Source organism: Dipodomys merriami, unplaced genomic scaffold (assembly GCF_024711535.1).
Source record: "Dipodomys merriami isolate MVZ:Mamm:240054 unplaced genomic scaffold, mDipMer1.0.p SCAF_1405, whole genome shotgun sequence".
Classification (NCBI taxonomy): Eukaryota; Metazoa; Chordata; class Mammalia; order Rodentia; family Heteromyidae; genus Dipodomys; species Dipodomys merriami.
In genome coordinates this window covers 23017-167195 of record NW_027202722.1, presented here as the reverse complement: position 1 = coordinate 167195, position 144179 = coordinate 23017, and the positions used below count along the sequence as shown (strand labels likewise).

General features: G+C 39.5%; 1 long non-coding RNA gene and 1 other non-coding gene across 2 annotated transcripts; both read right to left on the bottom strand.

The window, feature by feature from the left end:
- Positions 1 to 26348: 26348 nt before the first annotated feature.
- On the bottom strand, positions 26349 to 127215 carry LOC138826279 (uncharacterized). Its single transcript, XR_011371618.1, has 5 exons — positions 126855 to 127215; positions 124271 to 124370; positions 121985 to 122092; positions 117026 to 117192; positions 26349 to 27666 (listed from the first exon to the last, which is right to left on the bottom strand). It is a non-coding gene; the product is annotated as an uncharacterized lncRNA (long non-coding RNA).
- Positions 54371 to 54477, bottom strand: LOC138826280 (U6 spliceosomal RNA). Its single transcript, XR_011371619.1, has one exon. It is a non-coding gene; the product is annotated as a U6 spliceosomal RNA (small nuclear RNA).
- Positions 127216 to 144179: the final 16964 nt, after the last annotated feature.

Sequence of the window (144179 nt, the reverse complement as noted above, 5' to 3'; positions counted from 1 at the left end):
GAGGAACAACGCCCAGGCCCAGAGTTCAAGCTCCACACCAACTCCCCCAATGACAAAACAACAAGAACACCAACTAAAGAAGCAGATAAGGCCCCTACCACTCTCTGAGACTATTTCAGGGCTATGCAATGATCTGTTGCTTGTGGAAAGCTTGAAAGAACTGTTGGCATTACAGTGATCTCACAAAACACTCTGGGGATAACAATGCAGTCTCTTGTAGAGACCAGAAAAACACATCATTCACAGAGAATAAATGTGCTGGCCTGGTGCTGGAGTGGGCAAGGTTGGAAAGGGTAAGCAGTCCTTCCATCAGCATTAGTCATTACAGAGTAATAATCAGCACCTCTGTCACACACAATGCCATTTCACAAGGAAGCAAAAGATTTTACACTTTCACTTTCATTTTAAACATGACATTCCTGGATCTGAACCCAAAATAACATGCTGGGATTCTATAGACAAATACACACACACACACACACACACACACACACACACACACACACACACACACGTATTCAAAAATTACACATTAGGAACTCAAGTTCTTGACCACTTCTAAATTGATGAAGCCAACAAAAGTGACAACCGAAAAACAAAGCTCTCTGCCTCCAGCCCCAAACTGAGCAACCCAAACTGCAAAAGTCCTGGTGTCACCACCAAACATAGCATGTGTGCAGTCTGCATGCCTACCCTCTTACACAACTCCACAGCAAGAGGTGTCAGATTTACAAAGTCAAATTATTTTATTTTATTGTCAGTTGTGGGGGCTGAACTCTGGGCCTGGGTGGTGTCCCTCAGTTCTTCAGCTTGAGGCCAGTCCCCTACCACTTGAGTCACAGTGCCACTTTTGGCTTTTTTCTGCTTATGTGGTGCTGAGCAATCGAACTCAGAGGCTCATACATGAAAGGCAAGCACCCTACCACTGAGCCAACTTCCCAGCCCAAGTCAAGTTATTTTTAAGGTGATATGTCAGCTCTTTTCTTTCAAAAGCTTTCAGTAAATAAACATTCTGGGAATTTTATCAGTTAGCTATATTTTCTAGTAAGATGTGTGTATATAAACACATATGTATATATTTTCATATGTGTTTATGTTTACACATATGCATATATTTACACAAGAACAATTGCCTATAGTTATGTACATATATGAAAAAATAACTGCATATATACAAGCATGTAAACTTACATATAGGTGAGTTTATATATGCGTATATAAATAGACACACATATGAAGAGAGAATAATATACATACCAAGTGAATATTTTTCTATTTTCATCATTTATAATTGATTATTGCGGTATATATACACATCTATTAATTATTATTATTACTCTTTTTTTGGGGGGGATGGTCATGGTGCCTGAACTCTGGGCCTGGGTGGTGTTCCTCAGCTCTTCAGCTCAAGGCTAGTGCTCTACCATTTGAGCCACAGCGCCACTTCCAGCTTTTTTTTTGTTTTTGCTTATGTGGTGCTGGGGAATCGAACCCAGGGCCTCAGGCATGCAAGGCAAGCTCTCTATCACTGAGCCACCTTCCCAGCCCTTATTATTACTCTTTTAGGGAGGTGGTCATGGAGCCTGAACTCTGGGCCTGGGCACTGTCCCTCAGCTCACTGGAGCCACAGTGCCACTTCCAGCTTTTTCTGCTTATTTGGTGCTGAGGAATCCAACCCAGGGCCTCATGCATGCAAGGCAAGCAATCTACCACTGAGCTACCTTCCCAGCCCCTTATTACTCATTTTGCTCAACTTTCTTTTTCTTTTTCCTTTTCATTGCCAGTCCTGGGCAGTGTCTCTGAGACTCTGTTCCCAAGGCTAGGGCTCTACCACTTGTGCCACAGCACTACTTCCAGCTTTTTCTGAATAGTTTATTGCAGATGAGAGTCTTGTGGAATTTTTTGCCTGGATTGGCTTCAAACTGTAATCCTCAGATCTCAGACTCCTGAGTATTTAGGATTATAGGCATGAGACACTGGCACTTGTCTCTTTTGTTTTTGAATTTTGTGCCAGTATTGGGGCTTGAACTCAGAGCCTCATTCTCTCCCTTGGCTTTTTTGCTCAAAGCTGACTCTTACCATTTTACCACCTGGACCATGGCTTCTGAAGAGATTTTGCTTGTAAATTGGAGATAAGGCTCTCACAAACTTTCCTACACAGACTGGCTTTGAACTGCAATTCTCAGATCAATTGTAGCCTTCTGAGTAGTTGGATTACAGGTGTGAGCCACCAGCATCCAGTTTTAGAATTTTGTAAGTATCAATGTTTTCTAGTCATGGGTGCTAGAAAACACTTGCAATCCAAGCTACTCAGGAGGGTGAGATCTGTGGATGTGATTTAAAGCCAGCCTGGGTAGGGAAGTCTGTGAGACTCTTACCACCAATTAACCACCAGACAACCAAAAGTGGCACTGTGGCTCAAAGTGAGAGAGTGCTATCATTGAGCCAAAGAGTTCAGGGAAAGCACCCAAGCTGATTTCAAGCCTCATGACCAACAACAACAACAACACAACAAAAATGTCTAGCTGAAGATTTTGCTCCATGGTAGACACTGATAAATGATGAATCAAATAAATGATGAATCATATAATAGAGCTGGCAGGTGGGTGTATATAGATGGCAGTTTTTATGTTGCTTTATTGGCCTCTCTCTATGGGAAAAGGTTGATGAAGAGATGACCAGTGCAGTTTTCAGCACAGGGCTTCTTGTTGTGGGCAAGGAGGAGGAGGCCTGACTTCGGCCTTCCCAAACAATGACCCTTACTAAGCCTTTATTATGGCTTCCACTTCCTTCTCACTGTCTCCACCTACCTGCTCTGCCTTTAAAACCCATGCCTATGAAAAACTCCTTTTTTTGCTAAAGCAATTTAGACTTGAGTTTCTGTTGCTTGCCACCAATTCAGACCAAGTTACAGATAAACCTACTTTGAAAAGTGTCAGGAGAAGACTCCTATCCAACAGATTCCTAACTTAAAATCTAAGTGTCACTTTCACTGAATTAGTGACTCTAACTACAAAGAATAGAGACTTGGTGATGGAATAATTTCGAGGCAATTTAAAACAACAACAACAAAAACAACTATATCATCTATCTATCTATCTATCTATCTATCTATCTATCTATCTATCTATCTATCTATCTATCTATCTACACATATATATGCTCAGAAGTCATCAGTTGCAGCCAGGCACTGGTGACTCATGCTGTAATCGTAGCTGCTCAGAAGACTGAGATCTGAGGATCATGGTTCAAAGCCAGCCTGGAAAGGGAAGTCTATGAGACTTCTATCTCCAATTAACCACCAGCAAGCTGTTAAGTTGAGTTGTAGCTTAAATGGTAGACCTCCACGCTCAAGATAAAAGCTGAGAAGTGGTGTCCAGGCTCTGAGTTCAAGCCTTAGTTCTAGCATCAAAAAAAATAAAAAAAGGAAGTTAGGAGCTGGAGGTTAAAAAAAATGGAGCTTGGGCAAGAAGTAAATGTGTTCTGAGAAAGCTCTCTTAAGAGAGTAACACATCCTTAAATCTAAAACAATTTTTGGTCATGGGCTGCTTTTTTACACTGAGTGCCCAAGGTCTAATTATGGAGGATTAAGCTTCCAATTTAAAGCAGTGCATTCCACTTTGTGAAAGAAACTGCTGGTTTCTGAAAGACTCACAATGAATAACGCCACGGTGAAATTTTCTTTGTAAGGAAATGCCTGACTCCATAGGGTCCATGGAATAAAATTAATTTCCACAATTGCTACAAGCACTTAACAGACACACCTTTCAAGAGGAAAGTTTAGCAATTATGAAGGGAGTGCCACTTTTATATATTGAGTCTGCAGGTCTGCAAATTTCATGTTGGAAATGTTGACATAATTTTGCACAGATTATAGTTATGTGGCCTATTTTGTTTACAGGTTTCTGGCATAAGAAATTTTAAAAATAGTTTTACATATGACTTCCAAAATAAAATGTGGATTCAAGTATGGTTTTGAGATGGGTCCTCTGTGCAGATTTCTGAAAACAAGATGGTAAATAAACAACTGAACAATTACTTGGTAACTGAGTCAGAACTGAGAACAGGAATGCCTCATCTGAATTCAATGAGGAAGTGCATCATGGTTGATTATTAATATCTGTCATGTCATAGAAATTAGAATGCAACTTAGTTCTTGCTATCCTATGTCATCCACAACTAATAAAGGCTTGCAGGTTCCATTTCTGCACTTGCACAATCACTCTTACATATTCTCAAATAATTACATTGACATTTGGCCATTATTGTAGAAATAAAAAGCAATGACTTGGCATACTTTGAAAAATAATGCTTACTTTCTGATGGCTGTTTTGATTGATACCTAAGCTGCCAGTGACTTTTCCAAGGAAACTGCTATTTACCTCAATCTAATATAGGTCAATGTGGTGGGTGATGACTTATGACTTTTATTCTTAGGGAGATAGATTTTGTGTTCACGTGCCAGTACTAGGGCTTGAGCTAAGGGCCTGGGTGCTGTCCATTAGCTTTTGGTTTAAGGCCAGCACTTTACCATTTGAGCCACAGCTCACTTCCTGCTTTTTACTGGTTAAAGGGAATAAGAGTCTCATAGACTTTCCGGCTCTCGTTGCCTTCCAGCTACAGTTCTTTGATCTCAGCCTCTTGATTACTTAAGATCACAGGTGGAATTAGTCATTAGTGAAGCATTATTGAAGCACTTTTTTCTGAGAAAAACTGTTATATAGACTTTAAACTTCTTAGACATTCCACGTTCTCCCAACCCTTGGCTCTGCACTCAGGTACTAATGATTTGAGCTTCAGTGTCTTCATCTATATTCTGAAGAGACCTGGTAGCTCTGATAACACTCCATTGGAATAATGTATGTTAAAAAATGCGTTGGAAATTGAGAAGTACTATAAATATGAAAAACTTCTGAATGACTTGCTGAATAAAGTTAAGAGATCACTCAATTACAGAGTCCCAAAGCAACATCTATTTCACTTATAATTAAGTGAACTCAATTGTGCCATAGAAAGATGAAAATTCAGCCAGGCTCCGATGGCTCATGCCTGTAATCCTAGCTACTCAGGAGGCTGAGATCTGAAGATCATGGTTCAAAGCCAGCTCGGGGAGGAAAGTCCATAAGATTCTTATCTACAATAAAGCACTAGAAAACCGGAAGTGGTGCTGTGGCTCAAGTGGTACAGTGTTCGCCTTAAGCTGAAGAACACAGTGACAGTGCCCAACCCCAGAGTTCAAGCCCCATGACTGAACAAAAAAAAAAAAAAAAAGGAAACATGAGAACTCAGGTCAGCTTTACACCTTGGACATGCATAATGCCTTCAGCTTGACTATATGTATGGGCTTATCGAACCACTGTATGGGCCTCTGAGAGCACTATTCCTGAAACTTTTTATACTCTTTCTTTTATAAAAATGTTCTTAGCTGAGCATCAGTAGCCCATGGTTATCTCAATAGATGCAGAAAAGCAGTTGACAAGATCCAACACCCCTTTATGATGAGGGTTTTGGAAAAACTAAGAATCCAGGCAACATTCCTCATACAATAAAGGCTGTATATGACAAACCTACAGCCAGCATTATACTTAATTGTGAAAAACTAAAGCCATTTACTCTTAACGCAGGAATGATACAAGGATGTCTACTTTCTCCACTTCTCGTCAATTTAGTATTAAAATGCCTACCTACAGCAATAAGACAAGATGAAGACATAAGAGGGATCTAAATAGGAAAAGATGAAGTAAAACTCATCCACTTTGCAGATGACATGATCTTGTATTTAAAGAATGCCATGGACTCCACTATCAAATTACTCAAGCTGATTCAAAACTTTGGCAAAGTAGCAGGGTATAAAATTAACCCTCAAAAATCAATGGCTTTTCTGCATGCCAACAATGAGAAAAGCATGGGTGAAATCAGGAAAGCAACTCCATTTGTAATAACCCCACAAAAAATACCTAGGAATTAACTTAACCAAAGAAGTGAAGGACTTCTATGATGAAAACTTTAAAAACCTGAAAAAGGAAATCAAAAGAGAATTTAAAATGTGAAAAACCTCCCATGCTCCTGGATTGGAAGGATCAACATCATCATCGTGAAAATGGCAATACTTCCAAGGCTATTTTCAAATTCAATATGATACCTATCAATATTCCAACCTCATTCTTCAAAGAAATAGAAGAGGCAATCCAACAATTCATATGGAACAATGAAAGACCCCGAATAGTCAAAATGATCCTTAACAGAAAGAACAATGGTGGAGGAATATCAATACCAAATTTCATTCTCTACTACAAAGCCATAGTAATCAAAACAGCTTGGTACTGGCACAATAACAGACGGCAGGCCAAATGGAATAGAATTGAAAACCCAGAAATGCACCTACAGACCTATAGCCTTCTAATCTTCCATAAGGGAACTAAATAAATAGAATAAAGACAGCCTCTTCAGTAAATGGTGCTGGCAAAATTGGTTACTCACTTATGGAAAACTAAAACTAGCTCCTTATATATCACCCTGCTCTACAATCAACTCCAAATGGATCAAAGACCTCAAAGTCAAAGCAGACACTCCTAAAACATTACAGGTTGGAATAGGAGAAACCCTAGGTCTCCTTAGCACAGGCCAAAATTTTCTTAGTAGACACCCAGAAATACAACAAATTAAAGAAATGTTGGACAAATGGGATTGCATGAAATGCCAGAGCTTCTGCATGGCAAAGGACATAGCTAGTAAGATCAATAGAAAGCACACAGATTTGGAGAAGATCTTCACTAGCCATACAACAGACAAGGTTTCATATCTAAAATATACCTGGAACTCAAAAAATTAAATCTCCCAACAACAAATCCTTAAAGAACGACTGCACAATATATAAATGGGCTAAAGACTTACAGAGAAACTTCTCTGAAGAGGAAAGAAGGATGGCCAATAGACACATGAAGAAATGTTCAACCTCCCTAGCCATAAAAGAAATGCAAATCAAAACAACATTGAGATACAACCTCACTCCAGTTAGAATGGCTAAAATCAAGAACTCTAATAAAAACAGATGCTGGAGGGGATGTAGACAGAAGGGAACCTTACTGCATTGGTGGGAGTGTAAACTTGTTCAACCACTTTGGAAAGCAGTATGGAGGTTCCTCAAAAGGCACCACATAGAGCTTCCCTATGACCCAGCAATCCCACTTTTGGGCATTTACCCAAATGTTCACAAACAAGACCAAGCTAAAGCTACCAGCACGACTATGTTTATTGCAGCATTATTTACTATAGCTAAGATATGGAGCCAACCCAGATGCCCCTCAGTAGATGAATGGACAAGAAAATGTGGTATATATACACAATGGAATTCTATGCCTCTATCAGAAAGAATGACATTGCCCCATTTGTTAGGAAATGGAAAGGCTTGGAAAAAATTATATTAAGTGAAGTAAGCCGGGCCCAAGGAAGCATATGTCCCATAGTTTCCTTTATTTGCAATATCTAGTATATGTCTGAGTCAAGCAGAAAAGGTCAGATAAGTTGATGTTAGGGAAATGAATCTTAAGATATGTATTCACATGTTTTTTTTTCTTTCATTCGATTGTTTCTAACACATTTATAAGATTATTTCTTTGTAGCTTTGTATGTCCCTTCCCCACAGTATAACCCCTGCTTTCACTCTATTTGATGTCGGTATAATTTAAATAGGGATACAGGCGGACCCATTGCAACAATGAGATGTACAAGTCATTATGTCGAAAACAAACTTTACAACTTTGGTGGGGGGGGAGGGGAGGATTGGGGGGAGGATGGGAAGGGATGGGAAGGGGGAAAAAAAGAACTAACCAGCACTATGGTTTGGTTGTGTGCTCACTGTGTGGAGGGGGTGGCCTGGCCTTGTGCTCACACTCACTGCCTCTCCAGCGCGGGTGAAGCCTGGATTCTACTCCAACAAAGTGAGAAGGAACCTAGGAAGGAGACAGTACACATCCTGACAGCTTCCTAAGCCAACCCACCCCCTGATGGGCCAGGTCAGTGATGAGAAGGAACGACTGTCCACTGCCTAGCAAGGCAGTGGAAGTGGCTCTTCCCCGATCTCAGCGCCATGGCCAGCATATCATGGGTAGCTAAACCCAAAGGTGAAAAATTCCCCTCATTTGCAGGGAGTAGTTTTTGAGACAAGGAAAGATGGCCAGATGCAAAGTAATGAAGAAAAGATTTCTGCATTTCAATAACTCCCTTTCCTTCTTCTCCTGCCCCTCCCCGAAAGGACTGAAACCTTTCCAACTGGAATGGGGACCTGTCTCTACTCTGAGCCAAGGCAGAATTAAATAAGCCATTGTGCCATGTGCTCATGGGTAATTAGGCATGCAATTAGACATTTCCTGTCTGGGCTGGTGTTGAACCATAGTCTTCAGATCTCAGCCTCTCTGAGTGGTTAGGATAACAGGCAGGAGCCAACATACCCAGCAGAAATATGTTATTTAAAACACTGTGGACAGCCGTTCCTTCTCATCACTGACCTGGCCCATCAGGGGCTGGGCCTCTGATTGCAGCCAGTGATCCCTGATTCAAGCTGTAGCCTAAAGTCTAACCTGAACTGAAGACTTACAGACACTCCCTCACTTACCAAAGCTACTTACCACTGTCCTCTCAGGTGATTCTCATATATAGTAAAGTTAGAGACCTCCTGCCTTGAATAGCAAATGGATGGATGTGGTATTGATTGTGAAAACTGCTCTGAAAACCTTACAGCCCCTATGTTCTCAGTTTTAGCTACACAGTCAAGTTACCTACTGGGGAGATTTTAAAAGCTTCCCACTGCCAAGACCCTATCCCAGGCTGTGTCATCAGAAGCCCTTGGGCTAGGCCGAAGGTAGCTATGTTATTTGAGGGCTGTCTGGTGGATTCCAGCATTTGGCCAGGTTGGGGAGGTTTGGTTTTATACTTGGGTATAATGTGGTTGCAGAAATTGTGTGTGTGTGTGTGTGTGTGTGTGTGTGTGTGTGTGTGTGTGTGTGTGTGTGTGTGTGTGTTCTGTTTGTCTGTGTCTCTGTGTTGGTCCCGGGTGCTATCACTGAGCCTCTTTGAGCTCAAGGCCAATGCTCTACCACTTGAGCCATAGTGCCACTTCTGGTTTTTGAGTGGTTAATTGGAGATAAGAGTCTTACAGGGAATTTTCTGTCCAGGCTGACTTTCAGACTTCAGTCTCCTGAGTAGCTACAGGCAGGAGCCAGTGGTGCTGGCTGGCTGTAGAATTTTAGGAAGGAGGTAAGTAGCTTTGGTAAGAACTAATAGTTCTTTGTGTTCCTTGCAGGTCAGTCTACTGCAAATATTTTTTTCTCCTTGTTGAACTAAGGGCAATCTCTGTTCCTTTGCCTCTTGTTGTTGTGGTTGTTGTTGTTGTTGTGTGTGTTGATCCCAGTGCTTGAACTCAGGGCCTGGGAGCTGTCCCTTTTGCTCAAGGCTAACACTCTACTTCTTGAGCTCCACTTCAGGGGGGTTTTGTTTTGTTTTGTTGTGGGATGGGTTTTTATTTTGGCAGTGAACTATAGATAAATGTTTCATGGACTTTTCTAACTTTGAACTCGTATCTTCAGATCTCAGCCTCTTGATTAACAAGGATTATAGATGTGAATCATTGGTGCCTGGGTCTATAAAAACATAGACGATCCTCAATGGATAATGTGATTTTCTTGTCAGCCAGAGAATTCTCCTGTTCTATCAAGGTGGGCCTCTGATTGCAGCCAGTGATCCCTGATTCAAGCTGTAGCCTAAAGTCTAACCTGAACTGAAGACTTACAGACTCTCCCTCACTCCGACCCAGGCTCACTGAGGCCTCTGTCAACTGGAGGGAACTTTCTGGAACTTTCTAGAACATTCTGACATCATCGAGTCTGTGTGACCTGAAGCAAGCAATCTTGAAGCTCCCTTTTCTTTGAGATATGGAGAGCTCTAAACCAGACCAAGGCAGTTTGCTAAGAATGGACTTGCTTTTCAATACTGTAGTCTACAACCAGGCCCCAAATGAACATCCAGCAAATACTTGATGAAAGAACTAATTGAACAATGCAAATATGAATATCATGCCATCATTTCCCCTGGTTCATCTTTTCCCTAAATGATTTACACATTAAATCTTGTGTTCCAAGATTTGCTTGCAGTGAAAATTTTTGGATAATCTTATCCATTTCCAGCTTTAGTCAATGATGGAGATACTTGACATTTATTTTCCATAGCTGGGTTTTTTGTTTGTTTTCTGTTTTGTTTGTTTTTGTTTGTTTTTTGTTTGTTTGAACTCAGAGCATAGGCACTGTTCCTAAGCTTTTTTGCTCAAGACTAGTGCTCTACCACTTGAGCCACATCTCCACTTCTATCTTTTTGCTGATTAATTGGAGGTAAGATTCTCACAGACTTTCCCTCCCAGGCTGACTTTGATGAACCATGCTCCTCAGATTTAAGCCTCCTGAGTCACCAGCACCCAGCTTATACCTTCATTTTCTCTCACAAACATGTGCAGGACTATGATTAGCATAAGCAGGACAGTGGAGGAGCAATCCATTTTCAGTGGACCAAACGTGTCACCTCTGTGAACAGACAAACATGGGATTGTGCCTGGGATATCAAATAGGAGAGAGATGTTGTTCACACTGTCTAATTTCTCTCAAATTCACTTCTCTCAAAAGTCAGCTAGTAACAAAGGAGGCTTCTGAGGTGTGAATGGTTAGTGAGTAGAAAGTAGGGCTGGACTCATTATTTGCTATGAGCTTGATGCAAAGCATCTGGAAACTGTAAAGCAATAATAATAATAATTATAACGATAATAATAATAATGATAATAATTCAATATTTTTGTGTTTAATTCTAGGTTTTATCCCAAAGGAAACTCCTGCAAAGTCCCAGAAGGTACTAGAAGGGAGGCAGGGACTTTTCCTGCCAGCTGTGGTATGCACCCAGGGGCTCTGCTGGCATCTCCTTGTCCATATAGACACTAGCTTGCTGTTGGCTGGCAGTGTGGCAGAGAGCCAATCGCTGCACTTACATAGAATCTTCTTTAAAAATTGACAGAGCAATGAAATTACCACCTGGCTAGATTTCTCTTTCCAAATACAAGACTGACTTTTAAGTACATTATACTGGTGTAATTGAAAATCAGAAGCATGGGAAAAGAGGTGCTCTAATTTCTTCTTGACTGTTGGGTGGGGCCTAGATGATCTACTGACAGAGCAGGGAGGCATGGGAGAAAGAAGGATGCTGGGGAGAATGGAAGGCCAACAACAAATCGGTATACCACATCCTTAAATGGAGCAGAATTCCTAGAAGAATAGTAGTTTACCACTCTGGAAATCTAAAGTCTGTGGGTTTTCTCCAGTGATGTGCATAGTACAATGTGGGTTTCAATTAATTCTGCTATTCCTGTTTCTGTCCCTGTGATAAGAAATTTTCTTTCTCTCCTTCCTTCTTTCCTTCTTTCCTTGCTTCCTTCATTCCTTGCTTCCTTCCTTCTTTCTTTCCTTCCTTCCTTCTTTTCTTTTCTTTTCTTTTTTTCCCCCATCCCAGGGCTTGATCTTTGGGCCTGAGTGCTGTCCCTGAGTTTTTGTGCTCAAGGTTAGCACTCCACCATTTAAGCCAGAGCTCACTTCCAGCTTTCACTGTGATTAATTGGAGATAAGAGTCTCAGAGCTTAGATTATAAAAAAGAACACAGTAAAAGACAGATTGCCCATGCAAGCCAATCCAAGATGGTACCCAATATTAGCACTTGTTCTTTGTTCATTTAACAGTGTCCTGTGGCAAACCTGGCAGCAGGGGGTGCTGTGCCCCTATGATTGGTCTCTCCCTGTTTTAGGGCCTGATGTGAGGATGGACAGAAGAGATCAATCATAGTGATAGATGGTTGGTGATTCTAAGTGGTTCTGAAAGAATGTTAATTTTAGGTGCTGGATCTTGGTAAATGGAGTATTACAGAATATGATCAAGTGACAATTGAGGGCTTTTGTGATATCATGTTCGAGATTTCCTCTGCCTGGGGTTTGCAGTGTAGAATTTTCTCTTGAGAGATTTCTTTAGTCTGATATCATTCCTGCAGATACCAACCAATGCTGCTTCAGATGAGTTTGGACTTCCTTGTCATGTCTATCTTGAGTTGAAGAGTATCAACCTTGGTGCCCTGGTTTAATGAGTCAGATGACACTGGAATTCAAATGTGTGTGTTTTGATCAGGGAGCACATTATACCCATACAGTAACCATGACAGGATATAGCACTTCACTGCCAAATGCCTGTGCTTTAGAATAACCATCCAGGCACAGATGAAGAATCTCCTCCTTACTGTCGGGGATTGAGGCTGGCATTCCAACCCCTCTAAGAAACTCCGAACCTGTCTTCTTCACATTAGGAAAAAAGCACTGGGGACAAATGCTGGCTTTGGTCCTTGCTCTGAGAAGTTCTGACAGGAGTGACTATGTGTCTTAATTTATTCCTCTGTAAATAAGATTCAGAGCTAGGCACTAGTGGCTCATACCTGTCATCCTACTTACTCAAGAGGCTTAGATCTGAGGATGCATGTTCAAAGCCAACCCTGGGCAAGAAAGTCTGCAAGACTCATCTCCAATGAACCACCAGAAAACCAGAAGTGGTGCTGTGGTTCAAAATAGTAGACCACTAGCCTTGAGCAAAAGAGCTCAGGGACAGCACCCAGGCCCTGAGTTCAAGCCCCTGACAAAAATATATTAAATATATAATAATAATTATTATAAATAAATATATAAATAATAAATAAATAAGAACAAAATAAGTAAGGTTCCAGTACAGTAGCATAAGATTTAGGGTTGAAATCTACCTTTAACTTGGATTGGGTAAAACCTGCCTCTTCTTGGAACTCAGCTTCCTAATCAGAGGCAAATGTTGTATGTGTGCCTGTACTGGATCTTGAACTCAGGGCCTGCGCATTGCACTCCACCAATTGAGCCACAGTTCCACTTCCTGTTTCCTGGTGGCTCATTGGGGATAAGAGTCTCATGGACTTTCCTGAACAGGCTGGCTTCAAACTACAGTCCTCAGATCTCAGGGTCTTCATTAGGAATCTGCAGCTAGGATTATCAGTGTGAGCCATCCCGGTGCCTAGCTTTGCCAGGTTCTGAGGTATCTTTTAGACAAATCAGAAGGGCCGTTAGCCACCTCGGATCATCTGAGGTAACAGCAAAAAGCCAGGAGAGCGAGGTGGAGCTACCCAAGTTTGGCAAGGGGGAAACCCCCAAATGGCTTCTTTACTCTGGAAGTTCTCAATATTCCACCATAAATGTTTCATAATTTTCTCATGGATTATTCAGTTGCAACTTAATAACCTTAAATTTTATGAGATTGTAGGGTTTTTTTTTCCTATATGGGAGTAAAACGTTGCCAACCTGGGATCCAGCTGGGAGGAGAAAATGCTGACATTGTCCATTTATTTTCATGATGCAATGGAATCCACAATAAACAACAAATAAAAAAACAAAAAGAAGAGGAGTAAAAATAATCCTGATGTTGCTCTTTCTAAAATATTTCATTTCATAAAACTCTCCCTCTTTGCAGATGACATGATCTTGTATTTAAAGAATCCCATAGACTCCACTCCCAAATTACTCAAGCTGATTCAAAACTTTGGCAAAGTAGCAGGTTATAAAATTAACCCCCCAAAATCAATGGCTTTTCTGTATGCCAACAATGAGAAAAGTGTGGCTGAAATTAGGAAAGCAACTTCATTTGTAATAGCCCCACAAAAAATAAAATACCTAGGAATTAACTAAAGAAGTGAAGGACCTCTATGATGAAAACTTGAAAATCTTAAAAAAGGAAATCAGCACAGAACTTAAAAAATGGCAAAACCTCCCATGCTCCTGGATTGGAAAGATTAACATCGTGAAAATGGCAATACTTCCCAAGGTTATCTACAAATTCAATGCAATACCAATCAAAATTCCAACCTCATTCTTCAAGGAAATAGAAGAGGCAATCCAAAAATTCATATGGAACAATAAAAGACCCCGAATAGCAAAAACGCTCCTCAATGGAAAGAACACTGCTGGAGGAATATCAATACCAAACTTCAAACTCTACTATAAAGCCATAGTAATCAAAACAGCTTGGTATTGGCATAAGAACAGACCTCAGGACCAATGGAATAGAATTGAAAACCCAGAAATGAACCTACAGACCTATAGCCATCTAATCTTCGATAAGGGAGCTAAACCAATAGAATGGAAGAAAGACAACCTCTTCAGTAAATGGTGCTGGCAAAATTGGTTAACTACATGTAGAAAACTAAGGCTAGATCCTTATATATCACCCTGCACCAGAATCAACTCCAAATGGATCAAAGACCTTGAACTCAAAGCAGACACTCTGAAAACATTACAGGATGGAATAGGAGAAACACTAGGTCTTCTTGGCTCAGGCCGAAATTTTCTGAATAGAGACCCGGAAACACAACGAATCAAAGAAAGGTTGGACAAATGGGATTGCATGAAGTTGCAGAGCTTCTGCAGGGCAAATGACATAGCTAGCAAGATCAATAGAAAGCCCATGGATTGGGAGAAGATCTTTACTAGCCATACAACGGACAAGGGTCTCATATCTAAAATATACTTGGAACTCAAAAAATTAAACCACCCAACAACAAATACTCAAAGAAACAACTGCCCAATAAATAAGTGGGCGAAAGACTTAAAGAGAAACTTCTCTGAAGAAGAAAGAAGGATGGCCAAAAACACATGAAGAAAATGTTCAACATCCCTAGCCATAAAAGAAATGCAACTCAAAACAACATTCAGATATCACCTCACTCCAGTTAGAACAGCAAAAAATCAAGAACTCTAACAACAACAGATGCTGGAGGGGATGTGGACAGAAAGGAACCTTACTTCATTGTTGGTGGGAATGTAAACTTGTTCAACCACTTTGGAAAGCAGTATGGATGTTCCTCAAAAGACTTCACATAGAACTCCCCTATGACCCAGCAATCCCACTTTTGGACATTTACCCAAATGTTTACAAACAGGACCACACTAAAGCTACCAGCACAACTATGTTTATTGCAGCATTATTTACCATAGCTAAGATATGGAACCAACCCAGATGCCCCTCAGTAGATGAATGTATCAAGAAAATGTGGTATATATACACAATGGAATTCTATGCCTCCATCAGAAAGAATGACATTGCTCCATTTGTTAGGAAATGGAAAAACTTGGAAAAAATTATATTAAGTGAAGTAAGCCAGGCCCAAAGAAACATAGGTCCCATGGTTTCCCTTATTTGTAATATCTAGTATATGTATGAGTCAAGCGGAAAAGGTCAGATAATGTGATGTCAGGAAAATGAACCCTTAGATGTGTATTTTAAAGTTTTTTTCTTTCATGCATGTGTTTCTAACACATTTATAAGATTATCTCTTTGTTGCTCTGTATGTCCCTCCCCCACATTATAACCCCTGCTTTCACTATATTTGATGTCAGTATAACTTGTGGAGGAGATGGGGAAAAACCAGTTGTTTAAGGATACAGGTGGACCTGTTGCAACAATGAGAAGTACAAGTTGTCATGTCCAAAACGAGCTTTACAACGTCGCTTTGGGGGGGGAATGGGGGGGAAGGAGAAGGATTGGGATTGGGGGGGAGGGGGGAGTCTGGGAAGGGATGTGAACGGTAAACAAAGGAGGAGGCTGCAATGCTTGGTAAGAAATGTACACATTATCCTGCCCATGTAATTGTAACTCCTCTGTACAGTATGTTCACAAATAAAATAAAATAAAATTTAAAAAATTTCATTTCAAACCTGTGTTTGCAATATTTATTTTTCCCTATCACTAAGGAGCTGAGCTAGCTTTTTGGTAGGTAACAGGATTCATTTCTCTTTTTATTCTGTATCCATTAATGAGTTACACAGAGTATTCATTTTGGAATGAAGGCTTCTGTGGTACCTGAGGAGTATTTTAATGTCATGAAAGAGTGACACTTGAAAACTGGAGTCTGACTCGAGGCTGTCATTTAATTTATGCACATACTTCACAATCCCAATTAAGTGTTCTCAGCCTTGGATTCCTTATTATGAATGAAGCAACTTGGTAATACATTACACAAAACATGCAACCAGCACAGCAACCCAGGTAAAGAAAGATCACCTCTCATCCTAGCTACTCAGGAGGCTGAGATTTAAGGATTGAAGTTCAAAGCCAGCCCGGGGAAGGAAAGTCTGTGAGATTCTTATCTCCAATAAACCACTAAAATAAAGTCAGAAATGGAACTGTGTGGCTCAAGTAGCAGAATGCTAGCCTTGAGTAAAAAAACTCAGAGACGGTTGCCTAGGCCTTGAGTTCAAGCCCTAAGACTGGCACAGATAAAATAAAAAATAAAAAGCTGATCTCTGTGAAAGGATGAACAGAAAAATCCAAAGGAAAAGCTGGACATTTCAGACAGCTGCCAGTAATGTCTGCTCCTTTCCGTGAGTTTAAATGTTTTCTAGAAGCTAGAGAGAACAAAGCAAGACCACCCTTTCCTCTGGTGCTTGGTAATGTCATTTTATGAGCTGCTACTAAAGCCCTTTTATTGAACCATGAATCATGAGTGGAGGTGTGGTTCAAGTGGTAGAGTGTCAACCTTGATCAAAAAAAAAACAGCTAAGCAAGAGCACAAGGCCCTCAATTCAAGTCTTTGTACCATCACACAAACACACACACAAACACATAGTACATGATTTCTGTGTGGGTGGGGTGGGGTGGGCAGGAGCTTGAACTCAGGGCCTGAATGCTGCCCTGAGATTTATTTGGCTCAAGGCCAGCTCTCTAGCACTTGAGTCACAGCTCTTCTTCCGGTTTTCTGGTGGTTAATTGGAGATCAGAGTGTCACAGACTTTCCTGCCCGGGCTGGCTTTGAACTGTGATCTTCGAATCTCAGCCTCCTGAGTACTTAGGATGACAGGAATAAGGCACCAGAACCCAGAAATGGGCTCTCTCTTGTTTTTTTGTTTTCTGTTTTTTGTTTTTTGTTTTTTGTTTTTTTGTAGAATCAAAGAAGAGTAGGAAGATGATAATAGAGACTGTGGCAGATGTATTCCAATACACCCATTTTCCTGATGCAAAACTGAGACCTGGTGAAGATGGTAGATGTGACCAAGATTTCCTAGTAGGATATGACAGGACCTGGGACTCAAGGCGAAGTTCTTTGGTTCCTGATCAGAAAGTACCAGAAATGTGCAACCAGTTTGGTGCACATCTGGTCTGAAGGGAACGAGTCTGCACAGGTGCAGGGCAGGCAGGGCTGGATAAGGCAGAACTGAAACTCGTGGGCTTGCTATATATAGGCAAAGGACCATGACTGTGGCAAACCGGGGCGGGGGACGGAGTGGAGGAAGGATGATGGGGGTGCTGAGTTGGGTGCTCCTCAGATGGACGGACCTGAGTCATCCAATTAAAACTGAAGCTGATGCCCCACAGGCTGCACGCAACCCAACATTTGCATTGACTTGCAATAACATTTTATTAAAGAAAGAAAGACAGAAAGGAAGAGAGAAAGGAAGGGAGAAAGGAAGGAAAAGAAGGAAGGAAGGAAGGAAGAAAGAAAGCAAGCAAGCAAGCAAGCAAGCAAGCAAGCAAGCAAGCAAGCAAGCAAGCAAGCAAGCAAGCAAGCAAGCAAGCAAGAAAGAAAGAAAGAAAGAAAGAAAGAAAGAAAGAAAGAAAGAAAGAAAGAAAGAAAGAAAGTTTCAAATATAACAACCTTGTTACAGGCATCCTGACAGCTGTCTGTGGCTCTCCACTGCCCCCTAGTGGCCAGTGCTTTCAAGTGTCTAGAGCCTTGGTTTCTTCAGGGCTCTTTCACAAGCAGCCCAGCGGTTCCTTGTTAATGTCTTTAACAGTATTCAGGGGGACTAAAAAAAAAGTGATAGAGTCTACAACTTTGACCAGGGAGACACCACATATATTTCAAGGGCATGCTGCCACTAAGGACTATGAGATTGCTAATAAGTACTGCTGAGCTGTAAGCTTAGCTTTTGTCCATGGCCTTATGGAACCCAAAGTATTTCTGAATCCATCTCACCCACTATCAGAGAAACATGCTCTCCCCAAGATATGTGCCTATGAGGATATCTCTAAGAACTGTACACATGTGTTCCAAAATTCTTCCAAATAGACACTTCCTTTGATCCAGAAGTGATATTGCCTCTAATTATTTAACTCAGGAAATCCTTTGAGAAAGAGTATAGCTCAAGAACATCCATCGTGGTGTTTTTGTTTTTGTTTTTGTTTTAAATAGGATAACAGACATGGAGGAATTCTTTCCCTTTCCAATAAAAGGAAACTCTCATTGTGTTATGATATTTCAGTCTGAGTGATTCAAATCCACCAAATAATGAAGTACTTAATCACATGAGAAAATATCCCAGTTATGCAGTGATTAGAAAAAAAAGTGAGTTGCCTAACAACATTGTATATAATAGTACATGGGTTTCTGAACAAAGTTAGTGATTGGGGATTGGAAGGCTGTAGAAAGGGCAGGAGATGAGAGGCATGGAGGCTCATGTCTACTATGATCACTCAGGGTGGGTAGACGGATTCATCTGTCTTTGCCTGAGAGAGGATGGCCGCCATGTGTTTGAATGGTCTATGCTCTGCCTTGTCCCAGGTGAGCACATTCTCTGCACTCCTGAGCATGGTAGCTCCTTGGATCCATATGGAAGCTGAGAATTCCTCACTTACTGAGATCATTCAGCACAGGCTGGCTTCGCCAAGATCAAATTACACCATGTCTATGGGTGAATTGAACATGCAAATTAATTCTGTCTTGTGTTCAGGGGGAAATTAAAAAGAAGATCATCTGAGCTGAGAGGACACAAATGGAATCATCACTTTGGTTTACAGGGAAACAAGATGCCATCTCTGGAGAGCCCTAACTTCACCATTTGCTTTCAGTCTACTGATGCTTGATACTTCCCATCCCAGGATGAGGCTTTTGATCACAGGCCAAGCAGGTCATCTGATCACACCTCCTTTAAGAGTAAGTTCTCCCTAGAGGTTCCCAGGCCCTTCCCCACCAGTGTACAACCAGTGTGTGTATGTGTGTGTGTATGTGTGTGTGTCTGTTTGTGTCTGTGTGTATGTGAGAGAGAGAGAGAGAAAGACAGAGAGAGAGACAGAGACAGAGAGAGAGACAGAGAGAGAGACAGAGAAAGAAAGAAAGAATATGCAAGTGTCCCTCTCTATCCTCACCCCCTCAAGTCTGTAGTCAGTGCACTGGTCGGGGTATATGCCAGACCTGAGGCACAGAAGAGCCTTGTTCCTATCCTGGCTTATAGGTTGCTGAGGTCCATGCCCCAGCAGAAGCAGGTGGTCCGGGGGAGGAGCATGTGTCTGGGGGAGGCTTGCTGCTTCTGTTCAGTCTGTGCTTTTACCTGATTGGACGAGGCTTATCCTGCCTAGGGAGCAAAGTCTGCTTTGGAGAGTCTACAGAGTGTTAATCTCATCAAGAAACCTGGATGACAGAATGCTTGAACAAGTATTTGCATTCTCCAGGGCCTGGTCAAGTTAACCTAGCATTAGTCACCACACATGGATTATAGAATTTCCCCAGTGATATTGTGTAAGGTCCTTCTTTCCTTCCTTCCTTCCTTCCTTCCTTCCTTCCTTGCTTCCTTGCTTCCTTCCTTGCTTCCTTCCTTCCTCCCTCCCTCCCTCCCTTCCTTCCATTCCTCCTTCCATCATTCCTTCCTTCCTTGCCACTTCTGGGGTTTGAACTCAGAGTTTAGGTGTTATCCCTGTGCTTTTTTGCTTAGCACTTTACCACTTGAGCAACAGCACTGCTTCCAGCTTTTTGTTTGGTCTTGGGGCTTGAACTTTAGACCTGGGCACTGTCCCTGAGCTCTTTTGCTCATGGCTAGTGATCTACAACTTGAGCCACAACTCCACTTCCAGCTATTTTGGTGATTCATTAGACTTTCCTGTGCAGGCTGACTTTGAACACCAATACTCAGATCTCAGCCTCCTGAGTAGCTAGGGTTACAGACATGAGCCATCAGCCCCAGATTTCCACATTTCTTCCCTGAGAATATTTGTTTTGCTTTGGTTTTTGTTTTTCTTAAGGCTAATGTTCCATCACTTCAGCTACAGCTCAACACCCAGTTTTTTTTTTAATGATTCCATGGAAATAAGAGTCTCACAGCCTTTCTTGCCAAGGCTAGCTTCAAAGTCCAGCCTACTGGATGTAAAGAGTATCTCTCAGAACAAAATCAGTGAACCTGGTAGAGACGTTCTGAAAACGTGTCTTGGGTCATACAAGAGGCACCTGAGGAAAAAGAATCAGTTCAAAAAGTGTAGAGAGAAGAAAGATTCTCAGCCCCAAGATTCTGTGTGGTGGGATGAGGAGGCCAGCATAGCCAGAGCACGGGGAGATGAGGCTCTCAGGAGGAAGAGCACAGTGAAATCATGTCCTAAGGTTTGTCTTGAAGGTGTTGGAATGAGGTTCAAGTCATGTGATCAGACTTCATGGCCTGACCATCACTAGTGACTTGTCTTAGAAATAAGACTCACATGTATCAACACTGCTTTTCAATTGCCTTCAATTCTCCAGGAGATCCTGTATACCATATTTCCCCTCCCCTTTACTCAGTTTCTTTTCTGGGTAGATCTTTTTAAAATAAATTCCTATCTGTAGAGGAAGCCTGAGTGCTAGTCATATGAAAAGCAAATAGACGCTCACGATTGACCACTGAAATATTTTTTTTCAGTTATAAGTGAATTCCTTAGAAATTTTATTATAAATAAATTCCTCATTCAGGGCACATCTGGCTTTAGAAGAAATCCCAGGATAACAGCTCCATTAGGATGATGGTCTGCCTCTTAGCAGACCATCACTCAACTATTTAATAATCAGCCAAATAGATATTAGATAGTTGATTTAATTCTTTTTTCCAAAAGAGCCAATAAAGCTATTTCATTTTTTGCCATTTATTTTCCATTTAAATCTACAGGATGGAGGAGGTGGTAAAGATGAGAAAGTAAGTTTGCTGAAAGATTCTTATAATTTGGATTGACTCAGCTGAGTGGAATGTAGAGATTTTTATTATTGTTAATTTGCTTTATTATTCTTTTAGAGGTGATGTACAGAGGGGTTACAATTACCTGAATCAGGTAATGAGAACATTGCCTATCTTTTTTTCTTTCTTGTTTTTTTTGGGGGTCCGGTTGTGGGGCTTGAACTCTGGGCCTGGGCACTGTCCTTCAGCTCTTCAGCTCAAGGCTAGCGCTCTACCACTTGAGCCACAGCGCAACTTCTGGTTTCTTTCTTTTTGCTTATGTGTTGCTGAGGAATCAAACCCAGGTCTTCATGCATACAATGCAAGCACTCTACCACTGAGCCACCTTCCCAGCCCCAGAACATTGCCTTTCATACAGTGTCTTCTGTTCCCTTTTTCTCTCCCAGGCCCTCCCTCTCATCTCCATCTGTGAATTGTATAGTTCACTTTCATCCGTGTCCAGTGAGTTCTATGGCTGCACTTTTCACCCCTTTTCTCTTGAATTTTGTACCCTCCCCCAACACTTACGAAGTTGTACACTTGAATCCACCATACATAAGATAAAGAATATAGAATCATCCATAATTAAAAACAAAAAATCCTTTTTTTCCAAGTCTTAGAGTTTGTTTCATTATGTATATTATTTTATATAAATATGGAAAGGCACTTATGCATTGTGCCTTTGAGTTTCTCTCCTAAGAGTAGCGTCTTTTGTTCTCCCTGTATGTGCGTCTCTAGAATCCTGTATAATTTGTCATATTCCAGTACATTTTAGGTCTAACTTCAGCATATCAGAGAGAACATGCAACTGTGTGTTGACTTACCTTACTTAACATGATTTGCTCTAGATCCAAAAGACACCTGCACACCTATGTTCATTGCAGAGCTATTCACAGTGGCCAAAATATGGAAACAGCCCAGCTTCCCCACATTAAATGAGTAGATCAAAAAAAAAAACCCAATTGTACTTACACACAATGAAATTTTAAACAGGCCTTAGGAATTTCGAGATTTTTCTGTATGGCCCAGCCCTGGTAAAGAACCATCTGGATCTTGTGATAATAAACCTGTCCTCCATTTGTGGTAGCTTTTAGGCTAAAAAAGGACCAATGTTTACCATTTATAATCCATTGTAGGCAAATATTTTTGTTTGTTTTCTTGATCTCAAATTGAAAAGCCAAGTACTGATTATTTGGTGGTCCCATAAACAGATGGCCTTCCTTGTACTAGTGAATCTTTTGGTGTTTGTTTGCTGTGATTTACCATGGCTCACAGGCCAAGACATCTCTCTCTGGCTTTGCTCCTTTAATAGGGACTATGCGTTGCTCTGAGCAGGACTTCTATAACTCTATATGAATCTGTTTCGAAGAGAAAGATCAAACATTTGCTTGTATATATTTGACACTTTGTAATATTTTATTATATAACTATATATACATATGTATGCATATAATTTATACATAGTAGATTAAATATGTCTGTATACATATATATGTATATATGTGTGTGTATGTATGGTGTATGTGTGCTCATAATAGGACTTAAACTCAAGGGCTATGTGCTTTCTTTTTTCTTTTTTGTTCAAGGCTGGCACTATTCCAATTGAGCCACAGCTCCACTTTTAGCTTTTTGGTTCTTAGTTGGAGATAAGAGCCTCATGGTCTATTCTACTTGGTCTAGCTTGGAACTATGATCCTCATCTTTCAGGCTCTTAAATAGCTAGGTTTAAAGGCATGAACCACTAGCAGCAGTCCTATTATATTTGAATTGAAATATAAATGTAAAGAACAAACACTTGTAGTATTTTCAAATCAGTATTTTTTCTTTTCTTTTTTTAAAATTTTATTTTTTATTGTGAAAATATCGTACCCACGGTATAACCCCTGCTTTCACTGTATTTGATGTTGGTATAATTGGTGGAAGGGAAGGGCAAAAACAAATCGTTTAACTAGGGATACAGGTGGACCCATTGCAACAATGAGATGTACAAGTATCTTTTCATTTACACTAAAACACACTGCTTTTCAAATTGATTTGTTCTGCTATTCCAACTCACTTACCAAGGAAGGAAAGGAAATGGAAAAGGAAACATTGAATACCAATGAACCTCTGAATATACCAAGGCTCAGGCCTGCTAGCTATTATTTCTTTGCTAGGAAATATAACAGGATATAGTCTACAGGTAAAGCAGGAGAACAAGCTCTCCACTGAGGCTGCAGAAAGGCTGATGAGGATGGGGCAAACAACTTTATCTAGGAAGTTTTAAAAAGTGTTGGATGTGGTAGGCTGACTCTGGTGGATGTGTAGTCAATGTTAGAGGACATCCATTGTAAAAGGCCATATAGAGATGAGGAGGATAACTGAAGGTGAATATGTGGTTAGAGAGGCTTGCTTTCTTGAATATAGATGTTTATAGAGTAGGTTTTATACTGTTGAAAATGAGACAGTTAAGGAAGGGATGCTTATTTAATGTTTTAGTTCCAGGAATTGGAAATATTTAACATTATCTTTGAAAATTGATAGTGAGATAAGTGCATTTACAATTTCAATTCCAACATATAGTCTTTCCCAATAAGTGGTTGTTCATTCTGAATCAGTTTAGAAATGAACCACCATAATATATTTGAACACACAAAAATAATGACCTAACAACTTGCCATGCATGGAATTAAAAAATATGTAACAAGGCTCATGTCTGAAATCCCAGCTGCTCAGGAGGCTGAGATCTGAGGATAGCTGTTTGAAGCCAGCCCAGACAGAAAAAAAATTGTGAAACTCATATTACCAATTAGCCTCCAAAAAAAAAGTAGGAGATTGATGTGTGGATCAAGTGGTAGAGTACAAGCCCTGAGTAATATGGTTCAGGGACAGCACCTGGATCCTATTTCAACCCTCCGTATTCATGCAAAACAATAAATTATGTGACTAAAGCATGTGGTGTATATTAGAGTTCTCATTTCTTATGCCATTCGTAGTATATATAACACAAAATTCAGTTTTGTACAGGTATTAATTATAGTTACTATAGTAGTATCAATTATTATAAACATATTATACATATATTACTTATAGATTACATAACATTAATGATATTATAATATATTATTCCTACATTATTAATAGTAATTATAGTAATATCAGTAAAATAGATATATGTTTTAGAAAAGGGAGTAAGTTTTCTTTGGTATAATGAGGAAGTAACAGTCACAAAAATTTTTCCTTTTAGATTATATTTGTATAATTATTTCTTTTGCATTCAAGATGCTGAATGTTAAAAGCATGTTTTCTTCATATGCACTGGTGTCATTGGCATGGAGTTGTTCTCCTAAAGCATTTACTCCAGGCAGCATAAACAGTGGAAGCTTGAATGATGGTCATTCAGGAATTTCTTTAGAAAATTAACCAATCTTGATTTGATTACTAACAAATTTGTACCCAATACCTTTTTCATTTAAAAAATATTTTCCTTCTATAGCAATTTCATTGCCATTATAGCTATAATTAGAAAAATAATGTAGATTCTTCTGTTCCTTATCTCTTAAAAGGTAATGTGACATTCACAGAACATCCTCAGATAAGCATGATGGAAAACTGGATTTGAATTCTAGGTCTGCAACTGGTCAGTCTCAAGTATTTGGGAAATTTGGTTGGCTTTGCCTGCCTAGTTCTTTAGATAGATAAATAGATTAGATAGATAGATAGATAGATAGATAGATAGATAGATAGATAGATAGATAGATAGATAGATAGATAGGTAGGTAGATAGATAGATAGAGCTATAGATATAATGAAGTATTTAATAAAAAGCACAGAATCTTTTCTCAAGTATGTATATTTACATTTTGAAAAAGTAATATAAAAAGGGTAGACATTATTAAATGTATTTCTTTAAAAAAACGAGTGCATGTCAGGAATAACTTCCCTTCAGCTCATATAAGAAGATGAGTAATTGTATCTTTTGTATGTTTGCCATATGGTATTGCATGAATTTTCAAAAATTCATGTGCATTTTAAATAATGGTATTTATTTCATAGTCACAAACCAAATAATTGGAGTGGATGACCCAAATGTCTTATTTCAGTTTCCTGAATCAGATTCACAAGAGTCTAAATTTCCTAGTTATGAACATTTCTCCATGCAAACTTAACAACATAGAATGGAGTGTGAAGGTAGAGCCTTTATATATATTAGAGTAACATGCACCTACACTAGTCTGCACTCATGAAACACTGATATATTACAATTGTGTTCATATCAGAAATATACTTTAGCTTAAAGTAAAATGAGATGGACTGTATACTCTCAACCAAAGAGCAATGATCACCCACTGCAATTTTTCTCAGTGGGTAAACCCTCCCATGTATTTTACTGACTTAACTTCTATTTTGTGCTTTACAATTATTGGAGAGGTCACATTATGTCTACATACAATGCTGTAGCAGCCTTAGCTGACTTTCAGTTGTACCTCCATTCTTACGATCATGGTCAGCTCTGTAGCTGTAATCACATATTTAGTGGACATTTGATCTTGTCAAACCCTGATTTAAAATCCAGCTTTCACGTCTCATTGTCACAGTGTTAAAGATATCCCTCCTGTAGATTTATTTTATCTCCTTGTATTCCAGACACTGCCTTAGATGTTAGATTTTAAAGTAGAATTTTTGTACATTTTTATTGTAAAAATACTGTACAGAGGGGTCACAGTTAAATGACCAGGGTAATGAGTACATTTCCTATGGAGCATTGTTGCCTCGTCTTTTGTTTTTTCCCCTACGATCCCTTCCCTCCCACCTCCACAGCTACTCCCTCCCTCCCCCTCACCAGTTTTAAAGTTCATTTTCAATGGAGTGTCTTATACATCTCATTGTTACAAAAGGTCAACCTATATCCCTATTTAAGCAGTTACTTAATATCATCTTATATGGTCATATATCCATAGATTTTGACCTTTTCTGCTTCTCCTAGAAAGAAGTAGAAATTTGACTTTGCATTTGATCTGTTGAGGTATAGTGATGCCTGATGAACTGCATATATATATATATATATATATATATATATATATATATACATATACATATATATAAATAATGTTAATAATGTGATATTTTGACATATATTTGTTTAATTTTACAATTGAGGAAGTAAATACATATCACTTACAAAACTTTTCATGCTGGAAGTGGCACAGTAGCTCATGTGGTAGAGCGCTCGCCTTGAGCAGAAGAGCTGAGGGACAGCGCCCAGGCCCAGAGTTCAAGCCCCACAACCGACAAAAAAAAAAAAAAGAAAAAAAGACTTTTCATGCACTTTCGTATTGTTTTATTTTACAATTGAGGAAGCAAATGTACATCATTTACAAAATTGCTTTCATGTACTTTGTTATTGCTTTGTTGTGAACTTCCTAAATGCCAGGCATGGCAGCACATATTCAAACTCCCATCACTTCTGTGGCTGAGACAAGGCTGGAAAGTTCCAGGCCATCTGGGACTACAGAGAAAAAAGAGAAAAAGAACCTTCCAAAGGTTTTATTACATACTTTTTACACTTAGCCATTATGACCACCATAATGGAACTCCACTTCTTCACTAAGGACTCACAGGATGACTGCTGATGATTGGTATCTTGCCAGGTGCTCATATATGTTTGTGTATCTTCTTTGATAAAGTGTGTTTCCACCGTTTGTATTGAGGAGCTCAGAATATCAGTTCTGTCCACAACTCTGGAACAGCAGAGATGAAGGGATACCTGGCCAATGAACTGAGAAATTACAGAGAGGGAAAGGAAAGAGGGACACCAGGGGACCCAAAGGCTCACCACCAGTTTTTGGTGGTCCTGCTTAACAAACTTTTTATCCAACTTAATATAGGGGTGTGGCTAAAGTTATTTGCACAAACTAGGTCATCAATCTATCTTGTGGTTACAACCACTAACATGAGGTATACTTTGTATAAATAGTGACAATTAACTCTCTTACTGTTAGGGAGCAGAAGGGAGGAATACATATTTTAGCCATAAAATATCTTGTCTCATCTCCAAGATCTTACTATTTTAGTGTCCTAACAGCTGTATCTTAAACACACTTAAGGTAGTAACTTATAGCACTATCTTGCCTTGATGATTTGACTTTTCCAGGGTACATATCTCAGCCTTCTGAGTCTTGTTTAAGATGGCTTTCTAATCTTTTATCTCTTTCCAGATCTCACTGCTCAGCTCTAGAATCCCTCACAAGTAATCTTACAGTTGTATATTTTTGGAAAGGATTTTTTTTTCTAGGATAGGCTTCACTTTTTAAACTCTTAAGATTCCCTTTCTCTCCCTGTTCCTGTATCTTCCCCTTTGTGTGTAGGTTGTGACTGTGTGTGTGGGGTGTAGTAATGAGATTTGACTCCAGCCTTGAACTCTTGGTGTTTACACTCATGCCTGATGCTATACCATGTGAGCCAATGTTCCACTAGGCCTTTGACTGATCAATGGAACATCAATGTCTCATGGATTTGGCTACCCCAGCAACCTGTGAGCCATGGTCCTCCAATCTCAGCCTCCTGGGCATTTAGGAATAGGGATGAGCCACTGGTATCCAGATCTATTGCCAAGTGGTTTTTGGTTTTGTATTGTTGTTGTTGTGTTCATCCAAAATCTGTAAGGAAAACAAATCATTTATCATCAGGACTATTCACATAAAATATGCAGTGTTGAAAGATTAATTATGTTTGTCATCCTGTATGATTTTTATCAGTTTACAGATACAGTATGTAATTTGAATTTTTGAATTCTATTGTTGGAAACAGTTGAGTCACATATATAATTTGATTGTTCTTGATTTGGTTTTATAATGTGTTGTTTCAGAACAGAGTGTATTAAGGCTTAATTTTGCACTACTGAAACAAGACTTTTATGATTATTCAATGTCTTGTAAATTATAAGTTAATCATTTCTTGGCATCATGTGAGTGCCCGGTAGTTTCCTGTAGTCTTTCCAAGTGTTTTAGGACACAATGCCAGACACTTTTCTGAAAACATTTGAATTTACTGTTCTGACAAATATGTAAGATTGTACTTTATAAATCTCCTGGGATTTTCACTGTACTTCTCTGTACTCTCCAGTGATAAATTCATGTGACAGTTATGTTGATTTTCTCCCATGTTACATTCATCATTGCATCTTGGGAACTACTAGAATGCACTCCTGTTCTTCAGTCCATTCACGCCTTGGCCTGTATCCCTCTCACAGCAGAGAGCCATAGATTGGGAATATTGGGAATATTTCCTTTGCTGTCTTTATTTTCTAGCAATATATTAATTGAATTCACTCTCTAAAGTCTAATAATGCCTTGAAAATACTGTATTTCCATGGTTTTTTTCTTGTTATTTGGCTTCAGGGAAGAATTTAGGTCAAGCAGATTGCAAACAAGTCTCAATAAATGTTATTCATTAGATAATGTTAACTTGATGGTCTGACTGCCTGCTTCCTTTTCATTGTTTATTTTTCAATGTAGCCGTTTATTGTAGAAAATATTTCTGTGCCTATTTAATATTAATTCCTACTGTATGCAGTAATTAATTTTATTTCAACATCAACTCACAGTACCCTGTGAGTTTCTTCAGGGTATTTTTTTAGGGTACTTCACATTCTTGGATATCTTTTAACCATCAATGCGTCCAATGATAAAGGCATATTGCTTAAATCACCATTTTGATCACAAAAGGAAACCATACTGCAATCTCACTATATGGCAAGCAATTTTCTGGTTTTAAATTATTTTAGATTAAAATTGCTGTTGCAAGAATGAACATTCTGTGTATAATTTTATTATATTTTCCTAATTATTTAGTGTTAGTATATGTTCCAATATAGAAGTATAAAGTTAAAGAATTACTATTACTTTGTTTAGATTAAAATTTCTAAAATGTTCAGAGGAAAATTTCTATTTATTCACAATTTTAAGTCAATAGAGTGTCCATTATGACTAATGGAGAGAGTTTAAATTTTTGTGTTCCTTAAAGGAGTTGCTGGGTAATCAAATCCAGTGATTCATGTGTCAGTCTACTGTGTGCCTATGAGCCTGACGTGGCCTGTTGTTTTATTCTCACTCAATTAGAATAAAGAAAAATTTCAGTAGGAAGAAATTACTTGGTTAGTTTATCCAATATCTCTCATACATACAGAAATAGAATTAATTCTACACTGGCTGAAAATGGTATTCTTGCATTATTTTTATTAGTAGTTGCTGTTTTTTTATAGCCTCTCCCTTCCCCCTTGAACTCCTGCCTCTATCCTATCCCCTCTCACAAGCTCAACTTGACCCACTTCCATTCAGCCCCTCTTTTGAAACCCTGTCCTGCTACACCTGAAATCCCACCCTCAATTAACCTACACCGTAGTAGCCCTGCTATAAACTTTCAAAGCTCTGTTTGCAACCAGCCTCCTTCCTCAAATCCCTGGTCTGCTACTTGGAAATCCCTCTTCCACTCCATCTACTCTTTTCTCTGCCCCAAAGAAACATATCTCCTCCCTCAATACCCAACTTGTTCTACCCAGAACTTCACTTCCATCCGGCTCCTCCCTTGAATCCCCACCCTTATTCTCTGGATGCCCTGCCCCTACCTAACCTAGTCCCTCCAAACCCACCCTTCCCTTTAAGCCTACCCTCAACCAGCCTTCTCCCTCAAGCTCCTTAGAGGCTCCAGGGAACATTTCTCCCCTTTGCCCTTCCCCCACCCCATAACTAGCCTACTCCTACAGCCCAGACAACCCTTTCAAAGCCCTTCCCTGAACTACACTCCTCCCATGAAGCCCTGTCCTGCTACATCAAAATCCATCCGCCACCCTATATTTGCCCTTGAAGCCCTGCTTTGTTTCACTAGAAGCTACTGGCACAGCCCACCTCATCCTTGGAAAGCCCGAGTACTTCACCAGATACCTCCCTACCTTTCCATCTATTCTCTGTAAGTCCTGCCATTCTCCCCCAATAATCCAACCCTCAGCTGAGCTCCTCATCCAACCCCTAGTTGGGGTTCTCTCTGGAATCCACACTCCACTCCACAGGATACCCTGCATATAATTATCCTAAACCCTTGTAGCCTTACCACCTTCTGAAAGCCCCACCTCCAACTAGCCTCATGGCTCCAAGCCCTGCCCTTCTCCACCAGAAAATCCCACCATCCTTGCTCATTCTGGAAGGCCACATTGTTCCACTGGAAACCATTCCACCAGTTGGCCTCCTTCTGGAAGGCTTACCAGGCTTGACTGGAAGCACCTGTCCATCCCTATCCCCTTCTTTGAAGGTTTGTCTTGCCCTACTGGAAACCCTGCCCACAATAGGCTTACTCCTTAGATATCCTGCCTCCTAACACTGAAGTCCCCACTCAATCTTACTCCATCTCTCCAAGTCTTGGCTGGCCTCACCGAAAACCCCACCCTAACTAGTCCTTTGGATCCTCAACGCCCTGTCCTGACAAGGCTCATTCGTCCATTGCTGCCCCCTCCTGCTCTGCCAGAAATCCTTCCATCTTACCACATGCCAGAAAGTATGGGGTTTTCCACCAGAAATGCTGTCCTTTACTAGCCCACTTCTTCATAACACTGCTTCCCTCTCAGAGCCACACCCCTCAATAAGCTTCTCCCCGTCAGCCCAGCCTTCCTCCACCAGAAAGCCTGCATTCCATCAGCCTCTTCCCTCAAATTTCCCACCCTGCTCTACGGGAAATCCCATTTTACATATCCCATGCAGGCCCACAGCGCTCCACCAGTAACCCCTCCTCTAAGTAAACTCTGTGAGAGCTTGAGGGTCCGGGAAGTCCTGCCCCATGCTGATTCCATCTTCATGCACGCCAGGCCACTTGGGGGAGAGGGGTCAAAGGGTGGCTTGGGGGACAGGCCACCAGATGTAGCAACAGGGGTTTCTGGGCAGGGGATGGAAAGAAGGAGATGCCACAAGAGACACATGAGAAGAGACATGGCTCCTGGACCAGAGCTGTGCCCAGCTCTCCTCAGGCTTGAGGAGAATCTGGGATGGCCCGAGGAAGCTGGATCAAGGAGATATCTGGGAAATCCCAGGCTGTCAGAGAAGGCTGGAGGAAGTCCGGTCAGGCAGGGAGACCTGGGGAAGCCCTAGACAGCTGAGAGGACTGCACAGAGTTGAGAGGCCTGTGAGGAGCAGGGAGGCCTGCAGAGAGCTGAGAGGCCTGTGAAATGCGGAGAGGACTACAGAGAGCCCAGAGGTTTGTGAAGAGGTGGAGAGGCCTGTGGAGAGGTAGAGAGGCTTGCAAAGTGGCCAATGGAGAGTGGAGAGGCAAGGCTTGCAAGGAGGAGGAAAAAGGAAAACAACTTGCCCCCTGGAGGTTGCAGTTGCTCCTAATTCTAGTAACCTAGGGCAGGGTTGCAGACACATTAGTAAAACACCTTTGACATCTTTAACTGTGCTTATGTGTATTTTCTCGCTCACAGGTCATTACATCTCCTCGCTTGCAGCCCCATTCTTCTCTTAGCTGGGCCTGAAAACAATATCTTCCCTGGTAATCCTGCCGTTTTCCTCTGAACATGGCTATCTCTGAACTTCCTTCCTAAAGCCTTGTCCTGTTCCACTGGAAACCCCGCCCTACAAATCCAATACTTCCTACCTCCTCCCAAATGTCTCAAAGCCCTACCCAGACTGGCCTCCACTCTCAAAACCCTGCCCTGCTCTACCACAGAGGCTGTGGCAAAGCAAGCTCCTTCCTGGAAAACTCAAGAGGGGTTGACTGGAAATCCCACACCACCTCAACCACGAAGGTCTTACCTAGTAACTGTTTTATTTCAAATGTGATTTTAAGTTGGTATACAATTCATATTACTCAACACGATAAAACAGTTTTACAAAAAGGAAACATCCAACTGTGATAGCTATTAGATGCCTTAGTCTAGTTTGGGGTTATGGTACCAGACAGATACATATTGTGTGAAGGAATTATCTTATATTGTAAAGCTTTCTTTGCAGGTATTATTAATGTTTCATAAGTGATCATTTTATTTCTAGAAAATTTATGCACATTTGTGCCCATTAACTTTAAGAATATTAGTTATTTTGGTTGAGGAAAGAGTATTAGAGTGCAAAATCTGACTTTCACCTCATCTGTTTAATGAATAATTTCAGAGTTCCATTCCATACTATGTACTGGAGTTTTAATAACAGAAGTTCTCTAAATACCAGAATGAACTTTCAGATTCTTCCTTCCACTAAGGTTCCCTTTGGGAAAAAATGAATTGGGATTATACAGCTAAAATGTTAGAAATAAAAAAGTATTATTATATAATTATATAGTTATATAATTATAACAGGTGAAGAACCACCCAATGTGTCTTTCATTTTCTAACAAAAGGAACTTAAGGATATTTAACTATAGACCTTCTGAAGGCTAAAATACAAAAATATAAGATATGCCCTGTGTATTTCTGAAAACAAAACCAAAACAAGGAAAGACAATAATGAAGCAGAAGGGAATTAGGAACGTTGTGTGTGTGTTATATAACTGGAGACTGTAAGAAATACAATGAATCAGGTAAAAATACCTTTGGTCAGAATGTCTGTTTCATTGTAAATCTTACTTTTGTTAACCTCTGACTGAATATTTGTTTCAGCAGTGATATGCCCAGGAGCTGTGTGGTTAGGCAGTTTCATCATTGCAAGATCATCAGAATGCTGGTCTCCCACACACTTTACCATACCTCCTAGATATGCAATCCTGTTGGTCCAACACTTTAAGCCAGTCCTGTGTTTTATCAAAGTATGTATGTTATTGGTTTATTTAGGCTTTATTTTTGTTTATTTAGATGTCCTCTGGTCCAGGAGGAGGCATCAATAACAGTTTGTTAGTGGTGAACACATGTATGTATCCTTGGCTGAAATCTGCTCTTGTTTTATCTAGGCTGCTCCTAGAAATAAATAATGACAATTATATCTAACATGGTACAGTGTCACTATTAACGTCTATCACATGTTGACTATATGTTTTTTATATTTCTTTTTACCACTCTCTCTCTCTTTCTCCCTTCTTCCTTCTTTCTTCCCTCCTTCCTTATCTCCTTTACTTCCTTCCTTCTTTTTTCTTTCTTTCTTTCTTCCTTCCTTCTTTCCTTCCTTATCTCCTTCACTTCTTTCCTTCTTTTTTCTTTCTTTCTTCTTTCTTTCTTTCTTTCTTTCTTTCTTTCTTTCTTTCTTTCTTTCTTTCTTTCTTTCTTTCTTTCTTTCTTTCTTTCTTCCTTTCTCTTTTAATTTTAATTTAGATACGTTGTTTGTTAGACAGATATTCTACAAATAAGGACACATCAACAATCTTTTTTATTTACTGACTTTGCTCATACATTATCAGTTTTGTTGATGGCAAAACAGAGACTAGGCTAAGCTCATTCTTACCTTGGTCTGCCAATTAGCTGGGATCACAGAATGCATTTCAACCTGCCTGGCTTTAGGGAGATATGGAAATCTTATTACCTCCCTTCCCAGACTGATTCTGAATTGTGATCCTCTCAAATTCTACTTCTTCAGTTAACTATGTGACCTTCAATAGCCTGCCCTCTCTATAGGTGATCCAAATGAATGGTTAAAGGCAATAATAGTCTCTTTGTGCCAGTCTTGGGGGTTGAACTCTGGGTCTAGTCAATGTCTCTAGGATCTTTTGGCTTGACACTTGATCCACAGTGACACTTCAGGTGTTTTTCTGTGATTAATTTTGGAGATAAGAGTCACACAGTCTTTCCTGCCCTTGCAGGCTTTGAACAATGATCCTGGGGTCTCTGCACCCTAAGTAACTCGGATTACAGGGGCAAACCACAGTTGCATGCCTGCAATTTGAGTTTAATCACTGGCATAAATATTAAATGTAGGGTAAGATTGAAAATATAATTACAATAGTCAAATATTTTAGAAAGTAATTTTGTTTCTCATTAGTAGCTCATCTTTACCAGAACTAAGGGATTATTTTTCTGTTTGTCATCTTGTATGTCATTTGGAAAATTAAACTTCATGTCTTCAAAGTGGGATAAAGGATTATGAATGGCCTTATGTACCAGCTCACATCTATGATCACTATCAGAAATCAGAGATCAAGAGTATCACACTTTGGACATAATCTGGACAAAAGTTTACAAGTCCCAATCTGCACAAATAAGTGAAGCATGGTGACTCATGCCATTAATCTCAGCAACACAAGAGACATAGGTAGGAGTATCATGGTCCATGCATTGTCCACACAATAAAGAGATTTTAAGATAACCTAAAAGCACAAAAGGCAAGAGGTACCAAAAGATTAGAGTTATAAACAATAAATACATGTAAAATTAAATGCATATTTAAAATCATTAATTTTAATTGGAAATTTGATTTCATACCTATTTCTCCACCATTTTTGTTATTTATGGGCCTGAATTCTAGGCCTAGGTGCTGTCCCTCAGCCCTTCAGCTCAAAGCACCTGCTCTACCACTCGAGCCACAGCGCCATTTTCTTTTTTTTTTCTGCTAATGTGCTGCTAAGGAATCGAACCCAGGGCTTCATGAATGCAAGGCAAGTACTCCACCACTGAACCACCTTCCCAGACCCTATTTCTACACCTTTTATGTCTTCATTAGTTTGCCTTTCTGCTCTTGATTTCACTTCCACATATGATTACTCGATTCCTGGTGTTTATTTTATTGGACTATAAGTTAGTTTTCCTAATAAATTATATAATTTAATTTCTAATATGAATCTATCATATTTCACTCCTTACAATTATGTGCACCAAGTTTACCCAATTGTCTATTGTATATTTATAGATTAATTCTGTCTTCCTCAGGTGAGAGAAAACACACATTCTTACTTTCTTTTGGCTTAACTTAATCTAGTTTTCACCAGGTCTTACCATTTCTTAAAATGATGCAATATCATCCTTTCTAATAGATAAGTAAAATTCCATTTTGTATATATTCCACCTTATCCTGGTTTATTTTTCAACTGAGTGAAAATGTCTAAATGTCATTTCTTGTATTTGGTGTGATCCATCTCTCAATGTAGCATTTAAATTTGCATAACTTTTGTCTTTTTGTGTTTCCATGTGTTTAATGTTTTGCTTTATTCTTTATGCCATTTCTGGCATTTGCGTTAAGGGACTTGCACTCTCCTTTGACATTTTGCACTCAAAGCTGGCATTCTACTACTTGAGCCAAAGTTCCGTTTCTGGATTATTGCTGGTTAATTGGAGATGAGAGTCTTATGAACTTTCTGTCCAGCCTTGCTTCACACATCAGTTCTCAGATATGCATTCAGAATATCTAGGATTATACACAAATGTCAGCCTAACCAGGGAGATTCTCTGTGTTTTACGTTATTCCTGTTATCTTACTGATATTAAGTAAATGGCAGCAACTTGTTATTATTTCCTTAATATTGTGCATGCAAACTATTCTATAACAAAAACTGCCTTTATTCATTCCTTGGCCTGATGCCTTACATTTTTATATATGTCATTATATAAACCATTAGTTCAATATGATACATAAATCTGCTTTTTTTTCTGTCAGTTGTGGGGCTCTCTCATGGACTTTCCTGCTTGGACTGGCTTTGAATTGCGGTCCTCAAATCACAGCCTCCAACGATTATAGGTGTAAGCCACCAGTGCCTGGCTTAGAAGGACTTCTTTTTTTTTTTTTTTACTCTCATTTTGCTTTCTTTTTTTTTTTAATTTAATTTTATTTTATTTGAGAACATACTGTACAGAGGGGTTACAATTACATGGGCAGGATAATGCATACATTTCTTACCAAGCATTGCAGCCTCCTCCTTTGTTTACCCTTCACCTCCCTTCCCAGCCACCCCCCTCCCCCCCACACAATCATACCCCCCTCCCTCCCCCACACCGACATTGTAAAGCTGGTTTTGACATGACATTTTGTACTTCTCATTGTTGCAACAGGTCCACCTGAATCCTTAAACGACTTGTTTGTCCCCATCTCCTCCACATGTTATACTGACATCAAATAAAGTGAAAGCGGGGGTTACACTGTGGGGGAGGGACATACAAAGCAACAAAGAAATAATCTTATAAATGCGTTAGAAACACATGCATGAAAGAAACGAAAACATTAAAATACATATTTAAGGGTTCATTTTCCTAACATCACATTATCTGACCTTTTCCGCTTGACTCATACCCTATACTAGATATTGCAAATAAGGGAAACCATGGGACCTATGTTTCTTTGGGCCTGGCTTACTTCACTTAATATAATTTTTTCCAAACCTTTCCATTTCCTAACAAATGGGGAAATGTCATTCCTTCTGATGGAGGCATAGAATTCCATTGTGTATATATACCACATTTTCTTGATCCATTCATCTACTGAGGGGCATCTGGGTTGGTTCCATATCTTAGCTATGGTAAATAATGCTGCAATAAACATAGTTGTGCTGGTAGCATTTTTCGCAGCCCCCAAGAAGGTGGATAACATGGCAGGAACTCCCAAATACCTCTCAGTCCTATCTCTTAAGGTTAACGGACTGAACTCTCCAATTAAGTGACATAGACTGCCTAGTTGGATTAAAAAACAAGACCCTTCTATCTGCTGCCTGCAGGAGTCACATCTTGCCCGTAAAAACAAACACATTTTCAATGTTAAAGGCTGGAACAAATCTACCAAGCAAATGGCCCTCATAAACAGGCGGGAGTTGCAATCCTAATATCAGATAAAATAGACTTCAAATTAAAATTCGTGAGAAGAGATAAAGAAGGTCAAAATAGCTTTCAAAGGACATGACCCTGTGCTCATTTCCAATCTGTATTGTATAAGCTTTTTTGTCACAAGTCACAGTTTAATCTCCAGCTTTATGACTTGCTTACAAACAAATTATGAGAAAATTTTAAACAAATGCATAAGTAAAGTTGGCCAGGCGCTAGTGGCTCACTCCTGTAATCCTAGCTACTGAGGAGGTGGAGATCTGAGGACCGTGGTTCAAAGCCAGCCCAGGCAGGAAAGGCCATGAGACATTTATCTCCAATAAACCACCAGAAAATTGGAAGTGGCACGGTGGCTCAAGTGGTAGAGCACTAGCCTTTAGATGAAGAGTGGAGGGACAGTGCCCAGGCCCAGAGTTCCAGCCCCATGACAGACAAAAAAGAAAGAGGAGGAGGGCTGGGAAGGTAGCTCAGTGGTAGAGTGGTATCCTTGCATGTATGAGGCCCTGGTTTCAATTTCTCTGCACCACATAAGCAGAAAAAGCCAGAAGTGGCACTGTGCCTCAAGTGGTAGGGTGCTAGCCTTGAGTTGAAGAGCTGAGGGACAGCACCCAGGCCCAGAGTTCAGGCCCCATGAGCGCCAAAAAAAAAAAAGTAGATAGTTGTCTCACCCCCAAGTTTACTCATTACTTACCTTCAATGATAATAAGCTTATCTTGTTTCATTTATAATATACCTCACCTACTCTTCTCCCTCCTTCCCAGTATTATTTTAGAGAAAGTATATGACCATTTTATTCATTAATACTTCAAAATATAGATGTAAAACAATATTACCAAGTGTTGTTTCTCCAGTTTTTTTTTATTGCTCAGTTTTTAGATACTGTCATGTTACTCAGACTAAGTAGTGGAGTAGAAGGGTGCTTTAAGTATTTACAAGTACTCTGTTAGCAAATGGAATATTGTCCCAATTCTTTGCATTCACCAGGTAGCTGATTGACTAATTTTTACTTCATCCTACACAAAAAAGTAGAGGGCATATGGCTTCTTGAATAACACTAGTGACTATCAATAGAACAACCCTGTGTCATTTGTTTTTATCATCCCTTCAGAAAGCTATGGTGAAGGTTTTTGTTTTCCTTCTTATTCTAATGAATTGAACTTCACTAATATTTTACCTGACTAAGCCATTCTTTGTCCAGCATCCTTATGTTCATGTGACCCACGCCCCTGTCTCCCTTACTGTCTCTGTCATGTTGGGTCTTCTTTTTTTTTTTTTGTCTTTGGTTGGTCGTGGGTCCTGAACTCTGGGCCTGCGCACTGTCCCTCAGCTCTTCAGCTCAAGGCTAGCGCTCTACCACTTGAGCCACACCCATTTCTGGCTTTTTCTGTGTATTGGTGATGAGGAATTGAACCCATGGCCTCATGCATACAAGGGAAGCACTCTACTACCACTTAGCCACCTTCCCAGCCTTCCTGTTGGGTCTTCTTGAACCCTCCGTCAAATGCCTTGCACAGCATTAACTATTTGGTACATTTATTTTAAAACAGTAAGTTTCTTCAAAATTAACTCCATAACCCTGTCTGGAGGCCTGAATCCTATGTTTGTAAGCATAGTCTGTAAATCTACATTATAAAGGGAAATCTTTAACATTGTTTAAGCAACAGAAATCTCACAAAAAAATTCTCTATCCCTGCCTTTGTCTCTTCATCTGATAGTGCATATCTTTTAGAAGTCAGCTTCTTCAACTATTGGGTCAAACCTTCCAGAAGGAAAACTTGCAGATATTACTTTTGGGCATAATCTAAACTAATCTGCCAGTTTTGTTTAAGTAGTAGGTTCTTCCCTCTCCTGATACTGGACAAGGGTTTAGTTCACTGCCACAAAGTGGTCTGCTGAATCTGCTCTTCTCATACTTGGGACAAGTATGTGATGTTATTTCATGGTACCATATGTCTGTGGAGTGTCATGAAGTAAATTTTCTAAATGTCCTTTTCCTGGCTTTCTAGAAGAATATCACTGAGAAAGATCATAAGCAGTCCCTGCAGCTCACATTCCATTCACTGTTCACATATTTTAGGTAAGTTTGATTCTCCTCGATTATTGAATAATTCTAACCTCTGTAGTTATTTTTCTTTAATTAGTCCTTCCTTCTGTGCTTTTGGAGTAGTGCTTCTTCTACCCAGAATTTAGAGAGTTTCTCGAGTTCCTACTAGGCATGAGAATGACTAAAATAGTGATAGACTGATACTCTTCTCAAGACCTTAATCCAAGGCCCTTATAAGACAAGGTAGTATTGAACCCAGTGAAAACTTCTTCAGACCTTCAGTCTCTAATTAAATATCAAAGACAAAAACTAAAACCAAAAAAGTTTGGGGTCCTCAGTCTTCAATTACAACAACTGAAAATGCAGAGTAGTAATGTGTAGAAAGAAACATTCCAGGAAGAGAGTATATGGAGACTTACAGTCCCATCAGAAAAGCAGATGGGACTGTAGAGTTCCTTAATGGAGGCACAGACTCTTGAAAGAGGGAGGGAACTGAGCATCTGCTTACAAGTTGGACTATCTGGTCTGGATGACAGATTTAGGGCTATTTGTATAAAATGCTTTCAGAATCAGTTAACGAAGATGATGATAGGTCCTGGAGGTGTTGCATGAAGAACATTTGAAGATACAGGGATTGTTAGCCTGGATTGTTGAGTTACCAGTCATGATATCAGATATATTGAACACTGATATCAAGGTAATTTATGTGCCTGTGCTTTTGGAAGGATATATGGACAGACAGTGGCATAGTCCTAGTTGTAACTACGATTTGTCTTCCTGACCCAGACCCCTCTATTTCATAGAACTGATGCTGACACCTCTCTGTGTTCTTTATTTGAACCTGACCAGGAAAAGCCTCTTCCTACAAACAGGTGTGAGTTTGTGTCCTTTCAGTGATAAAGATCCAGGTGGCCTTATACTTATACCTGAGAAAAGTGACCTTGCTGGCATGAACATTGGTGAAGTCCTAGCTGTCATGAATACCCTCCTTTGTGTGGCTGCTCGAGAGGTACATCCTGTTTTCTTCTCCATTCTTTACCTCATGCTTCTTTAAGAGTATTTGATAAGACATTTATTGTAGGGGTTTTTTGGAGGGTGGGTGGGATTGATGGTACTGAGTTTGAAATCACTGCCTCATTCCTGCTAAGCAAGTGCTCTACCACCTGAGCTGTGCCTCCTAGCCCTTTTTACTCCTGTCATTTTGCGGATAGTGTCTCAGTTTTTGCATGGTCTGGCCTGAGATCCTCCTGGTGCTGGTCTCCAAAGTAACTATAGTGGCAAGAGGTACACCCCAAGCTATCCTTTAAGGTAAGATGTAGTGAACTTTTTTCTGAGTGTTCCTTGAACTACAGCTGCGATTATAGCATGATCTACCATACCTGGCTACAGTCTTAACTTTTTTAGTATTGTTTTTGCCATCACATCAGTTTTCTCTCATATGTCTAGACTATTCTGCCCATCTCTGTGTCCTCCTTAAAATTCTCACTACAAGATCATTGATATGTGCTGTCTTTCCAGTTCACCATATCATTCTGATCTCCATTTTTATTTCTGCCATTTTCTATAATTTCTCTTTCTCTTGTAGCACATCTAAATCCTGCATATTCTTCAATCTCTAAAAACTTCTTCAAGCTCTTACCATTCTCAGTCAAAGCCACTGGGTGAAAACTTCAGGGTTCTCACAAGTTGATAGAAACAGGAGCTCAACATGTTGGAACAAAACTGAAACCTGGCTCTTCAACTGGGCCATTCAACTCTGAAATCTCACTGACTGTCCAAGAGAGTTTCCCATAATCCCTTACCACTGGGACATCAAGTACTTGACCTTTCTTCCCTTTCTCTCATCTGTGATACAGAGGACATTGCATATACAATTAAACTTTCTAGGCCAGAGATTATTGCAGTCACTGAATTATCTTCTTGTAAAAGCAAGCATTTATGGTTATAGGGAGGGAGATAGAGTTACATTAGGAGAAAAAAAAGTAAAAATGGTCTAAATTACACCAAGTCTGAGCTTTTTGCTCATGTCTGTTAGCTCAACAATGCCTACCCAATGCCTGTTGTGTTTGAGGCCCCACGTTAGATACAGAGGATACAATGATAGAGGAACCCAAACAAATGTGTGATTACATAGTTTTGTACATAATTCAGGCTGTCAAAGGATGAGCACAGGTCTAGGGAGAGGGAATGCAACTAGGGAAAAGCATTTTGGAAAAGAATTGCTGAGCTCAGGGAAGGACTTTGAATAGGCTTAAACAAGCAAAGAGGAAGTTAGAGACATTTCAAATGGAGGGAGGTACACCTACAATGGGCCTGTGATAAATGGGAAGGAACAAGTTACTAAAAAGGGGATGATAATGGGTAGATTCTGAACACGAGGTATTCATGGTTTTATTGGCCTTAAGGTGGTAAGACCTAGTTGCACTCTCAAGATAGAAATTGTGGCTAAATTGAGCTGCAGAGTTGAGGGATAGCGCCCAGGCCGAGAGTTCAAGCCCCACAACCAGACCCAAAAAAAAGAAAGAAAGAAATTGTGGCTAAAGATTTGTAACCAGTAACGAACAGGAAGTCATGATTGGGGACTGCCTCACATCAGTCATGGGCATCTTGAGCAAATCTACAAGGAAGGTAACCAGGACAGTAGGAAGGAGTATCAGGAAGAAATTCTGGCAGAGAAAGGGAAAGAACTTAAAGAGGGCCAGAGTTTGCAGAGCCTGAGTTTCAGTGGAGGGGCTTTGCTCTCCAAGTGGTAACTGGGGAGTGATCCAATAGAGACAGTAGAATGGGACTGAAGGAAAAGCAAAGCCACAGCATGAAGGGACTATTTCAAAATGTGGTTCACATACAAAAGAATAGATATGGAGGGACAATAAGTGAAAACAACTCTCTGTAGTATCATTCTTCAGTGTGTGTTCACAGGTTCCTTGTTTTCCTTTCTAGTTATCCCTGTACAATGTGTTGGTTATTGCTTGTTTTTTTTTTTCACCTTGATAGCATACAATCTTCTGTGAAATATTTGATTTGTTTAACAATGTTTTGGAGTTTCATTCATGTGTTGTCACTTGTATTCACTGGTGTACCACAATAGTCTCTTTATGGCATACCATAATTATCTGCTTAACTTGGAGAGGCATATGGGTTGATTCTAGTTTAGAGGAATTAATTAATTACAGACAGTGCTAATATTAGCATATTTCATAGTTTTTTGTTTTGTTTTGTTTTGTTGGTTGTGGGGCTTGAACTCTGGGCTTGGGTGCTGTCCCTCAGCTCTTCAACTCAAGGCTAGCACTCTAACATGTGAGCCACAGTGCCACTTCTGGTTTTCTGGTGGTTTATTGGAGATAAGAGTCTCACAGCCTTTCCTGCCTGGGCTGGCTTTGAACCACAATTCTCAGATCTCAGCCTCCTGAGTAGGTAGGGTTATAGGTGTAAGCCACCAGCATTTGGCACTTCATAGTTCTTCTTCTTCTTCTTTTTCTTTTTTGTTGGTCGTGGGGCTTGAACTCTGGGCTTGGGCACTTTCCCTGTGATCTTCAGCTCAAGGGGAGCACTACCACTGGAGCCACAGTGCCATTGCCGCGGACCGGGTTCTGTCGGGACGACGGAGGATACCTAGGGGAGGAACCTGGAATAGGATGGGGAGATGGCAAACAGACATCTCACACACATTAGGAGTGGATGCTGAGTGCTGAGTGCGATTTAATGCAGAGGATAACAAACTTTTATAGCAAAAAGTCTCCAAAAGAAAGGGCAAAAGGTTACATAATCTTGCTGCAGGGCTTCATTCTTGGGCAGTCACCAGCTGGTTGCCTGAAAGGGCAAAAGGTTACACAACCTTGCTGCAGGGCTTCATCCTTGGGTGGTCACCAACTGGTCGCCTGATAGGCACTTGTTTCCGGCTTTACCTCTATTTTTAAGAAATACAATGGGTTTCGATGATTGTCACCAATTAACCACTACTTTTTTCTATAGAGGCCTTAACTGTCCCATTAAGATCTTTCCTGTTTCTTCTTTAATAGTAAACACCAAGGAGACTTAGATTTGGCAAGTCTCTTAGTAAATGAGGAAGTTCTTTCTCCTAAGTAGTTATCTCAGCAATTGCCATACATTCTTTCTGTTCTAGCTGAGCCTACAGCTTCTTGTAAATTTCTTACAATTCCTTCTGCTGAAGTGACTTTGTGAAACCCCCAATACTTTTATATTTGCTTATGGCTCGTCTACTAGCTTCCATAAGAGGGGTTTCAGGGTAGCACTTAACTCTGGTGAGTTAGTCATATTTTTAAGACACTCATCAGATATTGGAGTCGTCAAACACTCTTAAGAGCTTTGAATAAGGGAAAGTTGACAATGAGTAAGTACAATGAGCAGTAGAAACAGTAAAAGATTAATAGGCACTCGTATGAGGAAAAGATAGGCAGAAACACATATTTTCCAGGGGTTTTGCCAGCCTTTTCCCAGGAGTAGGCCTCTTAGAAGCCCTATTCTCCGAGGTAGACTTCGGTGAAGTCACAAAACTTGGAGATAGGTTTCTGTAAAGCCCCATTCTCTGAGGTAGACTTCGGTGAAGTCCCAAAACTCAGAGATAGGTCTCGAGGCCCCTATCATGGTCTGATAGATGATTTCCCATGCTAAGCAGACTCTACTGGGGTAGGCGTGGCATGCCACTTCTGGTTTTCTGGTGATTTATTGGAGATAAGAGTCTAACGACTTTTCTGCCCAGGCTGGCTTTGAATTGCGATCTTCAGATCTCAGCCTCCTCAGTATCTAGGATTATAGGCCTGAGCCACTGATGCCCGGCTACTTATAATTCTTCTTCTTCTTCTTCTTTATTTTTTTTGTATGTCGTTCATAGGGCCTGAACTCTGGGTCTGGGTGCTGTCCCTCAGCTCTTCAGCTGTAGACTAGCACTCTACCACTTGAGTCTCAGCACTACTTCCAGATTTTTCTGCTTATGTGGTGCTGAGGAATCGAACTGAGGGCCTCAAGCATGCAAGGCAAACACTCTACCACTGATCCACCTTCCCAGTTCCAACTTCATAATTCTTATGTGACAGACCCTATGGAGGTTAGATGCCCCTTCAGAGAAAGTCCAAAGAACAAAGATGACAAAGAGTTACAAAAAGATCATGAATTATTTTCAAGTAGGTTTTTAAAATAAAATAAAAAAGTGAGAAAATCCCATCTTCCCTTCCAACATATAGGCACAATTTTTTTTTCAGGTACACAAAAAATCAGACACAAATTGAATGGGCATTTCTAAAGTTTGGGCTCATTAGTATACAGGTTCATCTTCAACAGACATCTCTAAGCATTTTCAATGGTAGGAAGATTACAAGCTACTTGGCTACTTCTTTCATTTAGAAATTATAAATTCTGTAGTCATTTAGTCAATTCTCCTAACTTAAAATATTATGTTTTCTAAAAACATCCTCCTTATAGAGAGATTCCACACAGTGGTCCAATTTCAATCCTTTGTAAATTACGCTTTTAAAAATTAAAGGTTGGGCTGGGAATGTGGCTTTGTGCTAGAGTGCTTGCCTAGCATCCAGGAAGCCTGCCATTTGATTCCTCATTACCACATATATAGAAAAATCCAGAAATGGTGGTGTGGCTCAAGTGGTAGAGTGCTAGCCATGAGCAAAAGAAGCTGTGGGACAGTGCCCAGGTCCTGAGTTCAAGCCCCAGGACTGGCAAAAGTAAAAAATTTTTAAAAAATTAAAGGTTTCACCAGGTGCTAGATTACAGCTAATCAGATAGCTGAGATCCAAGCCAGTCTGGGCAGGAAAGAATATAATAATTTTTTTTTTTGGATCCGGTCATGGGGCCTGAACTCTGGGCCTGGGTGCTGTCCCTCAGCTCTTCAACTGAAGACTAGTGCTCTACCACTTGAGCCACAGTGCCACTCCCGGCTTTTTCCTTTTTGCTTATGTGGTACTTAGGAATTGAACCCAGGGACTCATGCATGCAAGGCAAGCGCTCTACCACTGAGCCACCTTCACAGCCCAGAATATAATAATTTTTTTTATCTCCAATTAACCACATCTTTTCCCCCCACTCCCCAGAAACGCCAGAATTGGAGATGTGGTTCAAGTAATAGAGCAGTAGTAGCCTCAAGCAAAAAAGCTGAGGGACAGCACTCAGGTCTTTAGCTCATGCTCCAGAACTGCCACCAAAAGAACAAATAAATGCTTCTGTTCTTTTTAGTGATATATATTTACCATTTAAAAACAATATGTAGCTCCTAGTTCTTCAAGTACCTTGACACTGGTCTTTAGCCTGAAATTAGACATGCTTTTCCAAAAATGAAGAGCTAACATTTAGTGAGATCACTGCCCCCAGTCACACAATATCAGTGATATCACAAGCAATGCTGTTTTTGTTGTTGTTATTGTTGTTTAAACCTAATAAAGAGGTCACATGACTATAGCATAACAATTTTTGATGTTTGAATTTATATTTTCATTTTCAAATGAATTGCTCGAAAATGTGATTTTCCTATTGTCCTTCAATGATGGATTATCTTTATTTTTTCCATATTTTATTATCAATTTATGGTACATGGTAGATTTATTTTGACATGTCCATATACTCATACAATGTGGGGGCTGGGAAGGTGGCTCAGTGGTAGAGTGCTTGCGTTGCATGCATGAGGCCCTGGATTTGATTCCTCAGCACCACATAAGCAGAAAAAGCCAGATGTGGCGTTGTGGCACAAGAAGTAGAGAGCTAGCCTTGAGCTGAAGAGCTGAGGAACAGCGCCCAGGCCCAGAGTGCAGGCCCTATGACTGACAAAAACAAAACAAAATAAAACTCATGCAATGTACCTTGATCAAACTCACACCTTCTTTTCAACTCTCCCTCAACTCTGCTAGCGAGAGATTTGATTGAAGACTCAGGAGAAGGGCCCAGAGACAGAAGATTCATTACAAGAAAGAGATGAACAATAGGGTGGGCGTCTTGGGGTGCAGAAGATGTCTTGTGGAGCAAAAAGAATATTTATAGGTTCCACAAAACTGCAGAGCAATAGGGAAGTTTTCCTAACACCATTTTTCTTGGTTCAATTCTGGATTGAAAGCTCTTTCATAACTTTGCCCCATACACATAGTATTTTTTTGTTTTTGCTTTGCCAGTGACCGCTGCTTCTATAGAGATATTTCCTGCCCAAGTTCGGGGAACACCTTATTTGGACATTTCCTGTTTGTCTGTTTCTTTGTAGTGTGAGCTGATGATGCTCAGTGAGGCACCAGGGGAAGTTGGCTCTGTGCTCTTTTTTCTGTTCTGATCTGTGCAAAGTAGCCTGTTCTCCTGGTGCTATCTGCAACTGAAGAGCAAAGATCTGGAGCCAAAGATCTTACTGTGGACCTTATAGAAAAATGTGAGTATCAATACACAATCCATGAAAACAGATAATTATAACTCATGCATCAAGGATGTATATGGCTTATTTCAGTTCAGATCTATAGTTATTTCTGCTTTTGTTTTTTTTATTTGGAAGGTTTTGTTTTGTTGAGACCATATCTCACTATGTAGCTGATGAATGTCCTGAACTTGTGACTCTCTTGCCTCAGCCTCTCAAGTGCTGAAATTACAAGCCTGTGTCACCACCTTGTTCAGCTTATTTTTGTCTTTTTTTGTGCCATTTCTGGGTCTTGAACCTAGGGCCTGATTGCTGAGCTTTATTACCTAAGGCTAGTGCTCTACTTGAGCCACAGCACCCCTTCCAGGTCTTTTGCTGGTTAATTGGAGATGAGAGTCAAGTTGGCATAGAACCCCAGTCCTCATATCTCAGTCTCCTGAGTATCTAGGATTACATGCATTAGTCACCAGTGCCTAGCCTTCTTTTCTTTTTTCTTTTTTTGCGGGGGGAAGGAGGTGCCAGTACTTGAACTTAGGGCCTAGGCACTTTCCCTTAGCTTTTTTGCTCAAGATGAGGACTCTGACACTTGACACAGTTCCACTTCTGGCTTTTTGCTTGTTAGCTAGAGATAGAGTCTCATGGACTTTCCTGCCTGGGCTGCCTTCAAACTTTGATCCTCAGATCTTAGCCTGCTGAGTAGCTAGGATTACAGTTATGAGCCATTAGCACTAGTGTTTTTATTTAGAATTTGGTCATTCTACTGCCTAGTCATTCTCTTTGCAATCATACAGCACTCTTAAATGATATTATTCCATGTCACGGGAGTCTTCCATCTCTGTTAATCATCACCCAGAAAAGAAAGTATTGAGCCTTTAAAATCTATGACTTTTATAAGTCACTGAAAATATTGATACTTGTTTCCTGTAAATCGACCGAAAATTGTATGAAATCCAACAGATGGTGAGAAATTGACTGTTCACTTCTGCCAAATTTGGTCTCAGCAATTATGACAAAATGCTTAGAGTTCTGGATCAGGCCACTTAGGCCTTGGCTTTAGATCAGAACCCTTGATTCATGGACACATTGTAAACTAAAGGAAAGGGAAGGGTAAGAGCTGACTCATTTGGTCATTTTTTCTTATTTTTCCCTTTTCCTTCCCCCCTCCCTTTTCTTTTCCCCTTTTCCTTTTCCCTTCCCCTCTCCCTTTCTCTTTCACTCCTTCACAGTACTGGTATTTGAATTCAGGGCTTTGTGTTTGCTAAGCATGTATAAGTCAGCCACACCCCTTTTTTTACTTAACTTATTTTTCAAATAGAGTATTACACTTATGTCTGTGCCAGCTTGGACGGCAATTTTCCTATTTGTACTTCCCAAATATCTGGAACTACAAATATATAATCATATGTTCAGATTTTTATTGGTTGAAATGTGGTTGCTCAAGATGAGTTCTCTGAAACTTCTTGTCTAGGCTGACCTTAAACTGGAGTCCTCCCAAGTAGCTAGGACTACAGGCAGCACCACTTCTTTTTAGATAAGTTTTCACTGTGTAGCCCATACTGGCCTTGAACTTGCTGTCTACCCAGACTGCGCTTGAATTCTCAGTTCTTCCTCAGCCTTCTGTGTGCTGGGATCAGATATAACTTAGAGTGATATCTCCACTTCATTGAAAAGCAACACAAAAAATCACCTTAAACTTAACTATCACTCATACCAACTACTGAAGTTTTCACTGCTTTTCCCTTTCAGAGGTAATTAGATTGACATTGTTCATTAGGATGATGCTTAATGTTCTTGTGATCTGCTGTTCCCTTCTCCCTGTTTTGGTAGTCAGCTTCTATAGCCCTCCCTAGCTTTGCCCTTGGTAATAATGTAGTAAATGATGTTTTTACCATATAAAATATTAACTACTTTATGTTTTGATAGATATGTAACAGTTTCTGGTAAGCATGAGAGTGATTTTGGAATCCCTTTTGTCACAGTATAGTGGAAAAAACATAGTAGAAAAACTGTGTAAGGCTGGGAAGGTGGCTCAGTGGTAGAGCACTTGCTTGCATGCATGAGGCCATGGGTTCGATTACTCAGCACCACATAAGCAAAAAGAAAAAAATAGCCAGAAGTGGCGCTGTGTCTCAAGTGGTAAAGTGCTAGCCTTGAGCTGAAGAGCTGAGGGACAGAGCCCAGGCCCAGAGTTCAGGCCCCACGACCAGACTCCCCCCCCCCAAAAAAAAAAAAGAAAAACTGTGTAATTCAGTGTTTTCCATGGCAGCTCATGAACTGGTAAGGAGAAGTGGCTATTTTCAATAACCAGGAGGGGGCTGGTGGAAATACCAGCATGTGCAGTGAATACTGAGTACTTCCTTCATCTTCCTTTAGGTCATCTTTCTCCTAGACTTCTGTTCTTTGGACATTTCACAATGTACTCTCTTGAGAGAGTTCAGTACCTTAACAGAGCTGTTGAAGAAGCTCTACAATGACCCTGAAGGAGGACTGAGCAAGGTAACTTCAGTTGGCCCTGAACCTATTTTGCTTCCTCTCTTCAGAGAGATATGACTCTACCATATAAAACCTACTGGACTACAGATATATACAAATAAGTTGCCTCTAGAAGCTTTATTGGTATTTTTGCCAACAGGGATAGTAAATATCATCTTGATTTGTCATTAGCACAAGAAAGGAGGCCAAAAAGCTGTATATCCAATCATTTTATCCAATCATTTATCCAATCATTTTAGGTTATATTAAGTTACATAAAATCTATGTAAATAAAGACTGTAACTTTTGTCTAGCCAGGTGCTTGTAGCTCATACCTGTAATACTAACTACTCAGGAGTTGAGATCTGAGGATCTCAATTTGAAGCCAGTGCAGGCAGGAAAGCCTGTGAGATTCTTATTTCCAAATAACCAGTTGGGGGGGAGGGGGGCTAATGAGGAGGGGTAGGCTTGAGCTGTGGCTCAAGTGGTGGAGTGCTAGTCTTGAATGAAAAAGCTCAGGGAGAGCACCAAGACCCTGAGTTCAAGCCCCATGACAGGCACACACACACAAAAAATGAAGTCTAAAAGAGAAAATGTACATGGAAAGACAAATAAGAAGGTTTAGTATTTAAAAGAATTATCTCCCATACTTAATTTTTATTATATAAGATTTGTTCACAGTCTTTTTGAGTTTCATAACTGCCTGATGGTAATAGAAAGGGCATGTACATTTAGCAGATCTTTTTTATTTTCTCATTTTGTTTTTTGGTGTAAGACTGGAACTCAAACTTAGTACCTGTTGCTTTGGCTCATTGGGTAGTGCACTACCAACCAACTAATCCATGCCTCCAACCCTGATGTTTTTGTTGGTTGTGGGGCTTAAACTGAGCCTGGGCACTGTTCCTGAGCTTTTCAGCTCAAAGCCAGTGCTCTACCACTTGAGCCACAGCATCCAATCTTAATCGTTTTTTTTTTTTTTTTGCCAGTATTGGGGCTTGAATTCTGAGCCAGGGCACTATCCCTTAGCCCCTTTTTCTCAAGACTAGCATTCTACCACTTGACCTATTTCTGGCTTTTAATTACAGATAAGACTTTCCTGACAAAGCTGACTTCAAACTGCAATCCTCAGATCTCATCCTCCTGGGTAACTAGGATTAGAATCATGAGCTAAAAAGAAAACTTTATTTTTTAGAGGAAAAAAAGAGTGGTCTTAGACATGCCAAGGTCCTAAGTAAAAATGTGAGCTCTTTAAACTTTTAATTCAGTGTTTTTCTCCAGTGGAATTCATACTAATACTTATTTTTAAAAATAGTTGTGTCACTGCTAAAAGATAAAAGCATGAGTCCCTAAAGTATAATCCTAATGCACTTCTGCTAAGTGATAGATGTCTATTGATCTCTGCGTAGACAGGAAAATCAGATTAGCCTGTATAAAATTTCATCAGGGCTGTCAAAGCCTGTGATCTACAGCACTGATAGTTTATTTTGACAGTTGGTTGTGTAGTAATATCTGGAATTTTCTCTTACTCATTTGTCTGCCTACTGGATGTTGAGACCTGGCAGCAGGAACAGCCTGTGGTATTACATATATGGTCCAAGAAATCTGCCTATAACTATGAAAATAACTGCCATGAAGTATCTGTCTTTGTTAGCCCAAGGGCAACCTATTTTGAAGTGGAATTTGATGAGAGGTGTGAAAGCAAAAAGCGCTAAGACTCACATGTTTTTTCTTCCAAGCAATAGTGGATCAAAAACAAGAGAAAGAATATAATAGAGATTATGCCTTCACAGGTATGATTATCTAGAATTTACAGACTCTAGAGGTGGGAAGACACACTGACACAAAGTTGGTACTTATAAGTGGCCTAAGGTAAGTCATATTCCCCAAACAAGGTAAATAAGTACTTCTGTAGCAATTCTTGTCCTTTTTCCAACTTTAGAGCAATAATGGTATGGTGTGTAGAAAGAGAAGGACTAGCTAGGCTCTGGTGGCTCATGGTCATATTGTTCAAAATCCTAGCTACTCAGCAGGTTGATATTTGAGGAATAAGATTTAAAGCTAGCCTAGGTAGACAAATCTAAGATAGCCCTATCTCAACCAGCAAAAAGCCAGAGTGGAGACATGGCTTGAATGGTAGAATGACAGCCATGAGCAAAATAGCTGAAAAATACTCAAAGCTCTAAGTACAAACCTTAATACTGGCACATTTCTAGAATGTAACCACACCCATATTTCTAAGGGTTGCTTTGATACTCTACTTGTAGAAAGGAACAGTTGCAGTAGAGATTATGCAGCCTACAAAAGCTAAAAATTTAACTATCTGGCTCTTCATAAGAAATTTGCTAATACCAGTGTTGTCCAGAATAAATTAAAGAGCTGTTAATCTCTGAGTTCAGAAGGGCCAGTGGATCCAAGAGAAAGACTTAAACCATGGTGAAAGCTAGGAGCCCGGCTGACAGATCTGTTTAATATCTGGGCTGCAGCCTGCTTCAGACTGTTTACTTCTCTCTCCTATCAAGGGTCTTGGTTGAGAACAAAGAACTGAGCCAGTGATCACTGGTTGAGCAGATAGTCACTTGAGTTTTAGAAAGCTGAGCAGCAGTTTTCTACTAATTCTGCTTTCTAAATGTAGTTGTGAGTTTTGTGTTTTGGTATCATCTGTGTACATTTCTCCCTTAATCATTTTGAACTTATAGAAATGGAGACCGCTTTTAAGATTTTTTTGAGTCAAAAAGAATATACTTAACTGCTGAGTTGTTGCCTCCTTCCATCTTGTTGACCACATGACTTTTTTTTCTCTCTAGAACGTGACGTTTAAGGATGGTGCTCTTTCATTCTGACAGCAGTAATAATGAATGGGGCTACAAATTCACTGTCACTGCCTATGGCCTGCCTGATGTTGCCGTGTCTTGTGGGTTAGACTTGCAACTCCTTGTTTCTCGACTAATGGTCCGCCTTGACTCCGCATGGCACTCAACTCTGTGCATCGTAAGTTCACAGTCTTGTCCCTTCCTTTTTCATTACAACTGTGTTGAAGAGCAAGGTAGGAACTCTTTCTCATAGGTGGTCTCCATATCACGAAAGAGCAAGGTATTAATAATGTTTCTTTTTAGTTTTCTTTAAACCAAATCAAAACAGTTTACCCACTGGGCACCATTGGGAAGTTTCTTGACTCAGGCTTTGGCCCTATCACAAAGTACGCTGTGGATGCCCTCTGTGGAGGACAATTGGGGAATTGCTGTTTATAGCAGCAGCATAGTCATTTTTAGAGATTTAAGTATACTCCAAGTAGATGGTAGAAATATAGTCATTTAATTGTTGTTTAAGTGAAATTTATGTGAACATAAATAGGTATGTGAATATATGTATTATCGTAAAATACATTAATCAACTTCGTATCATTTGTTCCAAGGGATAGATTCATAGAATAAATCTTTTGGAGTATTTTATATCTATATAATTTTTTAAACATTTTTCTGATTGTAAAATCAAATATCATTCATCCTAAATGGTCATTTTCTGTTAGGATTTTAAAAAGAGTTAGCTAAGGAAGAACAGCAGCATGTACGTGGTATTCAGGTAAGGAGTAGGTTTATTCATCATTCCAGCTGACACCAGACCATCTTGGTCCTCAACGTGGTGGGGAAAGGCCTGGGAAAGAGAGCTTGAAGAGCTGAGAAAGAGAGAGAAAAGAGCTAGAAAAGAGCTAGAAAAGAGCTAGAATAGAGACCATCTGGGAAAGGTGGGAAAGAGAGAGCGAGGAAAGAGAAGAGACCTGGGAAAGAGAAGAGAAGGAAAGAGATGAGAAAGAGCTATAAAAGAGCAGAGAAAGGTCATCTGGGCCTGAGCTAGACCTTATCTAAGTTATGGGCGGAGAAATTTGTGGCCACATCAAATTCAGATGTCACCTCAGCAGATGCAGATGTGACCTCTTCCATTTGTGCCAGTTGCCTAGATAACGCAAGTACTGGGTACAAAATTTGCTGCGAGGAGGGTGGAGTCTGCTTGCCATCTAGGAGCAGACCTTACACTTTCCAAAGCCTGTGTGTCTAATTTCCCTTAGTTTCTTTTTTAAAAAATTTTATTGTGAAAATACTGTACAGAGGAGTTAAAATTACATTGGCAAGGCAATTAGTACATTTCTTATCAAGCATTGCTGCTACCTCCTTTGTTTCCCCTTCCCATCCTTCTACCTTCCCTACCCTGCCAAAGTTGGAAAGTTCGTTTTTCAACATAAGGATTTGTCCAACTCATTGTTGTAATAGGTCCACCTATATCAGTATTTAAACGGTTTGTTTTTGCCCTTCCACTCCACAAATTATAACAACATCAAATACAATGAAAGCAGGGATTATACCGTGGGGGACAGACATACAAAGCAACAAAGAAATCATCTTATAAATATGTTAAATACAATTGCAAGAAAGAAAAAAAACATTTGACTACTTATCTTGGGGTTCATTTCATCTAGCATCAACTTATCTGACCTTTTCTTCTTGTCTCAGACATAAACTAGTAGTTCATAAACTGACAAATAAATGTAAGGAAGCCAACAAAAAAAATCAGTTCCTCTCATCTGATGATGCCTCTACAACAATGAGGAAAGAGTTCATCCTGCTAAGGAACTATGATAGGATATCAAAAAGAGAATTCATTCTTCTAGGTCTTCCCTATTTTTTCAATGTAACTTAAATGATGTAAAACACAATATACCGCTCATCAGTTTTGCACATTTTTATATGGACTTCACCTCAGTCTACAACATTCCTTCATTATTCTGTTCCTGATATTTTTACACTACCAAGACATAAGAACATTTTCATACAATTTTTATTATAAAAAAACTGTACAGAGGTGTCACATTTATGGGAGCAAATAATGAGTACATTTCTTAACAAGCATTGTTCCCTCTTCCCACCATCCCTTCCCTCCCACCTCCACAAATACGCTCCCCTCCCCCCTCCCCCTGACTAAATTGTAAAGTTCATTTTTCAACAGAGTGTCTTGTGCATCTCATTGTTACAATGAGTTAACCTGTATCCCTATTTAACCATTTTGTATTTCCCTTCCCCTCACCAAATTAGAGAAACATATACACAGGATGTAGGTGTACCAACTTCAAATACAATGAAAACAGGGGTTATAGCGTGGGGGAGGAACATATACAGAAAGAAAAAAAAATCACATTGCACATCATAAGTACGTTAGAAACAATAACAAGAAAGAAAAAACATACTTGTGTCCCTGTCTTAGGGTTCATTTCCCTTAATATCATCTTATCTGCTCATATGCACATAGCTTTTGACTTATTCTGCTTATCTCAGACATATATTAGTTATTGAAAATAAGGGAAACCACGGGACCTATGTTTCTTTGGACTTGGCTTACTTCACTTAATAAATTTTTTTCCAAGACTTTCCAATTCCTAACAAATTGGGTGATACTATTCTTTCTGATGGAGGCATAGCATTCCATTGTTTATATACACCCACATTTTCTTGATCCATTCATCTACTGAGGGGCATCAGGGTTGGCTCTATATCAGCTATTGTAAATAATGCTGCAGTAAACATAGCTGTGCTGGTAGTTTTAGTATGGTCTTGTTTGTGATCATTCGGGTAAATGCCCATAAGTGGGATTGCTGGGTCATAGGAAAGCTTCATATGGAGTCTTTTGAAGAGCCTCCATACTGCTTTCCAAAGTGGTTGAACAAGTTTACACACCCACCAAGAATGCACTAGAGTTCCCTGTGGCCAGATACTCTCCAGCATCTGTTGTTGCAAAAATATGGAACATTTCACTAATTTGCATGTCAACCTTGCTCAGGGGCCATGCTAATCTTCTCTGTATTGTTCCAATTTTAGCGTATTTGCTGCCTAATTGAGCACAGAACATTTTTTATATATAAAGTGTAATTGATTTTCTTAAACTAGACAATTCAAAAAAAAGTAAGTTCAAAAGAATTCTTGTGAAATTTTAGAAGCATGTATTTCTTTTTTTTTTTTTGTTAGCAATACAACAAACTGTTAGTACCATGCATTTCTTACATAAGCACACATTTAAGAATAAAGTCAAGACTGGCATGTCAAAAACAAAATAATTCCAGATATTTGTTGTTCAAGAGATGTGTAGGAGGAGGAATTCAATTGTTCTATACAAGGCACCTGTCATAATGAACACTGCAGCAAGTGTTAAGGTTGTTAAAAGTTTTAAATTTTAAATGTATTTAATTTTGGGAATTTGCATATATATGCCAAAATTAGGACTGTTTGGCAGGTGATAAACTTTTCTATAAAGTATTTAAGGTTTATGGTAGCAGACATATGGTACTAATTATGTACATTTCAGAGTTTATAGAAACATTACCAATAAGAAGTTGCAAAGTCTTTGCGTAAAGAAGCAGAGTGAAGAGTTAAGACTTTGTTAACTAGATAGTTTCTGTTTAATTTTTAGGGCTTCCTTACTTTACATGTTAGTGAGGAACAAATGATGATATAAGCCATATACAAATGATGAGATGAGCCATAAAAAGTAATCTTAGTGGGTAATTTTAAAGACTACTCATAGCCTATAAAACTCTTTTTAAGGGGCTGGGAAGGTGGCTCAGTGGTAAAGCGCTTGCCTTGCATGCTTGAGACCCTGGGTTCGATTCCTCAACACCCATAAACAAAAAACAAGCTGGAAGTGGTGATGTGGCTCAAGTGGTAGAGTGCTAGCCGTGAGCTGAAGAGCTGAGGGGCAGCGCCCAGGCTCAGACTCCAGGGCCACGACCAGACCCAAAATAAAAACCAAAACAAAATCCTCTTTTTAAACATCATAATCTTAGCCAGTTTTAAATGTACAGGAATATGAGAAAGTAGTAAAATCTAATATGTAGAACACTGGTAATTGTTTGTTTTTTTATTTGATTAATCATTAATATTTAATTGTCCATTTTCTTTATTTGTTGCATTGTTTTCCTTTTTGTAATATAATACAACTTTTTATAAGTCGTCCTCAGGAGGTACTTTGAGAAGCTTACTGGGATGGCCAAAGCATTTTTTATAGGTGCATGTGAGTTTACAAAGAAGAAAATTAAGAACAAATTATTTATTAAAAAAATTATCAAGTACAGTCTGAATTAGGAGGGATGATAAAGGTCCACACCCAAAATCTTAGCCTTCGTCTGAAGCGGCGGTATTACAGAGTTGAGACCACAAAAGTGAGAGACTGTTTTTGTGTTTTTTGTTTTTGTCAGTCTTGAGGCTTGAACTCTGGGCCAGAGCGCTGTCCCTGCACTCTTCAGCTCAAGGCTGGCACGCTATCCCTTGAGCCACAGCACCACTTCTGGTTTTCTAGTGGTTTATTAGAGATAAGATTCTCACGGACTTTCCTGCCTGGGCTGGCTTTCAACCGGGATCCTCAGAACTCAGCCTCCTGCATAGCTACGGTTACAGTCCTGAGCCACCGGCACCCAGCAGTGTTTTGTTGATTTTTATTTTGTTGGTCATGGGGCTTGAACTCTGGGTCCTGGGTGCTGTCCCTCAGCTCAAGGCTAGCGGTACCATTTGAGCCTTCGTCTTTTTCTACTTCTGTAGTGCTGAGGAATCAAACCCAGGGCCCCATGCATGCAAGGCAAGCACTCTCCCATTGAGCCACCTTCCCAGCTCCAGAAAGACTATGCTTTAAAAAATCATCTAAACAATATTTGCTTTCTGCTTTGGGTTATATAATGAAATATATGAATATCTTTTTATATTTTTGTGAATTGTCATACTTCTAAATTTATGCTAACTTGAGCCACTTTATCCTTTTCAAAGTCATGAAATATCTCTGAGAGTGTTCTTCTGGGAAGATTATATTTGCACTTATAATTTCTTCTGAGTCATTTTTATTTTTTTATTGTGAAAAAACTGTACAGAGGGATTACAATTACATGGGCAAGATAATGAGTATATTTCTTATCAAGCATTGTAGCCTCCTCCTATATTTCCCCTTCCCATCCATTCCAAGCCTCCCCCCCACCCAATCCTCCCCCCACCCCCTACCAAAGTTGCAAAGTTCGTTTTCGACATGACAACTTGTACTTCTCATTGTTGCAACGGGTCCACCTGTATCCTTATTTAAACGACTTGTTTTTCCCCTTCCCTTCCACAAATTATAACAACATCAAATACAGTGAAAGCAGGGGTTATAATGTGGGAGAGAGACATACAAAGCAACAAGGAAATAATCATATAAATGCGTTAGAAACAAATGAATGAAAGAAAAAAAAACATTTATCTTAGGGTTCATTTTCCTAACATCACCTTTTCTGACCTTTTCTGCTTGACTCATACATATACTAACTATTGCAAATGAGGGAAACCATGGGACCTATGTTTCTTTGGGCTTGGCTTACTTCACTTAATATAATTTTTTCGAAGTCTTTCCAGGCCCATATCAAGCATTGAAATAGAAACAGCAATAAGAGACCTTCCATCTAAGAAAAGTCCAGGACCAGATGGTTTTGCAGCGGAATTCTACAAGGCCATCAAAGCAGAGCTCACACCAATACTCCTCCAACTCTTCAATGAAATTGAAAGAGAAAGTTCACTACTGAACACATTCTATGAAGCCATCATAATCCTCATCCTAAAACCAGGCAGGGAATCATCATTTTTATTTTTTATCAAAATCATTTTATATGTTATATTGATGGGTTATCATACATCAGATACCTTCAAATGTACATGAAGAGTCTAAAGATAGCAGTATGAATATTCTCATACAGCTCTTGTTTATCTGTTATGTACTTTCAGTATTATTGTACTTCTCTCTTTCACCCTTTTTCATTCATGGTCTTTCTCTTTCAGGCTCCATGTCTGCTACTTAGAATTTCAGCTGGTCTATTATCCTTCAGGATCCACTGGTTTTGTGGGAACATGATAGGGACCAACAGTTTCCCTTGCAGTTTTTAACAATTATAAGATTGGCGTGATATTATTCTTTGCCATTCTAAATGGCAAAACAACAGATCTAGGAATTCCTTTTCACTTTTCTTCTGTTATAAATTTTATCTCATAGGAATCATTGGGATAGGTAAGATATTTTGACTTGAGACCTAAAAGTTCTTTTTCTTTTACAAAAAACCTTTGTCTTTGATTATCAGTAAGTAACTACATGTAATGAAAACAAAACTATCCTATTGTAAGCAGACCGAAGTTGTTCACGGGGATGAAAAACAAGGTAATGGGGCAAGTGAGAACAAAGGATACCCATCATAGAGCACAGCTCCTCAGAGCAGTTTAACATGTACACTTTGTGAGAATGACAATGTGCTGGGAACTATTGATTAAATCACTGAACACTGATTTATATATATGTACATGTATTTGCATATGTATATTTATTTATATATGCATATATGTATGTATATGCCCTTATATATGTACACATGTATGTTACTATACACACAAATTCACACATACATATACACATGTATACATGCACACATGGAGAAAGACACATATTTACAGCCAACACAAGTTTCACTAGTTGTTGACTATGCCTTAGATGGAATGCTTGGAACAAAATATGTTGAAAATGTATTTGTCTCCATGAGTTCTTTTACCACTCCTCTTATCTCTTACAACTGGTAGGTTTTGACAGATTCGACTTGCAAAATGCAGTACAAGTCACTTAGGAATCTCAGTAAGTAAAGAATATATGGTGTCTCCCAGCTCCCTACAGAATGCTTGCTCTTATAGACACTCTTAACAACCAAAGTAGCAGGAAAATATCCTTGTAAAGAATAAAGTTATACATCTCATTGTTGCAATAGGTCCACCTATATCCCTAGTTAAATGATTTTTTTCCCTTCCCCTCCACAAATTATACCTACATCAATACAGTGAAAGCAGGGGTTATACCGTGGGGGAGGAACATACAAAGCAACATAGAAATCATCTTATAAAAATGTTAAAAACAATTTCATGAAAGGCAAAAAAACATTTGAATACTTATCTTGGGCTTCATTCCCCTAACATCAAGTTATCTGACCTTTTCTGCTTGACTCAGACATATACTAGTTATTGCAAATAAGGAAAACCATGAGACCTATGTTTCTTTGGGCCTGGCTTACTTCACTTAATATAATTTTTTCCAAGTCTTACCATTTCCTAACAAATGGGGCAATGTCATCTTTTCTGATGGAGGCATAGAATTCCATTGTGTATATATACATTTTCTTGATCCATTAATCTATTGAGTGGCGTCTGGGTTGGTTCCATATCTTAGCTGTAGTAAATAGGGGTGCAATAAACATAGTCGTGCTGGTAGCTTTAGTATGGTCTTGTTTGTGATCATGTGGGTAAATGCTCAAAGTCAGATTTCTGGGTCATAGGGGAGCTCTATGTGGAGTCTTTTGAGGAACCTCCATACTGCTTTCCAAAGTGGTTGAACAAGTTTACACTCCCACCAACAATGTAGAAAGCTTCACTTCTGTCCACATCCCCTCCAGCATCTGTTGTTATTAGAGTTCTTTATTATAACCATTCTAACTGGGGTGAGGTGGAATTTCAATGTTGTTTTCTCGAAAAACGAACTTTACAACTTTGGTGGGTGGGGGGATGACCGGGTGTAGGGGGAAGATGGGAAAAGATGGGAAGAGGAAAGAAAGAGTAGCCAACAATGCTTGATAAGAAATGTACTCGTTATGTTGCCCATGTAATTGTAACTCCTCTGTACAGTGTTCTCACAATAAAAAAAATAAAGTTATAAGGCGCTAAATAGCATCCTTCCTTGAGCTCTTTTCCAAAAGACAGCATCAATTCCTAAGCAGATGAGTGAGTCCTCAGAAGACTGGACCTCAGACCAACATTTAACCAACCCATGTGAAAAGTCCTATGAGAGAAATGCTGACTGAGGTCTGGCTGATTTCCTGGCCAAGAAAATAAGAAAAGAAGAAAGTATTTTTAATGTATTAAAGTTTGAGAATAATTTGTAAACTGTCAATAATTGTGTAGAAAACAACTATACCAACTGACAAAAAATGATGTGCTCTTGGACTTGGTGAGTGATTTTACATGTGTCTACACAAGTAGAATCAGCATAAATCAAGCCAGTATTTCTTCATTTAAGATATGAGGAAAAGATACAGGTTGACCCATTGTAACAATGAGATGTACAAGACACTATCAAAGAGGGGGTGGAGGGATGAGTTGGGGAGGTGTGAAGAGAAGGGATGGTAGGGGCAAAACAAAGGGGAGGGTGCTCAATAAGATATATACTCATGCTGGGCGCAGGTGGCTCAGGCCTCTAATCCTAGCTACTCAGGATGCTGAGATCTGAGGATCTCGATTTAAAGCCAGACCGGGAAGGAATTCCAAGAAATTCTGGCTTTTTTCTTTTTGCTTATGTGGTGCTGAGGAATCGAACCCAGGGCCTCATGCATGCAAGGCAAGCACTCTACCACTGAGCCACCTTCCCAGCCCCTGAGAAATTCTTATCTCCAATAAACCACCCAAAGACAGGAAGTGGCACTGTAGGTCAAGTGGTAGAGTGCTAGCCTTGAGCTGAAGAGCTGAGGACAGCGTTCAGGCCCAGAGTTCAAGCCTCATGAACGACAATAGAGAAAAAAAATGAAATGTACTCATTACCTTACTTATGTAACTGTATCCCCTCCATACAGTATTTTTACAATAAAAATATATATTAAAAAGATACAATGAAAACTTCTGTACTTATAGGAAGTTGTATTTGTCACTTAATATCAGTAAGGTATTGGTTTTAGGACCACAGGCATATTAAACTTTGGATACTCTAATTCTCTACGTGAACACAGTATATTATTTACATTAGAATCTGCCCACAAACTAGTGCAGAGTAATTGCTATGAAAATTTTTACTACATTCTATGTTTGTAATGAAAAATAAAAGTATATGCACTATCAACAGATACAATTTTTTCAGATAATTTTTGTCCACATTTTGTGGATGGAATTGGGAGAGCAATTTTGAAAAGCACAAATTTCATCACCAAGACCGGTCTGCAAAACAAGGAGCTAATACAGCATCACTGAATAGTATGGAACGCCAAGGAGAAGTACTTGAATTGAGACAGTATCAGAAAGTGTAAGCACACAAGGACTTTTTAGAAATGCAGCTGCTAGATTTCTCATGGAGAGCTTTCATAACACTTTGTGAAACACAAGTCAGAACCTTACTGAAGTGTAGATAGTTTTCCCTCAAATTTCTCTCATGCTCGGTCATTATCAATCAACATATAGCTAATCATGAATAATCCTCTAATAACAAAATATTGATGGAGTATTTATATTCAGAAAACCTGGGAAGGCTAACTTTTTTCAATTAGGACAGTTGTATTCTATGATCCAGCAGAGAGGAAACTAGGTAAGCATCCATTTACAGTCTTCTGAATAATTCTGCTTCTGACAACATCAGTTATTTATCCATACCTGTGCCGGAGTGAGAGGCTTTTAAAAGACTTTAATGATTTTAAATTTAAATTTAAATGTGGAATGAAATTAGTTCCAATAGTGCATTACATTAAGATATTTAGAAACAACTGAGAAACCTAGAGATCTATAAGATTTTTTTGGAAGTGAATGGATATTGGAATTTGGTTCTTTATATTTTAAGCAATTTGCAAAAAGAATTGGCAAATAAAATTTACATTTGCAGCAGACTTGACACTTATTAAATTTTGTATTGAAAAGAGCGCAGCCTCAACAATATATTAATGCTATCCTCTTATTTATCTTTAAAGGTTTATGCTTCTGGTCTCTTAATATTAAAACAAAACTTTTTTTTTAATCTTTAGCTAGTAGTCCAAAAGGGTTTTGCTTCATCATGTCAGTGTTGAATAGAATGTATTTATGTATGTACGTATGTTGAATAGAGTGTATGTACATTTCAATGTACAATACATCTGGATCATTGTCAAACTTTCCACTTTTCTTCCTTCCCTTACGCCAACCCAACCTGTTTTCTACTTATATTCTCACATATATACTGAAGTATGCCCTGACAGGGACTCGAGCTGGTACAGCTTCTTTCCTGGCTTTGTCTTTGTTTTAGGGATTTTAGAGAAAAAAAACCCTCTAAACAAGGTTAACTCGACCTTGGCTCCAACCAGCCCATTTCTTGCAATGGAAAGAATGCCTCTATGCTCCTCTCCCCTTAACAACCTTACCCACCTTGATTGTTCAGTTAAGGACTGACCCATAAAACAGATAGGTTGTAATCTGGCTCCAGCTGGTGACACCACATGCTTTATGATAAACCCTGCCTTTTGCACATGCTTACAGTAAACTCCACCTATTAGCCAACTGTGTGTGGTCTGGTATGGCCGTACAATCCTTTGTGTGTGTTACGATCCCATTGGTCACCTGCACGTGACAAGGCTTGACCTCATGGATTTTGTCTTTAAAAACCAAAGAATGGGGGCCGCTCCAGGTTGTAGTATCAGCTTCCGAGCCTGTGCTGAGGCCCTGGCTGGTCAGTGTAGGAACCTCAATAAAGTTGATTCCTTATAAACATCTTTGTTGCAGTGGAATCTGTCACTCCAGAAGATTAGGTTGGCTTGCCAGCCCTGAGTAGGGGGTCTTCCTACTACATTTAATGAGGGCTTGTCCAGGATAGAGCTCTTAGCCACTCCAACCTGAGGGGGATTGAAGTCCCTGGCTGGTAGGACAGTGTGTGAGCACTTGGCTGTTGGAGAGAAGTTCCGAGAAAAGCCTCAAGGTAAGCGGGGTCGACCTAGGTAGAGAAGGCGCCAGAGTGAGGCCAAAAGTAGGGTGAGGCTGGACGCAGCAGAGTCCCCTATGGCTGAGGAGGTCCAGGGACGCCTCAACCCCTCAATTCTACCTGTCCTAGCAGTCCTAGTTGGACGGGAGATTGCTTAAATATTTGTCAATTATGAAACTGCCACTGACCACCTGCAAGTGGCCCCAGTTAGATCTCAGCCTCAGGCCTTGCTCAGGGGGTCTGAGCATAGGGGAGAACCTGTCAGTCTTAGGGACCACTGCTAAGGACATTTTTTCCTTGCCTGAAGATGACTGGGAATTCTTCTCCACCTTGGAATGCCCCTAGGTCAACTTTTGCAAGAATCTAAAAGAAAAATCCTCCAGAGGTGAGTGGAGGGGGGTGGGGTTAGAGTCCTCTTTTTAGTGAATGGTGGTGAGATGTTGTCCCATTCACTGAGAATTGATTTTGTTTTTGTGGCCACTTGTCTGTCTTGTTTACTTCAGTGTGTTTTCTGTTCTATGTTTTCTGAGGTAGGGAAGTTCTGGGTGAGCATGGCAGGCTCATTCAGCAGACTCTGCATTCAGCTTGCTGAGTGAGAACAGGGCAGAATTCTGGTAGGGATGTACTGGGGACCCGTTAGTCCCCAACTCAGCCTTTGGTTGTTGTCTACTTTTGTTTTAAAATTGGGACCAGTTTTAAGTGTGGATCCTTCGTTTTTGTGTTTATTTGTGTTTTTGTTATTATTTGAAGAAGAATGGCCAATAGACACATGGAGAAATGCTCTAGCCATAAAAGAAATGCAAATCAAAATAACATTGAGATACCACCTCACCCCAGTTAGAATGGCTATAATCAAGAACTCTAATAACAACTGATGCTGGAGGAGATGTGGCCAAAAGGGAACCCTACTGTATTGTTGGTGGGAGTATAAACTTGTTCAATCACTTTGGAAAATTGTATGGAGTTTCCTCAAAAGACTGCACATAGATCTCCCCTATGACCCAGAAATCCCACTTTTGGGCATTTTCCCAAATGAACACAAACAACACCATACTAAATCTACCAGCACTACTGTTTATTACAGCATTATTTACCATGGCTAAGATATGGAACCAACCCAGATGCCCCTCAGTAGATAAATGGATCAAGAAAATGTGATACACACACACACAATACACATATATGTATATATATATATATATATATATATATATATATATATATATATATATATATATACATATGTAATGGAATTCTATACCTCCATCAGAAAGAATGGCATTGCCCCATTTTTTAGGAAATGGAAAGACAAAAAAATATAATAAGTGAAGTATGCCAGACCCAAAGAAACATAGGCCTTACGGTTTCCCTAGTTATTTGCAATAACTAGTATATGTCTGGGACACGTAGAAAAGGTCAAAAGCTATATACATATTACCAGTTAAGATGACATTAAGCAAAATGAACCCCAAGATAGGGACATAAGTAATGTTTTTCTTTCTTTCTATTTTTTTCTAATATCTTTATAAGGTACCTTGTGATGTTTTTTGTTGCTTTGTATGTCCATTCCCCACTGTAGAACCCCTGTTTTCACTGTGTTTAATGCTGGTATAATTTCAGAATGGGAAGGGAAAAAACAAAATGTTTAAATAGGAATATAGGTTGACCCATTGCAACAATTAGATGTAGAAGACACTATGTTGAAATATGAACTTTACAATTTCAGCAGGGGGGTTGTGGGGTGAGATGGAGGGGAGTTGGACGAGGAGTCGTGAGTGTAGTTGTTGAAGTAGGAGGGAAAGATGGTAGGGGGAAAAAAGGAGGAGGCAACAATTATTGATAAGAAATGTACTCATTACCTTGCTCATGTAACTGTAACCCCTTTGTACAGTATTTTCACAATAAAACTTATTAAAATAATAAAAAAAGAACGGCTTTTGCAGAACTCTGCCAGGTGTTTCAATAAATCATCATTCCTCAGTTGACTGGGGACTGATGATAAACTGACTCTGGGCTCTTCTCCTTGTGATTCTCTCTTCTATTCATCTTTTCTCTCTTTTCCTCTGCTGAAGTAGCACGTGACATTCTATGTTTCATCTTTTGATTTCTGTCCTTATAAAATGATAAACATTGGATTATGCTACACCCCAATGGGCAGTATAAATCCTGGCTGTAGCTCATAAATTTGTAGTGGAGACAGACACACCAGCCAATTACACTAATGCAATGTGAGGTTTTTGTTTATTCTTGCCAAATTTTGATGTTTCTGTTTATTAAATCTTTTTCAGGTATTTAGTTGATTCTGGTATAGGTCTATTGGATTAGAAAGATATGGACCTTGCAGTTCTGAATGGTACACAGGTAGTCACAGGCCTGTGAGGGTGTTGTTCAATGTGCCTTTACACAGGGAGCTGTGTGCTAACATTCATGGACTAGGAGAGAGTGCACTTCATGTGAGAAGCATCTTGTGGACAGAAGACTCACAGCACAAGAGTGAAAGTCACTCTGGAGAGTCCATGTGCAGGTAAATTATTAGAGAACCATGGAGAAACAAGAAACCACAGCTTAGGGCTGGGAATTTGCTTTCCCAGACCCTATTCTGTGATTAATAAATGAGTCAAAGCAATTCTCACACAAGTAAGTGAAATATTTGCATAAAATTTCCAGCCAGAAGAAAGCCACAAATAACATCAAACCAAATGTGCACAAAAAATGTCCAGACAAATTGCAAGTCAAAAACTTCTTCAGCAGGTTGCAGGGCTCACATCTATAATCCTAGCTACTCAAGGGACTGAGATCTGTGGATCTTAGTTCAAAATCAACACAAGCAGGATAGTTGGTAAGACTCTTATCTCCAATAAACTACTCAGAAAAAAAAGCAGAAGTGGCACTTTGGCTTAAGTGGTAGAGTGCTAATCTTGAACAAAAAGAGCTCGGGAACAGTACCCAGACCCAGAGCTCAAGCCCCATGCCTTACAAAAAACAGAAAAGAAAAAATCCCCACAACTATTCCATTGAATTTCTCATTGAGGTGAGACACTGGAACAATGAAATACTTCGAGATTTAAACAAAGGCATGCACCTTCCAGGAGAAATGGGGATTGAACACCTACTTACCAAATGTGAGACTTGCCAGATACCATTACGAAAAATTGTGTCAAGACTTGTAAATAAATGGGCAAATACAGAATGTAAGCAAGCAGGGGAGCACAGGGGAACATGAAGATCCTGAAGCTTGCACAAAGTGAGGAATTTATACTTGTTTGCTTCCTGTCACTCTGGTGTCAGCAAGTGACAGAGGTCAGTCCATGCTGACAGAGTTGTGACTCCAGGCTTAGATCCTTCTCCAGAAAACTTTTCTTTTTGTGGGGCTTGAACTCTGGGCCTGAACACTGTCCTTCAGCTCTTCAGCTCAAGGCACAAAAACATGTACAAGAGAAGAAAGTTAGGAAGTTAGGAAGTTGGAAAGAGGGAAGGAAAACTCTCAAAAGAAGATCAATCACCTAAACAAAGGAGGAGGCTGCAATGCTTGGTAAAAAATGTATGCATTATCCTGCCCATGTAATTGTAGCCCCTCTGTACAGTATGTTCTCAAATAAAATAAAATTAAATTAAAAAAAAAAAGAAGATCAATCATACAGTACCTTAGAATGCTCATACAAAATAATTGCGGCAGAAGTGGGGAAGATCGCGACGGGGCAGTAGGGAAACGCCACAGCTCTCTCCAACCAAAAAGAGAGTTCAAGTTCCAACGCTTAATCTCCCCAAGAGACCGACAACAACAAAAAGATGAACACTCAGAGAAAAACCAGAGGTGGAGAATAACAAAAAAAGAAAGAGATGAAAAGAAGAATTTCAGAACAGAGAAAAGCAAAGACCCCTCCCCAAACCTTTACTGGCCGCGCGGCAGTGTGCCAAGCCGCCGGCCAGCCTGCCCGGCGGGGGCTGCCGGAGCCCGAGACACACAGGGGGCCACTTTCAGATCACCAGGTACCGGTTTGCAGAACAGCGGATCGCCAGGAACAGAGAGTCTCCGGGAGTCTCCACGAGGATCCCACCCCCACCCCTCACTCTCCACCGGAGCAGAGAGGCTCCATCCCACCAAAGCCGCTCGGCACCAGCAGCGCCACAAAGGGACCTGTCGGCAGACCACCTGCCCGATCGCGATCGCAACGACCTGGCGGGGCCGCCCGGGCCCCAGAGGCACCGCGAAGAAGCTGCCTGAGCATGGACACTTTTGACCCGACAGCTTCGACAGAGGCAGAGACAGAAAAGAATCACACAGAGCCACCACCACCCAACCCAGCCCGCAACCACCCCAACTGAACTCGGATTGCAACAAGAACTCACACAGAAACAACCAGCTCCAGGGTGAGTATCCCACAGGGGAAGTGTATCCCTCAAGGGAGACCAGAGCTGGAGCGAATCCCCAGACCCTGACCTAGACTCCCTACCCCAACACCCAGACCACAGGACCCACTAAAACTGGGAACTATTTGAGAGCTCCACCAGCCCATGGAGCACACTCAGCTGGCCAGGCTAGAGCAAGAGTGCCCTGGAAGGGAGCTTAAATGCCCAAGCCAGGAACAGGGCCCCTGGGTCAAGACTACCAACAGTAGAAGAAATTTGAACTGTGTCCCCCAGGCTGTATAACCTAGGTGGTATACACATCAGCACAGGCCTAACAAGTGCGCTCCAGGCTGCATAACCTAGGTGGTCTACACATCAGCACAGGCCTAATGAGCGTGCTCCAGGCTGGGGCCGGAACCAGGCCCCGGGATCCGGTGCCTGAACAACACGACCAACTCCTACCAACTGAAGTAAAAAGCTGAGCATATGCCTCAACAGAGGGGAGAAAACCAGGAAACAACACTCCCCGGGAAGCACGCCTGTGACAACAAAAGACCTTGAGGCCCAGGACAAGAGAAGCCCAAACCCCACCAAAACTCCACCCATATATCCTAGACTGGGAATTGGGCAACACAGGCTGCCAGCACCTGATAGTAAGCAGGAGGTCAGACTGTTAAGGTGGTTCAGCAATAGAGTGATAGTCTTGGATGTATGAGGCCCTGGATCTGATTCCTCAGCATCACAAAAGCAAAAAGGGTCAGAAGTGGTGCTGTGGCTCAAATGGGAGGGTGCCAGCCTTGAGCTGAAGAGCTGAGGGACAGCACCCAAACCTAGAGTTCAAGCCCACAACCAGCCCAAAACAAACAAACAAAAATGCATCAGGAGCCCATAGCAGACTCCAGTATTTGGGAGAGTGCATCTAGAGCATCTGTTCTTCACAAGAGCACCCGTAGGAGCAAACACAAGCAGTCTAGGCTGCTCAACCCTTCCAAAGGCGGGAACTGCCAGCAATCTACAGCGGAGAGCTGAGAATCCTAAGTAAGTCAGAATAGCAGCTGGAAATAGGCTCCCAACAGAACCCAGATCAGGCACAGACTCTCTCTACCAATACAGAATCAGCAACCAAGCAAAGACAGACACACCAAAACAAAATTGAAGAGCAGTCTCCTGAACCTCCATGCGAAAATCACAGAGAAATATCACAAGGTTTACCACCACCCAGGACAGCAAGCTAACCTCAAAAGCCAGCAGCCACGCAGGGGAGAGCCCCAGTGGGAGCAAAGCATGAATGGAAGACAAAAGCTACATCCAAGGGTTGCTGGAGGCAATGACTCAAGAAATAAAGCGAGAAATTGATCAGAAATTGAAAGAGCACATGGATGAACTAACAAAAGAGATACAGGGTATCAAACAAGAGATGCATGCAAAAATAGAAGCTGCACAAACCTCAGTAAGAAGTGAGATAAACGCCAAATTAGAGGTAATGCATACCTCATTGATAGGTGAGATCAGTACTCTGAGAACCAACATTGAATCCATAAAGGGATCCATTTCCTCCATGCAAACCACAATAGAATGAACAGAGTGAATGAAATGGAAGGTAGAGTGTCAGATACAGAAGACAGAATACACCAAATAGACCAAAGAGTGACAGATATGGCAAAATCACTCAAATTAAACCAAAGGGAAATTCAAGAGCAAGCAGATAATGCTAAAAAATTTAACCTTCGCATAATCAGAGTGGACAAAGGTGAGGAATCCCAGAGCAAGGGAATGCAACACCTATTTAACAAGATAATCAATGAAAATTTTCCCCACCTCAAAAACGACCATCTTAACTACATCACAAAAACTTATCGAACACCCAACAAGCAAGACCCCAGGAGAAACACTTCTAGACACATTATAGTAAAAATGATAGATCTGAATAATAAGGAAACAATCCTGCATGCAGCAAAAATGAAGAAGGAGCTATACTACAACGGGAAAAAAAATTAGAATCACTGCAGATCTCTCCACACAATGAATGCAAGAAAAGCCTGGGAAAGCACCATACGAGCCCTGAGAGCCAATAACTGCCAACCCAGACTAATATACCCGGCAAAGCTAGCATTCACATTCGATGGAGAACTGAAAATTTTAATAGCAAAGAAAAACTAAATGAATACATAAACATTAAGCCAGCATTACAAAGAATTCTAAGAGGGGGGACACAACCTGAAGAAAGCAACCAGGAACTGGGGCCTGCCCCAAACAGGCGTTACTCAAAGTCTAACGGAGCAAGCACAGGAGGAAAGGAAAGAAGAAAAACTTAGGAAAACGGAATGGCAGGGACAACAATGCATCTCTCTATACTTTCTCTTAATATAAATGGGCTGAATTCGCCAATTAAAAGAAAACGAACTGAGGACTGGATCAGAAAACAAGACCCATCCATCTGTTGCCTTCAGGAGACCCACCTCTCAGCCAAACATACAAACTCAGAGTGAAAGTGTGGAAAAGGATCTACCAATCAAATGCCCCCAGTAAGAAAGCAGGTGTAGCTATCCTGATATCTGACAAAATAAACTTTTCATTAAAATCAGTACAGAAAGACAAGGACGGACACTACATATTAATAAAGGGAACAATCCAAGAGGAGGATATAACCATCATCACCTTATATGCCCCAAATATTGGTGCACCCAGATATGTCAAAAAAATGCTCTCAAACTTACAGAATAAAATAGATCCCAATACGATAATACTAGGAGACTTTAACACACCACTCTCACCAAAGGACAGGTCTACCAACCAGAGGATTGGCAAAGAAGCTACCGAATTAAGAGAGGCCATACTCCAAGTGGAATTAACTGACATCTACCGAGTATTTCACCCTAAAACAACACAGTAAACATTCTTTTCAGCAGCTCACGGAACTTTCTCCAAAATAGACCATATCATAGTTCATGCAAGGAACTTAAGCAAATACAAAGGGATCGACATAATCCCCTGTATCCTATCTGACCACAGTGGAATCAAACTAGCTCTCAATAACAAAGCATACCACAGAAATTTCTCTAATACATGGAAATTGAACAGCACACTCCTTAACAATGCCTGGATAACAGAAGAGATCAGAGAAGAAATAAAGTATTTCCTACAACTCAATGAAAATGAAAACACCTCACAAAGAAACTTGTGGGACACAGCAAAAGCAGTCCTGAGGGGCAAATTTATTGCCCTCAGTGCCCACATCAAGAGAATGGAGACAGACCAAGTAAATAATCTCATGTTGCAATTAAAACAGCTAGAAAAACAAGAAAAAATGGGACCTAAAGCTACTAGACGAAGCCAGATAACCAAATTAAAAGCAGAGATTAACCAATTAGAAAATCAGAAAACCATAACCAAAATAAACCAAACAAAAAGCTGGTTCTTTCAAAAAATAAACAAAGTTGATGGCCCATTGGCTAGATTAATTTAAAAAAGAAGAGAGGAAACCCATATAAATAGGATTAGGGATGCCACAGGAAACATCACAACACGTACCCAAGATATCCAAACAATTCTAACAGACTACTTTCAAAAGCTATACTCTCTAAAGGAAGAAAATCGGGCGGAAATGGATGCATTTTTAGAGAAATACAAGTTGCCCAAACTGAGCAAAGAAGAAGTTAACCAATTAAATAAGCCAATATCCTATAATGAGATACAGGAAGCTATCAAAAGTCTTCCAACAAAAACAAGCCCAGGACCAGATGGATTCACAGCAGAATTCTATAAGACTTTTAAAGAAGAACTAATACCCATACTCCTCAAGCTCTTCAGAGAAACAGAGAAGGAGGGAGCTATCCCAAACTCATTCTACGAAGCCAATATCACACTCATCCCCAAACCAGGCAAAGACCCAACCAAAAAGGAGAATTACAGGCCAATCTCCTTGATGAACACAGATGCAAAGATCCTTAACAAGATTCTAGCTAACAGAATCCAGAAACACATAAAAAAATTAATTCACTATGACCAGGTAGGCTTCATCCCAGAGACACAGGGATGGTTTAACATACGTAAGTCAAGAAATGTAATCCAACATATCAACAGAGCCAAGGTCAAGAATCACATGATTATCGCCACAGATGCAGAAAAGGCCTTTGACAAAATTCAACATTCATTCATGCTAAAAGCTCTGGAGAAAATAGGAATAGAAGGAACATTTCTAAAAACAATAAAAGCCATTTATGACAGACCAATAGCCAATATTATACTTAATGGGGAAAAGCTACAACCAATTCTCCTAAAATCAGGAACAAGGCAAGGATGTCCACTGTCTCCACTCCTCTTCAATATAGTCCTAGAACCCTTAGCCAGGGCAATAAGGCAAGAAAAAGACATTAAAGGGATCCGCATAGGGAAAGAGGAAGTTAAACTATCACTTTTTGCAGACAACATGATACTATACCTCCACGATCTCAAAAACTCTATCCCCAAACTCTTAGAAACCAGAAATCACTTCGGCAAAATAGCAGGATACAAAATAAACCCACAAAAATCAGTTGCCTTCTTATACACTGATAATGTACAGGAAGAGAGGGAAATAAAGGGAGCAACCCCATTCACAATAACCTCCCAAAAAATAAAATATTTAGGAATTAACCTAACCAAAGATGTAAAAGAACTATTTAATGAGAACTATAAAAAGTTAAAGAAAGAAATTGCAGAAGACACTAGGAAATGGAAAGACCTCCCATGCTCCTGGATAGGCCGACTTAATATAGTAAAGATGGTAATACTTCCAAAACTAATATACAAATTCAATGCAATTCATATTAAAATCCCAATGACGTACATCACTGAAATACAGAAAACAGTCCAAAAATTCATATGGAACAACAAAAGACCTAGAATAGCCAAAACAATTCTAGGGGATAAAGACAATATGGGAGGGCTATCCATGCCGAACTTCAAACTCTACTACAGAGCTATAATAACAAAGACAGCATGGTACTGGCACAAAAACAGACCCGAAGACCAATGGAACAGAATCGAAGATCCAGAAATAAATCCACAGGCCTACAGCCAGCTGATATTCGACAAAGGAGCCAAAGACATACAATGGAAGAAACACAGCCTCTTCAACCGCTGGTGCTGGGAAAACTGGGCAGCCACATGCAGAAATCTAAAAGTGGACCCCAACCTATCACCATGCACCAACATCAACGCAAAATGTATTAAAGACGTTAACATTAAACCTGAATCTCTGAAAGTACTGCAGGACAGAGTAGGAGAGACACTTGAACTAATAGGCACAGGAAGGAACTTCCTGAACAGAGTCGCAGGGTCACAACAAGTTGGAGAGAGACTCGACAAATGGGACTACCTTAAAATAAAAAGCTTCTGCACAGATAAAGCTGTCGCAACCAAGCTAGAAAGACAACCAACTAATTGGGAAAAAATATTTACCAGCAATATATCAGACAAGGGGTTAACATCCTGTATATACAGGGAACTCAAGAAATGAATCCCTCCCAAACCCAACAAACCAATTACTAAATGGGCAAGGGAACTAAAGAGGGACTTCTCAATTGAAGAAATAAAAATGGCAAAGAAACACATGAGGAAATGTTCATCATCCTGGTGGTGAAGGAAATGCAAATAAAGACAACCCTGAGATACCACCTTACCCCAGTCAGAATGTCCCACATCCACAAATCAGCCAACGACAAATGCTGGAGGGGATGTGGAGAACGAGGAACGCTATTGCACTGCTGGTGGGAATGTACACTTATACAACCACTTTGGAAAGCAGTCTGGAGGGTCCTTAGAAAGCTAAAGATTGACCTCCCTTATGACCCAGTCATACCACTTCTAGGCATCTACCCTGAACAACAGGAACCAATATACAAGGACACGTGCACCTCCATGTTTATTGCAGCATTGTTCGCAATAGCTAGGATATGGAAACAACCTAGATGCCCCATCACAGATGAATGGATCCAAAAATTGTGGTATCTATACACAATGGAATAATATGCAGCCATTAGAAATGACAAAATAATGGCATTTGCAGGGAAATGGATGGAGCTAGAAGGAATCATGTTGAGTGAGGTAAGCCAAAAATGAAGAGACAAACAGTACATGGTCTCCCTGATAAGTGGATGCTAAATCCAAAATGTTAGGTGATATGACAAAACTAACAGGACTTAAGAAACAAAGAACTCCCACTCATCTGGTTGAACCACTACCAAATATCCCCATGCTGCTGATCACATATATGGTATATAACATGTGAGCACCGTTATATATTACAGACTGTGATAGACAATTTGCTCCAGGAAAGTTAGAATGAACTTGTGACTTTAAATGAGCATCATTATTCCACAATACTGTGAATTTCCGGAAATTATGTAATCACTTAATCACAATCAAAAAAAAAAAAAAAAAGAACCTCGGGGAAGGGAGGGAGGGAGGGGATAGTAGGGGGAAAACAATGGAGGGGGTAACAATGTTCAAGAGGAAGTGTACTAATTACCTCACTCATGTAACTGTAACCCTCTGTATAGTATCTTTACAATAAAAAAAATAAAAAAAAAGAAAAAAAATAATTGCAAAAATAGCAGGATACATCACCAAGAGCCGTAAAAAAGTCCTCTCAGTTAATAATTTATTATTCTGTAATTGCACAGATTGTGTTTTCAAATAATCCGCTTTTCAAATATAATGCAGCCACAGAGGGCCATGACTTCATTTTTTAAAGACTAAAACGTCTCATTCCTGTATAATGTCCAATTCATAAATGAGTGGAATCAAAGTCTCTAGTGCCCCTGACGATGAGGCCCTCCCTTGCCAACAACTGGGAAAAATAAATACTACAAAATTCAGTAGGAAGCCACCTTGTTTGGCCAGCTTCACTCTTCCTAGCTCTAAATTTCCCAGGATTTTCCATTTCATGAATCTCGTATTTTCTCCCATAAGCCCAGCCAAGATGGTTACACCTTCTCAATTCTCTTTGCTCACATCCTTATAAAAACAAGTCATTTAAGGATACAGGTGGACCCGTTGCAACAATGAGAAGTACAAGTTTTCATGTTGAAAACGAACTTTATAATTTTGGTGGGAGGGAGGATTGGGTGGGGGGCAGAGGGAGACTGGGAAGGGATGTGAAGGGTAAACAAAGGAGGAGGCTGCAAGGCTTGATAAGAAATGTACTCATTATCTTGCCCATGTAATTGTAACTCCTCTGTACAGTGTGTTCACAATAAAAAAAAAAAAAGATTTTTAGCATACGTTTCCCTGAAGTATCTACATCATAGGAAATCTATGTGTGTGTTTGTGTGTGTGTGTGTGTGTGTGAGAGAGAGAGAGAGAGAGAGAGAGAGAGAGAGAGAGAGAGAAGAGAGAGAGAGAGAGAGAGAGAGAGAGAGAGAGAGAGAGAGAGAGAGAGAGAGAGAGAGAGAGAGAGAGAGAGAGCACCATTCCAGCATTAAAAATCAGTCATAGATCCTGGGTGCCAAAGGCTCATACCTGTACTCCTAGCTAATCAGGAGGCTGAGATGTGAGGGCCACAGTAAGAAGCCAGCCCAGGCAAGCAAGTCCATGAGGCTCTCCAATAAACTACTCAGAGAAGGCCAGAAGTGGCACTATGGATTAGGTGGTAGAATGCTAGCCTTGAACACAAAGAAACTCAGGGACAGTGCCCAGGCCCTGAGTTCAAACCCCACAACTTGCAAAATATGTCATACAAAAGTCAAACAAATTCAGTAGTCATACAAATTCACTGAACACTATGTTGAAAATGAACTATACAATTTGTTGGTGAGATGGGAGAGAAAAACAGAGAAAGTAAGGGAAGGGGAGATATTGTCCAAAAAATGTATCCATTATCTGACTTATACATCTGTAACTTTTCTGTACATCACCATTATAATGATAATTTTAAAAAGGCATAGACCTAAAGATATAGAACTTATGTCTCAGTTAAATAGAATCAATAACTTCTGGCATCAATGAGAACATATAAAATCCATATTACAGTTTCACAAACTGTTTTTTTAATGGGGGAGAGCCAGACTCCTTGTAGAAATGACTAGGTCTAGGGCTGGGACAACACACACACACACACACACACACACACACACACACACGATCTTAGCAAAATAATAGAAAACTCCAGGAAGTCAGTGGGACACAGGACCCAATATGCAGACTTGCTACTGACCAATAGACAGAATTTTCTAGTGATAAATAAAAAAGACAGCAATGTCAGGTTATAACCCACAGCATATCCAATACATAGGTAAAAATACAGAGAAATAAGTAATGGAATAGGTAAGTAATGAGGGAGAAAAACATATCTACATATAGAAGAGTCCCTCCTAGCTCTGCACCTTGAGTAGTGGGATTACAGTTATGCCCCACCACGCCAACTCCCTGGGTTCATGATACAATGGATTCTGAAAATAAGTATTGCTGTGACTTTTTTACCCAACACACAAACTCAATCAAATTGTAACAAGAATATTTGATAAATTCTAATTGAGGGCAGTGCTATAAAACCCATGACAAATATGCCTCTGAACTGTCAAAGTTACCAAAAGCAAGGAAAGTCTAGGAGACTGTCAAATAAAGAAAGCACGATGCTGAACATAATGTAGTCACCTAGATGGGTGCTGGAGTGGAAAAGAATCAAAGAAAATGTGAAGAATGGAACTTAGTTAATTAATAAAATAGGTTTTCAGCATTCTGGTTCTTCAGCCAAAGACACAGAAGCATTTTCTAACTAAAAACATTTCAAGATACTGTGATATAAATGACCAAGATGGCATGTGTGTGTGTTTTGTACTAACATCGTTAGGTGAGACAGCCCAAGAGTGCACTGTTAACTTGGAGGGAGATTCAGACACTCACCCTCTTCCAGAAAGCTTCAAAAATTATTTCTCAAGTGATTTGCCTTTGCACTTCTGTGCTTTATTACCTTTTAGTGCAAAGTACCTTTCAAAGTTTGAACATTACATTTCTTAAGAGTTTCTGCACATTGAGATATTTATTTCACCCAAAGTGAGCAAGCTAATTACTCCCTGTTCCAGCAATGCTATGGCTAGTGCAGAAACATTAATGCAGGCAACAATGTGCAGGAGACAGCAGGAAAGATTAACTGACAATCTTCAGTTGGAACAACAAACATGTTTGCATATACATCTATAAATATGCATATATAATGACATGTATGTGAAAACACAGGAATATATAACCAAACCACAATCATGGTGATGCATTCACTCACATGGTATGTATGTGAGCATAATAATAATTTATACACACAAACGCATATAAATACTGACACACAACCATGTATGAACCATGAATGAGCCACACATATACAAATTCATACTCACACACAATGTATACATAGTCCTATGGGTCATGTGTGCATCACTTGTGTCATGTAGGTCTGAAACAGACAAGCCTTGAGGATACTTTGTCAATGTACTAAGCTTGAGTTACTGTATGATTTCACTCACATATGGTAACTAGCATTGAAAAATTCTTAGAAAGTGAAATGGTAACTGTCAAGGGCTGGGGAAAGGGCAGGAGGTATCATTATTTAGTGAATTTTGATTTTCTGTTTAGGGGTAGAGGAGAAGATGGGAAGGGAGGAGAGAGGGAGAAGAAGAAAAAGAAGGGAACAGTAAAGAAAGGGAGCGGAAGGAAGAGAAAGAAAAGGTCAGGGCAGCACAGGGCAGGGGAGGGAAGGGAAGCAGAAAGCCAACATCTGGGAAGTCCACTGGCGCGGATCCCTAGCCTTTCTTCATGGAACATACCAAGTTCCAGACTCCAGAGGAAAGTAAGCTTCCTCATGGCCACATTCTTTGGACATTCAATTAAAAACATGGTGAGCTATGCTACAAGCAAATGACTACTAGGAAGACATAGTTCCCTGGAGAATTGGACAAAGCTCTCCCAAGATCCAGGATCCCAGATTATAGCCAATGCTGAGGCTGCAGTAGGCCTGCTTTGTTAGCTCTTCCTTGCTGGCAGCAGCCTTGCTAAAAGGCTCCACTATTTCTCTGAAGCTCACTTCATACCAGAGAGAGGTGTGATCTATAGATTTGGTCGGCAGAAGGGTAATGCTTGATGCATCCTGTAGAGGTGGGACCTCGATGGACTGTTAACCATCAGTTCACCTGCACACACCTTGCCAATCACAGGTGGCATAAGTACAAAAATATCTACAAGCAAAGGTAATGTTGAAGGGGATAATGCTGTATAACCTGATGAGTATCCCTGCTAGTAATTAATCAGAAATTTATGTTGTAATTAAGGCCCAAACTGACTTGAATAAGCAATCATTACATTATTACATGAAAAATCATTACATTAGACACAATGAAAAACCGCTTCCAGATCATTTGCCTAATTGAGAAATGATTTGCTCTGTGTGTCTATTCCCTATGGATGGCCAATTATCATCCAGTGTGGTGGCTGGTTACACTGAACACAATCCAGGAGTGCCAGGTTTGTGTCTCTGGTGCCGCCTTCATTCCACCTGCCTCATTCAGTCCAGCAGAGGCCTGTAGTGTTCACTGGGTTCCAAGGCAGGCAACATGGAGGGAAATGGTTTCCATTTTGCATAGACCAGGCCTTTCCACTCAGTGAGCAGACAGATGGAAAAGGCCTGCCACTGATTAGGCAGAGAGGAATGGCTATCCCCTAGAGGAAAGAGCATGGTTCTCTTTAGAGATAACAAATAATAAAGAAGGCCAGAAAGAATATGCCTGGGATTAGGAGTAGACAAGAAGGAGCTTTAGGCAGAGTAGCGTGGGTCCCTACAGATCTGAGCCACTCAATTATAATAGGGGCAGAAGAGCAGAGAGAAGTTGGGGCAGGCCTCTTGCCCGCGGTGGAGCACACACTGGGAGAAGATCCCCCAAAACCCAAGGACAGAAGGACACTAGACAGTTTAGGAGGTATCCCTTGCCCTATGGGGTCCCACTGGAACCAACCTCAGCTACCCATGTTCGTCTTAACCTCACCTTTAGCTTGCTCCTTTTGCTCCTTCTGTCTGCTTGGAGGCTCTAGCAGAGCTCTTCAGGGATGTGTCTAACACAACGTGGGCAGCTATTGCTCCTCCCATGCCCCTCCCTGCCTGATCCCATCCATCTTTTCTCCAGCTCCTCCAGGTAACCTATCAGGATCAGGGAGGACAGCAACAAATCCATTTCATTGTTACATGCATGATGCACCACGTGAACTGAGGCAATAGATTTGTATTTTACCCTAGTTAAGTAAATCAAGTGATTTTCAGCTTTTCAATTCCAGACAACTTGAGTAGGTATGTGAGGTTAGGAGATTGTGGGAGAAGCCAGCCTGTAAAGACACAGAATCCACCAAAGCCAGCACCAGGAAATTTTGTACACAAACTTGCAAGAACCTGTGCTAATGTCCAATAAAAATGGCAAAGGAGGGCTTGACCTTTACACAGCATGGTTTCCTGGCAGACAGTTGGCACTGTGCTTCCAAAAGTTCTACATATATATGTATAAAGCGTATATAAAGTATATAAATAAATCTGTATAAAATGTGTATATATTATATATATGTAAAATATATAGTACATCTGAAACATTTTAATATATATTTTATAATATATAACTAGTATAATAAAATATATGTTATATAATATATAAATATATTTTCTACTATTTATTTTTCTAAATTTTTTATTGTAAAAATGCACAGAAGGGTTACAGTTACATGAGTAGGGTACAGAAGGGTTACAGTTACATGAGTAGGGTAATGAGCACTTTTCATAGTAAGCATTGTTACCTCCTCCTTTATTTTCCCCCTACTATTACTTCCCTCCCCGCCTTCCCAACTCATCCAGCCCCCCCACCCTGATCTTGTAATGTTCATTTTCAGTATAGTGTCCTATACATCTCATTGTCACAATGGGTCAGCCTACATCCCCATTTTAAGCGGTTCTGCAATATCCCTTCCCCTCCCCAAATTACAAAAATGTTTATACAAGGTGCAGAACACCAGCATAAAATCCAGTGGAAACAGGGTTTATACCATCGGGGAAGGACGTACAATAGAAACAAAAGAATCACATAGTGCATTGTAAGTACATTAATAACACTTGCAAGAAAGGAAAACAAACCTCTTGACCCTGTCTTAGGGTTCATTTTGCTTAACATTATCTCATGTGGTCTTATGTATATAGCCTTTGATTTTCTCTGCTTGTCCTAGATATGTACTAGTCACTGCAAATAAGGGAAACCTTGGGATGTATATTTCTTTGGGCCTAGCTTACTTCAGTTAATACAATTTTTTTCAAGTCTTTCCATTTCCTAATGAAAGAGGCAATGTTATTCTTTCTGGCTGAGACATAGAATAACATTTTATATAATTATATCTATATATATGTATGTATGTATCTATCTATATCTATCTATGTATGTATCTATCTATCAGATAGATAGATACATACATAGATAGATATAGATCTATCTATATAGATAGATAGATACATACATAGATAGATATAGATAGATAGATCTATATCTATATATAGATAGATATATAGATAGAGATATATCACATTTTTATTGTGAAAATGCCATACAGAGGTGTTACAATTACTTGGGCAAGATAATGAGCACATTTCTTATCAAGCATTGTTGCCTCCTCCTTTGTTTACCCTTCCCATCCCTTCCCATACCCCACCAAACCCCATACCAGATCCTGCCCCCACCCCCGACCAAAATTTTAAAATTCGTTTTTCGACATAATGACTTGTACATCTCATTGTTGCAATGGGTCTACCTGTATCCCTAGTTAAACGATTTATTTTTCCCCTTACCCTCTACAAATTAAACCAACATCAAATACAGTGAAAGCAGGGGTTATACCGTGAGGGAGGTACATACAAAGCAACAAAGAAATCATCTTATAAATATGTTAGAAACAATCACATTAAAAAAACTTTTGAATACTTATTTTGGGGTTCATTTCCCTAATATCAACTTGTCTGACCTTTTCTTATTGACACAGACATATACTAGATATTGCAAATAAGGGAAACAATGGGACCTATGTTTCTTTGGGCCTGGCTTACTTCACTTAATATAATTTTTCCCAAGTCTTTCTATTTCCTAACAAATGGGACAATATCATTCTTTTTTTCTTGATCAATTCATCTACTGAAGGGCATCTGTGTTGGTTCCATATCTATGGTGATTAATGCTGCAATAAACATGGCTGTGCTGGTAGCTTTGGTATGACCTTGTCTTTGATCGTTTGGGTTAATGCCCAAAAGTGGGATTACTGGGTCATAAGGGAGCTGTATGTGGAGTCTTTTGAGGAACCTCCATACTACTTTCCAGAGTGGTTGAACAAGTTTACTCTCCCACCATCAATGCAGTAGGGTTCCCTGTTATTACAAGATTTCTTGATTATAGTCATTCTAGCTGGGGTGGATGGAATCTTAGCGTTGTCTTGATTGGCATTTCTTTAATGGCTAGAAAGGTTGAGTATTTCTTGATGTCTATTGGCCATTCGTATTTCCTCTTCAGAGAAGTCTCTCTTTATGTCTGTAGCCCATTTGTTAATCAGACAGTTGTTTCTTTGAGGATTTGTTGTTGGGGGATTTAGTTTTTTGAGTTCTATGTATATTTCATATATGAGACCCTTGTCCTTTGTATAGCTAGTGAAAATATTCTCCCAGTCCTTGGGCTTTCTGTTGATCTTGCTAGCTATGTCCTTTGCCTTGCAGAAGCTCTGCAGTTTCATACTATCCCATTTGTCCAAACTTTTTTTGATTTGTTGTGCTTCTGGATCTTTATTAAGAAAATTCTGGCCTGTGCCAAGGAACCCTACAGTTTCTCCTATTCCTTCCAGTAATGTTTTCAGGGAGTCTGCTTTTATTTTGAGATATTTGATCCATTTTGGAGTTGATTCTGGTGCGGGTGATATATATGGATCTAGTTTTAGTTTTCTATAAGTGTTTAACCAATTTTGCAAGCACCATTTACTGAGAAGGTTATCTTTTTTCCAATATAGTTCTTTAGCTCAATTACTGAAAATTAGGTGGCTATAGGTCTGTGGGATCATTTCTGGGTCTTCAGTCCTATTCCATTGGTCCTCAGGTCGGTTCTTGTGCCAGTACAAGCTGTTTGGATTTCTATGGTAGAGTAGAATTTGAGTAGAGTAGAGTTTGAGTAGAGGAGAGTTTTCTATGGTAGTTGAGTTTGAATTTTGGTATTGATCTGCCTCCAGCACTGCTCTTTCTACTCAGGATTTTTTTTTTTTTTTGCTATTCGGGGTCTTTTATTCTTTTTTTATATTTTTATTTTTTTATTGTGAAAATAGTGTACAGAGGGATTACCATTACATGGGCAAGATAGTGAGTACATTTCTTATCAAGCGTTGTAGCCTCCTCCTTTCTTTACCATTCCTATCCCTTCCCAGCCTCCCCCGCTCCCCCACCCAAACCTCCCCCCCCCACCAAAGTTGTAAAGTTCGTTTTCGACATGAGAATGTGTACTTCTCATTGTTGCAACGGGTCCACCTGTATCCTTATTTAAATGACTTGTTTTTCCCCTTCCCCTCCACAAATTATACTGACATCGGGGTCTTTTATTGTTCCATATGAATTTTTGGATTGCCTGTTCTATTTCATTGGAGAATGAGGTTGGAATATTCATAGGTATCTCATTTAATTTATACTTAGCCTTTGACAGTATTGTCATTTTCACGATGTTAATCCTCCCAATCCAGGAGCATGGGAGGTTTTTCCCTTTGCTTAGTTCTGCTTTAATTTCCTTTCTCAGGTTTTAAAGATTTTGTCATAGAGTTCCTGTGAAGGTGACTCTTTTGTTAAGTTCACTCCTAGTATTTTATTTTTTGTGGAACTATTACAAAAGGGGGTGCTTTCCTAATTTCAGCCGTGCTCTTCTCTTACTGCTGTAGCTAGGCATTCTAATACTAGTTTAAAGAGGAGTGGGGAGAGTGGACACCCTTGTCTCATTCCTGAATTTAGAGGAAATGGCTTTAACTTTTCACCATTAAGTATAATGCTGGCTGCAGGTTTGTCAGATATAGCCTTTATTATATTGATGAATGTTCCATGGATTCCTAGTTTTCCAAAGCCTTCATCATAAAGGGGTGTTGGATCTTGTCAAATGTTTCTTTTTTTGCATCTATTGAGATAACTATGTTGTTCTCATCCTTGCTCTTGTTAATGTGATGAATTATATTGTTTTGCATATATTGAACCAGCTTTGCATCCCTGAAATGAATCCTGTTTGATCATGGTGTATGATTCTTTTCATGACTTGTTGAAGTCGATTGGCCAACATTTTGTTGAGAAGTTTTCTGTCAATAATCATCAAAAAATAGGTCTATAGTTCTCTTTTTTGATGAGTCTCTGCCTGGTTTGGGGATGAGGGTTATGCTGGTTTCATAAAAAGAGTGTGATAGTGAATTTTTGCTCTGCATTTCATTAAAGAGATGGAGAAGTATTGGTGTCAGTTTTGCTTTGAAGGCCTTGTAGAATTGAGCTGTAAAACCATCCAGTCCTGGACTTTTCTTGTGTGAGAGGTCTCTTATTGCTGCTCTATTTCGATGCTTCATATGGGTCTGTTGTTTTAAATCATCTTGGTTAAGTTTGGGCATGTCAATATTTGCTAGAAACTAGTCCGTATCTTTTAGATTCTCAAACTTATTAGTATAAAGGTTTGAGAAGTATCCTTTTATATATTATGAATCTTGGTTGTTTCTGTAGTTATATTTCCATTGTACTCTCTTGAGTTTGTTTATGTGGGTGTGTTCTCTTTTTTCCATTCCGTAGGATTTGTTAAGGGTCTGTCAATTTTATTTTTTGAAGAGCCATCTCTTTGTTTTGTTAATTCTTTCTATAGTTTTTTTTTTTTTGGACTCTAATTTATTTAGTTCGGATTTAATTTTATTTGCTTCCATCTACTGGATTGGGGTTTGGCTTGTTGTTCTTTTTTCAAAAAGCTTTAGTTGCCTCATTAAATTGTTGGTTTCAGATCTTTCCAATTTGATAATGTGCAAACTCAGAGCTATAAACTTGCCTGTGAGTACTGCCTTTTCTGTGTCCTAGAGGAGCTGGTAATTTGTGTGAACATTTTTGTTGAATATCATGAACATTTGATTTTCCTTTCTAATATCTTCCATGACCCACTGGTGGTTCAAAATTGTGTTGTTCAGCCTCTATGTGTTACAGTATTTACTTTGGTGGCTTTTGGTATTGAATTATAATTTTTTTCCCTTCTGGTCTGAGAGAATGCAGGGTATAATTTCAATGTTTCTGAATTTGGACAGATTTTCTTTGTGGCCTAGAATATGGTCTAATTTGGAGAATGTTCCATGTGCTACTGAGAAGAAGGTGTAATCTGATGGGGCTGGGTCAAATATTCGGTAGATGTTAGTTAAGACTAGTTGATCTATGCAAATTTTAAGATCCGAAGTTTCTCTGGTGACTTTTTGCTGGGTGGATCTATTTAGTGGGGATAGTAGTGTATTAAAGTCTCCCACAATTAATGTCTTTGGATTTGAGAGAAAGTAGCATTTCTTGTATAAATTCTGGTGCTCCATTATTTGGTGAGTAGATGTTTTAAATCATAATATCTACCTGAAGGAGAGTTCCCTTAATTAGAATGCAGTGACCTTCTTTGTCAGTTCTCATTGATTTTAATTTAAAGTCTATTTTATCTGACATTAATATAGTAACTCCCATCTCTTTATGGGGGCCATTTGCTTGATATATTTTATTCCAGCCTTTCACTTTCAGAATGTTTATTTTTGTGGGTAAGTTGTGTCTTTTGAAGAAAGCAGATAGAAGGATCTTGCTTTTTGATCCAACTGGACAATCTATGATGCTTAACTGGAGAGTTAAAACCATTAAAATTGTGAGTTAGGACTGAGAGGTGTTTATCTGTCCCTGCCTTCTTATAAATTTTTTGGGGGAGAAGCTGTGTCTTGGCTGTTCTTGTTGTGATTACGTACGTGTTTTGTACTATTTATAATGTGTGTATATCATACATAATGTATGTAATACATACTATATCTATAAACATATATAAGAAATATATATATATATATATATATGAGGAATTTTGCTGAGTGGCTTCATTCAAATGGAAAAACCGTTAGTGCATTTCATGTGTGCAGCAGCTTGATGAGAGCTGATTTCATTTTACAAATCATTGAGAAGCCAAGGAACCTCCTCTATGCACACAGAATAATAAACAGTAGGGCCAGTTTTCAAGCCCAGAGGCTGGATCCTCAACTATTATACCATCTTGTCAACCAATGCCAATCTAAGCAAAGGAGTGGAAAGAAGGGTGCAGCTGTAAGGGATGCAGCTGGTGCTTAATGCAGGTATAAATCAAGGTGTAGACTAAATATGATGCCCTTTTCCACTGTGTTTCTCCTCCCACCAACTCCTACTTCTCAGGAATTAGGTAGTGATTCTTGCATTCAAACCTGCTCTGGAACTGGAGCAAGTGTCAGGCTTGACCACATGCCCAGGAAAAGAATAAAGACTGGACTTTTTTCCCACACCGCCATCCCCACCCCCTTGCCCTCTGGCTATTACCTTTCATACAGGTAATTTCTGTATGAAAGGTAATTCCTGTATGGATAATTCTCAGCAGCAACGCTAGAGGACAGTCAAGTTCCTTCTGGCAAACCACCAATGGGCATGTATAGCTTTGAAGCCTCTGCCTCGCAAAGAGGTTATGTTTTAGCTTCATGACAAAAATCAGCATGTTAACATTTTGAAGTGTTTGACATTGAGGAAGCACTTACTCCTGTTTAACCCGACGCTTCCCAAAATTATTTGAACACAACACACTCATTTTGTGATTCTTCCTGAATTGGACAGGATTATTCAGGACAGCCTAAGTGGAATGCCTGAGGAACCCATACTTCCTGCTTCCTGGTGGCCATCCAATGGAATTCCTGGAATTCTGAAGCAGAGAAGCCTCCATTGTGTAATGGACAAACCCTACAGACCTAGCCCACCTCAAGAAAGCAGGTGATCTCCTTTGGTTGACCCTATATCTAGTAACTGGCTCCAAGATGGGCCTCCCCTCCTTCCACCCCACTCTTCCTTTCTTTTTTTATATTTTAAAAGTGCCAAAATACACAGATTATCAATTCAGAACCCACCCATATCCTCCCATATCTAAAGAAGTTAAAATGCTCCATATTATATAAATGCTTCACAAGTAGTATTTTTATTGTTTAGGAAACCCTGAGAAAAAGAAATGCATGTACAGTTTCCTGACAGATCAAATCACTCTCTTAAATAATTGTGATCCAAAGTGAGTTGAATTCATGGATATAGAACTTGTACATGAAGTAGCTAAATGTTTTATCAGAATATTAAAGTCAGATTTATTTTCTATGTATTTGAAACTTATAATGGGACTGTAAGCTGAGTACATCTGACAAATTATACACACCAGGAAAATAAACAGTCTCACAAGAACTACATGACACTGCAAGAGCTGACACCTGAGATTTGCAGAATCAAAGTCTGCAACTTAAATGGCAAGAAATCTTAAAGTTAATTAATTTTCAAAGGTGAGTCTTAAGGTGAGTTTTAGAAGAGAGATTGGAAATGCTTAGCTATGTCCGAGTTCAATATTGAAAGAAGCAAATTCAAAGAGGCACCACCTCTTTCTCATGAGTCATTCAAAAGAAAAGACATATTCAGTTTACAAAATGCAAAAAAAATCTATTAAAATGATATAGAATTGTTTGTAATGTCCAGCACACTTGACGATATAAAGAAAATTATTTTAATTCTATAAAGACAGGAGTTCTTATATTAAGCCTAGTGATAAACTCCTGAACTATTAAAGGACTATGATAACTAAATCCAGAGACATTTAAAATGGGCATAATCATATTGCTATTGCTTTCATCAAGAGGAAAGTAAGTCATCTTGAAAACATACATGTGAATTTCTGAAAATTATTTTCCTTTCACATTTTTACACACTGCCAAACTTTCCATAATCTGTGTGTGTGTGTGTGTGTGTGTGTGTGTGTGTGTGTGTGTGTGTGTGTACAGAGACTCGAATGCAAAAACACAAGGCCTAAGGTTATCTATTGACTTTTTCCCTCAAGATTGGCACTCTACCCACTTGAGCCACATCTCCACTTCTGGCTTTTTGCTGGTTAACTGTAGAAAAGATTCTCAGATTTTCCTTTCCAGGCTGACTGAATCTAAATCCTCTGACCATAGCCTCCTTCATAGTTAAGATTAAAGACATGAGCCACTCGTGCCTTGCCATAATCTTTTTATACACAGACACTGAGACATTTGAAATTGTTGAGTAAGAAACTTTACCACAAGGCACTACTTTTCTTGTAACTTTTAAAACTGCAAATGTATCTTGCTGGATTGATTTTTGTTTGAACCTGACATTTTTTACACATTTCACATTGCTTTTGTCAGGGTGAAATAGGAAATAGGCTTGATTAGATACATAAAAAAGTCTTAAAAATCTTATGATCTTTCCTGCCCACCCTGGCTTTGAACCATGATCCTCAGTTCTCAGCCTTCTGAGTAGCTAGGATTACAGGCATGAGCCACTAGCACCCAGCTGAAAATTACTGCTTTAAAAAATGGCAAAACTATTCTTGACAAATATAATGAACAAATGTGGCCCCATTGGGAAGAAGCCCCTTTGCCTCCAACCATTGTCCCATTCGTTGTAAGTGGATCCAACTACAGTATTGAAACCCACCTATGTAGACTAGACTGAAGTGCACAATAATTGCTGTTACTCTAATCAACCATTTTGGGATGCCACAGTCACTGTGCTCTGCCCAGTGCCTTTCCGATCCCTTCACTCTATATCCTGGGTTTAGGCCCCAGGTCCATTCTTCTCAAAAAGTCATGGGCTCTTGTTAAATTAGTCATTACAAGGGATTTCATGCTTTGCTGGCTTTATACTTCATGCCTGGAAAATACACCAATGGTGTATTTGTGGGTGGTCACATGAATCAAAATTGGTACTGTTTCTGTGAGAGGTAATAGCAAAATCAACAGTTACCAGAACTTTTCTGCACCCCTCTTCCGGTACCTGATGGAGAACCAAGGCTTCCTCTAACCATCTGGTACTCTTTGGTCTTCAAGATGCTTAAGCAGCCCTCCAGTGCTCCTCCTCTGCTTTCCCAATAGATGTAACAACCATTCTTAGGACTGGAAATGTCTAATGATGAGTATGCCACCAGCTACCCCAAGTGGTATATCCCAAAGCTAAAGGTTTTAAGTCTTGATGTAACTTATTTTCATGTATGGAAACAGAACAATGAAAACTGCTGAATTTTTTGGAAGACAAGCGAATTGATTCTCATGGAATGAGAGTTATATGAGAGAGAGAGAGAGAGAGAGAGAGAGAGAGAGAGAGAGAGAGAGAGAGAGAGAGAGAGAGAGAGAGAGAGAGAGAGAGAGAGAGAGAGAGAGAGAGAGAGAGAGCTCGGCTAGATGAGGAAGCAAAGGCAAGAAAGGGCAAGGCTCTGATTTCAAAAACTGGTATTTGTGGGGGTGCAAAGAGCTATTTTTGGAGCTGCAAGAATTGTATGCATTGGGTATCATTTCAAATCCAATTCATAATTTAAAAGTTATATTTTATCCAGTATTATGAGCTGTTTTACCTTGTGGGATCAACTTGCAACAAGAAAGTGTGATCTCTCATCTTCTATTTATTTGACTGTCTGCCTAGATGTCATCTACATATTTTGCAACCACTTAAACTAAGAACATGAACTCATGTTCTTTAGGATTTGTTTGCTTGCTCACAGCTGACACTCTTCCAACTGAATCAGGCCTCCATTCTGTACTATGATTAGTTAACTACAGATGGAGTTTTGTGGACTTGTTTTTAGGAGTTTCTTCAAACCATGATTCTCCAGTTCTCATCCTTCTGAGGTAAGATTATAGGAATGGGACAATGGTGGAAAGCAAAGGGGCTTCTTTCTGATGAGGCCACAGTTGTTTACTTGTCAATAATATTTGCTATGCTTAAAAACCCCAGTAATTTCCAGCTGGATGCCAGTGGCTCATGCCTGTAATCCTAGCTACTCAGAAGGCTGAGAACTGAGGATCACGGTTCAAAGCCAGTCTGTGCAGGAAAGTCCGTGAGACTCTTATCTCCATTAAACCACCAGAAAACAGGTGCTGTGGCTCAAGGGACAGAATGCTAATTTTGAGCTGAAGAACTGAGGGACAATGTCAACCTAGAGTTCAAGCCCTATGACAAACAAACATTAATTTTCAAATGCAAGATTATAGTGATGGAGAACTAGTCTTGAAAAGAAAATTCAGGACAGCACCTTGGACCTCAGTTCAAACCTCAGGACATACAAACAGGGACACACAGGCATAACTTAAAAGTCATAAACACTATGCAACCCATCTCAGGACACAAGGCTCTTTTACATAGCTGCTCACTGTTCCTCTCATATACAAGCATCCAAAGAAATTATTTTCTTTTATTCTACAGTCTTGGCGGTTTCTTTGAATAATCAATTCAAGGTTGGAAACCATACAACATAGAAGATAAACAGATGGATACACACCTGTAATACTTTCATTCAGGTGTTGGTAGGAAGCTTGGAGGTATGACTCAACTGTGGCTGGCACAGCAAGACCTATGGCAGAACAACACTGAAACATCAAAAATGAATGACTGAATGAATGAATACATTTATTGTCATAGTCTGAAACCTTATGGCCCTCACAATTGTCCTGATCATGATAAGCATCAAAGAAAGTGTTTTTGTTATGGCACACAATGAAACTAGTATACTGATAGCAAAGAGCCTAGCATGGCTGACCTGAGACTGAGCAATCTGAAATAAGCCAGTACTCTTACCCCTGCAGGAACATTCTGGTGACAAACCAAACCAGTCATTGTTCAAAGTAGCTTGGCCTATAGCTTCTGTAAGCACACTTACCTTGCTGGGCCATTTCCTTCACAGCCTGCAATTGCTGAGAAACTGTCACAAATCTCTAATTTTCTTAGGTTGTTCACTTCCCTGAACATGCCCTTTGCAGAATTACTTCTTCCTAGAAATTTATTCCATACCACTATCTCTCTCCCCATCTAAATTTGCTTACAAATACCATGTACAAGTCTACATTGGGTGATTAGACTCTAGAGGGGGATGCCTCTGTGTAAGAATATTTTACCTTCAATAGCTATATACACAACAACACATCCACATGTGTCTTTCCTCATGGCTATTTCTACTTCCTGTGCAAACCACATGTTTGGGACCAGCCTAGGCAGAAATGTTTGCAAGACCTCAGCTGAGAAATGAGCACATTTGGAGGAATTACTCTAGTGGAGGAACACTAGGAGCACAAGGCCCTGAGTTCTGTCTCCAATATCACACACACAAAAAGGCAGAGGTTTGTTTGTTTGTTTTTTTTAGAAAATCGAGGAAATACAGGCTTAAATGACAATATTAAAGAAATGCTATTAACTTAATAGAAAAGATGAAGAATAGTAAACTTATAAAGAAAACGTCCTTATTTCTTGGAGACTTATACTGAAGTGTTAGGAGTGAATTCTTTAATTAAATTTAATTAAATTCTTTAATAGCAACAGTAAAGTGGATAAGAAAGAAAACAATAAAATTTGCACAATTTTTAAATGTGCCTGCTGATAGGTAAATATTCCTTATATAATTTTTCTCTACTTCTGCTAGGCTAAATTTTTTTATAATATGTATGCAAACATCTCTAAACATCCAGGAAAGCCAGAGAACACACCAAGAATATTCTTGGTGCAGAGGCACAACACCAAGAATGAGTCTCCACATCTGCAGAACTCGTGTCAAGAAGCAACCGATTGCACAGTGCCAGGGGCAGACACCTCAGCTGGAGCTGCCACCCACATCTGCCATGGTAGCCATCATTAGGAACACTGCCCACTGTCACTGCTGATATCTTTGCCAGGCAAGAGTCTAAATGATCCCTTCCTGAACTCTGATTCAAAGGAAAACTGAAAAGCCTTTACCTGACATTTCAGTTGTGTAGAAAACGAAACAGGCACAGATTTGTTGATGTTAAAATTAAAGTGTATCTTTATCATCAAACACTTTCCAGAGAGCAAAATGCCAAACCATGATTTAAAAGAATGACCATAAAACATATTTAACTGGTACTGGTATAAGCAATGAAAACATAGATCTAGAAATATAAAACAAAGAATTTAAAAATCCATGTTTGAGAGTAGATTCCTTATATAAGTGCTGAGCTTCTTTGAGAGTGTTATACAACTTGATATATAGCATTATTGGTCAAGAATTAAATTTTACTATTTGAAACAGAACATAAGGACTAACACGTGGATACTATTTTATAGCTTATCAAATACTTCTTAAGGTATTAATATTAATCCTTTAATCCCTTTACACAAGTTTAAACAAGAGGTGTGAAGCTTCAACAGTTTTTTGTAAAAGATATAAGAAGATAGCTAAGTGACTAGATATGCTAATCATTAACATTAATAAAATGGCTTTTATCTTAAATAGGTACTGCTTTAAAATGTTGATCTTCTCTAAGAATAGGGGACTTGAAAAGCCAAAAAGAATGGCAAATGTAAGACATATATGTACAACAAACACAGACAATTTAGTGACATTGAGCCCTCTGTGGTCTAGTTCTTGCTACTAATAGCCAGGACACAGTCTGCTATAGAACCCACACTCCAAAATGTTACCCCAGTAGTTAAACACTGAGCTGAAGAACAAAATGGCTTCTGACATGGAGCCTCATCATTTTGACCTAGTAAACTCAGACTTCATTCAGAGAAGCTTCCTAGCAATAAGCCACTAAGGACAAGAGAGTCTTGAGCTGAACTAAATAGAAAAGAATGGGAAAAGAAAGAAAAGGGAACAAGAGTGAGATATACCTAAAATGATCATGTGTTCCTGTTCTCTGAGTCCAACCAACTTGTGCCATTGTCCCAGAATAATTATTAATAGGGTCCAATTTTCAGTATTTAAGTAATTCTGATTGGGACAATGAATACCGTGGAGAAAGCCTAGAAACAATGAGAGTCTGAAGATGTGTGCATGTGTGTGCGTGTGTGTGTGTGTGTGAGTGTGTGTGTGTGTGCACACGCGCGTGCGTGTGTGCGTGCTTGTGTGTGTGTGTGTGTGTGTGTGTGTGTGTGTGTGTGTGTATGTAAAGGCTAACCTTAGCCAAACAGGGCCCAGAAGCCACAGGGAAGAAATTTACTTCATCCCGTGTGTATAAGGGCTCATTGACAATTCATAAGCTCAATAATCACAGGAGTAGGAAATAGTATTTTATAGCTTGTCTTTAAGCAATAAGACAGAAAATGTGAGGAGAACAGGAAAGAATTCAGGTGTCAAAAGGTGTTCTGTCACAGGACTACCAAAGGCAACAGTATCAGATGTAGAGTGAAGGATTGACTCCCACCCTATTGTCCCAGGTCCATACAGATGCCAGACAAATTCCCAGGTATGTTTGTTTGATGTGCCTGAACCCAGCTGTGAACATCCCACGTGAGCTCATTTGAAAGGCACAATTCACTAGACTAGGCCCTTTCATTCATCTCTGCCTCCTTGCTCAGATGAAAAGCCCAGCTCCTACCCACAACCTCCAAACTGTAGGAAGGTCTGTGCCCCTTGGTGTTCCTCAATAAACAGTCCTCACCTATTGACAATTGAGTCAAGCCTATCCCCTTTCAGTCCTCCTCCCTTTTCCCAATATTGAAGGTCTTAATAAGAGCCCATAGAGGGTCCAATGAGAAGGAAGTTGTACAAACAAGTGACTGGGAGTCACCTCTTTGTAAACCAAGTCTGCTGCACTCCTGATTAACTGTACTACTGAGTACTTACATGTTAAGACTTGACATTGAGAGAAGAAAGACAAAAAGCCAACATAACAAAACACTCAGAAAGTGCTCAGAATTGTATGAACATGATCCTGCCCTTAGGAAACTTACAAAATTCACTCCAAAGATTCCCTCAGTGGGTTTATAAGGCACATCTCTAATAACAAGAGGTCTTTGAAGGTAGTTGTTCTTCATAATTACGGGACTGTATCCATTTTGAAGGCTATGGATTATTTTGCTTTTGAGACCTCAATTTATATGCAACATTGATCAGTGACTGACAACAATTTGAACAGAGAAGAATGAGATCATTAGGAAAAATGAATGTAATACTTTCAGCTTATCACCAGAAGTATGTTGTTAGATCACAGAAAGTTTGTTTATTCACCCATTTATTTATCGAAGACCACTCTAAAGTCCCAGTAAAATAAAAGGAAATGCATAACAGAATTACCTATTTTGTAATTTCTAAGAAAGGAGAGAATTCAAAATTTCAGAAATCCTAGAAACAGGAGACCTGAATGAAATAATTTAGAGTCTGTGGTAAGCTGAAATGCTGAAGATTCTGAGCTTCTAAAACCTGCCAGGAAATATGCATATCCAGATTGTCATAGATAAGCATTTATTCAAAAAGAATATGGATGGTCTCTCTAAGATATAGCTCTTATTCCTTCAGTAGACATTAATATCCTTTGTTGAAAAGCAGAAACTTTTAACTCCACCCAAGGAAAAGCTAAGCAAAAAAAAAAAAATCAGACCAATATTAAACACCTACACACAGGTGAAAATGAAATACTACCCATTTGTTCATTCCCCCTTAAAAATGTCTGCTGACACCTGGACACTGATGGTTCATGCATATAATCCTAGTTACTCAGGTGGCTGAAACGTGAGGATCATGGTTCAAAGCTAGCATTGACAAAAAAGTCCATGAGAATCTTATCTTCAATTAACCACCAATAATCCAGAAGTGGTGGTATGGCTCAAGTGGTAGAGTACTAGCCTAGAACAAAAAAGTTCAGGGACAGTACTCAGGTCCTGAGTTCTACCCCAAGACTGCCACACACAAAAAAGTTTGCTGACATCTTACATGAACCTAACCAGAGAACAAAATGAATAACATCTCTATTCATTAAGAAAGAGGCACGGTGGGGGAAAATGCCCCCAGAAACAGACAATAAACACATAAAATGAAGAAGTTTTCAAAGCCAAGGATGGGATGGTGCATGTCTGTCTCCCCAAATCCCAGCTACTCAGAAGGTGGAGATCAAGATGATCAAAGTTGGAGGCCATCTTGCACAAAAAATTGAAACATCATCTCAATAAACTGGGGATGATTGTGCATGTATCCCATCTCAAACTCCAGGAAGCTGTGGACAGGAGGATGTTGGTTCTGCCTAGTTAAGACAAAAAACATGAGGTCCTATATAAAATATAACTGAAGCTAAAAAGAGTAGAGATGTGTCTCAAGTGGCTGTGTGAGCATGTGCCCAGCAAACTAGTCTTGAGTTCAAACGTAAACAAGATAAACAAGCAAACAAATATGCAGATGGGAAACACATAAAATATTAAATGATTACCTGCTGTAGCATTTGGGAGAAAAACTATCTTCACACTCAGAAGACAAACGTGAAGTAAACACAGATTACAAGGCAAGAGTTTCTATAAGGTCAAAAACAAGAAAGAAAGGAAGGAAGGAAGAAGATAGGGAGAGAGAGAAAGAGAGAGAGGAAGGAAGGAAGGAAAGAAAGAGAGGTAGCGAGGGAAGGGGAAAGAGGGAGGGAGGCAGGAAGGAAGGTAGACAAGACTGGGAGCTGGTCACCTCAGCTGTGGAATAAAAAGGTTGACTCTACCATAGCATGGGGTGTGTTTCTGAATGGTTGCTTGAAGTCCTAGGGATTGAACTCAGAGCTCTATGATTGCTGGAAGGCCACTCTAACACTTGACTCATGCCTCCCTATAATCTTAATATGCTTCCCAATTAATGGGATGACAGGCATAATACAAAATTATGAGGTGATCACTGCACACAGCTGAATGTTCTGCCAGCTTCATCATGGGGTGGCCACAAAGTCTATAACACATGGGCCTTTAGGGAACATTTCAGACTCAAACTTCAAAGATATACCGCTTGGTATCACAATAGCTGAATATCACCAGCATTAAACAAATTAATCATTACTTCTTTTCTATCAGAGAAGTAAAAGGACACAGGGAAAATCCTGTTCCTTTTTATGACACTGGAAGTACTTTGGTATATGCCAGTTATTGGCAAAGTAGCTGAGCCTCACATTTCCTGCCCAAGTCCTGCAGGGGAGAGGTGAGGTGAGCCACAGACTCTCATGCCTTTAACTTGTCAAGATGAACAGGTGGTACCTGGGTCTTGGACTCCAACTAAGAATGGAGTCCTCGGCAGACTTCAAGAACACACTCATCTCCCCCTTCTGGAGTGGCTGGATGTGAGAACCTGGACACTGAGCAAATATTCTTTTGTAGCAGCAACAAGATGGAACTTTTTGACACTCATTATGAGAGGCAAAGAGAAAAAAAAAACTCTAGGTTTTCTTAAAATCAGGAGAAGACACAATTTTTTCTGGCCCCTTCTTGTGTAATTTTACTTCCCCACACTGACAAGAAGGTCCACAGAGCCAAGCATTTCCCATGCTATTTCCCAAATACTGCATGTTCTGATGAAACTGTTTCTATAAACATCACTGGAGCCATCTGCAAGCAGTGAAAAGCATCTTCAATGACCCACAAAGTGACAAGTGACAGAGCTGGAGACATAGCACAACTCAGTCCTGACTGTCCTAAAAACTTAGGGTAAGCCATAAAGGGGCCTATCCAATAGCATTCCACCAAGGACTCAGAGAAACCTGGTATTTCCTAAGTGACAGAGCCATTCCAACTCCTGTCCTGGGACTACTTAGAAACCCTACTCTAAGGGCCACAGAGCTGTAACTCCTGTGATAACCTCATCCCCACAAGTTATGTGCTCTTAGTAAGGCTAAGAATATTTCTTATTGGAAGGGTGATGACAACAGATCAGCTAAGACTATGGGAGAGTTGTCAAGTCAATGGGCAACCTGGTGAACCAGAGAGAGACAGTGGCTGTGATGAAAATAAAAAGAAAATACACTTTTAATGCCCTTCTTTTAAAAGTGTTAGTAGGTATGCTAAAGGTAAGATAGACACACATGCTTAGAGACATTTAAAACATTGTACATTAAGGTGTTGGTAGTGTTCCATTTTTTCTGCTGAGATATGGAATTAGTTTTTTTTGGGTTTTTTTTTTTTGCATTTTCTTTTTTTTTTTAATTTAATTTATTTTTATTTGAGAACATACTGTACAGAGGGGCTACAATTACATGGGCAGGATAATGCATACATTTCTTACCAAGCATTGCAGCCTCCTCCTTTGTTTACCCTTCACATCACTTCCCAGCCTCCCCCCTCCCCCCACCCAATTATACCCCCCTCCCCCCCACACACCGACATTGTAAAGTTGGTTTTGACATGACATTTTGTACTTCTCATTGTTGCAACAGGTCCACCTGAATCCTTAAACGACTTGTTTGTCCCCATCTCCTCCACATGTTATACTGACATCAAATAAAGTGAAAGCGGGGGTTACACTGTGGGGGAGGGACATACAAAGCAACAAAGAAATAATCTTATAAATGCGTTAGAAACACATGCATGAAAGAAACGAAAACATTAAAATACATATTTAAGGGTTCATTTTCCTAACATCACATTATCTGACCTTTTCCGCTTGACTCATACCTATACTAGATATTGCAAATAAGGGAAACCATGGGACCTATGCTTCTTTGGGCCTGGCTTACTTCACTTAATATAATTTTTCCCAAACCTTTCCATTTCCTAACAAATGGGGAAATGTCATTCTTTCTGATGGAGGCATAGAATTCCATTGTGTATATATACCACATTTTCTTGATCCATTCATCTACTGAGGGGCATCTGGGTTGGTTCCATATCTTAGCTATGGTAAATAATGCTGCAATAAACATAGTTGTGCTGGTAGCTTTAGTGTGGTCCTGTTTGTATAAATTTGGGTAAATGCCCAAAAGTGCGATTGCTTGATCATAGGGGAGATCTATGTGAAGACTTTTGAGGAACCTCCATACTGCTTTCCAAAGTGGTTGAACAAGTTTACATTCCCACCAACAATGAAGTAAGGTTCCTTTCTGTCCACATCCCCTCCAGCATCTGTTGTTGTTAGAGTTCTTGATTTTTGCTGTTCTAACTGGAGTGAGGTGATATCTGAATGTTGTTTTGATTTGCATTTCTTTTATGGCTAGGGATGTTGAACATTTCTTCATGTGTCTATTGGCCATCCTTCTTTCTTCTTCAGAGAAGCTTCTCTTTAAGTCTTTCGCCCACTTATTTATTGGGCAGTTGTTTCTTTGAGGATTTGTTGTTGGGTGGTTTAATTTTTTGAGTTCCAAGTATATTTTAGATATGAGACCCTTGTCCATTGTATGGCTAGTAAAGATCTTCTCCCAATCAGTGGGCTTTCTATTGATCTTACTAGCTATGTCATTTGCCCTGCAGAAGCTCTGCAACCTTATGCAATCCCATTTGTCCAACCTTTCTTTGATTTGTTGTGCTTCCGAGTCTCTCTTCAGAAAATTTCGGCCTGAGCCAAGGAGACCTAGGGTTTCTCCTATTCCATCCTGTAATGTTTTCAGAGTGTCTGCTTTGAGTTCAAGGTCTTTGATCCATTTGGAGTTGATTCTGGTGCAGGGTGATATATAAGGATCTAGCTTTAGTTTTCTACATGTAGTTAACCAATTTTGCCAGCACCATTTACTGAAGAGGCTGTCTTTCTTCCATTCTATTTTTTTAGCTCCCTTATCGAAGATTAGATGGCTATAGGTCTGTAGGTTCATTTCTGGGTTTTCAATTCTATTCCATTGGTCCTGAGGTCTGTTCTTATGCCAATACCAAGCTGTTTTGATTACTATGGCTTTATAGTAGAGTTTGAAATTTGGTATTGATATTCCTCCAGCAGTGTTCTTTCCATTGAGGAGCGTTTTGCTATTCGGGGTCTTTTATTGTTCCATATGAATTTTGGGATTGCCTCTTCTATTTCCTTGAAGAATGGGGTGGAATTTTGATAGGTATCGCGTTGAATTTGTGGATAGCCTTGGGAAGTATTGCCATTTTCACGATGTTAATCTTGCCAATCCAGGAGCATGAGAGGTTTTGCCATTTTTTAAGTTCTGTGTTGATTTCCTTTTTCAAGATTTTAAAGTTTTCATCATAGAGGTCCTTCACTTCTTTGGTTAAGTTAATTCCTAGGTATTTTATTTTTTGTGGGGCTATTACAAATGGAGTTGCTTTCCTAATTTCAGCCACACTTTTCTCATTGTTGGCATATAGAAAAGCCATTGATTTTGGGGGGTTAATTTTATAACCTGCTACTTTGCCAAAGTTTTGAATCAGCTTGAGTAATTTGGGAGTGGAGTCTATGGGATTCTTTAAATACAAGATCATGTCATCTGCAAAGAGGGAGAGTTTTATTTCTTCTTTCCCTATTTGGATCCCCTTTATGTCTGCATCTTGTCTTATTGCTGTAGCTAGGCATTCTAATACTAGATTGAAAAGAAGTGGAGACAGTGGGCATCCTTGTCTTGTTCCTTAGTTAAGAGGAAATGGCTAGTTTTTCACCATTGAGTATAATGCTGGCTGTAGGTTTGTCATATACAGCCTTTATTGTATTGAGGAATGTTCCATGGATTCCTAATTTTTCCAGAACCTTCATCATAAAGGGTTGTTGGATCTTGTCAAATGCTTTTTCTGCATCTATTGAGATAACCATGTGGTTCTTATTCTTGCTACTGTTGATGTGATGAATAATATTAATTGATTTGCGTATATTGAACCAGCTTTGCATCCCTGAAATGAATCCTGTTTGATCATGGTGTATGATTTTTTGGATGAATTGTTGAAGTCGATTGGCCAAAATTTTGTTGAGAAGTTTTGCATCAATGTTCATCAAAGAAATGGGTCTATAGTTCTCTTTCTTTGATGAGTCCCTGCCTGGTTTTGGGATGAGGGTTATGATGGCTTCATAGAATGTGTTCGGTAGTGAGCTTTCTCTTTCAATTTCATTGAAGAGTTGGAGGAGTATTGGTGTGAGCTCTGCTTTGAAGGCCTTGTAAAATTCCGCTGTAAAACCATCTGGTCCTGGACTTTCTTAGCTGGGAGGTCTCTTATTGCTGTTTCTATTTCAATGCTTGATATGGGCCTGTTAAGCTGGTTTAACTCATCTTGATTTAGTTTTGGCATGTCAATATTTGCTAGGAAAAGGTCCATTTCTGTCAAGTTCTCAAACTTATTAGCATAAAGTTTTGAGAAGTATTCCCTTATAATGTTCTGAATCTTGGTTGTTTCCATGGTGATGTTTCCATTCTCATCTCTGAGTTTATTAATTTGGGTGTGTTCTCTCCTTTTTCTGATAAGGTTTGCTAAAGGTCTGTCAATTTTGTTAAGTTTTTCCAAGAACCAACTCTTTGTTTTGTTGATTCTTTCTATAGTTTTTTTGGATTCTAATTCATTTAATTCTGATTTAATTTTGATTATTTCTTTCCGTCTACTGGATTGGGGTTTATCTTGCTGCTCTTTTTCAAGGAGGTTTAGATGTGTCATTAAATTGTTAGTTTCCGATCTCTCCAATTTGTTGATGTAGGAGCTCAGAGCTATAAACTTGCCTCTGAGTACTGCCTTTGCTGTGTCCCAGAGGAGCTGGTAATTTGTGTGTTCATTTTTGTTGAATAGCATGAACATTTGAATTTCCTTTCTAATCTCTTCCATGACCCACTCATGATTCAGCAGTGTGCTGTTCAGCCTCCATGTGATACCGGACTTTCTTTGGTGGCTTTTGGTGTTGAGTTCTAATTTTATTCCCTTGTGGTCAGAGAGAATGCAAGGTATAACTTCAATGTTTCTGAATTTAGACAAGTTTGCTTTGTGGCCTAAAATGTGGTCTATTTTAGAAAACGTTCCATGTGCTGCTGAGAAGAACGTGTATTCTGATGCTGCTGGGTGAAATGTTCGGTAAATGTCTGTTAAGTCTAGTTGATCTATGCAGCTGTTTAGATCTGCGGTTTCTCTGTTGAGTTTTTGCCGAGTTGATCTATCTAGTGGGGAGAGTGGTGTGTTAAAATCCCCAACAATTAATGTCTTTGGATCTATATGGGATTTGAGGGAAAGTAGTGTTTCTTTGATAAATTTGGGTGCTCCATTGTTTGGCGAATAGATATTTAGAATTGTAATATCCTCCTGAAGGAGAGATCCTTTAATTAGTATGTAGCGACCTTCTTTATCTCTTCTCACGAATTTTAATTTGAAGTCTATTTTATCTGATATTAGGATTGCAACTCCCGCCTGTTTATGAGGGCCGTTTGCTTGGTAGATTTTGTTCCAGCCTTTAACATTGAAAATGTGTTTGTTTTTACGGGCAAGATGTGACTCCTGCAGGCAGCAGATAGAAGGGTCTTGTTTTTTAATCCAACTAGACAGTCTATGTCGCTTAATTGGAGAGTTCAGTCCGTTAACATTAAGAGATAGGACTGAGAGGTATTTGGGAGTTCCTGCCATGTTATCCACCTTCTTGGGGGCTGTGAAAACTGGGTTCTTCCTAAGGTTCTTGGATTCTCATTTTTGGTGCAGTTTCTTGGCCTTTGTTGGGGTCTTGTTGGTTTTCTATGTGTAGGACATCTTTAAGAATCTTTTGTAGGGCTGGTTTGGTGGAGATGTATTGTTTCAATTTTTCTTTGCTATGGAAGGTTTTTATTTGGCCTTCAGTTATGAAGGAGAGTTTAGCTGGGTACAGTGTTCTTGGTTGATAGTTGTTTGTTTTTAGGGCATGGCATACCTCATTCCAGGCTCTTCTTGCTTTGATTGTCTCTGCTGAGAAATCTGAGGTAATTCTAATTGGTTTCCCTTTATAGGTGATTACCCTTTTCTCCTTGACAGCTTTAAGGATCTTTTCCTTGGTCTGGGTTGATCCTGTGTGGATTATAATGTGACGGTGGGATGTCCTATTCTGGTCTGGTCTATTTCGGGTTCTAAAAGCTTCTTGTATCTGAATAGTCCTATCTTTTTGTATGTTTGGGAAGTTCTTTGCTAGGATCCTGTTAAACAAATTTCCTAGACCATTAACTTCTGTTTCTAGGTGCTCCTCTACACCCATTATCCTTAGATTGGGCCTTCTGATGGTGTCTTCCAGGTGTTGGATAGACCTATCATATTTCTTGGACTTGTCTTGGATGGTTGTATGTTCTTTCTCTGTAATATCTAGGCTGTCTTCAATCCCTGAGATTCGATCTTCTGCATGGTCTAACCTGCTGTCAAGACTCTCTACTTTGTTTTTTATCTCTTTTCCTTCTAATTGGTCAGCTTTGATGGCTTCAAGTTCTTTGTTGAAGCTCTGTTTTAGGTCTTGTATGAATTTCTTTACTTCCTTAATTTGGTGTTCAGTGTTTGCTCTCAAATCACTTAGTTGATTGGTTATGGTTTCTTTGGACTCCCATTCCTTCTGTTGGGTTCCATTCAGCATTCCCTTTGTGGTCTCCCTGACTTCCTTCAGCTCTTTGTTAATGGATTCCATGAATGCCTTTAGTGATCTTTGTGTATTCTCTACCTGGTCTCTCAATTCCTGAATTACTCTTTGATTAGCTTCCTCCCATCTGTGGGATTCCTGCAGTTCTCTTTGAGTGTTCTCTGCCTGCTCACGCCATTCCTCCCTTTCTCTTTGAGTATTCTCAAGTTGTTCACGCAAATCCTGTATCAGTTTTTGAGTAGCTTCCTCACGCTTGTGATATTCCTGTATAAACTTCTGGGATGTCTCCTCTCTCTCCCTATCACGCTCATACAGAGTCCTTTGTACATTGTCAAACTTCTCATTTATCATGTTTGCTATTAGTGTTTGTAGAGCTATTTGGGAACTCTCCTCTGGATTATTCTTTATCTGTTCTAATCCCTGATTATCAAGATTGGGAATTGAGATACCCGAATTTGCCATTTTTCTTGTGTTTTCCGGCTTACTCGGCCCATTTGAGATGAAGATTGCACCAGTTTTGTGCTAGAACACTATCTTAAGGCAACCATCAACCAAAGTTTGCGTTTGTACAGTCAATAGTCTACAGATACAATCTAGTTCAACAGATTCATCTATTCAACATCAAACAACTATATGTTAAAGGACTTCGAACCACAGAAAAGAATTTGGAAAACCAGAAATTATTAGGATTAAGGAGAGATGTGGGTAAAAAATAGGAATAGATTGGTGTGGGGAGGCACAGGGAGAGTTAACTATGTCCTAATCACAATGCAGGAAATGGGTTGGGTAGGATGCAAGTAGAGAGAGAGAGAAAAAGAAGAGACGGAAAGGGGAATGAAGAGAGACCAGAAAAAAAATAGAAACGTAAAAATTAATGTTATTATAGAGGTTAAAAGACCGTCTATTTAGAGAGGAATGTGAATATGTTCAGAGAAGGGGAGGGACATAGAGGAGATGTGAAAAACTTTAAGGAAGGGAAAGGGAGAAGAAAAGATCAGAAGTTCAGTAGAGCTAGACAAAAAACAAAAAGATAATTAAGAAAGAAAGAAAAAGAGAAAGAAGACAAGAAAAGAAAGGAAAACGCTCATTCACATATTCCTAAAATAAAAATTATAAGATGAGAAAAAAGAAGTTACTGGAAAACAATTATTTTTTCAGAAGAGGCAAAAATTAAAGATTAATAAAAGTTTTAGAAGGGAAAAGAATTTATATATATATATATATATATATATATATATATATATATATATATATATATATATAAGATAACAAAAAACAAAAAACAAGCAAAAAAAAGAAAAGAAGAAGAAGAAAAAAAAAAGAAAAAAAAGTCTTTTGATTTTTTTTTTTGGTGGGGAGGAGTGGGAAGAATCCTGTATCTCTCTTTTGTCTGTAACCAGTCTCTTGTTGGAGTCTCTGGTCAGCTTGAGGTCCTGTGGCTTGATTGGTTTCTTAATTCGGTTGGTTGGAAGAGGCAGAATAATGCTCTGCTTTACCCAAGATTTTGAGATCCCCCTCCCAGGTTAGTTTTCTGGGAGGGTGATCTGCTTTGAGAATCACAAAAGAGGGGGATGTGGTGATGAGGCTAGGTTCTGGGTAGAGTTGAGGCCTTTCAACAAACAGTAGCTTTTTCCTGGGGCTATTTTGTGATAAAGCTCACAGCGCCCAGCCTGGAGCCATTCTCAGGGTTTCTGTTTTTCAATTGATTGTTGAGACTGCTAGAGGGAGGGGCAGCCTCTGGCTCTGGTTACCCAGTGAGGCAAGGCACTCCAATGGCTGGCGCCTGAGCTGGGTGACTTTTCCCTCGATGGAGCTGAGTCTGGCAGGTCACTTCGCCGTTAAGTTCTTGTGACCTGCTAAATGACTCGTTTTATTCCAAGGCCTGAGCTGGAGCTAGCAGCTCCTCCGAGCTTTGTCGGTATCCAAGATGGAGATCACCGGTGCTGGGGGGGGAGGGGTGGCCTTCCTTCCTCTGCTCCCTGAGAAGGAGTGAGGACGTCGGGCTTGTACTCACGCCGAGTCTTGGATCCTGGTCGTCTCTGGTCTGCAAACAGCAGTATGAAGATGTCCGCTCCTTGTTGGTTCTTGTTGGTGTTGAGTAGAATCCGCTCGTCCGCTGCGTCTGGCTCCTTCGTCCCGGACTCTCTGTGTCTCAGGTATGACCCCGCTGAGGTGGTCGCCGCCGCGACCCTGCCGCCGCAGCGGCAGCTGATGTGTTTCCTTGGCTTCCCCTCTCTTGTCTAACTCTCTGTCCTGTGATGGCACACTTGGTGTGATTCTCTGGCTTATTCCTGTTCACTGGAACTCTAAAACTGCTTTCTATGCGAGAGCTTGTTCAGATTCCAGCTTCTCCTCCGCCATCTTCCCGGAACCCCTGGAATTAGTTTTTCATCATGCTTTATCTCTATTACACACATTTTCTACAATGCACAAATTGTATTTATTCTGAGGAATGTACTACTGATTTACTTATATGAATACAAAAAAGACTCATATCTATGCAAACACTCTCAAGAGTTTGTGCCCTATTTGTAAAGTCTTTGTAGCAGTTTTGATTAAACCCATCACACCCACAGCTAGCTCTGTTTTAGAGCCCCATGGGAACAGTGATCCTTCAGAACTAGAGAAGACAATGAGCCATTGTTCCTCCTTTCCGGCCAATACTGTGGCTCCAAAACTGCTATATATCCCTTTATGAGTAAGCAAAGAAAACAGGCTTCATAAATAATTTGATGTTTCAGCACTTTCTTCCACAACAAGCATGCAGGCTTCACACAAAAGACAGATTTACTAACTAACTCAAAGAGCTCGGCTAACTGAACAAGGAGCTTTTGATGCTGGAACTCAAATTGCACTAGTATAATAGGATCTGATTGGAGCTAACAGGAACCATTTAGTATTAGACAGGCAATTTGGCACCAAGGAACCAAATAGAATAGTGCACAGCTTGCCAGGGCCTCAGACTCTTCCCAGAGACCACCAAAGAATATCTCATCCCCCAATATTCAGAATCAATATCACCTTCCTGTGAAGACCTAAATATTTCTCATCTATTTTTGGTATGAACTCAAGCTAACCAATCCTTCTTCCATGTGCCCTCTTAACTCACTTATGAATCACCTACAGTAATTGAGCACTATGTCTACTACTGTGAGTACACAGAGCAGTTCTGTACTGGGCGCCATTAGGTACTCACTGAGTACTCACTCTGAAGTCCTCAATGCTCCAGGGTAACAAGGAAGCTGGACTTGTAGGCTCCAGGCACCACATCCACAAGTATGCACAAATGAGCACTAAAGGGCTGATGAGTTTGTCAGGCACCCTAATGCAGCAGCTGTGTGCATGCTATGCTCAGGCTTTAGTTCCCTAGTAAATCAAATGCCCAGAGGGGTGACTGGTCTGGAGCTTCTTGGAGATAAGTTTACCCCCAAGTGAGATAGGGTTCTCAGCCGTCAATCAGGATGCCGGGTTAGTATACCAACACACAAGAGACAAGGAACATTCAAGCCGAGCCCATACTCTCTGCAGCCAAGGGTGCCATCCAGTAAAGCCAGAGGCAGGTAGCAGAGGCTCTGACACAAAGCCAGATTGGAAGCACTATCTACCACATAGACAGACCTCCTTAGGACAAGCTTAGAGAAGGATTCTGTTTCTCACACTCTCTTCTCTTCCTCCTGCCTTCCTTGCCCAGATGAGGGAATCACAGCATCACCTTCTCAGCAAGACTTCCAAGTGGATCTCATAGACACAAAGCAAGACCATCAGGAAAGAAAACCATCCCAATTTCTCAGAGGAGGAAATGCAGGCTGAGGCCTGGACATGTTTAAAGGAGACACATCTGGTACCTGATGTTGTCCCTGCCTTCAATGCCAATATTCATTGCCCTGCACTGCACTGTAGAAGCTATAGGAGTCTTCTACAATTACAAGGAACATCTGGGATTCTGGCACATGACCTGAGCCACTCCTGCTTGACCTACAGCTTCATGTCTCCCCTATTCTCCATCCATCCATTCAAAGCAAGACCTGGGAACTGGGAGAGGTTAGCTCTGTCTTCTATTCTGCCTAGGCTTTAAGAGCTACTGAAATATCAAATCCCCCATGAGGGCTGGGTGCTTCATAGATAAAGTCACAAGAGAGCCAGGCCTCCAGAAAGGACATATCTAGGTGGGCCAGGGGTATGCATATCAGGAGCAATGCAGATCTCTCCTGAGACCTTCCTAGAGCTAGTTACTCACAGAAGACCAGGGACCTACACTTTGGGGTCACCCAATGCCTTTTAATGGTCCCTAAACACTTCCTTACAACTCTATACATCCACCATCTCATTTGCACTCCAAAACTCCACACGCAACCTCATTAAGAGTCAGTAATTGGTGAGAAATATTGATACTTCAAATTATTATTATTATTATTATATTATTATTATTATTATTCAAGTTATTAATACTATAACCAATCATAGGGTCCTAAAATAACTCTATTTTCTCTATATAAACTATACTATTAGTGCCATTAAAAAACAATTGCAAATAGACTTGTACTATATGTGGGCAAAAAAAGCAATTAAGTGAAACTCTTGAAAACTAAATGTATAACCAACAGCATATTATCAACATTTACATAATTCACATTAAAATAATGACATCCTAAAATATATTACTTTTTTTGAGGGGGGTCCCGTCGTGGGGCCTGAACTCTGGGCCTAGGCACTGTCCCTCAGCTCTTCAGCTCAAGGCTGGCGCTCTACCACTTGAGCCACAGCGCCACTTCTGGCTTTTTTCTTTTTGCTTATATGGTGCTGAGGAATCAAACCCATGGCCTCAGGCATGCAAGGCAAGTGCTCTACCACTGAGCCACCTTCCCAGCCCCAAAATATATTCATTTTAAGGGATAGACTTATCAATAAAATATTATATACCAGGCTGGGAAGATGGCTCAGTGGTAGAGCGCTTGCCTTGCAGGCCCTGGGTTAGATTCCTCAGGATCCCATAAGCAAAAATAAAAAAGCTGGAAGTGGTGCTGTGGCTCAAGTGGTAGAGCACAAGCTTTGAGCTGAAGAGCTGAGGGACAGTGCTCAGGCCCAGGTTCAGGCCCCTCGATGGGACCCCCCCAAATATATATATATATATATATATATATATATATATATATATATATATATATATATATATATATATATATATATATATATATATTACATTCCTTTTAATACTCTGCTACAGTATCTCAAGGAAATAAAATGTAGGTCTATTCATCAACTAAATACACAATCCTTTCCCAGTAGCTTTTATTAATAAAGGAACTACAATTCAGTCATAAATAGGCAAATTATTACATGATTTGAGGATTAGGATGAAAAATTTGATACATAGCAAAGGTATATGATGCAGTAAAACCAGCTGGTTTATATTTTGGTCATGTGTGAACTGCCCATAGAGTAAAAGGAAGAACTTTTAGTGATGGAAGTTAAAATAAACTCTATTTTGGAACTTATTTTTCAAGAGGAAAAAGGGAAAGTATTTCAACAGAATTAAAGAGTACCAGACCCAATGAAAGGCTCCTTAAATCATGGAGGCTCTATGTTTGCTGTGTAGAAACCTCACGCCTACCATAACAAAGACCTGATACCTGCAAACTTTCCCATAATCCCTCTTCCTAGAAATGATTCAAGAATTCATAGTACTTTTCCAACTCTCTCTTTTCCAGGTCTCTTTCCCAACTCTCTGTCTTTCCCAGCTCTCTCTTTCCCAGCTCTCTCTCTTTTCCAGCTCTCTTTCCCAGCGATCTTTCTCAGTTCTCTTTCCCAGCTCTTTCCCAGGTCTTTCCCGGCCTTTCCCAGCCGCGTGGAGGGCCAAGATGGCCTGGTGCCAGCCAGAACAATGACTAAACCTACCCCTTACCTGAATACCAAGTGCGTGGTGCTCTTCTTACTCAGCTACCTCTTTTTAAAAATCTAACATAAATGGTGTCGTGACTCGGATAAAGGGCTTAAAGTCAGGATAGGTGGGATTCCTCTCTGTTTTTTTCCTCTTTTTTTCTTTTTTTGCTAGTTTTTCCCTTTTTGCTCTGAGGAATACCCACAGTTCTGATGGCCTTTTGCGAATTGGTCTGTCTGCTGTGGACACATCACACCGATACCATTGCTGGCCTTCACATCCACGTCCACACCACTTCTCTACTCTGGTGAGTGAAACTACTCTCTACAATTCTCAGTTGCTCAGTCTCTGTCCAGACATGGCACCATGCCAGAGAGCTCCTACAGCCTTTAGCTGAAAAAGGCCACTCACCTCTGAAGCCTAGGATGCTTGGTTTTGGGACTTGGCCTTTTTTCTCTAGAGGGCTCTTGGGGAAGTGGGGAAGCCACACATGGTGGGTTAAGGGTTTGGCCCGATCTGACCCTTCAACTTCCACCAAGCTTACTACTCCATCCATCTATTCTAAGGTATCTTGCTAACAAGTTGCTCTTTTTCAGGCCCTGGTAAGTGAGGCCCAACCATCTGATGTGCTTTGTTACCAAAGATGTCTACACACTGTTGTTAATGCTTGATAGGAAATGTACTCGGTATCTTGCCCACGTAATTGTAACCCCTCTGTACAGTATTTTCACAATTAAAAAAAATTCAGGTTTTGAGTTTTGCCTTTTTTGTTTTATGTTGTGTATTCTACTACTAACTACGTGGTTTTAAAATACTGGGCCTATCTGTGCTAAAATTTTCATCACATCTAACAAGTTTAGTCATTGCAGAATATTTGTTGGTCAATTCTTGATAAGGACCAGGTAAGCTCTATTCTCTATTCTATTTGATCTCCTTGTTGATTTATTGGAAATAATAAAGGGCCTTTGTGGCAAAGATTGCAGTTCAAAGGCAGCCTGGGCTGAAAAATCCCTAAGACTCCATCTCCCAACTAACCTGAAAAGAGCCAGGTTGGAAGCATGGCTCAAGACTCTTATCTCTAACCAGCCAAACACTGGAAATGGTACTTTAACTCAATGTGATAGAGCACTAGCCTTGAGTAGAAGTGCTCAGGGATAGTGCCCAGGCCTTGAGTTCAAACCTCCTTGAATACCAACTGGGACAACCATCCCAGCAACGAGCACCTAGACTCAGCCAGTCTGGGGAACAAGGGACCATGGATAGGTGTAAGAGGAGATGTTGTCAAACAGCTACTTTGTGCCTGCCCTTTCAAAATTAACCACAGTTGGGAGGTCAATAGAAGTAAGAAGCCTGCCCATCCAATGTCTATACCTGTCTACCTATTAACTGAACAGGAATTTATATTCTTGTCTTTGTCACTTGACTTATCCTCTACCTAGTTGCCAGATATCATAAGTAGCTAGAGACATTTCAACCAACATTTTCAGTCCTTCCTCTTGCCATTTATTTGCTCTCTAGTATTTTTTTCCAGCCCTTCAATGCCTCATGAGACCTCTCCAGAGTTCATCTAAGGACTCACACCACCAAGGGACAGCAGCTGCTCACTGCCTTCTCTGGGAGGGGACCAAATTTCAGACTTTTATCCCTAATGTCAATGCCCCTGTTCAGCAGGAAGTAGCCAGAGAGAATCCGTGCCCCATTTCATGATTATTAAAAGACTGGAATGTAAGGTCTGCTCCTGGATGGAGAGCAAAGTCTCCACTGAGTACCTGCATTACCTAGGTGCCTGGAACGCCTGGAAGAGGTCACATCTGCATCCACTGAGGTCACATCTGAATTTGATGTGGCCACACCTTTCTCCACCCATACCCCAGATAAGGCCTAACCCAGGCCCAGATGCTCTCTTTCCCAACTCTCTCTCTTTCCCAGCTCTCTCTTTCCCAGTTCTCTTTCCCAGCTCTTTCCCAACTCTTTCCCAGGCCTTTCCCAGGCCTTTCCCAGCCTTGTGGAAGGCCAAGATGGCCTGGTGCCATCTTGAATAAACCTACCCCTTACATGAATACCAAAAAAAAAAGAATTCATAGTAGTTCTTAAAATCTAAAAACATATGGACAGGTTTCTCAGCAGAGGAAGCAGGAAAACCCAGACAGCCCTTCCAATATTCCCATGTGGTGTTTCAAAAATCACTAATGATGAAGGAAATGGTGGCCTTGAATTTCATGAAGGCCATTCAGTGGGCATGAGGGGTTTATTTAGATTCATTCTCTTAATTTGTGTACTTTTGGCATTATTGGCATCTGACTCAGTGTTTCATTCTTGATAATCAAGTGCTCTACCACTGTAGCCATGCCACATCCCTTTGTGTGATGCTTTATGCCAAGACCAGACATTCTGGGATCCTCTTACTTGCATGTCATGCCACACTTGGATGACAGATGCATGCCACCATCCTCAGCTTTTCAATTTTTCTCCCCATGCTATCCTGAAAGGTCAATGCTCCTGATTTTAGCCCTTCCCTGTAGCTGGGATGAAATTTTTATTAAAAACAAAATTAAGAGCCTAAATTTGGTTTTTAAAAAGTTCAATACATGTGTTACAATTTTCTCCCAAAACATAAAATCCTGTGCTTCTAACTTTAAAATACTTAGCCAGCTAAGGGGTATTATGCATTTTGAATGTCTAACAACCACCCCAAAGTAGGCTGGCTACACACATTCCCATCACATCTATGTTCATGATTTGCCCAATAGTGACTGCTCTGACCCTGCGCCCCTTCACTTTCTCACAGTCCATCTCTAAGCAACTCTCAATAAAATCTGCATGTCAAGTACCCCATTTCCCAAACCCTATCTGCATCATGACATATAGAATCCACCTCACCTGAGAACCTGAAATCGTTCTCACCAAATACCTGGCAAACTCATCTATGAAACCATGAGCCTGGTTTGGTCATTCACTTACATAACAACGTGACAGCTTCCTGGCTTTGTGGAGGGAAGCTACACTGAATCATTGTGAAATAGCAGTCAAAACCGTGAAATCAACAACAGATACATGCTTTGTATCTGGTGAAAGACTGTGCTCAGGGAAGACTCAAAACAGTCCCTCCAAACAGACAATTCAATGTGACAAGTGTAGTGACCATTGGATTCACAATCCTGTGTGCACATACTGAGTTGGAATCTCCTTCTCTACAGGCTTGATAGGCAAATAGTCACTACACCCCCTAATATGGTGACACCTTCTCTGAAACCATTTGAGGTCTGAGCGACATGGGAAGAATTGGACATGAATCAATGGAAGCCACTGCACAGCCCAAAGTTCCTCAGGGGTCTGGAAAGGGACCTCTCCTGATGGTGAAGGATATCAAGGCCTTTCTTTCAGGAGCCAAGGCAAGATAACCCTAACTTCCCTGCAGGTGCAGACACTTACTTTGAGATACTCTTGCTGAATGACACCACCACACAAGCGGAAGAGTGAGGTCTCCAGAGAACGCACTTAGGGAAGAACAGTTGCAAATCGCACCATAGGTTGGATCTGACAGGAGCCTGCTGTTCACTGGCACCAATGTGACAGGATAGCATCCCATTTTCCAGGCCATATGGTAGCACAGGAGGGGGCTCTGCCTTGGAATGCTCTGTCCCCCATACGTTATTGGTTCAACAGATGTGAAATCCACGAATAGAATTCCTCAGAACCTTCTTGAAGGCCCTTGGTACCTTTCTCATCCAATCGCTGCCTCCAACAGTGACTGGAAGTAGCCTCAGCTTCTGAAGGACCCCCCAGCTTCTGTCTGACTGGTGGCTTCCAGTCAAGCACACAGGCACTGGCCCTCTTCTTGAATTAGATGGGCCTCACTTGTCTCATCTGAGGGCAAGCCACAGAATTATGGCTTAAGTCTGAAGAAGGTCTAGTCACTGCCACCTTTGAGCTGCTGCAGTTATGAGCTGCCATGTGTTGAGGCCACCAGAGACCATGTATACACGACAGTCTCTGAGGACTCCACACACAGATGCCCAGTCATTCTAGCATTTCAGGTGCCCTGCCAAACACTTAAGGGAATGGCTACAGGAAAAGCAGACCAACTCAACAGAACCAGCTTAGACTAACTTGTGATATTTCAAGATCATGATGCTTCCTTTGCTCTAGACACAAGATAATTATGCCAAATGCAAAAACAGAGCAACTGCTATCCTGTCACAACTAAAAGTGTGGTGTTCCCACTATCTGTTTCACTGGTGCTGTCCTGGGACTGGTTGCTCTGCCACAAATTGGGTGTCTCATGCAGTCCCTGACATCTGCTCAGGAGGTGGGAAAATACAACCACCTACAAAAAAGGGAAACAAATCACACTACTTTGGCTGAATTTGAACCATGATCCCTCACATCTCAGCTTTCTGAGCAGCTAAGATTATAGCTATGAACCCCAGCTCACAAGAAAACACCGAGTGTTTATTCTTAATAGCGAAGTGTATGCCCTTAGAGCAAGGCATGCAGGCTGGTGGTGAGGGCCTGGCTTTGAATCCTGGCTTGTTTGATCTCATTGTTAGAATATGGTGGTAATGGGATTACCTTCCTTAGCTGGGTACTGAGGGGGAACTGTGGGAAACTTAACATATTAAGGACATTTGGGACAATGACCAATGTCAATGGTCAATAGACAATGGCCAATAGACAATGGCCAGGGCATGTGGCCATGATCAGTTTGAAGGGCAAACATTCTGCAAACAATTCTTATTGCAAACACATTGCCTTCAAAGCCATTGCATGATTTATTAAAAAGGGAGTAAGGGATGCAAGTCTGGTTCTGGAAACAGATGTAACCCAAATTGCTGCCAATTCCTCAGTGAGACCTGGGAACGCATGATCAATAGGCAGAAAGTGGACCACAATATGTGGGTATGGACAAAGTTTGTTGACATATCACATGCTGATTTACAGCATACAGACCTAAAAGTAGATCTTCAGACAAAGAGAAGAAAGTTAACTTTACAGAATTTCATACGAACACAGACAATTAGAGGTAATTTTAAGTCAGTAAGCAGGAAGAATTAAACCTTGTCAACAAATGTGAAGTAGCTCCAGTGATCAGAGGTTGCAAAGAGTAAGCAAGGCACAGGTGAGCTTCCTTAGACACACAAAGAGAGTCTCTGGGCATTGTCCTATAGAATTAACAGGGGAGAATAATCGCACTTCCTGCAAACCTTCACCTGAGTCTGGCAGCTGGGCATCAGGCCTTTGCCCTGACATGGAGAAAGGGGAGTCCCTCTTATTTCCCCCAGAGGGAATACATGCAGGCATATGCACACTCATGGCACGTAAGACTTCAGATGGGGTCATGAGAATCAATGCCTCCAACTAACTTGCCTACTTGGTTCCTACAGCTGTAGAGCTCCATCTTCCTCACACCAACATTTTGTCCTTGTGACTGCCCAGAGACAAGAAAGTTTCCAAACAACTGGAAAGGGTTGCCTTCCTGGAGGGCTCTGATTGGAGAAGAGGCTTGGTCATGAGGACTTCCCATTGGTGGGTTCCAGTGCTGATGTTCTGTGACCTTCCCAAAAATCTTACACCTTCCCTCCCCTACCTTTCAGAATGACAGCACAAAAGCCATTATAAACACCTGTCTCTACTTTACCCTAACCCACTTTCTTATTTCAAAGGGTAGGGGTTGGGGGCATAAGTTTGCATCAGGAAGCTAAGCTAACAAACAACAAAATAACTTGAGTTTAAAAAGATCTAAACCCCAGGAATACCTCCCTGAGAAGGAGGAGAAATGCTTTTATGGACTTCTTCAGAACTGTGGTATTCAAAATGGAATGCTACAGACAAACCAATGGGGTTAAGAAGTAAGATGTAGGCTGAGCATCTCTAATCTGAGGATCTTGTGTTGTGATGCTGTCTCAAGTGAGAAGATTCCACATTGGGCTTCCTGTGACTGTGGCCATCAAAATAGGAGCACGCTGCTATGGGCTCATGCCTGTAATGCTAGCTGAGATATAAGGATGTCTACAGTTCAGAGCCAGTGTAGGTAGAAAAGTCTCTGAGATTCTGATCCCCAATTAACCACAAAAATGTAGACATGGAGCTGTGTGTCAAGTAGTAGAGCACTAGCCTTGAGCAAAAAGCTCAAGGTAAGTGCTCAGTTCCTTAGATCAAGCCTCAGGTACAACACAAAACGAAATGAAAACAAAAAACATCAAGGCACACTAAAAGTATATAAAGTTATCTTCAGTCTAGGTATATAAGTAATGAATGCATTTTATGTTTAGAATTAATCCCAGCACGAAGTTACCTTATCACATATATGCAAATGTTCCAATATCTGAAATTCAAAATATCTCCTTTCTCAAGTATTTTGTAGGAAGGACAGTCAATCTGTTTTAAATTTTCTATTATTAAACCATTCTTTAAATTTTTCCACATTCTATATGTCATATAATTCTTAACATTACTTAAATAGAAATAAGCAAACATCTAACTGCAGACGACATGTGCCTATTGTGCTTTCCATGCTACCAAATTCCTTAATCCTTGTCCACAGTACTAAGAAATGGGTACTACTGAAGAAGAGATTAAAAACATTTCTCTATTTCAGGTGGTGTACAGTCTGAGTATTCAAAGGTAAGTCAGGATATGTCGTATTTCTTAAAGCTATACCCTTAAAAAGCAGACATCAGAATACAACACAGGAGGTACTTCCTAAGTACCCATTGGATGAGTAAGTGATGGGCACTCAAGACTGCTAGATTCTCTTTCCATAGAAGGGATTATTATGTTATATTAAAAGATAAGAAGTGAAGAACAGAACACATGGGAGAACTTTTGCAGCCATGCTCCTTTTTAACCTCATCTCCATATACAGTACTGAAGATCCCTTCAGATGTTAAAAGGGAAGGCAGAGGAAAAGAGAACAATCACCTGGAGATTACAGAGTTTCATCCAGTCAGGACTTAATCTGTTTTATGTCCCAAGTTCTATCTGGAGGCTGATGAATATCAGTCCCAGATGAATGTCAATCAAAATGTAGCTCTCAATTACAACTCCCCAAAGAACTTTCAAAATTATGCCAATTGTATTATTCTATACTCTGTAGAAACTAACCCAAATGTCACCTTTCCCAGGTCAGAAAGTATGTGCCCAATGGCCAAGTTCACCAAACTCCATGCTAGACAGGCCTTGTTAATATTGCTCTTAGAAACATGTACATCCTGAATTACCAGAAAGAAACAAGAAAAATGATTCAGAAACCAGCCTGTTGGCATAAACTGCATCACATCAACACCTAAGTAGTTTCTTTATGTGGCTCCATTCTCTGCCCTTCCCAGGGCTTTACCCAGGGACTCTGAGCTAAATTTTTAATATATACATACACATACATATGTATGTACTTATGCATATATGCATATATATGTATGTACATGCATTTAAACACATATATAAATACAAATACACACAAATTATCATAACAAATAACACTGACTGCCTCCCCATAAAAGAAGTAAGGTTTCCTGAAGCTGAATTCCAGGTCTAATAAACAGAACAAGAAAACTTCTAGATGTAAAGTGAAGGCTCTCAACCTGTAGAGATATTTTTCTATGAAACCAATCAAAATAAGAATCATACCCTTCCAGTCTTCAAAGACAGTTCTTTTTACAGGAATTATGCATAGAGATGCAAAACATAAAGTTGTCTTTTGTCTTAGCTCATGAAGGTAAACTCCCTCTAGAATAAACTACTGAGCCTAGATCATACATTGTATGTTGAAGAATTTAAATACTCAATGCATATTATTGAAATTAATTCATAGTCATGCCTAAGAAATTAATTTACCTCTGCCCTGTTTTCCTTATGTATAATGTACCATGAAATCAAAGAAATAATAGTACAAGTTAAAAAAAATACCTATTCCAATGTGGGCAATATGAAAAAAAAATTACTAAGGAAAATAGAGATACTCAAAAGTAACAATCAGTATGGAAATAAATCAATAGTCAAACTTGTGAGTAGCTGTCAATTGCTTAAAACATTACACCCAGACCTAAACCATTTTATCTTTTCAGAAGGTTCACCATCTCTATAGTAAAATAACCATTTACTCCAATATCCCCCAGCATTTTTTGGGGACATGAAGGTTAACAATACATTTTAGAGCTAATTGTCTCTCTGGAGCATTTTTCTCATCAGAGGACTTTTCCATTTTCTACTCAGCACAACCCGCTCTGTGCCCTGCTTGTCAAAGGCAGACTCCAATCCCACAGGCATGCCCATGCCTGGAAAGTCCATCACTAATCCCCAATGGCTGAGCTCACACTCAACACTCTCCATTTCATCTGCAGTTTCTATTGTAACCAAAGGAAAAAGCCAAAGAGCAAGACACAAACAGACCAGAACAGCAGCCACAGACAGTGCTGAAGTCTGAAATGGGACTTAATATTTATGAAAAAAAAACATTCCTTAGGTTGAATCAATAGCTCCAAGTTCCCAGCTGCACCTGGGCATGGGCAACCCCTCCTCCTACACAGCATGCCCTCTTCATTCATTGGTTCAGCATCTTGCATCATGGTTGAATCAGTCTTACCCAAGGAAAGGAAGAAAAGGAATGACATCTGCTCTGTTCTCTGCAATTTATCAGCTCTAGTTTTCTCATCCAAGAAACACATATGTCCAGTCCCTTCCTCACACACAGTCTTTGTTCTAGCACTGCAGAACTGCAATTCTGGGGGAAGAGAGAGTCATACAGTGTTATCTTAGCTCTTGCTTGTTTATGAAGTGTTCTAAACCCAAGGAAGAAACATTTAGATTGGAGACATGTAAAAAAAAGATTTCTGTTCTAACTAATTTGTTTCAAATTTTAAGGATACAGTGAATTTGGAAGCCTGCTAGCAGAGACATGGTTTTTTGCAGTTTGCTCTCTACCTTTTGAGTCCCCCTGTATCCTGGTTAGAAAGACCAGAGAATTCATATAATCCATTCTATCGCTTGTGTCAAAATAGCCCATTTTTTAATTAGTTTTTTTTTATTGTGAAAATACTGTACAGAGGGGTTACAATAACATGGACAAGATAATAAGTACATTTCTTATCAAGCATTGTAACCTCCTCCTCTGTTTAACCTTCCCATTCCTTCTCATCTTCCCCGCCCCCTCCACCAAATCCCCCTGCCCCCCCAACAAAGTTGTAAAGTTCGTTTTCGACAAAACACTTGTACATCTCATTGTTGCAATGGGTCCACCTGTATCCCTATTTAAACGATTTGTTTTTCCCCTTCCCCTCCACAAATTATACTGACATCAAATACAGTGAAAGCAGGGGTTATACTTTGGGGAAGGGACATACATAGCAACAAAGAAATAATCTTATAAATGTTAGAAACAATCGCATGAAAGAAAAAAAAACATTTGAATATATATTTTAGGTTTCATTTCCCTAACATCACCTTATCTGACGTTTACTGCTTAACTCAGACATATACTAGATATTGCAAATAAGGGAAGCCATGGGACCTATTTTTCTCTGGGCCTGGATTACTTCACTTAATATAATTTTTTCCAAGCCTTTCCATTTCCTAACAAATGGGGGCAATGCCATTCTTTCTGATGGAGGCATAGAATTCCATTGTGTGTGTGTGTGTGTGTGTATATATATACCACATTTTCTTGATCCATTCATCTACTGAGGGGCATCGGGCTTGGTTCCATATCTTAGCTATAGTAAATAATATTGCAATAAACATAGTCATGCTGGTAACTTTAGTGTGGTCTTGTTTGTATACATTTGGGTAAATGCCCAAAAGTGGGATTGCTGGGTCATAGGGGAGCTCTATGTGGAGTCTTTTGAGGAACCTCCATACTACTTGCCAAAGTGGTTGAACAAGTTTACATTCCCACCAACAATGCAGTAAGATTCCCTTCTGTCCACATCCCCTCCAGCATCTGTTGTTATTAGAGTTCGTGATTTTAGCCATTCTAACTGGAGTGAGGTGGTATCTAAGTGTTGCTTTGATTTGCATTTCTTTTATGGAGAGGAATGTTGAGCATTTCTTCATGTGTCTATTGGCCATCCTTCTTTCCTCTTCAGAGAAGTTTCTCTTTAAGTCTTTAGCCCACTTATTTCTTGTGCAGTTGTTTCTTTGATGATTTGTTGTTGGGGGATTTAATTTTTTGAGTTCCAAGTATATTTTAGATATGAGACCCTTGTCCATTGTATGGCTAGTTTATCTTCTCCCAATCCATGGGCTTAAAAATAGTCCATCTTGAAGGCCAAATCACCTTCAAGACTTTGCAGGGAAAAGGAATGATATCCCTTATCCATTCTCTTGTTGAGAGTTAACATAATGTGGCAAATTCCTCCCATCCTTAGCCTCATTTTCCTTAGTCCAGAATTTCTGTTTAGCAGACCACTGTTAGGCTCACTTCCAGCTTCATGAAAGATACTCTCCTTACAAGCCATCTAAGTCAATGTTAACACCTCCTTCTTTAGGACAATAGTCTAGATTATTGGGATTGGAATTCAAATTCAGGAACGCTATTTCCAAAATGGAACATCTGGTTTACTCACGCTCCTGAGACCTACACCAAGTATTAGCATTGAACCTTAGCTCAGTCCCCTGCAATAGCTGATCATATACCTCATCCTACCAATGGCTGGTCACTTTTGGTGGGAGGATCATTCAAGCCCAGGAGTTGAAGGACATCCTGGGTAACACACACAGGAAGATTCAGTCTCAAAGAAACAGGTGCAGAACTTCTCTAACAGAGGCTCTGCTTTTAATCCCAAGTACTAAAAAAACAATACTAACCTAATGCATAATAACTTTTTACTAATAATCAATCTCTTTTAATGCACAAATTATAAGTATTCTTTTTAAGCATCAAACTTTAATCTGCAAGTTTATAAAGATTCCAGATTACTGTAGAAGAAAGGCATGCTTAGGTTCCTCGCTCAGTGAAGTAAGCTTAGAAGTAGGAAGCAATTTCAAGTCATTTCTTACCTTAATACAAGGACATCAAAGACATGTTACTAACACTCATTAACTTTGCTATGCCTGTCATCCACCTTGAAAGCTTTTGTGTTGCTGCTGAAGATTTTCCACTATTCACTCATTTGCTTCAATGGGGACTTCTTTTCACATAACAGGATTATTTCCTCCATGCAGTCCTGGAAAGGTATGAAAACAGGAAGCTCCATTATTACTCGACCTCGCTGTTTTCTTTTTTTTTTGTGCTTGTATGAGAACTTGAACTCAGGGCCTGGGTACTATCCTCTAGTTTTTTTCTGTCAAGATTGGTGTTCAATCCCTTGAGCTAAGGCTATATTACCACAGTTTTGATGGCTAAATGGAGATAATTGTGTGCTTTCAAATTCAGTCTTCAGATAGCAGCCTTCTGAGTAGGATTAGAGAGGTGAGACTATAGTGCCCAGCCCCCAGAAGCATTTCTTCCTTAGAAGTGGTGCTGTGGTTGAAGAGGTAAAGCACCAGCCTCGAGAACACAAAGGGCCAGGGCCAGTGGCCAGGCTCTGAGTTCAAGCCCCACCACTGAGAAAAAAAAACACTTAAATGAAATGAAACTATTATTTTAGATATGAGACCCTTGTCCATTGTATGGCTAGTGAAGATCTTCTCCCAATCCCTGGGCTTTCTATTGATTTTGCTAGCTATGTCCTTTGCCATGGAGAAACTCTGCAATTTCATGAAAGCATATTTGAACAAACTTTCTTTGATTTATTGTGTTTCTGGATATCTATTAAGAAAATTTTGGCATACACTAAGGAAACCCAGGGTTTCTCCTATTCTGTCCTGTAATGTTTTCAGGGTGTCTGCTTTGACTCTGAGGTCTTTGGTCCATTTGGAGTTGATTCTGGTGCTGGGTGATATATAAGGATTTAGCTTTAGTTTTCCACAAGTAGTTAACCAGCTTTGCCAGCACTATTTACTGAAGAGGTTGTCTTTCTTCAATTCTATTTTTGAGTTCCCTTATCGAAGATTAGATGGGTTCATTTCTGGGTTTTCAATTCTATTCCATTGGTCCTGAGGTCTGTTTTTTGCGCCAGTAACCACCTGTTTTGATTACTATGGCTTTGTAGTAGAGTTTGAAATTTGGTACTGATATTCCTCCAACATTGTTTTTTCTGATAAGGATCATTTTTGTTGCTGCTTAGTGGATAGTGAAGTTAAATAATTACTTGAAATTTAATTATCTTATATTTATAAGGTTATACAAAGTGAAACCTCATTTTAAACTGAGAAATGCATTCTTGCTAAAGTAGCCATTGCATAATCATTTCTCTTCTACTGGAGTTATTGTTTGGCTTTTTATTTTTATTTTTGTTGTCCATGAAGCTTGAACTTTGGGCCTGGCCCCTGTACCTGTGCTTCTTTGAGCTCAAGGCTAGCTCTCTATCACTTGAGCCATAAGGCCACTTCCAGTTATTTTTGAGTAGCTTATTGAAGAGTCTCAAGAACCACTATCCTCAATTCTCAAGTTCCTGAGTAGTTAGTATTACAGGCATGAGCCAAGCCACTAGCACCTGCCTTGGGCTAACTTTCTAAATGAAATTGTGTAAGAAAAAAATTGTCTGTTAGTAAGGATCAGTAAAAAATTCCCTCTGACTTTGGAAACATTTTTTCTTGGTTTGTGTATTTTTCTTGCTGGTGGCAATCAAATTCAGAATTTCATGCAAACTATGCATACTATCACTAGCCATACCTGGAGTTATTCTGTGTTCTATTTATTTTAATTTTGGGGGCTGATTCTGGGACTTGAACTCTGGGTCTGGGCACTGTCCCTAAGCATTTTTGCTTAAGGTTACTACTATGCCACTAAAGCTACAGCTGTGTTTCCAACTTTTTGGTTGTTAATTGGAGATAAGACACATAGATTTTTCTCCCTTGGGTCAGCTTTGAACAGAGATTCTTAAACTTCAGCCTCTTGACTGGCTAGGATTATAGACTTGAGCCACTAGCATACACTTATGTCTTTAAAATATATCCATTAGTAACAATAATAAATGACTTATTATTACTACAGGATCACACCTACAATGCTACCTACTTGAGAGGCTGAGATCTGTAGATCATCGTGTAAATACATCATGGTTATACAATTCAAAGTTCATTAATTTTTGTATGTGCTGGCCCTAAGGATTGAGGGCTTCAATTCAAAGCTTGAGCACTATTTTTGAGCTATAGTACCACTTCCAGGTTTTTCATAGTAGTTTTTCAAAGTAGTTCTTAGGACTACTGGACTTTTCTGCCCAGGCTGGCTTTGAACTGCCATGTGTATCCTCCTGAGTAGGATTTAACCAGAAAAGCCACACTGAAGGTGTATACATGCTCAAATGGTAAATGCTAACCTTGGCTGGAAAAAGTTAAGAGGATTCAAGCCCCAGTATTGGCACATATACACTTATATGCATGCATGTGCATACACACACACACACACACACACACACACACACACACACACACACACAAAACCAGACTCCTATACTCAGTTCCCCAGGATGAAAAAAAGGTAAAAATAACAAATTATAAGATGGATGATTATTTTAAGTAGCTTCAATAGTTACTAACATGGCTATATTGTGGCTTAGGTGGTAGAATGCTTTCCTCCCATACACCAGTTCAATTCCCCACGTTGTTCAAACCAAACCACACAAACAAAAACACACAAAGAAGCATATCATACAAAAGATATATAATACTATGTAACAAACATTAATCATTAAAAAATAACTGAAAAACAGCAAAATACAGCCATGTCAAAATCATGCATGGGGGGCTGAGAAGGTGGCTCAGTGGTAGAGTGCTTGTCTTGCATGCTTGAGGCCCTGGGTTCGATTCCCCAACATCACATAAGCAAAAAGAAAAAAGCCAGAAGTGGCGCTGTGGCTCAAGTGGCAGAGCACTAGCCTTGAGCTGAAGAGCTGAGGGACAGTGCCCAGGCCCAGAGTTTAGGCCCCATGACCGGACCTCCAAAAAAAAATCATTCATGGGAATACTCAATATCTAAAGAATGTATTGTTTTCTATCAAATCAATCTATAAATTGAATGGAATTTTATGAGAAGTCTTATCAGGACTTTTTATAGTTTCAGGCTGCATAGCTTAGAAAAAATGAGACCTGGAAAATGACATCTAGGAACTCTGATAGAAATAATACATTTAGAATAATACATGCACTATCTTCTTTGCTTCTAACTCAGGATGCATTCATCATCTTAAGGATGAGCATCTGTTCTATGGCAAAAATATATGCATTCTTTCCTGTAAGAAATTCACTAAAGGGGCTGTGAAGGTGGCTCAGTGTTAGAGTACTTGCCTTGCATGCATGAGGCCCTGGGTTCGATTCCTCAGCACCACATAAGAAAAAAGAAAAAAGCCAGAAGTGGCGCTGGGGCTCAAGTGGTAGAACACTAGCCTTGAGCTGAAGAGCTGAGGGACAGTGCCCAGGCCCAGAGTTCAGGCCCCATGACTGGACCCTCCCCCCAAAAAAAAGAAATACACTAAAGACTGAATCACCAAATAACCAAGAACTCAGATGGTATAACCCCAGAGTGATTAAGAGCAAAGATAAACACCTATATATATGGCTTTATGACAGGACTTGCTTTTATTATATAAATGCCACTGATGTCAAAGAGCTCTTTGCGCCTACTGTTAAGAGCACTCACACTCTGAGTGTGCCTCTGTCTTCCTGTTTATCTGTTTATCTGTTTGTTTGCTTGCTAACTCAATAAAGTATTGCCAAGTTTTCTTACCATGGTGACTACTCTGCAAATTTTTATTCTGTGACCAAGGACCCTAAGTCAAGAGTTTCTACTGATAGAGGGAAACTTCCCCAAACCTCACCTGGACCCAGTGACTGTTGTTCCTCAAAGTTATGAGGTGAGTTGCTGAGTGGTAGAGTGCTTGCCTTAAATGCAAGAGACTCGGTGTTTGGTCCCCGCTAACAGAGGAGGGGAAGGATTTGTAAAGATCAAAAGACACAAAGAATATGAAAGAACAATTTTGGGGACACACCATAACTCAAAATGAGGATTTGTTATACTAAAGCCTAGTAATCAAGACAATCTGGTATTACAGCTGAAGAAAAAGAATTACACAGGGTAGAGAATTGAGTACAAGCCCATGTAGAATCCTGAGATTTGACATTAGACTATTCAACAAATAGCTATTTGGATGAGCTATCTATTTATATGGAATAAGATACAAAATAGACCTTAACTTAAAGCCGTAGCAAACAATTCCTAAAAACAAAGAGGCAAAGGTAGAAAGCAACACTTAAAAGCTTTAAGAATGAAATAAGAGTACATTTTAAGAATGGAGATTTTCCCCAAGGAAATGAATACAAAGGTCGGAAAATATCAATAAGTTTACATTACAGCAACACCTTTGGTTGAGTAAGTAATATCAAGAAAAATATAAACATCCTCTCTTAAGGCTGAAGACATTTAAATAGTATGTATTCAACAAAGGAACATTTCAATCAAGAAGATGACAGATAGGATACATGATATTGAATAAAATATCTGAGCATGCAATTCACAAGAAAAGGCATATGTGATGTGGCAAGATTTATGAAAAATATTCTATCAGGAACAATAAAGAGATATCACACTTGTCAGACTAGGGAAAAGTTAAAAATATACTGGACAATACCAAATGATTGGATAAGGATTATATAAGAATATATGTGGATATTGATACCAACTTTATCATTATGCAAACTGCATATAGAGGAGTAAAAGTTATCAAACACCACTGACTAAAATTCATGAAGAAAATTTTCATACATAATATGAAGTACATCACAATTAATATGCACTGTCATAAGTATTTGTGATGATTTTTAGTACACTGGAAAATTTTTCAAGGAAGAAAAAAGGGGGTAAGAAGCCTTAATAAGGACCCTCATTTGTGAAATAACTTCAAGTACCCCACTACTTACTAGTTCGTAATGTTTTCTTTTTTGTTTTGCAATTCAGTTCCCACAGGGCAAGGGCAGGAGAGGAACAGCTTCCTTTGAATTGGGGTCATCTGCAAATGGTACCTGCATCTAGGACAACACAAATCATGAAGCTAGAGGTTTGCAAGATTAAGAAAAACAGGCTACTGGGCATGACCTGTTTGTGGAAGGGGAAGCACTGGATGGGGTGAGCAACAGTATCCCCTGCTCAGGGCTCATAATCCCAGTATATAGGCTATAGTTGGGAAGGGTGGTGGACATACTCCAAGCTCCAATGTGCCATCTCTTCTGCCCGCTAGAGCCCACCCTTAGTCCAACTGGCACCACATAGACACAATCATGTGTCCACATTCCATGAATGGGTTCCCATAGAATGGCAGGGTAGGAGCAATCTTTACATGAAAATGGATATATCTCAGATGGCACTGTCTCTGAGGCTGACAAATCATGAATAAAGAATTCCTTTACATGAACAAGAAGAGGTCCTCACTATGAAGTCACTGTACCAGGTAAACGACTAGTTAGGGAGGTAGCAACATACCCAGATCCAAGTTAATAACCCCAGGCTACAAAGGAATTACAGGGGTATGGACACAGGACCAGGCCCAATATGCCCACAATCAGGCCTATCTGGCATCATGTATGTGCCCTCTTATGAAAGTGTGTACTGGCGCATAGGCCTATCAGAAGGGACCAGCAAGACAGTAGTCCACATGGTGAAGAGCAAGCTACCAGGCACGACCTCTCTTTAGCAGGAGTAAGCACATTTAGGAAGGTAGGCAGCACCCCAAGTCCCAGGCATATAAGCCCGGCTCCACAGGCCTGTGAAAGGGATGTTTTACAGTCTCCAACCCCATCCTTTTTCTCTTGGGTCCAAAAACACCTAGGACCTATCTAATTTAAAAATAGGTTAAGTGCTTTCATGGGAACATGTGTATACACATGCACAAAATCCCTGACCCATTATTTCATTTTCACAGGACAGAGGAGGGAATGGAATCACTTTGAATTGAAGGCCTCCCAAGGCTACACTGAAATTAGCCAGCTAAGGAAAAAGGACAAGCTATGGCTTCCCTTCTTCTGGATCCAATATATTGCACAACAAGGCCACTATGGCACCACATTTGTGCCCTCCTGTGAATGTGTATACACACATGCACAACACATATCACAACTGGATTCCCACAGTTCCAACCGGGAGTGGAACCACTTACTGAGAAGGACATAGGCACATATAGCTGCACATGGGCTGACTCATACCAGGAAGCCAGAGGTCCCAAAGTGAAGAAAAACTGGCCGCCTTGTATGGCTTCCCTGTAACAGGATAAGCCCTGGTTAGAAAGTGCAGCACCATGCCAAACTCCAGCCCGGTAATCCCAAGCAGCACAGGCCATACTCTGCAAGGGAGACATGAAAGACCTACTCTCTATGCTTTTCTTCCCTTGGGCTGGCATCAGCACCCAAGTGGGAAAATCTTGCCACAGGTCCTTGTGTTCCACAAACTGGTGTATACACAAGCACAATGATATACTCACTCAACCCCACACAAATATTCAGTTACCACAAAGGGAGAGTGGTCCTATTTGCATAGAAACTAGGGCATCTGGAATGGCACTGTCACCTCGGTCTTCAGAGAAGGACCTGCAAGATGTTAGTCCAAGAGGGAAAGAACAGGGTTTTGGGTATGCTCTCCCTGTAGGAGAAGGAGCACTGGTTGTGGAAGGTGGACGCATGCCCACTTCGAATCCCACAACCCTGGGCTATACAGGACACAGCTAAATAGCAAAACAGGACAGCTCGTAGTCAAGGAATCTCCAAGTCTTCTTTCACTTTGGTACTATAATATATAGTATACAACCAGTCAAATCTGACACTATGTACATGCCTTAGTGAGAATGTGTGTACATACATGCACAACTGCTCACCAGTGATTTGGTTCCCACAGTGTGGCAGGAGATGTCTAACATAAAATGAAATGGGGGCATGTGGGATGGCATCTGTTGTGGCCTGGCACAGATCAGGAATTTAGATTTCCTTAAGGTAAACAAGAGGCTCTCAATCATTTATTCACTTTAGCAGGTGAAGCACTAGTTAGGGAATATGTTGGAAGCATCCCCTGCTCCAGACCAATAATCCTAGGATACACAGGCATATGCTGGGTAGGTATGTGGGGCCACTGGAGCACCGTGTATGTACATTACTTCAAATGTCTGCAAACCCTCTCACACTTGACTCTTTTGGCATAGAGGATGAGTAGAATGAACTTACTTCAAATCACATCTATCCAGGATGGCACCCCCAACTGGGCCCACAGGACCACGAAGAGGTCATGAAGCTGTAGTTGAAGGAGCCCTTGGGTATGACTGCCCTGTTAAGAGGTGAAACACTGGTTGAGAAGGGTATCAGCATCTGCAGCTCCAAGCCCATAACCTCAGCCTACACAAGTCATAGCCTGGGAGGCATGAAAAACCATGCCTCGACTGAACATTAGATGCTACATGAATGAGAAAATTTCCATCCATCATAAGCACAGCCATGTAATGTATATTATCTAACTATTTGAAGTAGGTGGAACATGGGTTTTTCTTGTAATTTTCAAAAATATAAAAATTAAGATCTTTTTTGTTTTTGGTTTGTTTCTTTTTATCTTTTGATTTGTTTTGTTTTTGTGCCTGTCTTGGCACTTCAAATCAAGATCAAAATGCTGTTCCAAAACCTCTCTGTGCTGAAGGTTAGCCCTGTACAACTTGAGCCACAGCACTATTTCCAGCCTTCTCTGAGTAGTTTGTTGGAGATAAGAGTCTCATGAACTTTTCTGCCATGGCTGGCTTCAAACCACAATCCTCATTTCACAGCCTCCTGAGTAATTAGAATTACAGGCCTCATGGATAGTTTTTTTAAACAGTTGTACAATGTATCAATTGGTTTTTACAATGCCTCTTAGACTTTGTCATAGTGTCCATCGACTCTTCTAGTCTATAAAAACCCCACCCATCCCCTTTCTTTCCTAGTTCCATTTTCACATATGTGCATTGAATCTTATGTTGTATTTTCCAAGCCATCTACTCCCTATTACTTTGCCTCTTTCCATTTCTCCTTTAACACCTACCCAAGGACAAGATATGCTTCATCTTTTTACTGTTCACATGTGATACTGTTATGTCAGAGAGGTTAGAACATAAAATTGAGTCATTATGTCGAAAATGAACTTTAAAACTTTGGTGCAGAGGGGTGGTCGCCTGGGAGGATTGGGGGGGCGGGGGAGGATGGGAAGGGATGGGAAGGGGACAAAAAGAAGGAGGCTACAATGCTTGATAAGAAATGTACTCATTATCTTGCCCATGTAATTGTAACCCCTCTGTACAATACTTTCACAAAAAAATTAATTCAACATAAAATTTTACTGCTTTCTGTACTATATAGTCTGAACTCATATATAATTAATGGACATGTGTTTTACTTTTTTCAAATTTCATGGTCATATTTTAGATCTAATATACATATGAAAGGACTTACACTCCATTTCTCTTTCTGAGTCTTTCAACATCCCTTGCACATGAGCATGCGTGTGCGTGTATGTGTATGTGTGTGTGTGTGTGTGTGTGTGTGCGCGCACACACACACACACACACATGCTAGTTCAGGTTGACAAACTCAGAGCCTTATTCACTTTTTGCTTTTTTCCTCAAGGCTAGTACTTTACCACTTAAACTACAAATTACTCCCTGCGTTTTGATGGGTACTTAGAGATAATTTTCCTTAGTAACTGGTATTATTATGTATGAACCACCCAGTTCAACATATTATCACACTCTAAAGTCATTTTCAACTTCCCAATTTTTAAAGGAAATTATTGATAGGGCTTAAAACTCCAAATAAACCAGTAATCTACTGTAACTTTTGCATTCCCTTTTTCAAGCCAATTAGATTATAAGTAGCCTATTATCTTTGAATGCATAGTCTTTGATATCACAAAAATTATGTTCCTAAATACACCTTTTTCCTATCATACCTTTTCCTTTTTGGCTGTCATTTATGTGGCATTTATTATTATTTGTACCTGGAAGAAACATTGCATACATGTACTTTTGTTTTCCAAAAGTCTAAAATATTTGTCTAAAATATTTGTAAGTCAAATACAACTGAGTTATTTCTAACTGCCTTTGGAATATAAAGAAAACTTCATTGTATGTATGTTTATATATGTATATATAGTATGTATGTATGTATATGTATATATGTATATATATATCTATATCACATTTTCTTGATCCATTCATCTATTGAAGGACATATGGTTTGGTTCAATATCTTAGCTATGTTAAATAATGCTGTTATAATCATAGTTGTACTGGTAGCCTGAGTATGGCCTTGTTTGTGATCCTTTCGTAAATGCCCCAAAGTGGGATTTCTGGTTCATAGGGGAGCTGAAATGTACTCATTACCTTGCTCATGAACTGTAACCCCTCTATACAGCATTTTTAGAATTAAAAAAGTACAAAAAAGACAGAAGCAAAGCCAAGAATGTGCTGAACCTGACTGTCACTCATGAATGCTCACAGATGGCTAGGAGAAGGGCCAGGCTAGTGCTACTATGACAGGCTTGGCTTTGGCTTCTTCTTCAAAATAAGAAGTGAACAATAGGAGACTATTTTGTAACTAATCAACACTCAATTAACTAGGGGTAGAAAACAAAACAATAACAAAAAAGAAATATAAAGAAAACTAAAATATAAAGAAATCTGTGTTTAAGAGCATAGGGAGTTTTAGGCTCATGATTTGGGTATGATGTCAACTTAGCTCATCTCAGAGAAAACAAATGTAAAAACCCAATGAATTTTTTTTAACATACCTCTTAATTTTTCTATCCCCAATTTTCTTGTCTTCTGTTCTTGATTCTTGAACAGATAACCATTTGAGGGGATGTCGTGCATAGATGGGTATGGAGGAAGCATCAGCAAACATGGAATAGCAAATCCGGCCATACCTATATAGACTGTCCATCCAAACTGTTCAGCCATTTATGCATAGATAAATCCAACTATTGCAGAAAAAAGAATAAGTCCTTGAAACATCTGTTCAGCTAGCTTCTTCCCCTTGTAAACCTGGTTGTAACCCGGCGTCCAGCCCATGAGGGCTATGGAAGTGGTTGAGTCAAGGCATTGCATACTCCTGAATGGTTCGCTTTCAGGGTAACCGGGGGCAAGGAGCCACGGTTGAGATCTGGTAAATTGTTCTAAGCCTTGCTTTTGAGGGTTAATTGCTGCCCATACTGGCTGCGTCTCCATGGTGACTGCATTTTCTCAGCCTCTTTTCATTCTTTTCTAACACCTGAAACGGCACCAATTTAGACATTTTAAGATATTACTTCACTCGTCCCACTTTCACCTATGCAATCTTGTAGAGGTCCAGTAGTGTCCCAATCTGGGCAGATTTTAATCCTGGTGGTCTTGTAAATGCTGCCATAGTCTTACAGTTTCTCATACAAGGCTGGTTAAGGATCTCGTACTTCCTAAAGAGGCAAATGAAGGGATTTTTAAATGCTGTCCAACTTCCATATTGAACCACATAAATATCAAATCCCAAGGTCAAGTTATAGTTTTTTTTCATTTCTTCAACAGAAAAAGCCAATCCCAAAACGAATTATAGTTCTTGAAAATCAAGCTGCATAATGAGCATAGAAATTTAGGGAGTTTTTCAAAACTTAAGATTTTGATTGTTTGAATGCTTACTTCTCTGCCAATGAATATGTTAAAACATTATCTCCAATCAGGATAAATTACAAATATTATACTTATGTTTGTAAATAGGAATAAGTAAGGACATGAAGGGAATTTGTCATGCATGAGATTCAGAAACTTACTTAAGCTCTGAGACAGCTTACTTTATGCCCACTTTCACATGCACCACAGCACAAACTTGTCCCTTAAATATGAAATAGACTCTCATAAGACACCAAGTATTCAGTTGTCTTTTTCTTGGGGTAACAATTTCCATATGTGTGTGAAAATACTTTTGTTTGGCTGGGCACCAGTGATTCACACTTGTAATCCTGGTTACTCAGGAGTCTGAGATCTGACTACCATAGTTAGAATCCAGCACTGGCAGGAAAGTCTCCATGGAATATTAATCTCCAATTAACCACTCAAAATTCGGAAGTGATGCTTTGTTTCAAGTGGTAAAATGCTAGCTTTCAGTACAAAGCTGTTCAGGTACAACTCCACGGCCCCAAATTCAAGCCAGGGAATTGAAAATAAAATTAAAATTTGTGTTCGAGTCACCCAGTTTAGGTTATGTGTTTATATGGGAAGTCAGGCTAACTAACAAATATTTCAATTTAAGAACATCTTTCAGAAGCAAAGTGTCATTTAGAGAAGATTCCATAGTAAGCTCTGCTCACACACCCAACATTGTGAACAACACGTCCTGCAATATCAATCAGAACAAGAGCTCAAATATCAGGTGAGGGAATTGTATTTTCATTCATGTAGCACAAAGGGATTCATTCAACTCTAGGAAATCATTCTGAACAGAGGAACATCAAACATGGGGGAAGAGGAATGAATTGTGAGCAAACTCTACATTGAAATTCCAATTCCAAGGCCAGTAGGACAAAAAGGAGTAATCACTATTATATTCACAATATTTTTAGATTAAAATTGTGGATAGGAAAGAAAACAGGAGTAAAAAGGATTAAAGTACATTTCTTTCTTTGTGTACACTTTTGATATATGTATGTGTGCACATTTTAAGGAAATTAATATAAGGAAGTAAAAACGAATTGTTCAAAGGAGTAAACAATGGTAGCAACATGGAAATTCAAATGAGAATATTAACTTTTTCAACATATGGTATAATATATATATATATATATATATATTTAAAATTTCTCAATTCATGCCTGTTAACTTAGTGATGTCTTCTAAATAGAAGAAAATAGTTACGTTGAAGGAAATCTAGTCGAGTACTAAACTGAAAGCAAGGATGAGGAGACATGTGAAAGAAGTTTTGTCAAAAGTTGACAACAGTATAAATAATAGTTAATATTAGTGTTTTGTGGATTTAGGAAATGATGAGGATGCTAACAAGTTAAAATGCTTGTTCTAATAAGTAATGACAGAATTTTAAATTCCTACATACACAAGAATAAGAATACATGATACCAACTAAAACATAAAATGTTAATCAAATTTTTGACAATGACATCTACACATATATGGCAAGCTATTGTATGATCAAGCTGTCAAAAGTGAATTTTGTATGGAAGATTCTCTAGCTTAGAAGAGAAATGGATCTAATACTTAGGTGTGTCTCTGTTTCTCTAACAGTTGAGTCCTAAATATAATACACAGATGCCAGCAGGGTTTGGCAGGAAGTCTTTACAGAACTGAAAAAAATGCATTCTATCTACCATGACAACGGTACTTTTCAAAGATATCTTTCACAAGAGAAAGATAAAGGACAAATGCACAAACATATTTCCAGACTGATGCAATTAAGAGACTATACATCCACCATACCTATTCTACAAAAATACTGAAGTCTTTTAGTCCAAAAGATACCTACATTAGTGAACAAGAAAATACACAAGAATGCACAAAATTTACTGGTAAGACAATAAACTGGTAATGGCAAAATTTAAAATTCTGGGTGGGTATCTGGATGAATGGCGATTAAGCCTGTCCATCCAGTGCCTGGGACCAGGAGTTTCCTTGATACTGCCCCCAGAAAAGACTACCTAGGCATGGGCCTACTCAGGAGCCATTATGCTATGTCACGTATCTCCATGTTCATGTCCTGTTTTATGTCTCCTGGCTCTTCTCCAGTCATCATGTCATCCCAACTCAGCAATCCATTGGAGCTGAATTGGTTTGCTAGTATTGTTTTCCTTTGGTCTGTTTCCTGAGTTCAGTGTATTTGGTGGATGCAGGTCTTTGTAATTGGTCATCTGCACATAACTAGCACTCCAATAAAGACTCCTTTGTCACCTCTGACTGAGCCTCCATAGCCAAGTTTATTTAAACTACAGAGTATACCCAGCACCAGAGTATCCCAGAAGGAAATGAAAATAGGAAAGGGATAACAAAATTTTCAGTCCCTAATCTCAATCCTAACACAGGGAGGTGTTGTGACTTCTTGGTCATGGAAGCAAGTTCTACCATTGCCCCTCAAGCATTTGTCTATCTCCTGGTGTAGGTAAACATATCCTACTACTAGCAAATAGTATTATGTGTGGGCTGGGCTCCACTGAATATCAGGAACTCAATACGTGGTGAAGATGGAAAACTCTCCTGGCAGATGAGCATGAGTGGTTGCCTAGCTGTAGCTCTATTCCAGTGCTTGACTGTTCAGCTCTAATGGGAATGAAAAAGGTCCCATCTCTCTACTTTAATGTTTAATCTTTCAGAACCTGTCCAAACTTATGTACCTGTAACCCCTCTGTGTATCACCTTTATAATATCAATAAAAACATTTTTTTCTTTTTTTATTGTGAAAATACTGTACAGAGGGGTTACAATAACATGGCAAGATAATGAGTACATTTCTTATCAAGAATTGTAGCCTCCTCCTTTGTTTCCCCTTCCCATCCCTTCCCATCCTCTCTCCACCCCCCCAATCCTCCCCTCCACCACACCCCCACACCAAAGTTGTAAAGTTCGTTTTCGACATAATGACTTGTACATCTCATTGTTGCAATGGGTCCACCTGTATCAATAAAAACATTTTTAAAGGCAAGTTGTCCTAGACAGAACAAGAGGACACAAGAGTAAGGGGAACTCTGACCCATCCTTAGCCTCACCATATATATTAATATGTGCCACTAGGTACAGAAAGCAAGACATAACGACTTATACATCTCATGGGTGGGGGTAGGCGGGTGGGAGGATTGGGGGGGCAGGTGGAGGATGGGAAGGGATGGAAAGGGGAAACAAAGGAGGAGGCTACAATGCTTGATAAGAAATATACTCATTACCTTGCCCATGTAATTGTAGCCCCTCTGTATGGTATTTTCACAATTTAAAAAAAGAAAGAAAGCAAGACAAGTTATGAGGCCTCTCCTTACTCATCTCGTAAGCTTCTCCTGACAGAACTGATGTTGGGTTTGTCTCAGATAATACAAAAAATTCGAATATCAGCTTTGCCAATCAAACAGGTACTGTGGGTGATTAGTACAATATATAGATTGCACAGTTTCTGCCTGTGGGCCAACACAAGGTGCTACAGCTGGCTCTGGCTTTAGATCTTAAACTAATGCTAGTGTTGCCACAAGAGTGGGCTCCAAAAAGAGTCAAAAACATTCTAAACGTCTCAAAGTGCCTAACAACCCCACAAAAATCTCACTTTGTGAGTTGGTCCTAAGGTATGAAGTTCAAACTGGAGTTGGGAAGAATTTCATTGTGTCTAGAGCCCATGAGGACTTCATACCTACTGAAACTGTTTAGGATTTCTAGTGTTAATGACCAACTGTCCATTCCCTGGAGAGCAGCAGAGCTTGGGTTTTCCAGTGCCTGGGGGAATGCTGTTACACTGTAGGTGGTTCATATCTATGCAATGTATTAGAACAACGAGCTCTTTTCCAAATAATCCTGTTTGATTAAAGTCTCACAATCTGCTATAAGCTATCCTTGCTCTGTCTATATATAGGTTAGGGAAACTCCTTTCAGATAGAATCAGGTGCCCCCTTCATAAATATTGATTCTTATTCTCATGCATCAAATAGTTGAAGTTGGATTAAGAGAACATTTTTTCATTCAAAAGTAGAGGCACAAAAAAAGATTCCGAAGATTCCACAGCTGTAAGCAGCACACTCTAAAGGGCCAGCCTAAGCCAGCATCTTCATGGCACATAAAACATGGTGCTGAAAATAACCAGTGAGGGTGCTTCTCTGATCTGAGCACTCCATTTTCAGGCTCTATTTCCAATGCTTTTCCTGCAGGTCAAGAGTTTCACATTATTAGAATTGGCACTCAAATTTTGAACAGATAGTTCAGTGCCAGGTGGATGTTGGCAAACATCCAGTAGATGGTCAGCAGAGTTAGGCTGCATGTTTTGAAGAATTCACCAACTCCAACAAGTCTAAGTGTAGGATACCTTGTAAAAGACTCATCAAGTCACAATGTCTATATTTTACTCCATGATACCCTTATGGCATCAGGGATATGTAAAACTACTCTAGGGAGATATCTGTTAATCCAATAACAGGTAAAATCTTTCCTCCATTACTTATTGTGATCAGAAATGCATAAGGATTCCTATTAGTGTATGTGGACAATTTGTAAATTGTAGCTTTATTTAATATATTGTTGATTTTTTTTTTGGTCCAGTTGTTGGGCCTGAGCTCTGGGCCTGGGCGCTGTCCCTCAGCTCTTCAGCTCAAGGCTAGCGCTCTACCACTTGAGCCACAGCGCCACTTCCGGCTTTTTTCTTCTTGTTTATGTGGTGCTGAGGAATCGAACCCAGGGCCTCATGCATGCAAGGCAAGTGCTCTACCACTGAGCCACCTTCCCAGCCCTATATCGTTGATTCTTAAAAACATCAAATGGATATTTGATTCACTTCACAAGATTACTTTCTGAGTACTTGAAACAACTGCTGGCTTCAGGGAGACTTCTAGTCCATGAGACAAGCAGGATCGCTCTGGCTCCAAAGGTCCCACATGTGTACACAAGGGCAGCACTTGTGGTGAGTAAATATTTCCACTCACAGAGCTTCTCTCTCTCTGACCGCAATTCCAGTCATCTTCTCCTGGACACTGTCTCCAGGTATTCCAGTATGCCTTAAGTTGTGAATGGTCCTTGTTTTTCTAGCCCATAAAAATTGAAGAGCTAAAATGTAAAATAAAATACTACACTACAGACAACATAAAAGAAGAAACATTTTATTTAGACAGTAAGCTACTGATTAAAACTTCAAATATCTCAGTAAATAAGAGCAAAATTTGACAAATGGGGTTACACTGAATTAAAAATGTGGCACAACACAATAAACAGTAACTAGGGTGAATAGATGGCTTACAGATTAGCTTAACATCAGCCAAGAACTTAATTATCAGAATATGAAGGAAGGTTAGAAATCTAAACTCTTAAGTAATGTCAATGAACACATTGGCAAGCAAATTTAAAGATATTCCTGACATCTGGAAGTATATGGGGCCAATTAAAATACAAAAATAGATGCTCAACATCCTTGGCATAAAGGAAATGCAAAGCCAAAGGACATTGAATTTTTCACACTTCAATGACAATGTCTATCACCAAGAACACAAATAAAAATGCTGGCAAAATAAAATGATCAGTTATACACAATTCATAGGAATATCATTTCATACTATGGAAATGTATGTAGTTTCTCACAAATTATAAAAAGCTGGATGCTTGTGGCTCACGCCTGTAATCCTAGCTACTCAGGAGACTGAGATCTAAGGAATGCGGTTCAAAGCCAGCCTGAGCAGGAAAATCTGTGAGACTCTATTTTTTTTGGGGGGGGGTTCCTGTTGTGGGACCTGAACTCTGGGTCTGGGCGCTGTCCCTCAGCTCTTCAGCTCATGGCTAGAGCTCTACCACTTGAGCTACAGCTCCACTTCTGGCTTTTTTCTTTTTTCTTATGTGGTGCTGAGGACTCGAACCCAGGGCCTCATGCATGAAAGGCAAGTCCTCTACCATTGAGCCACCTTCCCAGCCCCTGTGAGATACTTATCTCCAAAAATCCACTAGAAAATCAGAAGTGGCACTCTGGCTCAATCTGTAGAGCACTCTTCTTGAGCTGAAGAGTACAGGGACAGCACCCAAACTCAGAGGTCAAGCCCCATGACTGACAAAAAAACCCCACAAAAATGATAAATAGATTGAAGATATGAACCAATACCACTACCTTATGAGATTGAGGTTCATTGCATATGTACATGTATGTGTATAAATAAACCCTCTATAGAATTAACATATGCTACTAAGAATGAAAAAGTAAGTGATATAATTATATAATATAAGGAGTATACAAGATTAAAGGGCCAGTGGAAATCTCATTAAAAATTTTTTCCTACATCAAATACAGTGAAAATGGGTTATACTTTGGGAGAGGGACATACAAAGCAACAAAGAAATCATCTTATGAATATGTTAGAAACAACCGCATGAAAGAAAAACCATTTGAATCCTTATCTAGAGGTTCATTTCTCCTAAAATCAACTTATCTGACCATTTCTGCTTGTCTCAGACATATACGTTATTGCAAATTATGTAATTGTAACCCATCTGTATGATATTTTCACAATAAATAAAAGTTTTTCCTTCTACAATCTATAGTACATTTGCTGATTTGTTTAAACAGCAATGCACATTTTCTGATACGTAGTACGTGATTATGGGCAAGTACATCATGTGCATGGAAGGTTGCGACATTTGCAGAGTGTGTACACATCTCTGAAGTAGCTCTGCTTTCAAGGGCCATTGGGGTCTCTGTGTGGTATTTGTGTCTAATATATTATGACAAGTAGAAAACATAGAGTCTGTACCGATATTGATTTAGGCTCATGGTAGAGAAGGAAGTCTTCTATTACCATATGTTCTCAAAAACATGTCCTGAAAAACAAAACTAGATTGTGAAAGCAGGTTGAGTAAAAATTACCTGTGTAAAGGTGAAAGTTCAGAATGCAAATGTGACATTCAATTTGGCATCAAACTTGATTTATTGAGACTAACTTACTGAGGATATTTTTATGATGTACTAATCTGTGAATTTATCAGAATATATTAGATATAAATTCTAGAGCCCTTAGTAACATTTTGTTGGTTTCAGCATCATCATTGCTTCCAGGGAGAAGTAAGCAGGTACATTTTTGGAAGCCTGTGCAAATGGAAATTTTATGGAACCCTGCCTAGATCAACCAGCAACGTTCTGTGGACATTGAATTTATGAACTGACCCATTGGGTCTGATGCCTTAATAACTTTGGTTGATATCCCACTACAATACATTTTTTTTTTCTGTCCATTTCACCATGCACCTGACATGGGATCCTCTGATGCAATTCAATTGCATCATTCTGAATGACTTTTCGGCAAATAGACACAGATATTGGAGTAAACATATCAAAGTTAACTTCAACACTAGGGACTCACTGTCTGTGGTCTTGGAAGAAACAGTAGCACCCGAGATGAATAAGGAGAACTTGCAAGTGTGCTTTCCAACCTATGTTTTTCTTCTGGATGCAAGGCCACAGACGCAGAGCTCCAGGGAAGAATTTAATACATTCTTCCTGGGGATTCACAAGAGTTTTCCATGAAAGATGGACTATACTACACATGTTTGTGAATAAAAGGACTCATGTGCACATGTGCAAAGATATCTATATATATACACACATATGTGTGTGTGTGTGTGTGTGTGTCTGTGTGTCTGTGTGTCTGTGTGTCTGTGTGTGTGTGTATACCTAAAACTGTGGGCCTCAGTTTGAACCAGGATTTTAGCTTAGCAGATACTTCATGGATGTACCTTTCGACTTTCACATTCCTTTTCCTCCAGCTTCCACTCTTTGTTAGTCCTTGGCTGGCATTATGTGCTTTTCTACAATGAAGCACTAAGCACACATGGATGGAGATGGGATGTTGCTGGTGTTTTGGCCCTCTACACTTTAGACAAAGATCGCAGTAACAGGCGATGTTTCCAAGGCGTGAAGAGAACAAGCCCTAAGTAACTCATTAATCTATTTCCATTTACTTTTTGTTCTCAGGATAGGCAATGCCTGAGGGAAGTTTAGGTGCACAGATGAGTGTTCTCTTTCTTCTCTACCATGCCAACCCATCCTTATGCACCAGTGAAAAGCTCAGTTTCATACTTGTACCTTTCATCTATGGTTCAGTACATTTCTATCTACTAGTAGGAAATGAATTTGGTTTCCTCCCATATACAGCTTCTCTTTCTAGGCACTACACTTTACTCAACTATCTTCTTAATCCCAGAAGTCACTGCAGATTATGATGGGATGGCTGCTATTTCAAACATTTGAGTCAGTGTCACCAATTATGTACTAAAAGGCTTCAGATACTCCCTTCCCTCCTATTATACACACACAAACACACACACACACATATGTATATGTATATATATATATATATATATATATATATATATATATGTCCTTATCTTATATGCCAGTAGTATGTTTGCTTATCTTTTTTTCTTTTGTGCTTGTACTAGAAATTCAGGGCATGTGCACTGTACTGAGCTTTCTTGCTCAAGACTAGTGCTTTACCACTTGAGCCACAGCTCTACATCTGATTCTTTTTGGTTGTTAAATAGAGAAATGAGTCTCACAGTCACCCCTGCCCAAGATAGCTTCAAAACATGATCACCACATCTCAGACCCCTATGTACCTAAGACTACAGGCATGATGCACCAGTCCCTAGCGTAGTTTATTTTTCTTATTCCGTAGTATTTATCCATGTTAAGCTAACTTTCCTTCTCTTAATTTCCCAAAACATGTTTGTGTACTTTTGTTTCTGTGCTAATATGAACACATTGAGAATTATAATCTCAGCAAATCTCATAACTACCTATAGATATGAAGAAAAGAATAGTCTGTATTAGTAAAATATCATTAATGGTGGGGCTGGGAAGGTGGCTCAGTGGTAGAGCGCTTGCCTTGCATGCATGAGGCCCTGGGTTCGATTCCTCAGCACCACATAAGCAAAAAGAAAAAAGCCTGAAGTGGCGCTGTGGCTCAAGTGGTAGAGCGTTAGCCTTGAGCTGAAGAGCTGAGGGACAGAGCCCAGGCCCAGAGTTCAGGCCCCATGACTAGACCCCCAAAAAACCATACCCTTCATATTATTGACTACAGATAATAATATTTATACATGAAATCTTTCCTGTATATAAGTGGACCATGGCAATTACACAGCAGTAAATGAGAAATTTCACTCAATTCTACACCCACAATCGTTCTCAATTTCTGAACAATATGATACTTGTGCCAAATAATTTTTCATATTGTAGTTCCACCTGCAAACCATGAACTTTTTTCATAGTCACATGGTCTATTTAATTCCATTTTTATGCCTTCTTCTACATCCTTTATTCTCTCCTACATCTCTAATTATTTCTGTTCATTTTCACCTTCCTGAAGGAGCAAGCATTACAGGTATGGGATATTAGTGTTTGGTTTGCTTTGTACTCTTGATTGGCCTTTTCTCTCAAGGTTGATTCTCACCATTTGAATCACTCCTGCACTTCTGGATTTTTTTGGTTAACTGGAGAAAAGTCTGTCAAGGAATTTTCTACACTAGTTGACTTTGGCTTAGTATCTGCAATTCTCAGGTTCTTGATTATATAAGATTACACGCATGAGGCCCCAGCACAGATAATTTTCCAGACTTTCTGGATGTATTCCCAATCTCTAATTTGTATATAGCATTACCATCATTTGAAGGGATTTAAAATATTTTAGTATGTTTTGAATTTGTACAAATTATATTATGATAGGCGTCCATTGTGGTATTTCCATATATGAGTACAACATACTTGGAATAAATTTATTCTTATTTTTGGTTTTTCTTTTTTTGGGGGGGTACAGTTGGGGGGCCTGAACTCTGGGCCTGGGCGCTGTCCCTCAGCTGTTCAGCTCGAGGCTAGCACTCTACTACTTGAGCCAAAGCATCACTCCTGGCTTTTTTTTTTCGTTTTTGCTTATGTGGTGCTGAGGAATCGAACCCAGGGCCTCATGCATGCAAGGCAAGCACTCTACCACTGAGCCACCTTCCAGCCCCTTATTTTTGTTTTTTCTACTAAAGAAATTCAGCAATGATTTTGAGAAGCTACCTTTGTGTTCTAGATCATCTTTATAAAGAACTAGTTGGTTTGTTTCTTACAGATCCAGGTACAAATGTGCTTGAATGGCAAATAGGAGTGCAAGTTAACCACCTATGAATATAATTAAAAGTCATAATTGAAATGAGAATCCTCTAGTTCCCATGGCATTTGAGAAACTTTACCAAGACAGAAATAAACAATGAAAATGTAATGCCGTTCTCTATCAGTGGGACCCTGTAAGGCAATAATCTGCAGGTTCTTTGTTTGCATGGTATTTTTAAAACTGTATTTTTTTTGTTCAAAATTTTATTTATTCCATCCTAGTAAAAAACATGCAGATCAAGTTTAAAGAGATGGAAATGCTAACTACCTTAATTTGATCATTATAATTACATTATATTAATTATTAATACATGTATTAGTCACATTGTACCTCCACAAGTGTGTACAACTAAAGTAATAACTATTAGCAGAAAAAATGAAACAAATTAAAATTAAATGTGATCACTAGGAAATAAGGTGAAAATATTACAGGTATGTGATCTACTACTGTGTTTGCATGGAGTGTGTGTGTGTGTGTGTGTGTGTGTGTGTGTGTGTGTGTGTGTGTGTGTGTGTGTGTGTGTGTGTGTGTTGTGTGCGTGTTCATACCAGTCCGGAGATTAAACTCAGGTGCTGTCCCTGAGTTTTTTGCTCAAGGTAAGGCTTTACTACTTGAGGCACAGCTCTTTCAGCTTTTTGCTGGTTAAGTTGGAGAGGAGGGTTTCATGGACTTTGTTGCCTATGCTGGCTCTGAACTGTTATCCTCAGATCTCAGCCTCCTGAATGACTAACATTACAGACATGAGACATTGGTTTCCATCATTGAATGTTATTTTTAATTTTTTGTACATTTTTATTGTAAGAATACTGTACAGAGGGGTGAGAAGGTAATGAGTACATTTCCTATTGAGCATTGTTGCCTCTTCCTTTGTTTTTCCCCTACCATCCCTCCCCTCCTACCGCCACAATTACCCCCTCCCACCAAAGTTGTAAAGTTCATTTTCCACATAGTGTTTTGTACATGTCATTGTTATAGTGGGTCAACCTGTATCCTTATTTAAGTATTTTGTTTTTTCCCTTCCCCTCCCTGAATTACAGAAGTAAAACTGTACCTTGCAGGCATTTAAACAATTAGCAAATTAGTTAATATATATGAAGCTACTTCATATATATTATTACAATACTGTGATCCTAGCATGCATCTCAGACCTCATCCCTGAGCTTTGGTATGCATGATATCATCATTTAAAAATACATTTCTTCTGCCCACACTGCTATGCTCTCCTTTAATTTAAATGTCTCTTGCCCTAAAGATTATCTTGAGGTTTGCCATTTACTCATCGCCCACATCCAATATTCAGTTACAATAACACTGCAAAATTTTGTGTGGCTTGATGTAGTTTTTATTTTTATTGTATTGATTGCTAAAATGATTTAATGAGTTTCAACCAAATATTTGGCTGTCCCACTGTTTCTTTCAGTGTGCTGAACCTTTTCAATTTGATGCAAACAAAGCTGCTATAAATTTCCATTCTTGGGTAGAATTTAGGGCCTTGTAAATAAGAAAAATATTCTACCACCTAGTTGAGTTCACACTTAAATCTTTCTTTTTCTTTTTTTCTTTTTTTGGTCCAGAAGTGGGGCCTGAACTCTGGGCCTGGGCGCTGTCCCTCAGCTCTTCAGCTCAAGGCTAATTCTCTACCACTTGAGCCACAGAGCCACTTCTGGTCTTTTTTGTCTGCTTATGTGGTGCTGAGGAATTGAACCTAGGGCCTCATGCATGCAAGGCAAGCACTCTACCACTGACCCACCTTCCGAGCCCCACACTTAAATCTTTCTATTATTTTATGACAGGTGTGAGATCTATTAAGGTTATCGTTATTTTATATTGACCTTCATTTTCACTACTACTTTCAATGTTCCAGTATCTATTTGAAAACTAATCAACTTTCATTTGAAAAAATTGTGTATTCAAGGATAGGCTTTAGTTTCAATGTTTGCCACATGGATAACCAATTTAACGGCTCCATGCCTTATTTTGGGTGCCATCTCTAGGCCATGTATTTTTTGTCAATTCTCCAAAAATCAGATATCTGTAGATGTTACAAGTATTTCTGTCTTATTTTTCATTGATTTATGTGGTTTTTTGTTATTTGGCCCCATAGCATAAGAGAAAGGCAGTGATTTTTCAGTACTGTTCTTATGTCTTAACATCATTCTGAATAAAGGATTTCCTTTTTCAGAAAATTTAGTCTGCCTGTTCTGTTTTTGTCTAGGAAGGGATAGAAATTTTGATGGAGATTGAACTGAACTTGTATATGGTTTTCAGTAATATGGCTATTTTCACCATACTGATTCAGCCCATGCAGAATCATGGAGATATGGATTAATGTATGTCATTCTGTTGATTGCTGCTTTAGGATTTTTACTTCAGCCTTATAACCCTTCTGTTTTGCACAAACTCCTTTTGATTCATTGCTGATTGCCACTATGCTTTTGCTCCTGACATCGTTTCCTTCATTCTTTCTACTATTCTTGAGTTTCTCTTGTTCATTGACATGCAGTGCAAGTTATTTAGTTCATTATTCCTTCTCTTGGTTTAAGCAAAATTTGATAGTTCCTTTAAGTCCTGTTTTCTATAACTATGTGTTTCTGATGTTCTTTTCATTTTCATTTGTTCCTAGGACCAGATTATTTCATGAAATGTGCCCTGAAAAACAATTCACTTTATCATGAAGCAATTTTTTCAATGAATAATTTTAATGCAATTATTATTTAAGTAATAATGGTTAAAATATAATTCATTTGATTTTCATATTATGTGCCCATATTCCTTGGTAATTTCTAGCATTACTACAGTGTAACCTACATGTGTGCTCAAGATAGTTGTAAAATGTTAAAACATGGCTGGTATTTGGCCCTACCCCATCATTTCTCCTGGAGAAAATTCATTACATTGATGAACAATGCTTTATTCAATAGAAGTTGGTTAAAATGTTCTTTGGCATATATAGGGCTCATGTAATCAAGGGTGAAATTAAATTCTAATGCCTGCCTGTTGATTCCGAATGGCAAATCTCTTCATAAAATCTTCACCTATTATTGTATTAAGGACTATCTCAAAGTCAGTTAGTATAGTTAATTGCTTAGAAGTGTGAAAATAAACACCTACAGTTACTATTTCACTTTGTTGATTTAATTCCTTTATCATGACATTAAAATCTTGTTACTTTTTGATCCTTTCATTAAAGTCTATTTGATGTGATGATGTTATACATGCTTGCGCATAGTTTTTTGTATTTCATTTGCATGTAATGTTTTATTCCACTTTTTTCAAGTTTTTGTTATTATTTTAAAGGTGATATACAGAGGGATTAGAGTTACATGTTGGATGAGTACTTTTCTTTTGGAATGGTGCAACCTCTGTCCTTTTCTCTCAGATTTTCCCTCCTAAGCCCCTTCCACACAAGTTGTATATTTCAGTTTCTGCCTAGTGTCTAGTATCACTGCTGCATTTGTTCACACTTTGTTCCACCATTTCTGTGTTCTCCCTTATCCTTACCAAAACAGATAAACTTATATAAAATCAGAAATCAAGAACAGTGACAAAGTTTTTCCATTTCCTTATGAAACTAGCAATATCATTTTTTCAGATGGGAGCATACAATGCCATTAGCTATGTAAACCACACATTCTTAATCCATCCACTGAGGGCCATCTGGGTTGATTCCATACCATGGCTATGGTAAACAATGTTGCAATGAACATCATTGGGCTGGTGTCTTCACTGTGGTCTTTTTTGTGTTCTATTGGATGAATGAATAAGAATGTAATTGCTGGGTCATAGGGAAGCTCTATGTTTACTCTTTTGAGGAATGTCCATAATTCTTTTATGAGTGGTTGAAAACTTTACATTTGCATCAAAAGTTTAGTAAGCATTCTTTTTTGGCCATATCCTTGGCAAAATCTGGTATTGTTAGTTTTCTTTATATTGGGCATTCTAACTGGGGTGAGGTGGAATCTCAATTTTGTTTTGATTTATATTTCTTTCATATAGAGAAATGTCAAATCTCTCTCTCTTGATGGATAAATTTACCATTCTACATCTTCTGCAGAGATAGCTCTCTTTCACTCTTTAACTCATTTATTAATTGGGTTATTGTTTCTTTGAGGACTTGATTTTGGAAAGGTTTAATGTTTTGACCATTGAGTATATTTTAGATACGAGGCCTTTGTCTGATGCATACTTAATAAACATCTTCCCCCAATCTGTGGGCTTTCAATTTATCTTGCTAGCTATGCCATTTGCATTGCAGAAACTCTTCATTTTGAGGCAATCCCATGCATCCAGACTTTCTTTGATTTGTTGTGATTCTGCATATTGACTTCAGACATTTTGAATTGTGTCGAGGATCGTTGGTGTTTCCCCACCTCTTCAGGGTATCAGGTCTTACACTGAGGTCTTAGTTTCTTGTATAATTGATTTAGGTGAAGGGTGATATATAAGGTTCTATAATATCTGTTCTAATCTCTTTGAAGTTTTCAGCACATGTTTACACAATTCTCTTTTGACAACTTGTTGAAGATACTGTCTTCCTTCTATCCTATTTTTTTTCTCTCCTGATATATTATGTGGCTATAAGTATGTGGGTTCATTTCATGGTCTTCTATTCCATTGGTCCTCACCTCTACTCTTTTTTTGGCAGTTGTGGGGCTTGAACTCTTTGCCTGGGTGCTGTTCCTGTGCTCTTCAGCTCAAGGCGAGCACCCTGGAGCCACAGTGCCACTTCCAGTATTCTAGTGGTTTACTGGAGATAAGAGTCTCACAGACTTTCCTGACTGGGCTGGATTTGAACCATGATCCTCAGATCTCAGCCTCCTCTGTAGCTAGGATTACAGGCATGAGCTGCTGTTGCTCTGCTTTCTGCCCTATTCTTGTACTATTATCAAACTGTTTATTACTATGACTTTATCACAGAGTTTGAAGTTGGGTATTGATATTTTTATAGTACCAGTCTTCATGCTGAGGACTGTTCTTGTTGCTCTGGTCTTTGACTATTCCACAAGAATTTTCAGATTGCTTCTTCTATATCATTGAAGAATGTTTTTAAGATTTTTCTTAGTATTGCATTGAATTTGTAGATAGCTTGAGGCACTACTACCATTTTCATGATGATAATCCTTCCCAATCAGGACCATGGAAGGTTATTCCATTACCTTATAGTTGCTGTAGTCCATGGCTTCTTAGCTTCTCCAGAGCATTTTTCATAAAGAGGTGTTGAATCTTGTCAAATACTTTGTTTATAAGATTTTGTAGTTGCTGTCCTTGTTTCTGTTGATGTGTTGAATCTAATTTGATCATAGAATACAACTTCTTTGGATAGTTGTTAAATTAGGTTGGCTGGAATTTTATTTAGAAGTTTTGCATTGATGTTCATCCAAGAAATGGATCTACAGATCTCTTTCATGATGAGTGTATGTTGTTTTTGGATGAGCGTTTTGCTGGTTTCAAAAAAGAACTTTGGTAGTGATCTTTCCCTTTCTGTTTCATTGAAGATTTTTAAGAAATAATGGAGTGAGTTCTCTTTGAAGGCCTTATAGAATTCAGCTATATATTCATCAGGTCCTGGGCGTTCCTTAGATGGGAGGTCTTATATTGCCAGTTCAATTTCATTACTTGTTATGGGTCTATTGTCTTGGTTCCAATGTATTTTGTTTGTTGGAATATATCAACATTCTCTGGAAATTTCACCATTCCTCCCAATTCTCCAATTTGTCATGATAAATGTTTACAAATTATTCCCTTCTAATGTTCTAAAGCTTGATTGTATCTCTCTTGATTTTCCGATTTTTGCCTATAATTTTCTTTATGTGTGTACATACTCTTCTTTTGGGGATCAGATTTGCTAAGAGTATGCCAGTTTTATTAATTTTCTTAAAAGAACCAATATTTGTTAATGTTTTATGGTATTTTCTTCTCTATTTTATTTGATTTAATTTTTAGTGTTTCAACCTTTTACTTTGGCTTTTGGTTTATTCCTGTTCTTCAAGAACCTTGATTTTCATCACTAAACTACTGATTTGAGATTTCCCCAACTTGTTTTTGTAAGCACAGAGTTATAAATATTCCTCTGAGTACTGTCTTCATTGAGTCCTAGAGGATCTGTATTTTATGGGTTCATATATGTTGTTTAATAAATATTTGAATTCCCATTCTAATCTCTTCATTCTGTGATATATTATTCATTATCCACACTTTACAGAATTTTCTGTCATAGCATTATGTGTTGAGCTGTAATTTTATTCCATTTTGATATGTCAGGATGCAGGG